The sequence below is a fragment of the Hemitrygon akajei genome, chromosome 11, assembly GCF_048418815.1.
Source record: "Hemitrygon akajei chromosome 11, sHemAka1.3, whole genome shotgun sequence".
NCBI lineage: Eukaryota > Metazoa > Chordata > Chondrichthyes > Myliobatiformes > Dasyatidae > Hemitrygon > Hemitrygon akajei.
The window spans coordinates 72,388,428-72,532,606 of NC_133134.1; the positions used below are offsets into that span (position 1 = coordinate 72,388,428).

The 144,179-nt window shown below is 42.7% G+C and overlaps 2 protein-coding genes and 1 pseudogene across 3 annotated transcripts in view; 2 read left to right on the top strand and 1 right to left on the bottom strand.

Moving 5' to 3' along the window:
- Positions 1–2,070: 2,070 nt before the first annotated feature.
- Positions 2,071–64,118, top strand: LOC140736345 (transcription factor 12-like). The gene is made up of 10 exons (XM_073062339.1): positions 2,071–2,176; positions 11,032–11,157; positions 20,027–20,100; positions 23,034–23,105; positions 24,452–24,664; positions 47,655–47,775; positions 50,597–50,765; positions 53,962–54,191; positions 56,704–56,845; positions 57,958–64,118. The coding sequence occupies exons 1-9, from the start codon at positions 2,071–2,073 to the stop codon at positions 56,838–56,840; spliced, it is 1,248 nt and encodes a 415-aa protein (XP_072918440.1). The 3' UTR covers positions 56,841–56,845; positions 57,958–64,118.
- Positions 64,119–65,273: 1,155 nt separating this feature from the next.
- LOC140735701 (14-3-3 protein beta/alpha-1-like) lies at positions 65,274–66,882 on the bottom strand (annotated as a pseudogene).
- A 20,420-nt stretch (positions 66,883–87,302) lies between these two features.
- Positions 87,303–144,179, top strand: part of cgnb (cingulin b) — a 153,642-nt gene continuing 96,765 nt past the window's right edge. For both annotated transcript variants that reach the window (XM_073061089.1, XM_073061091.1), the window contains exon 1: positions 87,303–87,426. The gene's annotated coding sequence lies outside the window, so the exon portion shown is untranslated. The remainder of the gene's footprint in view (positions 87,427–144,179) is intronic.

Genomic DNA, 144,179 nt, shown 5'->3' on the forward strand with positions numbered 1-144,179 from the left:
GTACTCAGGCCTCCGGACGTTTTACGAAGGGTCTTGGCCTGAAATGTCGACAGTGCTTCTCCTATAGATGATGCCTGGCCTGCTGTGTTCCACCAGTATTTTGTGGGGTCCTGCCGAAGGGTCTCGGCCCAAAACGTCGACGGTACTTCTCCTATAGATGCTGCCTGGCCTGCTGTGTTCCACCGGCATTTGGTGTGTGTTCTCTGGATGTTTTAAGTGGTTTTTAACAGTACCCTGCCTTACATGGAGTCGGTAATTCTAACTCTCTGTACTGCCACTCCTTCCCTGAATCAGAGGAAGGCAACATGCCTGATCAGTGGGTACGGACGCAGCTCCTGGGGGACTTTCAGTGGAACCACACTCCACACCATGCATTCCCTCCACCCTCTCCCAGGCTGGGCAAAAATTGATGTGACTTCGAGAGAGGTGCTGACGGAAGGGAGTCACCGCAGGGACAGACATTAATATTCCTGGCTTGCTAGCCAGAGGATGACAGAACCGCTTCCTGCAAACGGCCACAGGCCGGTGATAACATCAGCCCCTTTATGACCATGGGGAGCCAGCCACCACTATTCAAGCATGTGTAGATCACAATCCTCATTAAACGGATGGGCTGAAACGCATTGTAAACAATTTTCCATCCACAAGCTGCCAGAGATCATGAAAATGGTTTGAATCCTATTTACCTTTCCTTTCCCCAAGTAAAACTCCTTTTACAACTGGCCACCGACATTAATTCAGCCATGGGCAACACTTTCTCCACTCTGAGCTAGCAGGTAGTGATTCACCTCTCCCTTCACCTACCTCACCTATCACCTGCCAGTTTGTATTCATCCCCCTTCCCCCACCTTCTTATTCTGGCATCAACCCCCTTCCTTTCTCGCCCTGATGAGAGATCTCAACCCGAAACATCCGCTGTTCATTCTTCTTCGTAGATGCTGCCTAACATTTCCTCCAGCATTTTGTATGTGTGGCTCAAGATTGTGAACATCTGCAAAATCTCTTATGCTTAGTATATTCCAGACCTCTCTGGAGGTAATAATGTACTTCCCATCAGTGTGGCCATTTCATTGGTACAGAATAACCAGAATTAGAAGGTTGGGGAGAGGGAGTAAGAAGCTGGCAGGTGATTGGTGAAAGAGATAAAGGGCTGAAGAAGAAGGAATCTGATAGGAGAGATCAGTGGACCATGGAAAAACAGGAAGGAGGAGGGTGGTGATGGGCAGGAGAGTAGAAGAGGTGAGAGGGACTCCAAACTGGGGGATGGATAAAGGGAGAAAGAGAGGGGAAGACTGACCAGAAGTTAGAGAAATCAACGTTCATGCCTAATATCCTATGTTTACGATCTTATGCCCGACACTCTTGGGGCAGGTTTGATTCCACAAGGTTCTGACCTCGAACAGAAAACCAGGATGATATTTCTGTGTTGTTTTTTTTGTTTAAGTTAGTAGGTGGTGACTTAGTTCATTCTCTTGAGTGAGTAAGACTCCATGCTGCTTCTTGTGAAGTAATGAAGCCTCACCCCACCCACCTGTAGCATTCTGACCAATCTTCTCCCCTCAATAACAACACGCTCAAAATGCTGGAGGAAGTTAGCAGCTCGGGCTACACCTGTGGAGGGAATAAACAGTCGTCGTTTCGAGCTGAGACCCATCTTCAGGATCGGAAAGGAAGCAGGAAGACACTAGAATAATAATGTGTGTGGAAGGTGATAGGTGAAGCCAGGTGGGTGGGAAAGGTCAAGGGCTGGTGAAGAAAGGATCTGATAGGAGGAGGGGAAGTGGAGGACGTAATGGCAGGTGTGAAGAAGTGAAAGGTCATAGTGGGGAACAGAGGAAGGGGAGAGGTAAATTTGGTCATTGAAAGGGGAAATCAATATTCATAATATCAGGTTGGAGGCCACTCAGATGGAATATAAAGTGTGGCTCCTCACCCTGAGGATGGCCTCATCTTGGCACAAGAGGAGGCCACGTATCGACACGTCAGGATGGGAATGGGAATCAGAATTAAGGTGTTTGGCCACCGGGAAGTCATGGTGTGGAGGTGCTTGGCGAACACCTCTCTCAATGAATGTTTGAAGGTGAACTACCTGGTTATTATGACTATGAGATGAACATGGATCAAATGCTGCTGGGGCATAAGCCGGGGCCTAATCAGCCGTGGCTGGGTCGCCTGGGTGAGAGTGTCTGATGTTGAAAGCCCTGAAACACCTGATGACCCCAGGTTACATCACTGATGATGTGTCCCAGCACATTCTAGGATGTATCTCAGCATCATGAGAGCTTGCTGGGTTGAAATTGGAGAGCAAACTTTCCCCAGGGTAATACAAGGGGGCAGAATTTTAAGGTGATTGGTGGAAAGTACAGGAAGGATGTCAGAGCTGGTGTTTTTTACACTGGTGTTAGAGGCAAATATATTAGAGACATTTAAGAAACTCTTAGATAGTCATATGGATGTAAGAAAACTGGAGGGCTATGTAGCAGAGAGGCGTTAGATTGATCTTGGAGTAGATTAAAAGGTCACATAACATGATGAGCCTGTACTGTGCTGTAGTGTTCATGTGCTGTGTTATGTTCCACGTGCTGGTAGATTACTTACGGTAGTTTCAGTAAATTGCCCCAGTGAATCAAATTCAGCTTACGTTGATGAAATTTGTTGTTTTGCGGCAGCAGTACAATGTAATACACAATAATAGAAAAAAGCTGTGAATTACAGTGTGTGTGTACAAACGTTTCTGTGTATATATATAACATCAAGAAGAGAACCAGCCTCACCGTCAGAGATGCAAGAGGTTTGACTGCCGACAGATCGCAGTGGAAGAAAGTGGTTGCCGAGGCTCTGACAGAGTATGGCACATGATGGTGATGATATATATATATATAATAGTTAACTTAACTAAATAGTACAAAAATAGAAATAAAAAGTAAAAAGTAGTCAGGTAGTGTTCATGGGTTGAATATCCATTCGGAAATCGGACGACAGAGGGGAAGAAGCTGAATTGTTGAGTGTGTGTCTTCAAGCTTCTATACCTCCATCCTGAGGTAGCAGTGAGAACAAAGCATGACCTGAGTGATGGGGTCCTTAACGATGGATGCTGCCTTTTTGAGGCCTTTTTGAGGATCCTCAGAGATATTGAAACCCAGGAACTTGAAATTGCTCTCTCTGTCCATTTCTCATCCCTCTCTGAGTACTGGTGTGTGTGTTCCCTTCTCATACCCTTTCTGAAGTCCACAATCAGTTCTTATGTCTTACCGACATTGTTGCTGCGACACCACACAACTAATTGCAGGTTGCAGGAGAACTGGAAGGGAGACTGCACAGCTTATAGGAAAGTGTTTGTTCTGAAAGCTGCCGTGGACTCAGTGAAACCTTCCGTTTCGTATGGGAATATACCAAAAACATCTAATGCTTTGAAATATCTTAAGATGTGAAAGGTAGCTGCAGAAACGTTCAGCCATGACAGTGAGTAGCAAGATGGGGGCGGCACAACAGCTTAGTGTGATGCTTTAAAGCACTAGCTGTAAGATTGGGGTGCATTTCCTGCCGCTGTCTGTAAGGAGTTTATATGGTTCACCACATGGGTTTCCAGTTTCTTCCCTCATTCCAAAGACATACGAGTTGAGGTTAGTGCTTTGTGGGAGTGCTATGTTGGTGCCGGAATGTAGCGTCTCACTGTATGTTTCAGTATATAGCACATGTGACAAAGAAAGCTAATCCTTAGAAACAGCATCACCTGCAGGAACCCTTCCTAATCATAGTTCGCTGCGGACTTGGAAATATATTACCATCTTTGAGCTTAAATACTTCCTATACAACTGCACATTAACAAGTCAGAACAGCAGTCAGATAATTAGGGGTGTGCAACGTCTCACTGGCCCTAGCAGGAACTGCCACATCCCAGAGATAAATGTACAAAAAATAAACTTGCGCCTTGATATGAAGTCCCAGATCAGAGTTTTCCCATCAGAGGACCTATCCCGTTCACTTCCAAGATTTAAATAACAAAATCTTCCTAATGGACGCACGGAGGGATGTTAATGAGTGGCTGCTGAACGGGGAGCAGCAATCTCTCCATGCGGTTTACCCTGCCCCCCATGGTCTGAACTCCATTCATTTCCTACCAGCCGGCCCTCTCTAATGGATAAATACCACTCATTAGGTGCCCCGCAGAGGCAGACGCTTTCAACAGAACAGCAAGAGGACTCCAGCGTGTGTTAACCCTTTCCTAGGCAATTTGGTTTCAATGGGGGGGGGGGGAGTTCAAAGATTTACAGGGATTTTTGCCATGTCTGGAAACTTCAAGATTGTCATTTCTAGTGCACAAGTGGAAAGGAGAAAGTAATAATTGTTGCTCTGGATCCGATACAGCACAAAAGATAAAGAACACAATAATAACAAAAATAGCACAATCAATATAAACGCATAAGATGGTTTATATACATAGACTGATTGTATGCTAGGCAAAGGAGTGTCTGTATGTAAGGAAATGCTGAAGTGGTGGTTTGGGGGGGGGTGAAGGGGTGGGCTAGTGGGTGGAGGTGTTGATCACCCTTACTGCTTGGAGAAAGTAACTCTTTTAGAGTCTGGTGGTCTTGGCGTGGATGCTACGTAGCCTCCTCCCTGATGGGAGTGGGACAGTCAGTCCATAGCAGGGTGGGTGAGATCCTTCGTGATGATACTGGCAATCTTCCGGTACCTTTCTGTATATATTATGGCCTTGAAGGCAGGTAGGCTGGTGCCAGTGACTGGGCAGTTTTAACTTCCCATTGTAGGGTCTTCCTGACCACCACAGGGTGCAGTCTGAAGAAAGATTGGCTCAGCTGGGTTTGTTTTCTTTTCAATAAAGGTCTCAATACACTGTTCGGGCAAAAATATATTTTTAAAATTCCTCTTGAAGAATTAACTTGAACCTGCCACCCCTGTGGTTGAAATCTTAAACTGTGTCTGAAACGATGGTGATGGTCACGTTTGAATGATAGAGTAGAATTTAATGCTGTGCTGTTACCTCAGAATCAGAATTAGGTTTATTATTGCTGTCTTATCTGACGTGGAATTTGTTGTTTCATGACAGAGCGAAGACATTAAGTTGCTACAAGTTACAAAAACATGGAATAACAAGGTAGTATTGATGGGTTCATGAACCATTCAGAGGAGAAGCTGCTGTTCCTGAATGCCTCCTTAAGCACTACCTCTTGAAGACAGGGTGGCTAAGGAGCAAGAAAGTCAGATTAAGCTAGAGAGAATTCACTTCACAGCCTAGTTTCAATGGGCTGAATGGCCTCTTCTTAAAATGGTCTCTTCCTGCACTGTAAATTCTTGCAGTTCATAAGACAAGGGAGCTGAATTAGGCCCTTTGATCACGTCTGATTTATTTTCCCTGTCAATCCCATTCTCCTCCCTTCTCCCCATTAGCTTTATCACTCTTACTAATCATGACAGATGCTTGTGGCTTTGAATTTCACAGATTCAGTGTTCTCTGGCTAAATAAATTCCTCATCACCTCTTGGTCTTGGCATAAAACGAGGACTGTTTATTTTGCTCTGTAGATGCTGCCTGACCTACTAACTTCCTCAAGCATCTTGTGTGTACTCTTTCCCTCTGTTCTAAAATGAGGCCGTGTCCCCTGGCCCTAGACTCACTCACTATAGGGAACATCCTCTCCTCATCCACTTTGTCTAGGCCCTTCAATATTTGGCAGGCTTTGATGAGATCCCTTCATTCTATGACAGAGCCCCTCAGTGCCTCTTCCAAGAGAACGTATAAGATGAGGTGACACTTCACCTGTGGTCATCCACGTCAGCTGTTTATTCCCATCCGTAGATGCTACCTGACCTGATTAGCTCCTCCAGCACTTTGTACGTAATGCAAGCACTAAGCAGAGTTGGGATGGCACGTTTTAATTTTACAAAACTAAGCTTAGAGCACATTTGGAGTATAATGTGCATTTCTGGTTTCCACACGATAGGAAGGACGTTGCTGTGGTGGAGAAGGTGTAGAGGAGGTTCACTGAGATGTTGTCTGGATTGGAGGACTATACTGACGGGGAGACGTTGCATCGAATGGGCCTGTTTCCCCAAGAGTGAAGGAAGTTGAAAGGGATCAGACAGAAATAGAAGGTTATGGAAGGCTTAGTCAGGGTAGATAGTCATTCTTTTTTTTTATCCACGAGAGAGACAGTATCCAAACTAAGAGGTGATAAGGTTTAAGAAGTTGAAAGAGGATTTTAGAAATACGATGGTTGATAACTGGAATATACTGCCAAAAGAGGTGGTGATTCAAATATAAACACTGTGTTTGTAGACAGGAAGGCAGCCCTAATAGGGGCAAATTACACTTGTATAGATGGTCAATAAAATGTCGGCGTGGACTGTGTGCTGAATGTTTCCGTGATTCTATGAGGAAGTTGTGAAAGTTTGAGCTTTGGCGAAAGTTACAGTTGACACCCTGGAGTAAGAGTCCTGACCCCTATCGTATTGCTGTCGGTGGGATCTTGCAGTATGGAGATTAGTCAGCCTGATTCAGAGAATCATTAGAATGTAGAGCTCAGGAACAGGCCTACCCAGCTCATGCTGTCTGTAGTGCCCATGTACTCCAATCCCAATTGCCTGCACTAATCTCATATCCCAGCATGTTGTTACAATCCCTGTACAAGTATTTGCCTCATTACATTTTCTGGCAGTTCCTTGTGAGAAACTGTGCAGGTGAAAAACCTACCCCTCAAGAGCTGCTTCAAATTTCACTCCTCTTAAACCCATGGCCCTCGACCCTCAGCTGTACACTCACTGGTGTTCAATTCTCGCCGCTGTCTGTGAGGAGTTTGTACGTTCTCCCCGTGACCTCGTGGTTTCCCCCGGGTGCTCCGGTCTCCTCCCGCATTCCAAAGATGTGCGGGTTAGGTTAGTGAGGTGTGGGCATGCCGCGGGGCTGGAAGCACGTCAGCACTTGCGGGCGGCCCCCAGCACACCCACAGACAGCGTTGGCTGTTGATGCAAACGATGCATTTCACTGCATGGTCTGATGTGACAAATTGAAACTAAACTTTTAGCAGTCTCCTGGCCAGAACAGGGTGTGCTAATCAGGCGGAGAACCAGGGACGCAAGCGACGCTGGTCCATTTGCGGCTGGGTCCCAAGGGGAAGCCGGCAGGGGAGGGGCAGAGGCTGTTTCGCTGCCTTTAAAAGTTTCCTTGCAGGGCCCACTCAAAAAGCAGTTGCTTTGAAACCAGGCAGCTGGAACTGCTTGACCCTGTCTAATTTACTCTTTGATGCAACAGACAATAGTTGGCTCACCGAGGGGTGGGGGTAAGCAGGGCAGCATCTGTCACAATGAAATATGAATTTCCAGCAGCTTCGGAAAAGCACCCCTCCCCTCTCACTCCGATGCACACGTCTCCCGCAAAAACCAGCACTTTTGATTCTATTTTAGCAGGTCGACTGGGCTCGGCTGTAATGGCTCGGTTCCAGTGTGATGATAGACGCCAAATGTGCCAGGCCCAATTTTCTGAGACACTGATCAGGGTATAATCAGAGGCGCCTAATGGACTGGGGTTAGACGGTGTGTACAACCGGTTCTAGACATCACCTTAACCCTTTGAAAGCCGTGCAGCAGAAATTAAACACTGGCATCGAAGCTGGGCAGACCCACTTTCATCCATATGTTCCATCATATCGTCTCTTGATAGAACACCGAACCACAAGGTGCTCTAGTCCTTGTGAGACATTAGCTCAGCTTGCTTACTCTGATGGACTCAGTAGGTCCAGTGATGTTGTTTGGAAGAGATTCTCCCCATATCCAGGGGAAGATGGTGGGGATCAGCTCCCACCACATACCACTGCTCCCAACGGCGTTCATCTCTGACAACCAAGTCCAGCTCCTGAACTTCACGTGTGGCTTAGCTACTGAGTGGAAACATTTCTACTGACAGGAGAAGGGGCAAAGCTGGGCTACTGGTGCCTTAAAGCCAGTCACTTCAGGCAGATGGGGCTTGTCAACCGTGGTTGGCAGCTCATCTAGGGGAAGGAGAACTCTGATCTCAAACCTTCGCTGCCTTGTGTTTGCACCCACTCATGGGGAAGGCTTTGAGCGAGCAAACCTCAAGGTAAAATCCGGTTCAATGCTGACTGGTGACTCCTGCGATGTCGCTGGTGCCAAACTGTATCGGTCTCTGCCGTTCCTTTGGGTTCATCAGCTGCGTGGGGAAGGAAAGCCTGCTACAAGGGCAACAGCTTGCTCTCCATATATATGAACTCGGCCTTTTCTCCTTGGAGCAACGGAGTATGAGAGATGACCTGATAGAGGTGTATAAGATGATGAGAGGCATTGATTGTGTGGATAGTCAGAGGTATTTCCCAGGGCTGAAATGATTGCCACAAGAGGGCACAGGTTTAAGGTGCTGGGGAGTAGATACAGAGGAGATGTCAGGGGTAAGTTTTAATTCAGAGAGCGGTGAGTGCATGGAATGGGCTGACAGCAACGGTGGTGGAGGTGGATACGATAGGGTCTTTTAAGAGACTTTTCAATAGGTACATGGAGCTTAGAAAAATAGAGGACTATGGGTAACCCTAGTAATTTCTAAGGTAGGGACATGTTCGGCACAACTTTGTAGGCCGAAGGGCCTGTACTGTGCTGTAGGTTTTCTATGTTTCTATATCATTCTGCCCTGACTCGTGTATCACGTAGGCAGCTGGAAGGCACCATCCATGGTCAACCCTGACCAACAGATATCCTCTCCCCAGTGCCCTGCAACTTCACTTGTCCCTCAACCAATTTCACAAGAAACAGATAACGTGGTTACTCTTTCATGGGTTCTTGCTGACTCCTGATTGGTGTATTTCCAATGGTGGCTGAACTTCAAAAAGCACCTCATCAGCTGTGAGGTGATGGAATATCTTAACGGACAATAAATGCAAGATTCATTGCTGAAGTTAAAAGAACGGGAATGAAATGAGAATTGTATTCAGGGTGTGCAGTTAGAAACAACATGGGAATAGCAGGAGGCTGTTCAGCCCACAATGCCATTCACTTAGTACTTGGCTGACCTGTGGCCAACTTGGAAGTCTTCTCCTCTGCTCCATAACCCTTTATACCTTGACCCAAAAAACTGTCAATTGAATTCTGAGCCACAGCAAAGTGCTTCAGAAACTGCCAGTCTAAAGTCATTTGGCATATCACTCACCAGTTTTTAATAGATGCATAATCATCTTATCCTGATGCATCATGGTTTGGTACGGCAACTGATATGCTTATGACTCAGCACATCATGGGAACCAGCCTCCTCCCCTTGGGGTCTTACCTAGATGCCGTATTTCACTATTTCAATGTACATTTGACAAATAAAGCTAATCTTTAATCTTTAAAATCTTTCTACTCTCTGCCTCGGTAAAGTAGCCAGCATAATCAAAGACCTTCCCCACCCCATATATTCTGTCTTCTCCCCTCTCCTATTGGGCAAAAGATACAAAATACTGATACGATGTACTACCAAGTTCAAGGACAGCTTCTACCCACTCTGATAAGACCACTGAAGTTAAAGATTAGCTTTGTTTGTCACATGTGCGTTGAAACATCAAAACACAGAGTGAAATGCGTTGCTTGTGTCGAGGACGTGCTGGGGCAGTGCAAGTCTTGCTTTGCTTCTGGAGCCAACATAGCACACCCACAACCTATTAAAGCTAACCCGTACATCTTTGGAGCAAACCACACCTGTAGAAAACCCTTGAGACCACAGGGACCACAGACTCTTAACAGTCAGCGGTGTGGATTGCACCTGGGTGGCCAGTGCTGTAGTAGTGTTAGGCTACTGTGACACCTTAAAATGACACCTCTTGTGCAATAACTACCTCATTGTGACCTTCCACCACATTGTCTGCACTTTCTCTGTAATGGCAAGGTTATATTGCTTTTCCCCTGACTACCTTGATATACTTATGTGATGAAGTGATCTGTATGGATGGCATGAACTGTTCTCTCTCAGCTGTTTGGGAGCGCGGCCGCATAACAACTGAAACACTCCCGTGCACATAGCCTTCGTTGCCACTCAGCTGGAATAAAGACAGACAAGAAAAAGTTCACAAAACATGAAAGATTTTCATTATACCCTTCAATTAATAAATAAAATCAAATGTATGTGATTTTTCAAATTTCATTCTAAATGTTTGTATTCTGCATATTACAAAAAAAATTTTAAATGCTGCTCAGTTTTCAGTCCGTGCAAAAATTTCCTGCTCAGAGCAATATGGTTGGTTCGCACAGCTGTAAAAAAAATTAGAGGGAACATTGATAGCATGCAAGACAAATTTTGTCACTGAATCTTGGTACATGTGACAATAGCAACCAATTTACAAATTTATTTTGTACCAAGAAGTGTTTCCTGAAATCTCTCTCCATTTGATTTTAAGGTAAGAGTCTTGACCTCAGCAACCTAATTTTCCAATCTCCATACAAGGGTATCAACTAAATATTTTACGTTCTATGTTAGTTCAATAAGTGTAAAAGCAATTCTATAAAACTTATACTTCATGTTTTACAGGATTACTTTTATGGTTTTTTGTGTTCTTTAAGCTTATTGTGTTTTTTTGTGCTGCATTGGATCCAGAATAACACTTGTGTACTGAAGAACAACAAGAAATGATCTTCAAGTTCAAGTTTATTGTCTTTTAATCATACACATCTATACAGCTAAACAAAACGTTGTTCCTCTGAGGACAAGGTCTAAAGATCTTGTACCTTGAATATCTTTTCTTTCCGAGCTTACTTCAGGATCTAAGCTCAGAGCCTGAAGTGAAAATTTCGGTAGGTACAGAGAAAGTGGATATTACAAGAGGCCATGCTGGCATGGTTCTGTTTGAGGAACAGCACACTGAACACCGATGCAGGCAAGATTAACTACGGTGTTTACGGGATCTAGCTGTGCTCAATGGCTGGCATATTTATCTATATGATCATCACTACATCGCGGAACACTTTGCAGGATATTTTGAGAGATGTGATAAATCGTTAATTAAAGAGAGACATTGACTAAGATCTACTTGAGTTTATAATCTGGAATTGTACTCTGATACGCTTACCTCTTTAAAACAGATTTATTCACCGGATCACACCAGTAACAGCTACACATCAAATCCATCCACACCTGTGGGCTCCCCACCATCCCTAACAGGTAAGGAAAGAATTTTGTGGATTTGTTCCCTGAGACTTCATGACTTGAACTTTTTATTTCCTCCTCTGCAAAATCGAAACTTAATTTGGGCAGATTTCTCAACCTGATTTCCTCCCTCCCTCAGTCCTCTCAATGTCTTGTTTGTGTATTCTGTCCACCATCATCTGTACTGTTCTATGTTCGTCATGAACCTAGATTGTATGATCATTTGGGGTATTTGACTCTGAGAGTCAGACCGGTACTGTGCTCATCCGATGTTCATTTATGCAATTACCAGAAGGGGGGTTTGGATCATGGTCAACCTCAAAAATCCACATACTCTTTTAACCACCACTCCCATATCCCGAAATCTCCCCAAACAGGCAAAGGAAAGAGCCTGACCTGGGATTAGAGGACTGCATATAGGATAGCCCGTGAGTGTTGCCACGTATTCCGTCTCCCAGCATAGCATGTCCACAATGCTTGGCAGAACAACACAGAACGCAACAAGCAAGTAAGCAGCCTTAGCAAAACAAGCCCCTTCCCTTCCTCCCCAATGCACATATGCAGTCCTATAACCCCAGGACTTCTTTGGCCTCTAGTGGGCTCATAGTTTTGCAGACACTGGGCCCCAATTGCCCCACTCTAGTTCTGTAGTTCTGAGGTGACTGGTCCATGTGGACTCCACAGTCTCGTCCATCGATGAGGTAGGAGGTGCTCGACAGTGATTGGATGGGTGGTGTACATTGTAAGATGGTGCACAGCTTCTGCCATTTATGAAGGAGTAACATTTCAAATGAAATTCCTTTTCCAATATCTTAATGTACCCTTTTGTCAGTATAGCCAAGGCCTCTGAGATTGGAGATCAGCTTTATGGGACCAGCCTACAAGTGTTGCCATGATTCCAGCACCAACACAGCATGCTCTAAACTTACCCACCCTTTGGAACGTAGGAGGAAACACACACGATCATGGGGAGAATGTGCTAATTCCTTACAGTGACGGGAATTGAACCCTGATCTTTAGGGGTAGCACAGTAACCTAGCAACTGGCATAACACTATTACACCATCAGCGACTGGTGTTCAATTCCCACCGCTGTCTGTAAGGAGTTTGCACGTTCTCCCCGTGACCACGTGGGTTTCCTCCTGGCACTCCGGTTTCCTCCCACAGTCCAAAGATGTACCAGTTATCAGGTTAATTGGTCACATTGATGTAATTGGCCGTGTGGGCTGGAAGAACCTGTTACCATGTGGTATCTCTAAATAAGTAAGTTACAGTAGGCGCTGTAAGGCATTACGGTAACTGCTACGATACCCTGCTGCTGGGATTGTTCCTGTCCCATTTCAAAGACATCATGTAGTCCAGATGGATGCCACCCACCATCATTTGAATGGAGCCCTGTACTGCTGGATGTAGGCATAAATCCAAGCATAAAGTAATGCCATGAATGGATGTGGAACCGAATGGAAGATTGGTTCTTTACTTATATGTTTGTTGGAGAATCAGAATCAGGTTTAATATCACTGGCATATGTTGTGAAATTTGTAAACTTTACAGGAGCAGTACCATACAATACATAATAATAGAGAAAAAATGTGAATTACAGTAAGTATATATATATATATATAAAATGGTTAAATTAATTAAGTAGAGCAAAAAATACAAATAAAAATTGGTGAGGTGATGTCCACGGATTCAATGTCCTTTAATAAATCTGCTGCCAGAGGGGAAGAAGCTGTTCCTGAATCGTGGAGTGTGTGCTTTCAGGCTCCTGTACCTCCTGCCTGATGGTAGCAATGAGAAGAGGACATGTCCTGGGTGATGGGGGTCCTTAATGATGGATGCTGACTTTTTCAGAACTGCTCCTTGAAGATGACCTGAATACTACAGAAGCTAGTGCTCATGATGGGGCTGACTAATTTTACAACTCTGCAGCTTATTCAGTCTTGTGCAGTAGCCTCACCCCCCCATACCAGACGGTGATGCAGCCGGTTGGAATGTTCTCCATGATACATCTGTAAAAATTTGCGAGTATCTTTCGTGACATGCCAAATCTCCTCAAACTCCTAAGGAAATATAGCTGCTGTCATGCCTTCTGTATAGCTGCATTGATATGTTGGGTCCAGCTTAGGTGTTCAGAGGTATTGACAACCAGGAACTTGAAATTGCTCACTCTTTCCACTTCTGATCCCTCTATGAGGACTGGTGTGTGTTCCCTCGTCTTACCCTTCCTGAAATCCAGTCAGTTCTTTGGTCTTACTGATGTTGAGATGTCTGCTTTCAAGCTAGCTTATGAAATTGCTTTTACATATATGGAGGTCAGATTGAGGTTGTGAAAGGAGACAGTTATTTCTCTCCAGGTCCCCAGTCTGAGATTTTATTGGTTAATGGTCACAAAGGTATAGTTTAGCTCCTAAGTATCTCTTTAATGATTTCCACAGCTAGACACTTGGCTCCTGCCAGATTCCAAATTTATTTATTGCAATTTTTTATTGGTGCTTGGGTGACGCAAGTCTGTTGGTTCTTGTGTCTAGCAGTAACTTGGCTCACCACTGTACTGGATAGGGTGATTGGGGGAAGTAAGCCATCTTAAAGGTGCCCTTCCTGTTCAGAGGAAGAATTAGTGAGGTTAAACTGATTAGGGCATATTAAGCGGAACACACACAAATAGCTGGAGGAACTCAGCAGGTCAGGCAGCATCTATGGAGAGGAATAAGCAGTTGATGTTTTAGGCTGAGACTCTTCATCAGGACTGGAGCGGAGTGGGAGCCCCGACTGACAGTGCTCAGACATGGGGTAGCCCCCACAGGTTATCCCAGAGGCTGTGAATATTTGCTGATGCTGCTCCAAAATTTTGGGATTTGCTATAAGCTGAACATGAAGTCTGTTCTGCATTCTTATATATTTTTGTATCTTTGGTTTGTGAGGCCATTTTACTACCAGCTTTTGGTCAATATGAGGCCTTTAGGAGTTAGAATCAGAATCAGATGAGGCTTAATATCACTGACATATGTCGTGAAATTTGTTAACTTTGTGGCGGCAGTACAATGCAATGAATAATAATAGAGAAAAATGTGAATAATAATAGAGAAAAATGTGAATTATAGTAAATATATATGTAATGTATTTAAAATAAGTAAGTATTGGGAATAAAAAAGTAGTGAGGTGGTGTTCATGGGTTTAGTGTCCATTCAGAAATGAAAAGGCAGAGGGGAAGAAGCTGTTCCTGAATCACAGAATGTGGGTCTTCATGCTTCTGTATTTCCTCCCTGATGGTCGCAATGAGAAGAGGGCATATCCTGGGTGATAGGGGCTTTTAATGATGGATGCCACCTTTTAGAGGCATCGCTCCTTGAAGATGTCCTGGATACTACAGAGGCTAGTGCCCGTGATGAGTTTACAACTCTCAGTAGCTTATTTCAATCCTGTGCAGTAGCCCCCTCCCCCCACCACCCCCTGGTTGTGTTGCCAGTTGGTTGTTAATGAGACCCTTGCACACATTTCTGGAAGGTGGAATTGTCTTTGGGGACATACCAAAACTCCTCAAACTCCAAATGAAATATAGCTGCTGGGGTGCCTTCTTTGTAGCTGCATTGATGTGCTGGGTTTGCGTGAAGCCTATAGACCATGATTTACAGTGTAGTAGCACAACATTATCTGCTAGCTCTGGGTCTTTTCAGATGGTTTTGAGTTCAATCCCAACTTTGTACACCCTTGGTTAACAGAGAGACTTGGGACTCTTAATTTCTGGGCTAATATCAAATTGGATGTTTGCATCCAAGGAGAATAGAGCAGGGAGTCCCATTCACACCTCATCTCTTTTTAACTGTACTCACTGACTTATGCAGACATCCCAGTGACTCAATTTTAAAATTCTCCTTCTTATCTTCAAACCATAAGACACAGGGGCAGAATTAGAGTCTGCTCCGCCATTCCAACATGGCTGATTTAATTTTCCCTCTCACCCTCATTCTTCTGCCTTCTCCCCGTAACCTCTGACGCCCTGTCTAATCCTGGGCTTCACCCACATTTAAAAAAAATTTCTGCAATGCCCCCTGAGCCCCACAATGCTCTGAGTTCACTATACTTTGTTTCCGGCTTTTTGCGTGCCTCCGATTTCTATTTCTGGCATCCGTGTCTTTAACTGCTTAGGTTCTCAGCTTTGAAATTCTTTCTATAATCTTTGTGTCTCTTTCTCTTCCCCTGTCTCTCCTTAACCTAACCATGTATAAAACTTCCTGGGTCACCTGTTTTACAACTCCCTTAATGTGTCAATTTTTAATCACCAATTCAGCCTGGAACATATTGGGAGTCTTTTAGTTGCATTAATGTCTTGTTTTAACCTGGAAAGGCACTGCTTTTCTCTGTCCATTGTACATAGGCTGAAATCGGCAAGATTAGGGGGAGGGGAATGAACCCAGGAAATTAGATGGCGCAGAAATTAATACAGACCTGTCAGGGTGTAGATATTTCGAGCAGGTGCAGCGTAAAGTTTCATGGAGTCATAGGGCTGGAATTCTCTCTGTGCCAATGCTCCGCTGGGCTTTTCCATTAATCCTGCTATTAAGCGAATGTTCTAGACGCTGATTGAATGGAGTTTTCTGACAAACAGGTTATTTGCCGGACGGGAATTGTCTGTAATCGCTGTGCCCCTGGTTGGGGTCCCGAGGGAGGGATTGCAGAGAGCAGCTGCTGCACTCTCTCAAACCCTGCTTTGTTGAATGCCAGTGAGGGGCCTCTCTCTTTCCTTTGTTGCCTCAAGGCAGTGCGACCGCTTTGATTAACTGTGCTGGACGAGGCTTGCTGTGGTGGGGCCTTTTAAACTTCTAAAAAAAATAAATCAGGATAGTGAGGGAGCCCATGAAAAGCTCAAGCTGAACTTTTCTGACCCACAGTGAATCACTGTAAAAATATTCTTCCTGGTTTTTAAGAATTGCAAAGTGGGACGATGCCAGAATGCTGATTTAACTCACATACTACTGGTATGACCAGCAATAACCTCTAGGGCCATTGTTTGAAATATCTGTCAATAGCTTGCTTCTAATGGCAAAGGTTCTCCCACCCACTGGCTCTGCCAGGTGCCAAATTTGACATCCTCCCTATGCCGAAGAGATTCTAGTTACGGTATCACTCTAGTGTGATGTCTAAGGAGTCCTCAGGTGGCTGTAGAGGCCAATCGGGGATCCACATATTCTGGTGCAGTGTGGGCAAGCGTAAGTGATGGTTGTAGTTAGTGGCTGGGTCCTTTGGTTGTTCAGAATCAGAATCAGGTTAAATATCATTGGCATATGTCGTGAAATACACAATAAATAACTATAGAGAAAAAAACTGAATTACAGTATGTCTGTTAAATAGTTCAGTTAAAATAAGTAGCACAAACTAAAACAGAAATAAAGAAGTAGTGAGATAGTGTTCATGGGTTCAATGTGCATTTAGGAATTGGACGGCAGAGGGAAAGAAGCTGTTCCTGAATCGCTGAGTGTGTGCCTTCAGGCTTCTGTACTTCCTTTCCGATGGTAACAATGTTCCTTTCAGTCCCTCTTATCACAACTGCTGCTAGTTCTCTGTGACACAGTGGAGTCGCTCTCTCATAGCGCAGCTCCCTCTTGAACAGCCTTCCTCCAGGTATATCTATTGAGTGCAATGTCTTCCCAGTTTTTAGATGTCATGTTCAATTTCTTGTTAACCTTCCTCCAACTGGGAGTAAAGGATTTGTTTGGGGAGATGCGAGTTAGGCATCCGAATGACATAACCATCCATCAGGTTTGGTGTTACTTTATCATGGTGGAAATGCTCTTTATGTGAAGTAATCCTCTACACCGGTCATCCCACATGTAGATTTCCATCAATAACTACTTGCCTGGAGTCCAGCTGTGACTCAAGTAGTTTACACCCTTCCCATCAGACCTAAGAACTGAATTTAAGAGATTCGAACATTAAGAGCTAGTACCTCTTAGGAGGGATAACTGCATGCTGGGAGTAGCACACACAAAATGCTGGATGAACTCAGCAGGTCAGGTAGCGTTAGTGAGGGAAGTAAATGGTCCATGTTTTGGACCAAGACCCTTCATCAAAACTGGAAAGGAAGGGGGCTGAAGCCAGGTTTGAGGGTACCATCTTTCACTGAAGATATGAAACTGAGGTCCAATCTGTCTCAAGGAACAAGAAGCTGCTGGAGAAGCTCAGGAGACCAATCAGGGGGTTGAGCAGCTTCTGTGGAGGAAGGGAATTGTTGACCTGAAGCATCAACAGTTACCTCCCCACGCCCCCCTGCTGAGTACCTCCAGCAGATTGTCATGCTGCTGACCTGCAGCCTATTTAAACCCAGCTCTCATCCACAGTCCTTGTTCACTCATTGAACCAGCCAGCATCGACCAGTTGCTTCCCACCTTAAGTAATCTTGTTTTGCCTGTAGTGTTTAGTATCTGCTCTCTCTCGTTTCTGTGGCCCCTTGTGGTTTGTTATTTGTGCAGTCTGTTATTAAAGTTATCATTCGCTGCTGAATCGTCTCTGGTGTACTGATTCTGAGTCTTTTCATTTCCTGACACTAATCCCGTGAGTTGAAGTTAAAGAGCCAATGGAATTTGGGCTGGAAAAGTGGGAATGTTGCTGAGAATTGAGGGCCCAAGTTATAGGGAAAGGTTGAATAGGTTAGGACCTTTATTTCCTGGAATGTAGGAGAATGAAGGAGCTTTGATAGAGGTATACAAAGTTATGAGGGGTATAGAGGGTAAATGCTTGCAGACTTTTTCCACTGAAGTTTGGTGAGACTAGAACTGAAAATCATAGGTTAAGGGTGAAAGGGGAAGCTGAAGGAGAACTTCACTCAGAATGTGGCGTGAGTGTGAAACAAGCTGCCAGTGGATGGATTTAAGTTTAATTTCAACATGTAAGAGATAAGTACATGGCTGGAGGGATATGGAGGGTTATGGTCTGGGTACAGGTCAATGGAACTAGGCAGAATAATATTTTAGCATGGACTAGATGGGCTGAAGGGCTTGCTTCTGTACTGTAGTGCTCTATGACTCTAGAATATTTCACAGGGAGTTCAATGTTAGAACTGAAAGTCTTCCCCAGCTCCCCTCCCTCCTGCGCCTAAGCGGCAGCGAGCAACAATCCCCCCTCCCCCCAGCGGCAAGAAGAAAAGCTTCGGCACCCGCAACCGAGCGCCCAAGTGTGAGCAAAGCAACAGCAAAGACACAGACTTGCAGTTACCCCAAAGACTGCTCATTCACCCGGCATTCGCCATACCACAGGCTCTCTCTCTCTCTCTCTCTCTCTCTCTCTCTCCCTAATAAGGGAGAAAGTGGTGTCTGCGTTTCACAGTGAGTGGGGAGACATAACAAACAACTCACTGGTTTACAATGTTAAAGTTCCATTACATCGCTTTTTTCGAGCTCTGTGCCCAAAGATCTCGAGTCTCTGGGCACACAGTCATAGATATTCCAACTCCCCCGACGACACACAGGTCTTCTGCCGTGAGACCAACCTTCGATCCACCCGTCTCCAGAGCCCTGAGATCCTAGGCCTCCAAAGCTGAGCCCTTGGCGTGCCGAACAATGGCCAGTTATGAAACCCTGAGTGGGTCCCATTCCCGCAAAGAACCGAAGTCAGCGTGTAACTCCACGTCAGGGTCTTCAAAAGAACCCTGAAAGAGAAAAATATAGATATTTAATATGGAAATAGAGCTGTTAACGAAGATGCAAGTAAAGGAGTCGCCATTTAGTGCCATCATCACTTCGCTCCGCCTCGGAAGGCCATTCAGAACTAAAGATTACAGCTTCTCTGTTTGGCATCTTCTGCACAATTGCCAGGTCTTTGCAACCATTGTCCAAATATCTATTGATACCAGTTTTGACTAAAGCTCTGCAGCTCTCTGACAATTCCAGACTCCTAGCCTTCTGGGAATAGAAATTCCACTTCTTCTCAAACCTGAATGAGGATCCCTTTGTTCGAAATTATGTCCCAGTTCTAGATTCCTCACCACTCAACATGTATCATGTTAATCCCCTCATGATTCAATACGATCTCTCCTTAGTTTCTAACATACAACAAGTGTTAGGCCAACCCTAGGTATCAGCTTCATGAACTTTTCTCTGAACGGCTTTCAGCATAAACCTGTCGACTGTGGTTAAGAAGGCTTATGGTGTGTTGACCTTCATTTGTTGGGGGGTTGAGTTCAAGAGGTAATGTTGCAGCTCTATAAAACCCCAGTTAGATCACACTTGGAGTATTGCGTTCAGTTCTGGTCTTATTATAGGAAGGATGTGGAAGTTTTAGAGAGGGTGCAGAGGAGATTTACCAGGATGTTGCCTGGATTAGAGAGCATGTCTTATGAGGATAGGCTAAGCGAGCTAGGGCTTTTCTGTTTGGAATGAAGTAGGATGAGAGGTGACTTGATGGAGGTATACAAGATGATAATTGGCACCTTTTCCAGGGAAGAAGTAGATAATATGAGGTCCAGAATTTTAAGATTTTAAGGTGACTGAAGGGAAATAAAGCGGGCAGGGGTGTGGCTGGTGTCAGAGGTTTTTTTTTACATAGTGGTAGGTACGTGGAGGAACTTAGAGGGTACGGCAGGGATCTTGACCCAGTATGTTGTATGTCCATTTTCTTCCATAGATGCTACTTGACCTGCTGAGTTTCTCCAGCTGGTATAAGTTGCCTGCTTCTGCAGCTATAACTGGATCGAAGCACTTTTCCTTGTACAAACCATATCCAGTTACGCCCAAAAGGGGTAGTACAGTTCAATATGGGCCAAACCTGGGCAAAAGGGACTATTATTTCAGTGGGCACCATGCTCAGCATGGTCAAGATAGCTTAAAGGATGCTGTATTTGATCTATAATTCCTCTACAAAACATTATTTTAATTGTTATGTCTCTTAAGGTTCTGCTCAGTGGCCCAGACCTGGAGGGCAGTCAGCTGCTTCCCCAAGCTATGAGAACACCCTGCACTCACTGGTAAGTCTAATGTTACCCTAAGGTCATCGCAGCTTGGATTGAGTTAACACTCATGGTCCTTTGTTACTCAACTATGTGAGCAATTACTGTGGTTGTGCACAGTGTTTGTGACGTAACAGATGGATCAGAAATAACAAGTTTATTGATTGTCTGATGGCGTAATGCAGGGGTTGCCAACCTGGGGTCCATGGAGCTCTTGTTTACTAGTATTGGTCCATGGCTTAAAGAAGTTGGGACATAATGTTTAATGAAAGGCCTAGATAAAGTGGATGTGGAGGGGACGTTTCCAATAGTCTAGGACCAGAGGTCACAACATCAGAATACAAGGACATCTCTTTAGTACAGAGAGGAGGAGGAATTTCTTTACCTAGAAGGTGGTGAATCTATGGAATTCATTGCCATAGATGGTTGTGGAGGGCAAGTTATTGGGTATACCTAAAGCAGAGGTTGATGGGTTCTTGATTAGTGAGGGTGTCAAAGGTTAATGGGAGAAGGTGGAAGAATGGGATTGAGAGGGATAATAAATCAGCATGATGGAATAGAGCAGACTCAATGGGCAGAATGGCCTAATTCTGTTCCTATGTCTTATGGTCTTAAGAAGCTACAGGACTTGAACCTGCAGTTTGGATCCACACTGCCTTTGCACCGTGGGAGGTAAATCTCAGCCTTCCCTTGAGACTTAACAGCAATTAGCAGTTAAATTATTTAAGTGATAATGATTTAAAACTGCCAATATCTGTTGTGACATCCTCCACTCACTATACAAAAATGAGAAGTCAGATTGCCAAGTGCTTTGGCTACCATTCCTCCCTCAAGTGAAGCTGTCATAGGCCGTTCAGCTTACTGTTGCCTCCTAGTGGCCTGGATGTAAGGATATTTCAGTGTGCTAATTAGGTAGTACTTCTAAATACTTACACTAATCTTTCTTTCCCTTCTTATTCAATTGAAAGTAGACAAAAGGGGACATAATTATACGGTGTTGGGATTGTTTTATTGTGAATCATTGGGATTCTGTTCCTCAAAGTGTGCTGTGCAACGTCTGGATGTTTATAAGGCAGGTAAATGAATATTCGATAGACAAGGGGTTAAAAAGTTACTGGAGGGAGGTAGGCAGGTATGAGGACTCAAAATTGCAACAGCTCATCTGTGACATTACTGAAAGAGAGAACAGGTTGGACAATCTCTTCATCTCAGGAATTAATTCTGGGATCTGGAAGAAGGGAAGTTAATGATAAAACTCAAGGTATTGATATTAAGAGGCTGATCTAGTGGGTGAAAATAAATAAAACTATAGATCTTGGGAATCTGATCTAGTGGGCACTTCTTGGGAGAATGGATTTAACCATTTTGGACCAAGAAAAAGGGAAATTTCTTCACTTGTAAATCTCTACTCCAGGTGCCTTTGGTTGAGACTAATAGTTTCTAAAGATAGAGATTCATTTTATTTGTCACATGTACATCAAAACATGCAGTGAAATACATTATTTGTGTCAAATCAAATCAGTGAGGACTGAATAGTGTTTCCACACTTCTGACATAGCATGGTCACAACTCACTGATTCTCACCGTACGTCCTTTTTTGGGTTGTTGTCAGGAACTAGAGCACACAGAGGAGACCCACATGGTCGCGGGGAGAATGAACAAACTCCTTACAGACAGCGGCAGGAATTGAAGTTGGTGCTGTAAAGGATTATGCTAATTGCTATGGTATTATGCCATTCCTGATAACCATTACAGTACTGTGCCATCCCTGATAACCAATAAGGTTCCATGCCATCCCTGATAACCACTGTGCCATCCTTGATAACAAAAGTAATTAGGACAAGTAGAAAGAGGAGTTGACAGAGAAGATTAGCTATGATCTCATTGATCATCAATGGTTGGATGGCCTAATCACGCTTCATTTTCATGCATTGGTAAGCCTTCAGTTTCTGATATTTCTACTTTGCTCAGACAGCCTGTTGCTTTAGTTCTTGCCATAACCCAGTCATCTAGTTGGAGTTTAGTGAGCAGTTTTTATCCTCTTATCTAAGAAAAGATATGCTGGCGTTAGAGAGGGTCCAGAGGAGGTTCACGAGAATGATGCTAGGAATGACAGGGTTAACATATGAGGAGTATTTGATGGCTCTGGGCCTGTACTCGCTGGAGTTTAGAAGAATGATGGGGATTTCATTGAAACCTGTCAAATATTGAAAGGCCCAGAGAGAGTGGCTATGGAGAGGATGTTTTCTATAGTGGATAAATTTAGGACCAGAGAGCACAGCCTTAGAATAGAGGGAAGTCCATTTAGAACAGAGATGAGAAATTTCTTTAGCCAAAGGGTAGTGAATCTGTGGAATTCATTGCCATGAACGACTGTGGAGGCCAAGTCGTTCAGTTTATATAAAGTAGAAGTTGATAGGTTGATGAGTCAGGGTGTCAAAGGTGGATGTGGAAGGCAGGAGGAAGGAGTAAGGAGGCATAATAAATCAGCCATGATGGAATGGTGGAGCAGTCTCGATGGGCCCAAGGGACTAATTCTGCTCCTATGGTCTTAAGGTCTTAACAAGTAACATTCCAGAGTGTGGGGTAAGGGACTGGTTAATATTTGTACTCCGCATCCCTCCCTTTGTCTCATCGAATCAAGAAAGGGGGCATGCTCCACTGTCCACAGGAATGCGGAGTTTATGCTCTTGAGTACGAGTCTCAGTAGAGGATGGCTGTTTTCCTCCTAATGCCCAAATGTCCCAAATAAAGAAACCCATCCAACACTGAACCTTAAGCAAGTTGGAGGGCCCCCAAATGAAGGCTGGCTGATGAGATGGTAACGCCTGGAAGGTCTGAGAGTTTTGTATAAAATTCCCTCATGTTTGGTTGTCCCGTGCTTGCTATATCTGCTTTGCATGGCCTGTTTGTTTTTTAACATACTTTCCTCAACTCTTTGCATCCTATAGAAAAACCCAGCCGAGCGGCAGCTTAAGGAGCACTTACATGACGCAATCTCTGTGTTAATGGATGTGTGCGAGGTAGTAGCGTTTTCTATTAACATAATTCACGTTTTCCCATTTTATTTAATTTCCTGTCCAGTTTCTCTGGTATTTGCCATCGTTTGAAAGAGCTATTTACTTTGTCTGCAGTTTTGAACTTCCTAAGAATCCTTATTTCCCAACAGCATCTGTTCACTTGTGGGAATTTTCTGATCCCAAGGAGGAAATTTGAGATAAAAATTAAAAGATTAAAGATTAGCTTTGTCACATGTACATCGCAACACACAGTGAAATGTGTCATTGCGACAGTGACCAACACAGTCCAAGGATGTGCTGGGGGCAGCCCACAAGTATCATCACTCTTGAGGCACCAACATAGCGTGTCCACAACTTACTAACCCTAACCCGTACCCGAAGCGCCCAGAGAAAACCTGTGCGGTCACGGGGAGAATGTACAAACCCCTTAAAGACAGTGGTGGGAATTGAAGCTGGGTTGCTAATGACGTAAAGCACTGTGCAAACCGCTACGCTACTGTGTAATGTTTGCAGCGTTGGTAATCTTTTCACCAGTTTTAATGGAAGTTTAGCAGTATGCACTTAGTTGGTGTTAAACACATGTAAAGCTAATACTTGGTGTGATTCCCGTATGTGTCAAACAGCAGAATGCATAGGAATGACTCTGAACATTAATGTTTGACATAGTAATCCTCCATCTTGGAACTAAGGAAATTCCCTGACTTAAGGATCACTTGGGCCATTTAGTCTACCCTCACTATCCCATAAAACCATAAGACATAGGATAGAATTTGGTCATTAGGCCTATCAAGTCTATTGTACCATTTGATCATGGTTGATTTATTTCCATCTTAACTCCAGTCTCCTGCTTTCTCCACATAACCTATGAAGCCCTGACTAATCAAGAACCTATGAACCTCTGCTTAAATATACCCAATGACTTGGCCCCTACAGCCATCTGTGGCAATGAATTCCACGCATTCACCACCCTCTGGCTCAAGAAATTCCTCTTCATCTCTGGTCCGATTCTGTCACACCATTGGAAACATCTTCTCCTATTCCACACTATCTAGAACTTTCAATATTAAATCTAGGCCTTTCAGTATTCATTATAGAATCAAAGTTCAAAGTAAATTTATTATCAAAGTCCATATATATCACCATATACTACCCTGAGATTTCTTGTGAGCAATTATAGTCCTGAAGGGTATATTGACGGGAAGATGATTCTAGCCATTCTGATAATTGATTGCGAACTAGACTTGCCTGTTGTTACTGTCTCCCTGCCCCACTGCGCAGGACGTGTTCTTCAGTGTTGTGCGTGCTTCCACGAGACCCATGCTGAGGTGTCTTCTCACTGGTTCTTGCAGCAAAGCCGAATGGAGGATCGACTGGACAGATTGGACGATGCCATTCACATCCTGCGCAACCATGCTGTGGGGCCCTCGTCCAGTTTGCCCAGCAGTCACCACGGAGACCTGCACGGCATGCTCGGCCCCTCGGCACACAGTGGACTGGTCACAGCCTTGGGCTCAGGCTACACTGCACCCAACCTAGGACCTACGGCTCGAGCAACATCAATGGTAAGTCAAAGTGGGCAACTATGGTTCTTGCTCTTCAATTAGTTGGAGAGACGGAAGAAAATAGTCTTTCCCAGTGTATGAACTTCTTTGCACCAATGTTGTAAAGTAGGATCCTTAACAATGTTGAGAAGAGGGATCTTGGGGTTCAAGTTCATAGCTCCCTGAAAGTGGCTATATAGATTGATAGGGTGATTAAGAAGGCATATGGCATGTTTACCTTTATCAGTCAAGGCATTGAGTTCAAAAGTCCAGAAGTTAAAATGCAATTCCGGTCAGGCCATATCTGGAGTTTTGCATAAGGTTCTGGTCGCTCCATTGTAGGAAGGATGTGGAAGCTTTAGAATGGGAGCAGAAGAGGTTTCCCAGGATGCTGTCAGGATTAGAGAGCATGTGTCATCATGAGAGGTTGGACAAACTTGCGTTGTTTTTTCTGAAGCAGCAGAAGCGGAGCAGAGATCAGATAGAGGTTTATAAGATTATGAGAGGCATAGATAGAGTAGACAGACAATATCTTTTTCCCAGGGTTGAAATGTCTAATACCAGAGGGCATGCATTGAAGGTAAGAGGTGGGGTAAGCTTTTTTACACAGAGAGAGTGGTGGGTGGCTGGAATGCAATGCCTGGGGTGACGGTAGAGGCAGATTTATTGGGAATTTTTTAGAGGTGTTTAGATAAGCACATGAATGTGAGGAAAATGGAAGGACATGGACACTGTGAAGACAGAGGTGATTAGTTTAATAGGCCTTTTAATTATTAATTTACTTAGTTCAGCACAACACTGTGGGTCAAAGGGCCTGTTCCTGTGCTGTACTGTCCTATGTTCTGTGTAATTTCATAGAGTTATAATATTTCAGTTTAATTTATCCATGCTGACCAAGATGTTTATCCAAGCTATTGCCAGATGCCCATAACACAAGAGATTCTGGAAGTCCAGAGTAACACACACAAAATGCTGGAGGAAATCAGCAGGTCAAATAGTCTCTATGGATCAGCCCTGATGAAATAGCAGAGCAAACTTGATGGACCAAATGGCCTAATTGTGCTCATATATCTTGTGATCTTATGGTCTATCCCTTGCAAGTCTTCTCCCTCAAGCCTTAACCCTATGTCCTTTAGTTTTTTGAGACTCTTCTACCTTGAGAAAATAACTGAGATAATCCACCCTTTTCGATGTCCTTCATGAATTTATATTTGTGTGATAATGAGTTAAGAATTAAAACTACCAGAATGTTGGGGATAAGTTCCATAGTTCTCTTCAGAACACTGCTAAGGGATCTTTTATGCCTCCTACCTCACTGATGTTATGCCTCTCTGACAGTATAGCCCTAGGTAGAACTTGGGAGTTATAAGCATTGTGAGCTAACCTTAAGGTTGCAAGGGTTGGGAGATTTTCAAGCAACAAGTTTAAAGCTCAAAATAAATTTATTATCTAGGTATATATATGTCACCATATACAGTGGATTATGGTTAATTGAGCACATCGGAACCAGAAAATTTAAGTGGCTGTCCCAATTAGCCAAAATTTCATGGAAATAGTTAAAAATAGTCTAGAGATCTACAATAGGTCTATGGCAAAGGCAATCTCAATGGCTCTTCACATGAACTTAGATCACCTGGACAATACGGACACCTATCTCAGGATGCTGTTTGATGACTATAGCTCAGCGTTTAACACCATCAAGCCCACAATCCTGATTGATAAGTTCCAGAACCTGGGTCTCTATACCTCCCTCTGCAATTGGATCCTCGACTTCCTTATGGGAAGGACCACAATACAGTCGGCCCTCCTTATCCGTGGGTTCCGTATGCACGGATTCAACCAACCGCGGATCGGGAAAACCCAGAAGTTCTCTCTCCAGCACTCGTTGTTTGAGATTGTACAGACTATTTTTTCTTGTCATTATTCCCTAAACAATACAGTATAACAACTATTTACATAGTATTTACATTGTATTAGGTATTATAAGTAATGTAGAAATGACTTAAAAGTACAGGCAGTCCCTGGGTTATGAATGAGTTCCATTCCTGAGTCCGTCTTTAAGTCGGATTTGAAGTCGGAACAGGAACATCCGGTATCATGTAGCCTCAGTTAGTCAAATGTTTTTCTTAGTATATAGCACATATTTTACCTTTCTATGCATATAAAACACTTAAACATACATATTTCAATAATTAAACCACTGTGTTGTTAGTAATAATTGTAGCTTTCATCGGGGCAGAGCCTTTCACATGCTCCATTAAAATTGTTCCAGTCGTTGACCGACTGTAGCCTAACGCTTTTCCAGTGACTGATGGTGTTTCACCTCTTTCCGATCGCTTTATTACTTCCACCTCATTTTCAATCGTGATCGTGATTATTTTTGTGAACAGAAACACTGCGGATTCAGAGCAGCACCGCCAGGTCCTAATGTCCACCGCACTGAGCCATGTTAAATAAAGCCCGGGGTTCTGCTGGGTCCTAAAGACCACCGCATTGGTACAGGTTAAATAAGGGACTTGAGCATCCGCTTTTTTTTTGGTAACCGCGGGGGGTCCCGGAACCAATCCCCCCGCGGATAAGGAGAGCCGACTGTATGTGCAGATAGGTGACAATACTTCCTCCTCTCTGACGATTAACATTTGCTCACCTTGGGCGTGTGCTTAGCCCACTCCACTGCTCTGCTCTTTCCTTACCCATGACTGTGTGGTTAGATATAGCTCAAATACCATGTATAAATTTGCTGATGATGACAAGCATTTTTGGTAGAATCTCAGATGGAGATGAGAGGATGTACGGGAGCTAGATGTAGCAACTAATTGAGTGGTGTCACAGTAACAACCAGTAAGATAAAAGAGCTGATTCTGGACATCAGTCAGGAAGGGTATGACGAGGGAACACAAACCAATGCTCATGGAGGTGTCAGAAGTGGAGAGAGTGAGCAATTTCAAGTTCCTGGGTGTCAATATCTCCGAAGATCTAACCTAGTCCCAACATATCAATGCATCTATAAAAAAGGCAAGACAACAGATATATTTCATTAGTAGTTTGAAGAGATTTGGTTTGTCAACTAAAACACTTGAAAATTTCTATAGATGTACCATGGAGAGCATTCTGACGGGCTGCATCACTGTCTGGTATGGGGTGGCTACTGCACAGGACCGAAAGAAGCTGCAGAAAGTTGTAAGATTAGTCAGCTCCATCTTGGGCACTAGCCTCCGCAGTACCCCCATCACCCAGGGCATGCCTTGCATAAGAACATAAGAAATAGGTGCAAGTGTAGGCCATCCGGCCCTTCGAACATGCCCCGCCATTCAATAAGATCATGGCTGATCTGTCCGTAAACTCAGCTCCATCTATCTGTCTTTTCCCTATAACCCTTCATTCATTCCCTTACTATGTAAAAATCTATCTAACTGTGTTGCAAATATATTTAGTGAAGAAGCCTCAGCGGCTTCCCTGACTGATGCCTTGATCCCATTGTTATCATTGGGAAGGGAGTACAGAAGCTTGAAGGCACACACTCAGCGATTCAGGAACAGCTTCTTCCCCTCTGCCATATGATTCCTAAATAGACATTGAACCCTTGAACACTAACTCACTTTTAAAAAATATATATTATTTCTGTTTTTGCATTATTTTTTATCTATTCAATATACATATTGAATACTTACTATAATAGATTTATTTATTTTCTTTCTATATTATTGTGTATTGTATAGAACTGCTGCTAAGTTAACAAATTTCACGACACATGCTGGTGATAATAAACCTGATTCTGATAGATGTGTTATGGAGAGTATATTGACTGTCTGCATCACAGCCTGGTATAGAAACACCATGCCCTTGAATGGAAAATCCTACAAAAAGTAGTGGATATGGCCCAGTCCATCACGAGTAATGCCCTCCTCATCATTGAGCACATCTACATGAAATGCTGAATGCTGTCACAGGAAAGCTGTATCCATCATCAGAGACCCCCCCCCACTACCAAGGTCCTGCTCTCTTCTCACTACTGACATCAGCAATAAGTACAGGAACCTCAGGACCCACACCACCAGGTTCTGGAACAGTTATTACCCCTCAACCATCATGCTCTTGAACCAAAGGGGATAACTTCACTTGCCCCATCTATGAACTGTTCCACAACCTATGGACTCATCTTCAAGGACTCTTCATCTCAAGTTCTTGATATTTATTGTTTATTTATTTATTATTATTATTATTATTATTGTTGTTTATTTCTTTTTGTATTTGCACGGTTTGATGTCTTTTGTACACTGGCTGAACACCCAAGTTGTTGAGGTCTTTCATCAATTCTATTGTGGTTATTATTCTTTTAAGGATTTATTGAATATGCCCACAAGAAAATGAATCTCAGGGCCGTAGATGGTGACATAGATGTAGTTTGATAATAAATTTACTTTGAACTTTAATCTTTTGAACTTTGAAAAGATGAAAAAAGATAATACTGTTTAACTGAGTAACAATTTATGTATTTAAGTGAAATACAGAAAAAAATTATCAATACCTCAACAGTACTATAAAGTTCTGTATAAAGTGTATTAGTTCCTAATAGTTATTGACTGAGGTATTCACCCACCCTGTTCTTTTGATTGACTGTAAGTGAATAAAATCAGTGCAGACATCTTGCACAGATAATCAAATGCCTTCATACAATGCTTTCGACGACTGCATCTTCCAAATCTTCATTTTCATTGTAACAATCAAGACCAGGTAATCAATACCTTCATAGTGCCTAACTTATTAAAGTAGTGAAATCATTTTACTTTCATTCCCAGCCATTTCTGGTATCTCCAAGCCTTGAAACTGCGGTGAGCAAAACAGTTCTGTTTTACTTCTTATTTCTCACTATCAATGACAAAAATCACAAGCACACACAAGTGACGCTATTTTAAAACTGATCGCTCGAAGCATGCTGTAGCGTCTAACGGCCACACAAGTGCACATGAATGACGCTAATTAGAAACTGTTTAGCAACAGTCTCCAGTCTCAATTAAGTGGCACAGTGTCCCAAATAAATGAGGGGAATCCCGGCTCTTTTCTCAATTTAGTTTTTGTTTTTATTAGTCGGGAGGTGCATATGAGGTGTTCCAAATAAAAAGCTGACCTGGTGAACTGATTGCTTAATTAACTAGAATCCACTGTACTGCCTTGAGATTCATTTTTAGAATTTTTATTGGTTTTGAGATAGAGTGCCAAACAGGCCCTTCAAGCCACGCTGTCCAGCAACCCAGCTACTTAACACTAGCCTAAGCATGGGACAATTTACAATGACCAATTGGCCTACTATGTCTTTGGACGGTGGTGGGAAACCGGATCACCCGGAGGAAACCCACGTGCACATGCGAAGGAATGTACAAACTTCTTACTGACAGTGTCGGAATTGAACTCAGAGCACCAGAACACCCTGAGCTGCAATAGCATTATGTTAACCACTACGCTACGGTGGCACACTTGCAGGCACTTACAGGGAAAAGAAAATACAGCAGAACTTTATGAAAAACAAGCAAAGACATAACCAGTGTACAAAAGAGACAAACTGTGAACTGTTCTCTAATGAAGTCACAGATTTAGAATCATTGGTAAGATATCAGAGGGGTCAAGAACTTCGCTTAAGAATTGATTTATTCTGTTTTAGGGATGACCTGGTAATTGATTCTAGATGGGAGGTGTTTGGTTAGTAAGAGGAAGTTACAGGATTGAGGACACAAAGCAGGGTTGTGGACAATTATCCATACACCTGTGCACTCTTTCAAAGAGTCAGCACGTGAATGATACTCCTTCATTCTTGTAAACCCACTCCGGACTCTCTCCAATACCAGCACATCCTTTCTTAGATATGGAGCATAAAACTGCTCACAATATTCCAAATGTGGTCTGACCAATGCCTTATAAACCCTCAGCATCAAACCCTTGCTTTTATGTTCTAATCCTTTTGAAATGAACGTGAACATAGCACTTGTCTTCCCCACCATGACTCAACCTGCAAGTTAACCTTTAGGGGATCCTGCACAAAGACTCCCAAGTCCCTTTGCATCTCTAATTTCTGAATTTGTTCCTCATTTAGAAAATAGTCCATTCCTTTATTCCTTCTACCAAAGTGCATGACCATGCACTTCCCAACACTGTATTCCATGTGCACCACTTTTTACTCATTTTCCTAATCTGTCCATGTCTTTCGGTGAACTCCCTGCTTCTTCACCTCTACCAGTCCTCCACCTATCTTGATAGCTTCTACCAATCTGGCCACAAAGTTTTTTGTGTCATCTACAAACTTAGCAGAAGAAGGAAGAACAGCAAAGTAAATTTATTATCAAAGTATGTAAAAGTCACTATGAGACTCTTTCATCTTGCAGCATTTAAAGGAAAATAAATACAAATGAATTTATGAAAATCTATACTTAAGTAGACTGACAAACAACCAAAGAGCAAAAGAAGCTGTATTGTGCAAATAATATTTTAAAAAAGTTAATAAATATTATGAAGAACATGAGTTGCAGAGTCCTTGCAAGTGAGTTTATAGGTTATGGAGTCAGTTCAGGGTTGAGTCCACACTGGTTCAGAAGCCTAATAGCTGATGGGTAATAACTGTTCCTGAACCTGGTGGGGGAGAGGGGATGAAGTAAGAAGCTGGGAGGGGATAGAAGGAAGAGATAAGAGTTGAAGAAGGAGTTCTGACAGGCGAGGACAGTGGACTGTGGAACAGGTGCACCGGGGTGGGGGGGGGGGGGGGGTGAGGTGATAGGCAGGTGAGGAGGAAAGAAACGGTAAGAGGAGGGCCAGAGTGGGGAGTTAAAGAATCGGGAAAGGGAGGGAGAAAGTAACTAGAATTTGGAGAAATTGATGTTCGTGCCACCAGGTTGGAGGCTACCCAGATGAGATGCTAATCCTCCAAATAGAAGGGTGGGTGCCCTCTATGATAGAGTCGAGCCATTGCACTGAGAATGTCTGATAGCCACTTATAGTCAAAAGAGCATCCCTAGGGTGGTCAGAGGTACCCAGACACCTTGCTACCATTTACACACTGCTGGTTGGAAATCTCAGTCTGAGCAGTGCATTCATTGACTATGGGGGAGGGGAATACTACAGATCTGTTGGCTGTACTTGGGTAAACGCAGATTGTGAACTGAAATTCCATTGCAGCAATGGGCGAGATTAAGCAGTGCCAGCTTTTATTACGGAAAACACCTGTTCCTGTTTACACACCTGGTGTGTACCTGTAAGGTGGGTGGAGCTAGCAGAACCTGAAACCTGTTGGAGCGACTAGGGCCCAGGGTCTGCTGGTGTTCACTATCAGTAACATCTGTCAGTACTGGGGAACTTGCAAGAGAAAATAAACACGGGAACAGATACGTTGCTGTTGTAAAGCAGATCAGTTGGCATATGCTGAAAAGTAAATATGGGATGGTTTCACTCCCAGATTTGTGAATGCTTTTTCTCCCTGGAGAGGCTCTACAACACAAGCTGCCTTGTGTGGAGGTCTGCAAGAGAAGTGATTCACCATGTGTCGGCAGGCTTTCATCCCAACAACTGAAAATCCGCAAAGCCTCCACCTACACCGGGAAAAGTGCAGAGAGGAATGCGCACAGACGATTCCAGAACTGCTCATGCTGCGTCAATGTGTAGGCCGAGGGATGCTCAGAAAGAAATCTTTAACATTATGGATTATAATTGTTGAATGTTGTTTTTTTGTTGCATGTCACACCGACACATCACAGCAAATTCCTAAAACATAGAAGTATCTGGCAAATAAAGTCGATCTTTGATAGAGCAGGTATAGGGAATATCTTTCCCCTTTCAGTTACTATGCAAAACTGGACATCAAACATATTAAAGTCACTGATGGTTAAATGAAGATCAGGATTTTTTCACCAGTGAGTGGTGTGAATGTGGAATTTTCTTCCATAGAAAGTGTTTAGGGAGAACAGAGATGTATTTAAGAGATAGCTGGATAAAATACACGAGGAAGGAAGGATTTGTAAATGGGGTCAATATGAAGGAGGAAATGCACAATAATTGAGCATTAACTAAGTACTAGATCCTTTTTCATAAACCAAGTAGCTCGAATCTAAGCTTCACACTGTGTTCAGTACACCATAAGGCGTAGGAGTACAATAAGGCCTTTCAGCCCATCAAGTCTACTCTGCCATTCTATCATAGCTGATTTATTCTGTATTATTTATTATTCTTCTCAACCCCATTCTCCTGCCTTCTATCCATACCTCTGAAACCCTTATTGATGAAGAATTTATCGACCTTTGCTTTATATATACCCAATGACTTGACCTCCACAGCCGTCTATGGCAACGAATTGCACAGATTCACCACCCTCTGGTTAAAGAAATGCTCCTCATCTCTGTTCTAAAGGTATTTCCTGAGGCTGTGCTCTCTAGTCCTAGACTCTCCCACTACAGGAAATGTCTTGTCCATGTCCACTCCATCCAGGCCCTTCAATATTTGATAGGTTTCAATGAGATCTCACCCCATTCTTCTAAATGCCAGTGAGTACATCACCAAACTCTCCTCAGACATTAACACTTTCATTCCTGGAATTATTCTCATGAACCTTCTCTGGACACTCTCTAATACCAGCACATCCTTTCTTAAAAAAGGGGCCCAAAACTACTCACAATACTCCAAGTGCAGTGCCTTATAAAGCCCCAGCAGTACATCCTTGCTTTTATATTCTAGTCCTCTCAAAATTAGTGCTAACACCACTTTGCCTTCCTCACCACTGACTCAATCTGCAAATTAACCTTTCGGGAATCCAAAATGCATGACCATACACTTCTCAACATTATATCCTATCTGCAACTTTTTTGCCCATTCTCCCAATGTCTAAGTGCTTTTGCAGACACCCTGCTTCCTCAACACTACCTGCCCCTCCATTTATCTTCGTATCATCTGTAAACTTGGCCACAAAGCCATTAATTCCATCATCCAAATCATTAGCATATAATGTGGTCCCAACACCGACCCCTGCAGAACACCACTAGTCACTGGCAGCCAACCCTTTATTCCAGCTCTTTGTCTCCTGCCAGTCAGCCAATCTTCTATCCATGGTAGTATCTTTCCTGGAATACCATGCACTCTCATCTTGTTAAGCAGCCTCATGTGCCCTTGTCAAAGGCCTTCTGAAAATCCAAGTAAACAACGTCCTCTGACTCTCCTTTGTCAATCTTGCCTGTTATTTTCTCAAAGAATTCTGATAAATTTGCCAGGCAAAATTTTGCCTTAAAGAGACCATGCGTCTCCAAGTACCACAAAGCCTCATCATTAATAATGGACTCCAACATCTTCCCAGCGACTGAAGTCAGGCTAAGTTTTTTTCCTGTCTTCCTCCCTCTTTAAAAACTGGATTAACATTTGCAATTTTCCAGTCCTTCAGAACCATTCCAGAATCTAGTGATTTCTGAAAGATCATTACTAATGCCTCCACTATCTCTTCAGCTGCCTCTTTCAGAACGCTGGGGTGTAGTCTATCTAGTCCAGGTGACTTCTCTATCTTCAAACCTTTCAGCTTCTCAAACACTTTCTCCTTAGTAATAGCAAACACTTGTGTGCCCTGACACTCTTGCATTTCTGGCACACTGCTAGTGTCTTCCACAGTGAAGACTGATGCAAAATACTTACTAAATTCCTCTGCCATTTATTTGTCCCCCATTACTACCTCTCCAGCATCATTTTCCAGCAGACCAATACCCACCCTAGTCTCTCTTTTATTCTTTGTATATAACCATATAACAATTACAGCACGGAAACAGGCCATCTCGGCCCTTCTAGTCCGTGCTGAACGCTTCCTCTCACTTAGTCCCACCTACCTGCACTCAGCCCATAACCCTCCATTCCTTTCCTGTCCTTATACCTATCCAATTTTTTTTTAAATGACAATATCGAACCTGCCTCTACCACTTCGACTGGAAGCTCGTTCCACACAGCTACCACTCTCTGAGTAAAGAAGTTCCCCCTCATGTTACCCCTAAACTTTTGCCCCTTAACTCTCAAATCATGTCCTCTTGTTTGAATCTCCCCTACTCTCAAATGGAAAAAGCCTATCCACGTCAACTCTATCTATCCCCCTCATAATTTTAAATACCTCTATCAAGTCCCCCCTCAACTTTCTACGCTCCAAAGAATAAAGACCTAACTTGTTCAACCTTTCCCTGTAACTTAGGTGCTGAAATCCAGGTAACATTCTAATAAATCTTCTCTGTACTCTCTCTAATTTATTGATATCTTTCCTATAATTCAGTGACCAGAACTGTACACAATACTCCAAATTTGGCCTCACCAATGCCTTGTACAATTTTAACATTACATCCCGACTCCTATACTCAATGCTCTGATTTATAAAGGCCAGCATACCAAAAGCTAACTTTCAAAAATAATAGAACTGCAACTTGTGAGTACATCAATTAGTAATAAAGTTATAAAGAAATTCCGACATCCTCTTGTTCTGAAGAGACCTAGGCGAAGTACACCATTGTCACAAGACAAGCATCTAAATAATACTATTTACAATGAAGCACTTAAAGCAGCAAACAGATGCCGATAGCAAATCATCTATTTACACAGTGTACCTCCTGTGGCCACTGAGTGCATGCTTGTGCTCTTCTGCTGCTGTAGTTCATCCAATTCAAGGATCAATGTGCTATGCGTTCAGAGATCCTCTTCTGCACACCACTGCTGTAATGAAAAATAACCATTCTGTTGCCCTCTAGTCAGTTTAAACCAGTCTGGCCAGTCTCCTCTGACATCTCTCATTTCCTCCTTAATCCTCTTTTATATTACTGGCTAGCTTACATATTTCAGCCTTTCTCTCCTTATGGTTTTTTAGTTGCCTTCTGTTTTTAAAAATTTCCCAATTCTCTGACTTCTCACTAATTTTTGCTGTATCATGCCCTCTTTTTTGCTTTTATGTTGGCTTTGACTTCCCTTGTCAGCTGTGGTTTTCTCATCCTCCTTTTAGAATACTTCTTCATCTTTGGAATATATTTATCCTGTGCCTTCCGAATTACTCCCAGAAATTCTAGCCATTGTTGTTCTGCTGTCGTCCCTTCTAGTGTCCCATTTCTATCAACTTTGCCAGCTCCTCTCTCGTGCCTCTAATTCCCTTTACTCCACTATAATATTGATACATTCCTTCTCAAATTGCAGGGTGAATACTATCATATTATGACTAATTTATTATTCCTCTCAGCTGCTCTCTCCTACTTTCTCCCCATAACCCTTAACACTCTTACTACTCAAGAACCTATCAACCTCTGCTGTAAATATCCCCAATGACTTCAAAGTTCAAAGTTGTTTTATTATTATCAAAGTGGATATACGTCACCATGTACTTCCCTGAGATTTGTCTTCTTGTGGGCAAACTTAGTAAATCCAAGAAACATAACAGAATCAATGAAAGACCGCACCCAACAGGATGGACAAAAGACAACAAACTGTGCAAATACAAAAAGAAAAAATAAGAAATAATAATAATAAATAAATAAATGTAGAGAACATGAGATGAACAGTCCTCGAAAGTGAGTCCATAAGTTGTGGACTCAGTTCAGTGATGGGGCAAGTGAATTTGAGTGAAGTGTTCCCCACTTGTTGAGGGGTAATAACTGTTCCTGAACCTGCTGGTGTGGATCCTGAGGCTCCTGTGCCTTCTTCCTGATGGCAGTTGTGAGTAGAGAGCATGACCTGGATGGTAGGAGTCCTTAATGATGGATGCCACTCTCCTTTGACAGCATTCCATGTAAATGTGCATTACCCATGATGGACTGGGCTGTATCCACTACTTTTTTGTAGGATTTTCCATTCAAAGGCATCGGGGTATCCATACCAGGCTATGATGCAGCCAGTCAATATACTCTCCACCACATATTTACAGAAATTCATCAAAGTGTTAGTTGTCACGCCAAATCTTCGCAAACTTCTAATAAAGCAGAGGGACTGCATTGCTTTCTTCGTAATTGCACTTGCATGCTGGGCCCTGTACAGATCCTCTGAAGTGATAACACTGAGGAATTTAAACTTGCTGACCCTCTCCACCTCTGTTGTCCCAATGAAGACTTGCTTATGCACGTCCAGATTCCTCGTCCTGAAGTCGATAATCAGCTCATTGGTCTTGCTGACACTGATTGATCTAGTTGATGAGAGCCAGATTTGCAGTCTCCCTCCTATATGCTGATTTGTCACCACCTTTGAATCAGCCAGTGACAGTGGTGTTGTCAGCAGCTTACATGTGGCATTGGAGCCGTGCTTAGTCACACAGTAAAGCAAGAAGAACGGGACTGGGCTCACAGCCTTGTAGTGCATCTGTGCTGATGGAGATTGTGCTGATGTTGTTGCCAATCCAAACGTGCCTCACACAAGGCAATTCTCCCTCAGCACTACCCCTCAGTCAATGCTAGAGCCTTGGCACTGGCCTGCTGAAGGCATGATACTCCTTTGGCACTTTGAGTATGCCTGCAAGAAAATGAATGTCAGGGTTGTATATGGTGTCATATTTGTACTTCAATAATAAATTTACTCTGGAAAAAGAACTTTCTCAGCACCTGCCCTTTGCTGGTGTGGCTCTCCCTCACCACTGCACAAAGAGTATTGCCCCGGTTTAATCATTCAACCCTTTGAAATGAATCCTGAACCTGGATTCTTTACATACAAGAATGTTAATCACTGACACTTGAACTTTGATGGAATGTCTCAAGCTGTGTGTATTGAGGAAGCTTTAAGAGATTGTTTGGGGGGGGGGGGGTGGTTTGGAGCAAAGTTGAGTATATCACCACAGTGTCTATCTTCTAATAACAAATCAATGGCTGTAAACACTTTAGGACATTTTGGGGTTATGATACATTGTACAGAATTACTGTTGTCCTCGAGTTGTCTGCATTAGAGCACAGAAGTGTGGGCCTCAAGTTTTCTGTTTCCTGCATCACACACAAAATGCTGGAGGAATTTATGAGGTCTCGCAGCATCCATGGAGATGAATAAAAGGTTGATATTTTGCGTCAAGATCCTTCATCTTCATGAGTGCTAATGAAGGGTCATGGCCTGATACATTGACTGTGTATTCTCTCCATAGATGCTGCCTGACCGGCTGTGTTCTTCCAGCAATTTATGTGTTGATCTGTATTTTTCAGCATCTCTTGTGTCTATATCTCTGTTTAGCACCTGTTGGGGTGCACCATGGAGGAGCTAGGGGGACTTCCACCCACAGCATCTCCCATTTCATCACATCCCCTGAGCAGCTGGAGATCTGAGTTACAGGGAAAGGTTGAATAGGTTAGGACTTTATTCCCTGGAGTGTAGGAGAATGAGCGGAGATTTGATGGAGGCATACAAAATTATGAGGGATATAGAGAGGGTAAATGCAAGCATGCTTTTTCCACTGAGGTTGGGTGAGACTAGAACTACAGGTTATAGCGTAAAGGTGAAAGGTGAGGGGGAGCTTCTTCACTTAGAGGGTGGTGAGAGTGTGGAACGAGCTGCCAGCACAAGTGGTGGATGTGGATTCGATTACAACATTTAAGAGTGTTTTGGAAGGTATGGTGGACTATAGTGCAGGTGTGGGTCAATAGGACTAGATGAGTCAATGGGCCTGTTTCTGTGGTATAATGCTCTATGACTCCAGAGTAAAGAGAAAAATAGCCCTTTTGTGGGCTGAAAAACCTCTTTCTGTGCTGTAAAGTTCTGTGACTGCAGACACTAACATGGAGAAAAGTCACAGAAACGTACTCAATCCCAATGATACAGGTAGTAGGCTCACTGCTTCACAGTACTAGAGTCCTGGATATAAAACCATAGGAGCAGAATTAGGCCATTCAGCCCATTGAGTCTGCCCTGCCATTCTAACATGGCTGATTTATTACCCCTCTCAACCCGATTCACCTGCCTTCTCCCTGTAACCATTGACACCTTGATTAATCAAGAACATATCATTTCCACTTTAAATATACACAATGACTTGGCCCCCACAGGTATCCATGGCAACGACCATGTAAGTATTGAACCAATTCCTGCTTTGAGAGACATGATACACCCTTGATAGGTGAATGATATCCAGTTTTCCAAAGTTGATGACACCATCAATCCTTGGATTATGGCCAATCAGGTAATGGAAATTAGTCCTTACATAATTCACAAATTACCACTTGAAACTTAGAGTTACAGAGTAAAATTCACTCCTGGATTTTATGAACATTTATACATTCATCAATGCATGTTTCTTGATGGATGTGAGGCTTCACATTCAGGAAAATCGCAATACCATAAGACATACGAGCAGAATGAGGCCACTCAGCCCATCAAGTCTGCTCTGACATTCTATCATGGCTGATTTATTATCCCTCTCAACTCAATTCTCCTGTAACCTTTGACACCCCGACTGATCAAGAACCTATCAACCGCCACTTTAAAAATACCCAAATCACTTGGCTTGCACAGTTGTGTGTGGCAGTGAGTTCCACAGACCCTGACCCTGGGTTTGTCTATGGAGTTTGCATATCCTCCTTGTGACTACATGGGTTTCCTCTGGGTAATCTGGTTTCCTTCCACGTTCCAATGATGTACGGGATGATAAATTAATTGCCAGTTGTAAGGTCCCCCAAGCGTTAAGATGGCACAGAGCAGTGACATCCATCAGGTCGTGGCTCAGACTTAGCTGTTTTTTTTAGGTTTGTACGGGTGGTTTTGGGGACAGTGTTTAGGGACAGGGATGAAGGGAGTCAGGGGCAGTAAATGAAGGTTCTGGACAGGAGTTCGAGTCCAGGTCAGGGTGCTCTGTGGTCAAATGTCAGCAATGCCATTCGTCTAGTCGGCTGGTGCTGAGGAGACCGGAATCTGATTAGATTTTGGGATTAATGTACATTGTTGATAACATATTCCCATCGGGCTGATGGGCTGCACTTCCCTATGACGCCTTGACATCCCCCACTTTCTTTTGTTTCCCAGAATGGAGAATTGCATCCAACAGTTGAGATTATAAAATAAAGATTAACTTTATTTGTCATATGTACATCAAAACATCCAGCAAAATGTGTCTTTTGTGTCAACGACCAGCACAGTCCGAGGATGTGCTGGGGCTGCCCTCAAGTGTTGCCATGCTTCCGGTGCCAATATAACATGCCCACAACTTTCTAACCCTAACTCGTATGTCTTTGGAATGCGGGAGGAAACCCACACAGTCACGGGGAGAATGTACAAACTCCTTACAGACAGCGGCAGGGAACTGAACTCTGATCGTTGGTGCTCTGAGGAGTTGTACTAACCGGGCCGCCCAAGAAGAGACTTTTATTTTGAAAGGGACCTTTGTGTGGAATGCTAATCACGGCTGCTTGATGGATCTACCCTTCCCCCAACTCCCCCCACCTTCCACGTCTCTCACTCCTCCTTCCCCACTCCATTTCTCTGCCCACCCAAGCTCAGAAGCAGCAGCTGTATGTTAATGCACAGTAACAATGAAGAGAAACCTGATCTGGCCAGGCCAGGCTTGGTAAGAGTGAGCAGAGGCTCCAGCTGACTGTTTGCACACCTGCTGTCTGGCTTTTCCTGTTGCTGCCCAGGGAGAGAAAAAAGTTTTGTTTTTATAACCAAAGACAAATTATCCCAACCTTCCTTTTATTGTAAAGATATATTTTGTGAACTGCCATAGGTGGGGTGGGGGTGGGAAATTTAACTGCGATTTCATCTTCCACTCTAATCAAAATGCCGCTCGGTGGCTGAGGGTTTTACTGGAGGGAGAGTGTGGGAAATCAAAGTTAAGGGCCCAAAGGTATAAAATAAAGACAAATGATTAACTGCATTTGTCACATGTACCGCAAAGCATAATGGAGAAATGCATCATTTATGTCAAATTAAATCAGCGAGGATGTGCTGGGAGGCAGCCTTTAAGTGTCTCCATGTTTCTGGCGCCAACATAGCATGTTCACAACTCACTAACTCTAACCTGTACGTCTTTAGGATGTGGGGGGAAACCAGAGCGCCCGGAGGAAACCCACGGAGTCATTGTGAAAGATGCTACAGGGAGGCCAGGAATCATCCAGTCTGTCAAAGCTCCATTCCTGCATCCTTCCATCCTTCCTCATTAACTCTCATCAACATTACTTTTTCCCATGTGTGCAGACTTAAAAACACCTGCGTTGCGTTGCGCTGCATTTAGTAGCAGCATAATTCAGAGGAGCAGAATTAGGCCATTTGGCCTGTTGGATCTGCGCTGCCATTCCGTCATGGCTGACTTATTATCCCTCTCAGCTCCATGCTCCAGTCTTCTCCCCATAACTTTTGATGCACTTACCGAGCAAGAACCTATCAACCTGCGCTTTGGGCACCATGATAGCATAGCGGTTAGCGCAATCCTTTTACAACTCGTGACGTCAGAGTTCAATTCCGTCATTCACTGTGAAGAGTTCGTACGTCCTCCCTGTGAATGCGTGGGTTTCCTCCAGGTGCTATCGTTTCCTCCCACAGTCCAAAGACAGACCACTTAGTAAGTTAATTCATTTGTTCTTTTTGTGCCATGTGGGCGATCATGGTCTTTCAATGACTATGATTATCCCTGGCAAATTTTTTGACAGAAGTGGTTTAGCCTTTTTCTTTTTGCCTTCTTCTGGGCAGTGTCTTTACAAGACGAGTGACCCCAGGCATTACCAATACTCTTCAGAGATTGTCCAGCATTAGTGATACATAACTAGGACTTATGATATTCACCACCTGCTCCCATGGTTTCACGCATCCATGATTTGGGAGGGAAGCTAAGCAGGTGCTACACCTTGCCCAAGGGTGGCCTGCAGCCTAGTGGAGGGAAAGAGCACTTTACAACTCCTTTGGTAGAAACATATATCCACCCCAGCACCCTGTAGGTTAACTGGTCATTGTAAGTTGTCCTGTGATTAGACAAGGGTTAAATCAGTGGATTGTTTGGTGCAGCTCATTGGGCTGGAAGGGCCTGTTCCGTGCTGTATCTCTAAATAAATAAATACATTCAGTCGCAAGTCTGATCCTTTTTTTTAAAAGAAAATCCTCCTTGATTTTTTGAGTAAATATTAATTCTTTAACCAACTTCATTAAAATTCATGTTAGTCATCAGCACACCCCAGTTAATCAGCACAGCCCAGCAGTGCTTCCTCAGTTTTAACTGTGACTGCATTTCAAAAGTAATTTATCCATCCTGAATCAATAGAAATCTAAGTCTTTTAAGTACCTGCTGTACTGTGCTGCATGCCTGTAAAAACTGCCGGCCCACAAAATACACACAAAATGCTGGTGGAACGCAGCAGGCCAGGCAGCATCTATAGGAAGAAGTACAGTCGACGTTTCGGGCCGAGACCCTTCGTCATTTTGTGTGTGTTGCTTGAATTTCCAGCATCTGCAGTTTTTCCCGTGTTTGCAGCCCACAAAATAGTTGTGGTTAGCTTCTCATCCTGTTTATAACATTGAATTATTTCAATTATGAGCAATGTGCAGTGGGAAAATCATAAATGGGGAGTAAGGTGAGAGAATAATACATACATTAGGTGAGGTCTCAGCTCCATATTGCTATACAATGAGACCTGTTGGAAAAGTTGTAAGCATATGGTATCAGATCAGATATGGATGGACCTTTCTGAAAGAAAAAAATTAAGTTAATTAGAATTAGAAAAAGCATCTTATACTTATTAATCATACACACAAGAGTTTTTGCAGATGCTGGAAATCCAGTGTAATTCAAACACAAAACGCTGGAGATAATCAGCAGATCAGGCAGCATCTATGGAGAGTTGATGCTTAAAGTTCAAAGTAAGTTTTTTATCAAATGTCACCAGGTACATCCCTAAGATTGATTTTCTTGCAGACATTCACAGTAAATACAAAGAAACATCTTTGAATCAATGAAAATCCGTACACAAATTGGACAAACAACCCATGTGCAAAAGACAACAAAGTGTGCAAATACAAAGAGAAAAATAATGACAAATAAGTAAATAATAAATATCAAGAACATGAGATGAAGAGTTCATAAGTTGTGGGAACACCTCAGTGTTGGAGTGAGTGAAATTATTCGAAGAGGGGTTTTAGGCTGCACAACCCTCAGCAAGGTTGAGCAGCAACTGTAAAGGAAAAGGACTCGTGGATCTTTTACGTTGAAACCCTCGATCAGGGCTGGTAAGATTTTTGGTCCATCGAACTGCGGTCCAAAATCAGTTTGATAATTCAGATGGAAAGAAAATACTCTGGTGGGAGAATTCAGAACATGAAGGCTTGAAAATGTAGCATAGGTTGTCAAGGGGCGTACGTTATGAAGCTTCATAGAGCTGGTGGTGGAAATCTGAAGCTCATCGCCACTAGTATCTGAGAATAATCCTCTCATCCATTGGCAGGGAAATCTGATATCCTTACTCTGCAGAAATAGTACAAATACGAGCTTTGCAAAGTAGCTCTGCACTGATTTTCAGCAGTCAGTTTTCATCCAGAAATAAGAGATAATTCATGGCACAAACAGGAAAAAATCTGCAGCTGTGGAAATCCAAGCAACACACACAAAATGCTGGAGGAATTCAGTGAAAAATCAATTTAAAAAGGTAAACAGTTGAATTTTCCATAGATAGATGCTGCCTGGCCTGCTGAGGTCTTCCAGCACTTTGTGTGTGTTGGTAATTCATGGCAGTTGAGTTGAAAGGACTAGATAGAGTAGATGTGGAGAGGAAGTTCCCTATGGTGGGGAGTATAAGATCATAGGATGCAGACTCAGAATTGGGGGAGGGGTCCTTTTAGAACAGAGATGAGGAGGAATTTCTTTAGCCAGAGAGTGGTGAATCTGTGTAATTCTTTGCCACAGTGGATGCCAAGTCTTTAAGTATACAGTACATATGGCAGAGATTGATTCTTGATTAGTCAGGACATGAAGGGATATTGGGAAAAGGCAGGGGATTGGGACTGAGGGGGAAAATGGATCAGCCATGATGAAATCGTGGAGCAGATTTGATGGGCCAAATGGTCTAATTCTGCTCCTATATCTTATGGTCTTATGGTATTATTATTAGAATATGTTGGTCTAGAGCGATGCACAAGTGAGTGAATACTTTGTTCAGCTCAAAACATGTGAAAATTAGGTATATGCAGGGTGTAACATGATTGCAACCATATCCAGATCTTGAAATTTGTGTGCCTGTGATCTATGGATTTCAAGGGGGCTGCAAGGGAAAAACTTTGAAGCAGAAAGGGGTTTAAGATCAGGATTTCTCTGACAGTCAGGGAATTACAAGAAAAAAGGTTTGTGGGATGGCTGGAAGGACTTGATACCATGCTGTATCTCTAAAGTAAATTAAAATTAAAGATTTGCACTGTTTTGGGTAAGGAGCTGGGAAAATTGCTCTATTTCAAATGGGCACAGACTCAGTGGGCCAAAGGGCCTCCTTTGTACCAGAATTGGTTGATTGTAGAACAGCTTAGGGCAGGTTAATATTCATTCTTGTTTGTAGTGACCCTGTTGGTTTCTGTTAATGGACTGGGCAATATTTAGCAGCACAGACCCATAGAAAACAGGGTTGAAGATCTTTCCTGTGGATTAAAGCCTTCCTTCAGCATTAAAAGTACATCCTGGGCACTCTAATATGACCCCAGTATTTACTTTGACTTCTACCCCTCTTCCTTTCCAGTCCTGAGGAAAGGTCTCAGCCCGAACCATATATGCTGCATAGACTTCAGCAGTTTCTGTGTGGTGAGTCTACTTTGCCCAGGTGTACAATTCCGAAGCGCTGTTGACAGACTCTGACGCCACCCAGTGTTCTCAACTCAAACTGACAACTGCATTTTAAGTCCTTCCACGTTGTCACTTGACTTTGGTTGTAGTCAGAATCAGAATTAGAATCTTATCTCTGACATGTGTCATGAAGTTTGTTCTTTTGCTGCAGAAGTACATTGCAATACATAAAAATTACTGAGTTACAATGAGAAGCATATAAAATAAATAAGTAGTGCAAAAAGAGCAAGTACTGAAGTCGTTTTCATTGTCTGTCCAGAAATCTGACGGTGGAAGGGAAAAAGCTGTTCCTAAAACATTGAGAGTGTGTCTTCAGGCTCCTGTACCTCCTCCTCGATGGTAGCAATGAGAAGAGGACATAAAAAGAGAGAGAATGGGGGTCCTTATTGATGGATACCGCCTTCCTGAGGCATCACCTTTTGAAAATGTCCTCACTGCTGGGGAGTCTAGTGCCCATGACGGAGCTGACTGAGTTTACAACTTTCTGCAGCTTTTTCTGATCCTGTGCAGTATCCCCTCCCGCATACCAGACAATGGTGCAGCCAGTCAGACTGCTTTCCACAGTACAGTCGGCCCTCCTTATCTGCGAATTCCGCCCTCCTTTTCCGCGAATTCCGCATGTGCGAATTCAACCAACCGCGAATCGCAAAAACCCGCAAGTGCTCTTCCAGCACTTGTTGTTTGAGTATGTGCAGACTTTTTTTTCTTGTCATTATTCCCTAAACAATGCAGTATAACAACCATTTTACATAGCATTTACATTGTATTAGGTATTATAAGTAATCTAGAGATGATTTAAAGTATATGGGAGGATGTGCGTGGGTTATCGTGGATCGGGATCGAAAAAATCGGAAGTTCTCTTACTAAGTAAGTTGAAGCAGGTACATCCGGTATTATTTAGTGTCAGTTAGTCAAACATTTGTCTTAGTATATAGTATATATTTTACCTTTCTATGCATATAAAATACTTAAGAATGTATGTTTCAGCGCCGGGCTCGGGAACGGAAGTTCTCGGGACTCGGGACAGATCGCTCCCGAGCGTGATCTCCACCGTGCCGGGCTGATGTGGAGGATCAAAAACCTAATAATTAAACCACTGTGTTGCTTAGTAATAATTGTAGCTTTCATCAGGGCAGAGCCTTTCTCACTTTTATCCTTTAAAATTGTTCTGTTCATTGACCGACGTAGCCTAACACTTTTCTAATGACCAATGGCGTTTCACCTCTTTCTGATCGCTTTATTATTTCCATTTTATTTTCAATCGTGTTCGTGATTATTTTCACAAACAGGAACACTGCGGATCTAGATCTCTTCCGCCGGGTCCTAATGTACACCGCACTGAGACAGGTTAAATAATGTCTGGGGTTCCGCTGGGTCCTAATGTACACCGCACTGAGACAGGTTAAATAATGTCTGGGGTTCCGCTGGGTCCTAAGGTCCATCACACTGAGACAGGTTAAATAATGTCTGGGGTTCCGCTGGGTCCTAATGTACACCGCACTGAGACAGGTTAAATAATGTCTGGGGTTCCGCTGGGTCCTAATGTACACCGCACTGAGACAGGTTAAATAATGTCTGGGGTTCCGCTGGGTCCTAATGTACACCGCACTGAGACAGGTTAAATAATGTCTGGGGTTCCGCTGGGTCCTAATGTACACCGCACTGAGACAGGTTAAATAATGTCTGGGGTTCCGCTGGGTCCTAATGTACACCGCACTGAGACAGGTTAAATAATGTCTGGGGTTCCGCTGGGTCCTAATGTACACCGCACTGAGACAGGTTAAATAATGTCTGGGGTTCCGCTGGGTCCTAAGGTCCATCACACTGAGACAGGTTAAATAAGGGACTTGAGCATCCGTGAATTTTGGTATCCGCGAGGGGTCCCAGAACCAATCCCCCACGGATAAGGAGGGCCGACTGTACATCCACAGAAAATTGTTGGAGTATTTGGTGACATACCAAATCACCTCAGACTCCTAATGAAGTATAGCTGCTGTCATGCCTTCTTTGTATTGGGCCCAGGATAGATCTTAAGAAATGTTGACACCCATGAACTTGAGAGAGCAGCTTTCTTGACCTTAGGTTGTCCTAGCACCTTACAACCAGGAGTTACTTTTTGAAGTGTCTCTGTTGTAATGTGGACACAGAACAGCCAATTTGTGTACACCTAGCTCAAACAACCCTGATATCACCTGCTTGCGGTTGTGGGATAATACAGATAATTTTCCTACTCTCCCCTTCAACAAAACAATTTCCTCATGCCTAAGAAGCCAGCTGGAACTTTGTTTTAATGTCTCAGAGTTCGGCACTGCCTCCATAACGCTGCTCCAGTTAGTCCCACTGCTATTCACACAACTAGACCCTCCTTTGAAACTTTCCCTGTGCTCAGCTCCCTCAGAACAGCACGATGCCCTTCCAGAGCTCTGGACTGGGATTTGAACCCAGAACTTTAGGAATTGTGCTACTCACTGAACTAAAGCTAATGAGAGCCACAGAGCAGTGTTGCACAGGAAACAAACCCTTCAAACCAACTCCTTCATGCTGATCAAATGCCTAATTGAGCCTGAATTTGGCCCACATCCCTCTAAACCTTTTCTATCTGTGTACCTGTCCAAAAGTTAATTTTTGTAACTGTATCCATCTCTACCACTTTCTCTGGAAGCATGTTCCATTTACCCACCAACCTCTTTGTGGAAAAAAATAACCCCACAGGTCCCTTTTAATCTTATAAACCACCTGCGTGCATGTGCATGTGCGCGCGCGTGCGCGCGCACACACACACACACACACACACACACACACACACACACACACACACACACACACACACACACACACACACACACACACACACACACACACACACACACACACAAGTATTGCCTTCATCTAAACATTAAAGATAATCTTTATTTGTTACACGTACATTGAACTATACAGTGAAATGTGTCATTTGAGTCAACAACCAACACAGTTGAGGATGTGCTGGAGACAGCCTACAGGTGTCACATGCTTCTAGCACCAAAATAACATGCCCACAACTTATTAACCCTAACCCATATGTCTTTAGACTGTGCAAGGAAATTGGAGCGCCCAGAGGAAACTGGCATGATCACAGAGAGAATGTACAAATTCCTTACAGACTGTGATGGAAATTGAAGCCTAATCTTATTACTGACGCTGTAGAGCACTGCGCTAACCACTATGCTATCGTGCCACTCAATACTGGTCCTAACCTTGTCTTCTGCTTTTCTTCCACAGGCAACCACTCATCGGGACGATGCAGCAAGTGTCCACTCTAGTTTGACAGGTCTGCCCACTGTGGTGTCTGCAGCCTTAGCAGCAGCAGGGCTCAACCACCAGGCTCAGGATGTGTGCCGAGGTAAGGTGAAGCAAAAATCAATTCCACTGATGTCACTGGCATATTTATTTATTTTTGTGAATTTATAGATGTTTATGTCTCTGCACCTGTATTGCTGCTGCAAAACAGCAATTCTCACGTCATATGTCAGTGATACATGCTAGCATAGCAGTCAGCATGATGCTATTACAGCTCAGGCCGTTGGAGTTCAATTCCAGCATCCTTTGTGAGCAAGTGTGTACATTCCTTCTCGTGTGCATGGGGGCTTTCTCCGGGTGCTCTGGTTTCCTCCCACAGTCTAAACAAGTACTGGTTAGTAGGTTAATTGGTCCTGTGATTAGGCCAAGGTTATATCAGTGGGTTGCTGGGCAGTGCAGCTCGAAGAGTCAAAAGAGGCTGTTCTGCTCTGTATCTGTAAATAAACAGATTGTAGAAAGGTACAGCACAACAACTGGCCATTTGGCCCATCTAGTCCATTCTGAACCATTTAAACTTCCTACTCCCATCGACTGCTCGTCAACACCCTCACAACCCTGAGTGAAGACGTCTCCCTTCATGTTCCTCTTAAACTTTTCACCTTTCACCCTTAACCCATGACCTCTGTAGTCCCACCCAAGTTCAGTGGGAAAAGCCTGCTTGTGTTTACCCTACCTATATCCTTCATAATTTTGTTTACATCTATCTAATCTCCTCTCGGTGTTCTACATTCCAAGAAATAAAGTCCTAACCTGTTCAATCTTTCTTTGTAACTCAAGTCCTTCAGATCCAGCAACATCCTTGTAAATTTTCTCTGTACTCTTTTGATATTATTTGCATCTTTCCTGTTCGTAGGTGACCAAGGCTGCACACAATACTCTGAATTAGCCTCACCAACTTCAACATTAAATCCCATTTTATGTACTCAATATTTTGATTTATGAAGACCAATGTACCTTAATAAATAAAATTTGGTAGAGGCTGCAGTATAAGCAGAAAGAGCATAAGGTGTGGAAATCGGGGGTTATGGGTGCTTTCTCCAGTCGGTTGTTGAGTTAGAGATTGATGTGAGAGTCAGCACTGAGTTAATGGGCCAAACAATCTTCTTTTTTGTTGTAGATGAGATAAACTAAAACCACAAGGCTACTAAACAGCTTCCTCCCACAGGCAGTCAGACTGCTAAATAGCTGCTCTACCTGACTCTGCTTTGGACACTTTTAACTTGATTTTAACTGACATGTGGCTGTTGTGTTTTACTATTTATTGTTATGTTTATTATTTAGTGTTGTGTTTGTTGTTATGATTGCACTGCTCCTGGGAAACGCTGTCTCATTCTGCCCTGCAGAGCTGATGTACAGTTAGAATGGCAATAAAGTTTTTGAATCTTGAAAGAAATCTTTCCTGCATCGTAGTGATTTATACATTCAGGCACAGTAGTGTCATAGAAGCATCAGATGGGATGAATCGTGGCTTTGTTTGTTTGAGGAAGGTTAGGCAAGACACAATATTGATCCTGACTAAGTGAAGTTGAGTGCTTCTCCTTTAAGATCCCTTTATCTCGGCTGAACTGTGACTGTCTTTTTTTATAGAAGAAGAGTACAGTACAGGAACAGGCCATTCGCCCCACAATGTTGTGCCAAACCAATTAAAAAGCAAATCAGAAGTACTCAAACACCTATCCCTCCTACCTACACCGTGTCTATATCCTCCCATCTTATATCAATGTGCTTCTGCAAACGTCTCTAATGTATTTGACTCTACCACCATACCAGCCAGCACATTCCAGGCATCTGGTACTCTCTGAGTAAAAAACTTACTCCTCACATTCCCCTCAAACCTACTCCCTCTCACCTTCAATGCATGCTCTCTGCTATTAGATATTTTTACCCTGGGAAAAAGATGCAAAGACACTCTCTGTCCACTCTATCTATGCCGCTCATAATCTTGTAAATCTGTATCAGATCTCCCCTCAGCCTCCAGCACTCCAGAGAAAACAACCCAAGTTTATCCAGTGTCCTCTAAACCAGGCAGCATCTGGTAAACCTCTTCTGTACCCTCTCCAAAGCCTCTACATCCTTCCTAAAGTGGGGGGACCAGAACTGTATGCAATTCTCCAGATGTGGCCTAACCAGAGTCTTATAAAGTTGCAACATCACCTCCTGACTTTTGAACTCAATGCCTTGACTAACAAAAGCAAGCATTCCATAAGCCTTCTTAAACACCTTGTCCACCCGCGTAGCCACTTTTAAGGAGCTATGAACTTAGATCCCAGGATTTTCTCTGCTCAGCTAAAGACCTTGCCCTTAACAATGTACTGTCTGCTTGCATTTTCCATACTGAGGTGCAACACCTCACATTTATCTGGGTTAAACTCCATCTGCTATTTCTCAGCCCATATCTGCAAATGGTCTATATCGTACTGTATTCATTGCCAGTCCTCTGCACTATCCACAGCTCCACCAATCTTGGTATCATCCGGAAATTTACTAATCCACCCATCCACATTTTCATCCAGGTCACTGATATACATCACAAGCAGCAGAGGTCACAGCACAGATCCCTGTGAAACTCCACTAATTGCAGACTCCAGCTTTAATAAGTCCCTTCAACCACTGTCCTCTGTCTTTTATGTGCAAGCCAGTTCTGAATCCAAACAGCCAATTCACTGTGGACCCTATACATCTTAATCTTCTGGATTAGCCTCCCATGGGGGACTTAGTTTTGGTCTCTCTTTTTGTATCACAATATCAAATTTTACATGATCACATTTTTAAGAATATTTCAGTTGTGTTAAGTTGTCAATTAGCTCCATGAAATTTGGAAAAAACTAAGCTTCTTGACTGATAGTGGTCTTGATATGTTTTAGCTGCTTTCACGTCAGGATCGCAGGCGCTCTCTTCCACCATCTCCACGGAGACCAAAGGAGATGAGAAGGAGAAGGAGAACAGCTTGAGCTCCCAGCTGGAAGATGACTTGTCCGAGGATGATGATGGCGAGGATCACAGGAAAGACAAATCGGGACGCAGCCGATCAAGGTAAAGAAGGCATGGGGAGATTTAAGGTTGACAAAAGAGCAAAGAGGTCATTATCAACTAGAGATCTGCTCAGGTTTAATACTTAAACCCGAGCTCTGTTCAAGTATCTTCCTAGTCATCACCATTAATATAATAATCTCACATGAATTATTACTAAATGAGTCATCCTTACCTGGACAAAATATTTAGCAGGCCAGAAGGTCACAGTTCAATTCTGAATGTTGTGGCATGGTAATGTAGCAGTGCCAGCTATGAATGGATCAGAGTCCAGTTACCGTTGCTCTCTGTAAGGAGTTTGTATGTTCTTCCCATGACTGCACGGGTTTCCTCTGGGTGCTCCGGTTTCCTCTCATATTCCAAAGATGAATGGATTAGGGTTAGTATGTTGTGGGCATGCTCTGTTGTTGCCAGAAGCATGGCGGTACTTGCGGGCTGCCCCCAGCACATCCTCAGATAGATTGGTCATTCAAGATTCAAGATTGTTTAATGTCATTTCCTATACACAAGTGTAAAGGAGAGCAAAATAATTGTTACTCCAGATCCAATGCAGCACAAAATTACACAAATAAAGAACACAATATTAATAATAAAAACACAATAAATATAAATACATTAAATTAACATATAGATAGATTGATTGTATGTCCATAAAGTGATGCTAGGCTGAACATAAAGTAACTGACGGGAAATATTAAAGTATATGTGGAGTAAGCGGGTGGAGGTATTGATCAGTCTGACTGCTTGGGGAAAGTAACTGATTTTGAGTCTGGTGGTCCTGGCGTAGATGCTACGTAGCCTCCTCTCTAATGGGAGTGGGACAAACAGTCCATGAGCAGGGTGGGCAAGACCCTTTATGATGTTACTGGCCCTTTTCTGGCACCCTTCTGTGTGTCCTTGATGGTGGGTAGGCTGGTGCAATAATGCATTGGGCAGTTTTGATAACTCATTGTAGAGCCTTGCTGTCCACCACAGTGCAGTTTCTGTGCAGTGCAGTGATACAGCATGTTAAGACAAACAATGTATTTCACTGTATATTGAAATATACATGTGACAAATAAAGCCAATCTTCACTTTATTAGATTTGTACCCAGTCCAAACTGGACCTTAGAAACAAACACAGGTCATTAGAGCAGTGAGAATTTACACTGCCCGTAGCGTCACAATGCTGCCCTAATGCCAGATTAAGAGATGGTCATTGTGAAGATCTTTAGGAAGTAAGGCCACGGAGTGACCAAAAAGACCAATGTGTCCTACCTGTCCCAGTGTATCTCATGAATGTTTTCCATAGCCTTTCCCGTTTCATGATGTCTTTCCAATAGCTATTTGACCACAACTTCACTCAATACTCCAAGAGTGATCTCACCATTGACTTGTACAGTTCCACATTACATCTTTAGGAGCTGTTTGCCCTCTATCAAGATCCATACAAAAGGAAATGCTGAGACTTTATAAGACATCGATCAGAGTACATTTGGAGTATTGTGAGCCAATTTGGGCCCCATATCTAAGAAATAACGTGCTGGCATTTGAGATGGTCTAGGACCATTGGGCACAGCCTCAGAATTGAAAGAATGACCATTTATAAGTGTTGAGGAGGAATTTCTTTAGCCAGAGGGTGGTGAATCTGTGGAATTTATTGCCACAGACGGCTGTGTAGGCCAGGTCATTGGTTATATTTAAAGAGGAGGTTGATAGGTTCTTGATTAGTTAAGGTCAAAGGGTTTGGGGAGAAGGCAGGAGAATGGGGTTGAGAGGGATAATAAATCAGCCATGATGGAATAGCAGAACAAACTCGATGGGCAAAATGACCTAATTCTGCTCCTGTGTCTTAAGGTTTTGTATTTAACTGAGTACATCTTTTGCCACAGGTAGATGCAAAGATCTCATGATACATTATCAAAGAAAGCCAATGATATTCTCCTCAGTGTCTTGGGGCCAAAAGTTATCTCCTAATCAACATCACTAAAATAGATGGTCACATCGGCTGAATATTAAAGTAGATTCATCTGTATCTTGCTCCTTTTATTGCAAGGAATAACAGTTTATTCTGAATTCTGTTGTTGTTTTTAACTTGTATTCCCTCAATATTGCACTGAATTGCTCTATATAACAGTATGCAAATACCTCAGTACACATGACAATGATAAACCAAGTTAATAGTTTACCACATACAACAAATATTAGAATTAAATATATTAGAAAAAAGGCCCATCATTTTCAGACCTGCACGGTCTCCACCCAACTAACGGGAGTCATCTGCCACTCATTTCCAACTCATCACCTGCAGTCTGTTAAACCCAGCACTTATCCACAGTACTTGTTCACCCATCGAACCAGCCAGTTGCTCGTAGCCTTCAGTTATTTTGTCATGTTTAGTATCTCTTGTTTTGTGGCCCCTTGTGGTGTGTTATTTTGCAGTTTATCAGTATTGTTCACTGCTAAATTGTCTCCGCTGTTCTGCTTTTGGGTCAAGCCTCCTCTACATTTGCTGACAATTTTTGTTTCTTATGCTGTCCTTCATAGCTCTCTGGAGTAGAGAATTCCAAAGATTTAAACCATTCGAGTGAAGCAGTTTAGCAGTATGTGTCCTCCTACTCTGGTTTAAGCTCTTAATAATCCATCCCTTTCAGTATTAAACCTCTGCAAGATCTCTCAATCTGGTCATGTTCAGTGTGGCTCAGAATCCACAAACATGGTCAGTGACCAGGTGAATCTTGGAGCATCCATCTCAGCCCCAGTTCGGGATGGACTGTATGCCGGAGTGTGGGGGTGGGGGAGGAGTGGTGTTGATGGAACGGAGCCAGGTTCTTACCTTCCCCCTGAACAAGAGGGTCAGGGTTGCCCACTGTGACAACCAGCCTCTCTAACCCCTGCTCAGACACAACAAAACATCACAGATCCTTTGGTGTCCTGACCATTGACTTCAGAGGTGATACACACACAGTGGCCATTCAAGTACACCTGCTTGATGATGCAAATACCTAATCAGCCAATCACGTGCTAGTAACTCAATGCATAACAGCATGCAGACATGCTCAAGAGGTTCAGTTGTTGTTCTGACCGAACATCAGAATGGGGAAGCCTCCTCGAAATTCCCTGACAATCATAGCTGTTGGATTTTTGAGAGAGCGATCTGAAAGGGAAGTTTCTGGAAGAAAAATGTTAAAGGTACAGAACCTGTTTGGATTTGTTCCAGCAATCATGAGGATGATGACTTGAATCCAGAGCAGAAGGCTGAGCGAGAGAAGGACCGGAGGATGGCAAACAATGCCCGTGAGCGCCTCCGTGTACGGGACATCAACGAGGCGTTTAAGGAACTGGGTAGGATGTGTCAGCTTCACATGAAGAATGATAAACCACAGACAAAACTTCTGATCCTCCACCAGGCTGTCTCTGTCATTCTGGGACTGGAGCAACAAGTCAGAGGTTAGTTGGAGAAATATACAACCACAATAAACATACACATGGTCACTTGCGCAAAACATATAACATTGTACTCTGCTGTTGAGATTTGGTCCCACTGACTTCTGTGAGTATGCACTTTCGGTCACCACGCTCTCAATGCGTTGTAACACACAATGACTTAGGAAAGTAAGGATAAAATCTACAAATGAATTTTCACATAAATAAAGTGCATAAATGAAATATTAACAGATACAGAACAGGTTAACCGGTGACACTTTGAATGTGATGCAGCAGTGAGTTCAGAAGCCCAACGGCCTGAGGGAAGAACTTGTTTCCCATCCTGACTCTTCTTGTCTTTATGCATCGGAGTCTCCTACCTGAAGGTAGAAAGTCAAAGAGGATGCTGGATGGATGGGTGGGATCTTTGACAATACTAAGGGCCCTGAGTACTGATAAATGTCCCCAGTGGATGGTAGGGAGATTTCAGGCATTTTCACTGCCCTCAGTAGGTTCTTCCGGTCCAATGCTCAGCTGCTCCCATACCAAATGGAGATGCAGCTTGTCAGGATGCTCTCAATGGCGCTTCTGTAAAATTCAGTTAAGATGTGGGGGTGGGTGAAGGGCAGCCTCGCTTGCTTCAATCTCCTTAGGAAGTGCCTTCTTGTTCAGGGAGGTGATGTTGAGGGACATCAACAAGGATGTAAGAAATGAGTACAGGTGTGAATCATGATTGATCTTAAACACTTTCTCACCCGTTCCCCATATCCCTCCACTTACCCCGTGTCTATACCCTCAATCTCGACCTTGATTGAGTTCAGTAACTAAACATCCACAATGTTCAAAGTTCAAAATAAATTTATTATCAGGTACATATAGATGACCCTATACAACCCAGAGATCCGTTTTCATGAGGCCATTCACAGTAGATCCAAGAAATGCAATAGAGTCAATGAAGGACAACACCCAATAGGACAGACAAGCAACCAGTGTGCAAAAGACAACAAACTGCACAAACTGTGCAAATACAAAAGGGAAAAAAAAGAGCAATAAATATTGAGAACATGAGATTAAGGATCCTTCAAAGTAAATCCATTGGTTTTGGGAACAATTCATTGATGGGCTAGTGACGTTGAGTGAAATTGTCCACACAGGTTTAGAAGCCTGATGGTTGAGGGGTAATAACTGTTCCTGGGGCTCCTGTACCTTTTACACGATGGCAGCAGTGACAAGAGAGCAGGGTCTGAGTGGGGTGGGTCTTTGATGATGGAAGCTGCTTTCCTGTGACTGTGCTCCATGTAGATGTGCTCAACGGTGCATGGTCTCTACAGCAGAGAATTCCAAGGATTCACAAACACTTGAACATGACAGAACTGTACAGGCCTTTGGCCAATGACGTTGTACCAATCTTTTAATCTAATCTAAGATCAAACTATCCCTTCCCTCTCACATTAGCCCTCCACTTTTCTATCAACCATGTGCCTTTACCATCACCCCTGGCAGTGTGTTCCACACACCCACCACTTTCTTTGTAAAATACCTACTTATAACATGCACACTATACACTCAGTGGCTACTTTATTAGGTACACCTAATAGTTAATGCAAATATCTAATCAGCCAAGCATGTGGCAGCAACTCAATGTATAAAAGCTCAAGCAGTTCAGTTGTTCAGAACAAACCAGAATGGGGAGGATATGTGATCTAAGTAACTTTGACTGTGGAATGATTACTGGTGGCAGATCAGTGGTTTGAGTATCTCAGAAACTACTGGTCTTGTAGGGTTTTCACACACAACATTCCAGAATTTTTTAAAAAAACATCCAATGAGTAGCAGTTCTGTGGGTGAAAACGCCTTGTTAATGAAGGATGTCAGAGGAGAATGGACAGACTGGAAGATGACAGTAACTCAAATAACTAAACATTATAACAGGTGTGTGTAGAAGAGAACTTCTGAATGCACAACATGTCAAACCTTGAAGTAAATGGGCTGTAGCAGCAGAAGACCAATACATTAGCCACCGAGTGTAATTTCCTCCAATTACCTTCATAGTATGCCCCCTTCTATTAGTCATTACTGCTCTAGGAAAAAGTCTCTGGCTGTCCATTTGATCTCATCATTTTGTACACCTCTATCAAGTGTCCTCTCATCCTCCTTCACTCCAAGTAACCCTAGCTTGCTCAACCTTTCCTCATAAGGCATCCTGATAAACCCTTGAATAAATACAGGTAAATTTTGTTCTTATCTTGGTCCTACTCCTGGAAGTGTACAAAGTGGTTGTTTATCACAATACTGTAAGAACTTTGCCATGTATCGCCAGCGCCATATTGGCCCTCTGTGCCACAATGCCTGTGAGTTTATATGCGGCATCACCACAGTCAGTACATTTATAAAGTACTTCATTAACTATCATGTATTTGGAAATATCCTGAAAGCAACGTGATAGAAATAATACCGTAATATAGAAAGGATATTCTTGTTCTAATATATTTAAAATATATTCCTGAGACAGAAACCACGTCATTTGTTCCTACAGAACGGAATCTAAACCCCAAAGCTGCTTGCCTTAAGAGAAGAGAAGAGGAGAAGATTTCTAATGTTGAATCCACGTCTGCACATATGGTAGTTCATCAGGGGCTTGGTGACACTACCAACCCCATGGGTCATATGTGAAGCAGGTAGATACCAGTACCAGTCTTATTTGGAACTGTTTATATTTTATGAGGGGCAGGAGGGAAACTGGATGGTTTTTGAATTATGAACCTGGCCAAGATTCAAGATACGGGTTTATTTGTCGAATGTACATTGAAACATCCAGTGAAATGTGTCGCTTGCATCAATAACCAACAACGGGGGTAAGTGTTACCACACATTCCAGCGCCAACATAGCATGCCCACAATGGCCGGCAGAACACGGTAGCATAGTGGTTAGCGTGACACTATTACAACTCAGAGCGTTGGGAGTTCAATTCCAGCACAGTCTGTAAGGAGTCTCTTTACATCCTCCCTGTGGGTTTTCCATGGTTGCTCCGGTTTCCTCCTATGTGAACTATCAGTTAGTTTTCCAATTTACTTAATGAAATAACACCTCAGTCTCCTCTCATTCACCTCGTGATCTCAATGAGATGTTCTTGAATAATTAACACCTTTACTAATCAATCTCCACTTTAAATATACACAATGATATCCCTCCTTAGCAACCCGTGGCAATCAATTCCACAGATTCACCACCCTCTAGCTAAAAAAAATCCTTCTCATCTCTGTTCTAAAGGGATATCCCTATATTCTGAGGTTGTGCCCTATGGTTCTAGACTCTCACACTATTGGAAACATCCTCTTTACGTCCATTCTATCTAGTCATTTCAATAATTTAGGCCATGGCATACGGAAAACTGTCCTGCAACATCTCTGAAATGATGGCTATGAGATCCTTTATGCCCATTTCAAAGAGCAGACTTTAATATCTCATCTGGTAAGGCTCTGAGTGTGTCACTTCCATCTTCAAGGGGGGGTACTTCAACTAACAAATCCAACAATTCAGGGAAAATGCTCTCCCCTTGAGGCACAACATATGCTAGAAAATCTCCCTCTGCCAGCTTAAACTCCTTCCGTCTCCCACACCTTTTTATTTTGGGTTCTGCCCCCTTTCTTTCCAGCGCTGATGAAGGTTCATGGCCTGAAACGGGTTCTTTATTCCCTTCTGTAGATTCTGTCTGACCTGCTTAGTTCCTCCAGCATTTTATGTGTGTTGCTCTGTCATTAATATTCTGTTTCTTCACTTTTATTTTAGGGCGGCAATTACAAGTGGTCTTCATGAATTTAAAGGAGGAATTTGGGCCCCCTCCATTTTGACTGGATTTTGCATAAGATTCTGTTGCAACAAGACACCAATCTTCTGAGCAAGGAACATCCCAGATTCAGTTTTATGAATGCCAGAGAAATGCAAAGCAGAACTCTGGGGATACTGTTTCCATCTATCCCACAACTGCCCTTGTTACCTTTCCATTTAATGTGCCTGGAGTTGGATTCATCAACTGAAGAGTTGTTCTTTAAATTGTATCATCCTTTTCTTTGAGAAATATTTTCTTTCAAGGTCGTCTTAAATCAGGGGTTCAAAAAGATTTCTGTTGTTAGCACTTGATTAATATCCAGAGTTGGAGATGTAGATGGTGAGGGAAGAGGAAGAAGTACTTGATCTTAGTTCAAAGTAAGCCAAAAGGAGAAGAAGAATGTTCTTGGGGATGAATGGTGTTGTAAACTTCCAATGCGGTTCATAACTGTTGATATTGTATTCTCCTGACATCTGTTTGATGCCAATGAGGATGGAGAAAGTAATCATTTGCAACCTTAGTCTCAGTGGAGGGTCAAGCATGTCAGACATGATGAATTAAATCCCAGTTGATTCCAAGTCAATGGATGTCTTTTTTAAGAGGCTGTATTAATCATACACCCAATATAAACACCCAAGTAATCCTTTAACCTCCATACCTGTAATCCTAATCATGTCAGTGTGTCCTTTATTACAGGCCCTAGGTTACCTATCCAATTCTTCCTAAAAGTTGGCTAATTTGATCACTAACTTCGGGAATGCATTCCACAGCCTTTGTGCCTCTGTGTTCTATCCTTGCTTTTAACCTTAGGTTGTGCAGAGTTCCTGAGGGGTAAAGATATATTAGTATCTCTTTTTTTAAAACATGAGAAGGAAAATTGCATTTTCTAATCATGATACTTAGTACTTTTAGTAGTAGTGCTACTAAATGTAAGTAGTACTTTTCTAATAAGTACTACTTTCTTACTGCCCATTATGCCACTGGTGTTTAGGGCAGCAACGAAGGTCCTTTAAGGATTCTTCATTGCTGTTTCCATAACAATTTTTCTTTTGACCAGCCACGGTTGTTAGCCCTGAGCTGAATCCCCAAACTGGTGGACCACTCTTAGTCTGGCCTCTACCCTTTGACATATTTGGCATGGGTGACCCTATCAAGAGCCAAAGCACAGGGACCTGACTCCAGCCAGCAAAACTCTGCGGGTCATTGAGGCACGCAAGCCTCCAAAACCTGACATGGTTGTGGTCCTCTTGGAGGAGTGATAGGAGGTATTAAGAGGATAATTCTCTGGGTGGGAGGAAGTAACACGAATTCTGTATGGGATGAGTTTTAGATTTGCTTTTCAATGAGCCCAAGCTATAGAATTTCGTAACAAAAGATGACAGAGACCACTGAGACATCAAATGGCTTGCGTAATCCAGAATATTCTGTTTCCTTGTTCTCCAGTCTTCATCCAAGAGGAAATTGCAATGGGATGCAGTAAGAAGAATGGGTTATTCTGATAGTGGTGGGGAGGGGGAATCATGTTTCTTTTAAAATTCAGATTCTGAGTCTAACCTTTGAACCCTTAATGCTGAGCAATGATATTCTGACTGTTGTTTTGATGGATTTTATCATCAGCAAAGCTCAATTACTTGAACCCCTGTTTATACTTTGGATTTCAACTTCTTTAGCTCTGCATTATGGTGTCCCTCTTTTTGTTTTCTTTCTGGGAATGGAATTGGAATTTTAGAATTTTTTATGATCATGATTAATGTAACAACAATTGAAATAGTATGAAACTGTTTCAGAGAGGCTCCATTTCAGAAACCACTTGCAGAATTGAGTAGAGCCAGAATGAGACCATTCATCTTTTCATGCTTATTTAGTTTATTTGATAGAGCCATCTAACTATTTTTGCCCCCTACTCTTATGCCCATTCACATATCAGTCCAATTTTCCTTTGAAGGCCACAATTACATCTGCTTCTACCACCGTTTTAGTGAATGAATTCAAGCTCTGACAGATTCCTCTTTTGCCTCTTCTTCGTTTGCCGAAGACCTTAATCTTACAGATCCTCCTGCCAGTGGAAGCAAATATTTTTTAATATCTTGACTTGAATCTGTCCTGCCCTAAGGGGAGTTTCACCATATAAAGATTAGACTTCTAAAGATACTGACTCTTACTGAATTACACATCATCAGGTTTTTCCCTCCACTAATTGGTTTTCCTATTTAACTGATGAAATTGAATATCGAACTTCCCCTGTCCTGTCCCAGAACAGGCTCTTGGGCCTGCAATGTTGTGCCTTTCTTTTAACCTACTCCAAGATCAATCTAACCCTTCCCTCCCCCATAGCCCTCCTTTTTTTCTTCCATGTGCCTATCTAAGAGTCCCTTAAATGTCCCTAATGCCTCTACTACCACCCCTGGCAGCACATCCACTCGCCCATCACACTCCGTGTAAAACATATCTCTGACCTCCACCAATACTTTCCTCCAATCACCTTAAAATTATGTACCATGGTATTATCCATTTCCATCAGAAAAAAAAACTCTACTGCCAACTCAATCTATGCCTCTTATCACCTTGTACATCTCTATCAAGTCACCTCTCATCCTCCTTCACTCCAAAGAGAACAGCCCTAGCTCGCTCAGCTTATCCTCATAAGACGTGCTCTCTAATCCAGGAGCATCATGGTAAATCTCCTCTGGACCCTCTCTAAAGGTTCCACATCCAACTTGTAATGTGACAAGCAGAAATGAACACAATATGTCAAGTGCGGTCTAACCAGGGTTTTATATAGCTGTAACCTCGCAGCTCTTGAACTCAATCCCCTGACAAATGAAGGCCAACACACCATACTCTTTCTTAATCACCCTGTCAGCTTTACAGATAATGCAATTATTGAGTACATGTAAATCCGGCATTATTTCAGAATGAGGTGTCCTGGATGAGTTTTTCCTTTCCTGTTTCAACTGATACCCTCCCAAAAATGCCCTGTAGCCCTTCCTAGTTGAAATAATACTCAGGCATAATGTCCGGTAAAGGTAAAAAAAGAATGGGAACAGAGGCACTTCTGAGATTTCCCCTCTCACACACACTCCCAATTTGAGCAGGTCTCAGACATTCCATCAATTGCCCCCAGGTAAAAAAATCCTGGAGAGCAAATTGATTTATCCCCAAAATGGTAGTTTTTAAAAATTGCTTTTAATCTTCCGGCAGAAGCTCTGGATGCAATATAACAGTACGTTGTTCTCTGCCTCCTGTGTTTGTGAACTCAATGGTGAAACAATACATAATGTGCTGATATATATACAAAATGCTGGAGGAACTCAGCAGGTTAGGCAGCATATGTGGAAAGGAATAGAGTTGACGTTTCGGGCCAATATCCTTCACCTGTTGTTGCCTGACCTGCTGTGATCTTCCAGCATTTGTGTGTGTTACTCTGCATTTCCAGCATCTGCTGAATCTCCTGTTTACGATGTGCTGATGCTGCTACATAGCACATGTTGGTGAGAACTAGGAATAAATTTTGAGCCTGCTGTCCATATTTAGTTGACAAGTACAAAATTCTCTTACTCTAGCCCTACTTGATCAAGCATTCTCATGTGAAGTACTCCTGAGTCTTGGGATATCCCTTGCTGCTGGTTTTCATGCCCATCCATTCCTTTAACAGCCCCAGGGAATAGGGACATATCTTTATCTTAGTAAAGATGAAAAGCTAAGGAAAAAGACATTAATTTTTTAGTGACTGAGCTTGGAACTAAAATGACAAAGAGATTTCTGTAGATCTGAAGTCCAACAAAAACTGCTGGTAATGCACAGCAGAGTGTTTGAAAAGGCAGGCTAAATCGTTGGGCAAAGATCCTTTGTTCCAGTTACAGAAGAACATCTTAATGGAATAAGAGAGGGTGGTTTTGCTCTGTCCTGTCAGGAGTGGTTTGCTGTTACTGCTTCACTATAAAATATGGTCTGTACATCTTCAACTTTTTATTTTTGGAATATGAAAAGAAGAGGCCGTACAAGTGGCCATAACATCTCAGGAAACGTCTTAGGGTACAAGGCAAGGACCATGATAATTCCCTGAAGATGCGAGTCGTAAAGAACAGGTACATGTGTAACTTACAAAGAAAACCAAAATCCAACCTATTTTTCACTATTCCTAAGGTTTTATACAATAATAATCTTTCATACAAAAAAGTTTGAAACTACAAAATATTACTCTTCATAGGTATTCAATATTTACAAAGAAAATCAAAAACAAAAGTTTGGAGCAAAAAAGTTTCTAAGTTTATTTTACTATATTATGTAGAAGGATTGTAGTTTTTTTTTAGTGAAGCTGTTTATTGATGCTGTATAAAGTGACATGGTCATTTTAACAAAATTTTAGGACTTTGCTGCAGTCCAGCCTGTGTGTGTGGTCACTCATGAGAAAAGAAATTTCTGTTAAATTTTACCAGGCCTATTTCAATGTACCAGGGATGTGCATGCTGCTGTTGAGTGAATGATTGATGTACATAAAAGTGTGGGCACCAATATTTGGAAAAATGGTTGTTAACATTAACATCTTGAGAGTTGTAGAGTATATTTGGTTGTTTTAATAAGCTGCACCCCCACTTGTTGTTTTGGGAGGTTGGGGCAAGGTGGTAAAGGGATACTTTCCTTGTTACCATAGAGTCATAGTTACGACAGCACAGAAGCAGGCCCTTTGGCCTATCTAGTCCATGCTGAGCTGTTATTCTGCCTAGTTCCATCAACCTACACCTGGATCATAGCTCTCCATTCCCTTCCCATGCATGTATTTATCCAAAACCTCTCTTAATTGCTGCATATGAACCCACATCCACCACTTCAGGTGGCAGTTTGTTCCATACTCAAATCAAATCAAATTTCAATTATCATGATCCTCTCCCTTCTCCAGCTCTGAATCCCTTTTGCCAATCACCTTTCCAGTTCTTAGCTTCAGCTCTTAGAAGACCCCCTCCGGTCTTCTCCTATCATTTCACATTTCCCCTTCCCCCTCCTACTTTCAAATCTCTTACTATCTTTCCTTTCAGTTAGTCCTGACGAAGGGTCTCGGCCCGAAACGTCGACAGTGCTTCTCCCTATAGATGCTGCCTGGCCTGCTGCATTCCACCAGCATTTTGTGCGTGTTGCTTGAATTTCCAGCATCTGCAGATTTCCTCGTGTTTTCAATTATCATTCAACCAGATATGGATACAGCCAAATGAAACAGCATTCCTCTGGGGCCAAGGTGTAAAACATATACAGCACATTCAAAATAGCCACACAAAAAAAAACTTTGCATGCAAAAAAAAACCACATAGTTAGCCCAAGACCCAGAGTTACATGTCCCGCAAATTGATGGTACAGTTCCAGGCAGTATGCATCAAAAATACGCACATGCAATCCAGCACGTCATTCCACCGAATGGACATTGGAGGACAGCTGCCAACCGAACAAGGACGCCACGCTACACAACCTCCAGCGTCTCCTCGCCTGGAATGCAGCAGTGGGCAGGCTTGCCATACTCGCACCATACTCTGAGTGAAGAAGTTCCCTTTCAGGTTCCTCTTAAACATTTCACCTTTCACCCTTAACCTATTGCCTCTAGTTCTATTCTCACCAAACTCAGTAGAAAAAGCCGATTTACCCTCTCTATATCCCCACCCCATTCTCCTGTGCTTCAATATGAAATAGGGTGGGTGTAAGTCAAGTGGAATTTTTTTTGCTTGGGCGGAAGCTATTTGTAACTGTAAGTCTTAACTATTATGATCTGGGCTTATAATAAGGGGAAAGTGGGTGTTATAAGCTGAGATTCGTAAAAGGGTGACCACACAACATAGGCTTCACTGTATATCCAAAGTAGTGCACGGTCTGATAATTGGAGAGGTCTAGTAAAGTTTGTCCACCTCTCCACTGTGGGTTAGTACAGGCAAAATGTGATAGCACTGTGATCACATCTCAACACTGCCCGTCTGTAGTTTGGGATTAACCTGTTTACCACAGAAATTTTACTCAGTGATCATGAATGTTCACTCAAGAAGGGAAATGACTTTGAAATATTAGAATCTGTTTCTTACAGTTTTAAGGAAAATTTTGTATTCTTTCAATGGCAATAAAAGAGATTTTATAAAACTAACCAGTTCTGAGTATTTTTTGGAACAATTTGTTCAACAAGTGACTAATTATCTTCGGTAATCAGAGCTAAATAAGAAATCTCTTTACTACTAAGGGAATGCTGTTTCTCAGATTCGTCATTATACCGTGGGACCATCTTCTCTTAGGGGTGGGTGTAAAATAGCACACGGTTCTGTGGATGTACCTTGCGGAGCATTCTAACTGGCTGTATCGCCATCTGGTATGGAGTGGGGGGCAACGCACAGGATCGAAATAAGCTACAAAGAATTGTAAACTCAGCTCCATCATGGGCACTAGCCTCCAGAGTATCCAGAACACCTTCAAGGAGCAATGTGTCAAAAATGTGGGGTCCATCATTAAGGACACCCGTCACCCAGGTCATGTCTTGTTCTCATTGCTACCATCAGGAATGAGGTACAGCAGTCTGAAGGCACACCCTCAACAATTCAGGAACAGCCTTTTCCTCTCTGCTATTAGGTTTCTGAATGGACAATGAACCCATGAACACTACCTCACTACTTATTTCTATTTTGCACTATTTATTTAATTTATCTATATATATACATACATATATACACACTCTAATTCATGTTTTTTCTTTATTATTATGCATTGCAATGTACTGGTGCCACAAAGTCAACAAATTTCACGACATATGCCATTGATACTAAATCTGATTTTTTTTTAACATTTTCAGAATAATTTTTTATTATTAACATAGTACATTGGAGTCGCCATTGTAAAACAGGAATTGTTTAACCAGGGAACTAGGAAAAAATACCACTATAGAGCTACCAGTAAAGATGTCCACCAAAATGCAACACCAGGTGTTTTTGCAGATGCATAATCTTTCAGAGCAAAACGAGTTTTGGGCAAATACTGAAAACACTGCCACTGTACTATTTACAGATAAAACGGTGGTTTACCAGCCATTCGTTTAGGTTTGAACAGTTTCAGGAATTGGTCAAGTCATTGCTAGACAACTAATCTAGGTTGAAAATATGCTGAACAATTATCCCTTCATTTACGAGGCAGCAGTTTCAGCATTTATATATCCAAAGCTTCCTACATCCAGACTATATTTGTGAATTCCATTCTACTGGAGACACAAATATCAGCATATAATTTAGTGAATCAAATTGAAATTTTTTAAAAATCCATTCATAAAACATTTTATTCCACTTACATCAACTTTACACATTTTCTTGATAACAGTTATGCTTGTGTTCTTAAGAAAAGTCCAGAAGACATGAATGCAGCTAGCCATACAGCAATATATCTCATTACTTCCCTGTTAACTATTTCACAGCCACATGGGTGTTAGGCAATCAAAACCACAAAGCAAAAACTAAAAAAAAGAAGTTACCAGATAAACACATGGGAAGGTCTTTACCTCTTAAAACATACATTATCAAAGGTAAGCGTTCATTTTTACTGCATGATTGCTTGTACATTTGTTCTTACGTTGACAATAATTTCTTTTAAATACAAATAAAATGTTCAGATGTCATGTGTAGCAAAATGAAGACATGAGCAATGATGAATATTGCAACTCATGGAATGTTAATCCTCCTCTGCCCTATCCAAAAAATCCTGAGACACATAATAGATGGTGCAGGTTTTGATCTACATATTAGCAACTCTCTAGAAATTGCACGACTCGTACTGAATCTGCCATTTCCCCAATACAGATACTAAGTTATGGGCATCCTTCTTTGCTAGTACAGGAAACAATTGACATTAGCTTTGTGGAAACCACAGCTACAAAGAGTACTAACCAAGCAGTTAAAACTTGTATAAAAATTCCACACCATGAATTTACATTGGCCATCTGAAACATACAGTACAAGAGTCCCCAATATGAATTGGCTCTTCTCCCCTATCAAAAACAAACCACATGGGAAACACAGAGACCCAACAAAAGTGACAGAAGCTCTCCAAAGACCTAAAATAGAAACTAGTGGGGCAGCAAAGATTACAAATAGTCTTGATGGTGAAGATTCAGGAACGGTGCAGACAGAACAAGAAGGCGGAAGTTTAATTCTCTCCTCCCTCGCCAGCATCAGCTTCTTCCCCCTGGTTGTCTGAAGTCCACAATGTCAAGTAATCTTGCAATAACTGCATTATTATTGTGCTGCCTTTGTAGGAATCTTCATTCAGTGTATCAAGCTCTGCAATTGCTTCATCAAATGCAGCCTTTGCAAGAGCGCAAGCTTGTTCTGGAGAGTTGAGAATTTCATAGTAAAACACTGAAAAATTAAGGGCCAGTCCTAGGCGAATAGGGTGTGTCGGCTGCATCTCTTTTTTACTGATGTCAAACACTTCTTGGTAAGCTTCTTGTGAATGATTGACTGTGGCTTTCTTGTCATCACCAGAAGCCACTTCAGCTAAGTAACGATAGTAATCTCCTTCATTTTCAAATAGCAAACTCTGCTCTCTGGAGAACTTGCACTGGCAATCAAGTATTTATCAAGAAGACCCAACACATCGTTGCAGATGTCCCGTAGCTCGGCCTCGATCTTCTCCCGGTACTCCCAGGCCATCTGCTGCTTCTTCTCGTTGCTCTTGGTCTTCTGCTCGATGCTGGAGATGACCCTCCAGGAGGAGCGGTGGGCCCCCACCACGTTCTTGTAGGCGACCGAGAGCAAGTTGTGCTCCTCGTTGGAGAGCTCCAGGCCCTGCTCGGTCACGGCTTCCATCGAGGTCACCATGTCATCGTAGCGCTCGGCCTGCTCGGCCTTCTGCATCAGCTCGTTCTTGTCCATGGCAGATGGGAAGGGGGGGAGGGAAGCCGATTGCTCTCGCACTCTACTGTCCGAGTTTAGCCCTGACAGTGACTCTGGCGCTCAGCGAGTGAGGAGGAACTGCCGCGATTCGCCTCACTTGAGGCTCGTTCGCCTCCCTAACTAAATCTGATTTTGATTCTGATGTTAAGTCTCCCAAATCCTGAATTAATATTTCTCTCTCTATCATTACCACTAAAATGATTGTTTCTCAGCACATTGCTGTTTGTGAAGGGTAATTGTATGTAAACTATAGTTATTCCATTATGATGTTCAGTATGCTTTTTAAAAGTACTTTATTGGATTGAGAAGGAGGACATGAGAACTGACGTGAGTGTGTAAAAGTATTAGTATTGGTAATTTCAGTTAAGATGGCAGCAGGCACAGAAGCAGCGGCATCTATGGGGTCAACCAAAGGTGTTATTGTCCCATCAGCACATTATCATGGAATAAAATAAAATTTAAGATTAACAATATTTTTAATGGAAATGATCACAGGATTATTGCTTTAAATATATATAGTACAGTTCCTTACAAATATAGGTCTTCTTATAGAATTTGATACAAATACAAACATAGGATTTAGATATCCTGACCCATACTCCAGTTCAGAAGGTGGCGGTAATGCGCCTTCAAGCTGTTTTCAGTCGCCATAAAACTTCAGAAGAGGAGGAGGATCAGTTTTTGTTCAGACCAAACTTTAAAACCAACCAATTACTCTCTTGATTATATCTTGGGACACCTCACCAGTACATGCTCAACGGTTTCTTGTTGATTATCATATTCACAAACCCCATTATTGTGTTTCTTCAACGAAAACAATGAACTATTTAACCCTGTATGTCCAAATCTCAATCTCAGTATTATTACCTCCTCCTTCCTGCTCTTTCCTGCATTCCTCAACCATCCCACTTCTTTATGGATTTTATAATGATGTCTTGCTCTTCAACCCATTGTTTTCTGTACATTTTACAATTTCACTTTTAATGTTTTTCATTTCTCCTTTACTGTAATTTATTTGAATGCCCACTTCTGCTTGCTTAGTTGTCTCCTTTGCTGAGTTATCCACTTGCTCATTTCTTCTAATACCAACATGTCCTGGAATCCACATTAAACAAATACACAGAGTCCCATTATTTCAAGTCTAAATAAGGTTTGCATCATCTCACACATAATGTCTGGTCTTTGCCTCTTAACGTAAACCTTTTAGACTCCCGATTGTTGAGCTTGAAACAGCCAATATTACAACTGTCATTGGTTTCACTTCATCCACCTACTGCAAAGCTAATCGTACAGCTGTCATTTCACCTGTATACGCTGAGAAATCATCATCAGAATCAGTCTTAATATCACCAGCATATGTCGTGAAATTTGTTAACTTTGCATCAGCAATACAATGCAATAGATAATAATACAGAAAAACCAGATTACAGTATGAATATATTAAATAGTTAAATTAAATAAAATAGTACAAAAAATGGAAATAAAAAAAGTAGTGAGGCAGAGTACATAGGTTCAGTATCCATTCAGAAATTGGATACAGAGGGGAAGAAGCTGTTCCTGAATCATTGACTGTGTGCTTTCAGGCTTCCGTACCTCCTCCTGATGGTAGCAATGAGAAGAGGGCATGTCCTGGGTGATGGGGATCCTTAATAATCACAAAGTACACTGCAGATGCTGTTATCCCTACATCTCCTCTCTTACCACCATTCAGGGCCCCAAACAGTCCTTCCAGGTGAGGCAACACTTCACTTGTGAGTCTGTTGGGGTAATCTATTGCATCCGGTGCTCCCGGTGCGGCCTCCTCTATACCGGCGCAGATTGGGGGACCGCTTCGTCAAGCACCTCCGCTCCGTCCGCCACAACAGACAGGAACTCCCAGTGGACACCCACTTCAACTCTGCTCCACATTCCCATTCGGATATGTCCATACATGGCCTCCTCTACTGCCATGATGAGGCCAAACTCAGGTTGGAGGAGCAACACCTCATATACCGTCTGGGTAGTCTCCAGCCCCTTGGTATGAACATCGAATTCTCCAACTTCCGGTAATTCCCTCCCTCTCCCTTCCCCCATCCCACTTTCACTCTGCCTCCTCTTCCAGCTGCTTATCACCTCTCTCATGATTCTGCCTTCTTCTACTACCCATAGTGCTTTCCCCTTTCATTCCTTCTTCACCTCTCCTGCCTATCCCCTCCCTGCTTCCCCTCCCCCACCCCTTGATCTTTCCTCCGATTGGTTTTCCCCCTCCCCCCACCTTCTTTATAGGGCCTCTGTCCCCTCCGTCAGTCCTGACGGGTCTTGGCCCAAAACGTTGACTGCTCGTTTCAACGGATGTTGCCTGACCTGCTGAGTTCATCCAGCTTGTTTGTACGTGGGGATCCTTAATAATGGACACTGCCTTTTTGAGGTACCACTCCTTGAAGATGTCCTGGATACTATGGAGGCTAGTAGCCATGATGGAGCTGACTAATTTTACAACTCTCTGCAACTTACGTCAATCCTGTGCAGTAGCGCCCCCCCCCCCCCCCCACCATACGAGACAATGATGCAGCCAGGTAGAATACTCTCCACAGTACATCAGTAGAAATTTGCAAGTATTTTTCATGACATACTAAATCTTCTCAAACTCCAAATGAAGTATAGCCACTGTTGTGCCTTCTTTATAGCTGCATATGTATGTTGGGCCCAGGATAGATCCTCAGAGATATTGACACCAAGGGACTTGAAATTGCTCACTCTTTCCGCTTCTGATCCTTCTATGAGCACTGGTGTGTGTGCTCTCATCGTACCCTTTCTAAAGTCCACAATCAGTTCTTTGGTCTTGCATCCTCAGCTGCTTTATGATGTTAAAATCAGGCTCTGTCAATCGTACCCTTAATCTACCATTACCATTTTTGAAGCACTGTGTATTCGTAAATATCCAGAATTATTGTTTACATAAGATTCAACTTTATCTTGATTTAAAATCACTTCTCTATATTTCTATTTCCTTTCAAATCATTTAAGATCCACTTCCGGTGCTTCACAAGCATCAGAGGTGCTTCACCAGCCATGGAGGCATCCCAGGTAAAGGCAATGCAGCACTCGTTGCCTTATTACTAATTCCTGTCCTTTTTGCTTTTCCTTCAATAGTCCATTTAAAACTTCTATATTTCTTTCTTTCCTTTTCCCAGCATGGATCTAAAAGCTGTTTGGATGATTTTCTCCATATCCTTGTAGGTTTACCCAATATGTTAATGCGAGCTGTGTTCTTCTCAGTACCAGAGGTGTCTCTCCCAACTCCACCCACATTGCCACCTCTGATTTTGTCCTTATTGCCCTACTGATTAACCTTAATGCTTGGCTTTGAATTATATCCAGTTTATTCAGCATACTGTGTGATGCTGATCCATTTATCATACTTCCATAGTCCAGTATTGATCTTATTAATATGATAAAGGGCCTCGGCCCAAAATATTCACTGTTCACTCCTTTCTATTGATGCTGCCTGGCCTGCTGAGTTCCTCTAGCATTTTGTGTGTGTTGCTTGGATTTCCAGCATCTGCAGTTTTTCTCTTGTTTGTGATTGATGTTATTAATCCTATATTATATATATATATATTGCTTTGAAGGATATCCTGTCAGCTCCCCATTCCTTTGTTAATAAACACCTCAGAACATTTAGCACTATTTTACTTTTCGTTATTATTTCCTTAATATGTGTTGACGAGATGAGTCTTTTATCAAGCCAAATTCCTAAAAAAGTAAAGGTATCCACATTTTCTAATACTATTCCATAAAGTTTTAGTCTTAAGTGTTGTTCTATCCTCTTCCTAGTGAAAAACATTATTTTGTATTTCTCTGCTAAAATTCTGAATCCCCATTTTCATGCCCAATCTTAAATACCTTAACTATTGCCTCTAAGTTTCTATATTATAAATTCTACATTCCCACCCCTTTTCCACTTCACTCCATCGCCTACAAATAATGATACTCTGATACTACTATCTATATTAGAAAATATATCATTTATCATTATAGCAAATAATAACGGACTGACAATACTTCCCTGAGGGGCCCCAGTTTCCACAATTTGTTTACTTAAAATAGATTTCCCTACTCACATCATGATAGATTTAATCTAACAATTAAAAAATCTTATCCATTCCATTCTACCTCTAATTCCCAATTTATATAATTTGATGATCAAACCTTCTTTCCACATCATATTATATGCTTTAACTACATCAGAAAAGACTGCTACTACACTCTCTCTGTTCAATTGAGCCCTCCTCACCTCCTGTTCTGGACCAAACTGGATCCATGGTTCTTCTTCCTCTCCTAAACCCACTCTAATCATTAAAAATACCCCATCTTCTTTCAATGTAAAATGTCAATCTCTTATTAATAATTTTTCCATGGTTTTCCACAAATGTGAGGTTAATGCTATTGGTCTATAACTTGCTGGATTGTTAAGGACTTCTGCCTGCTTCCGTATTGCAACTATGATTGCTTATTTATATTCTTTAGGAAGGTTTCCTTTTCCCCATACATGATTGAATAACTTCCTTCCCTTTCTCACTCACAGAATTTATCTGATCCTGCCCAGTAGATGGTTTCTTTCCCTTTCTAAGAATACAATTCAATTCTGTCACGGGAACATCAAATTGAATGTACCCTCTAAATTTCCATCCATCTCTAATGCTTCCAAGTTCTCTAATAATGATAACGCTTCTCTCCACTCCCCTTCATTACTGATATCATCAGAACTGTTTATTTTAACAAAAGTATGCACAGCATTTCTGTTTTCTCTACATTCAATACTGTAGCTCTCTCCCTGTCACATAACACTGGGTATCCAATTTCCCTGGTGAGATCATTCATTCTTTTTATCATCTTACAAATTCTTTCAATAGATATTTGTATTACTACGGAGTCGTAAAACTAAGACCCGTTATAAACTGGGGGACCTGCTTCATCGAGCATCTCTGCAACATCTGCCACAAGCAACACTTCCTGGTGGCTAAATATTTGTCACACAGCAGAGCCTGGAGCAGCCGGAGCAGGCCACAGCCTCAGCCTCAGTTCCTCACACAGCAGAGCCTGGAGCAGCCGGAGCAGGCCACAGCCTCAGCCTCAGCTCCTCACACAGCAGAGCCTGGAGCAGCCGGAGCAGGCCACAGCCTCAGCCTCAGTTCCTCACACAGCAGAGCCTGGAGCAGCCGGAGCAGGCCACAGCCTCGGCTTCAGTTCCTCACACAGCAGAGCCTGGAGCAGCCGGAGCAGGCCACAGCCTCAGCTTCAGTTCCTCACACAGCAGAGCCTGGAGCAGCCGGAGCAGGCCACAGCCTCAGCCTCAGTTCCTCACACAGCAGAGCCTGGAGCAGCCGGAGCAGGCCACAGCCTCAGCCTCAGTTCCTCACACAGCAGAGCCTGGAGCAGCCGGAGCAGGCCACAGCCTCAGCTTCAGTTCCTCACACAGCAGAGCCTGGAGCAGCCAGAGCAGGCCACAGCCTCAGCTTCAGTTCCTCACACAGCAGAGCCTGGAGCAGCCAGAGCAGGCCACAGCCTCAGTTCGCCCTGTGGTGAACTACATATACCTGTCTGGACACACGCCCCCCCCCCCCCCCCCGCTGACTGCTCCTGTGGCTCCTCCCACGGACCCCTGTATAAAGGCGATTGGAGACACTGCCCTGGCCTCAGTCTCCAGGATGGTGGTCAATTGCTGCTTGTTCTTTCTTCCAGCCAATAAAAGCCTATATCTCACCTCACGTCTCCAAGAGTTATTGATGGTGCATCAGGCCCACAGCCTCAGCCTCAGTGAAGCGAAGGGCAGAGCAAACATCGCGGAGCAATAAGCACTGCTGCCTTCACTATCATTTTTACATTTTCTTTTTAGTTTTTGTTGTTCAGAACAATTAATAATGTGCTGTGAATTAAACTAATTTATCTGTACTGGTCATTTCTTCCTTTAACTTTTCTCTCATTGTTTACTTCTGCATATGACACATGATGCTGTCCCCATATGTTGGACTTCCATTGGTTTTTTTCCTAATTTCACATTCCCCAGAGACTGATGTATGGGCACCACCACAACAACATTTTACCAGTTCATTTGTCTGCACTGCTCATACATACCGGTTTACTGCTCATACATATGTTTTCCTCCACATCTATCACACCTCTTTCTTCCTTTACACATCACCACTACGTGCTCATATTTCTGACATTTATAACACCAAAGTGGTGGTGGAACATAGGTTCTGACTCTTAGAGCATATGAATCCAATTGTTACTTTTTCTAGTAAGATTGAACCCTGAAATATTAACAGATGTGCTATCAACCTTTCCTCCATTCCTCACTGCTTTCCACCTTTATCTCAGTGACCAATCCTCTTTTAATACTTTTCTTTAGTTCCTCAAAGTTTTCTCCAATTGGTATTCCTATTATTACCCCTTTAACACAATTTCCCCCTCATACTCTCTTTCCTATAACCTCTCTTTCGCCAATATTTATTACCTTCATTGCTTTCTCCCCCAGCTCCAAATTTTTGCAAACAACAGTGCCCAATCTTGCAGAATCTTTGCCATACTTATATATCCTATTAATTTCTTTAGTTTGTTAGACAGTACTATTGGACTCAATGTATTTACTTCAATCCCTTGCTTAAACTTAAAACAGTAAACTCTTCTTCTATCAACTACCTTTGAGTCGATCATTGTTCTCCATCACGATTTTGTTTATTTCCACTTTTCCTACCTGTCTGCACTTTCTTCCATTCCTCATAGTCCCTTACATCTTCCTCTTCCATTCCACTGCTACTACCTGCCATCTCAACCCAGTCATAGTTCAGATTATGTCAAACCACCACTTCTGTCACAACTCCCCAGTCGACCGGGCAACTGAGCCTCTTGACCATATCTTCATCCTTTAATGCTTTGAGTTGCTGCCACACGATTGGCTGATTAGATATTTTCATTAACAAGTCGATATATGGATGTACCTAATAGTGGCCATTGAGTGTATATTCTGTAAATTGGGGGAAGTCAGTTCAGTATTAACCTCTCCCTACTGATAATAAGCTAATTCTTGCATACGTTTTATTCACCATATCCTTATTGTATGTACCAGAAACTAGAGAAGGAAATAGATTTTCAGTAACTTATATGTAGACAAGAGACTGCAGATTCTAGAGATCTGGAGCAACACTCAACACTTCCAAGAGGTTCATGGGGGCGGGGGGGGCGGGGGGGGGGGGGAGTTCAGTGATCCATAGCCTCTTCCTTAAGGAAGAGGATGACTCAGAACCATAATGAGGATCTGCAAATCCTTCTATGCCAGTCTGTATGACCACAGCCTCCCAGAACTTCCCATCATCTATCACATAAGTGTTAGACAACAGCAAGTGTGCATCTGGACCAGCCACTGACCCCGGAGGAGCTGGCTGGTTCCATCAAATCCTTTCACTCGGCTCTGTGGGATTGGATGGGCCCAAACCTGCTGGATGTGTACAATGTTATGCTTCTAGCTGGCAACAACTCAGACTCCATGAGGAAGGGCATAATTACCTCCATCTACAACCAGAAAGGGGAAAAGGAACGACATCAAGTATTGGACACTTTTGAATGTAGACTATAAAATCCTGTCCAAGGCCATCTCCAACAGGATCAAGCCTGTTCTGGGACAGGTGATCCACCCGGACTAAACCTGTGCTGTATCTGGCAGGAAGATCTTTGACAGCCTTGTGCTACTGTGGGATACTATTGCCTATGTGCAGGACAAGGGGGGTGGATGCCTGCCTGGTCAGCTTGGAACAGGAGAAAGCCTTCAACAGGATATTACATATGTACATGATAGACATACTCTTCAAAATAGGACTTGGGGAGCGAATCAGGAATTGGATCCACCTGCTCTACAGAAACATCTGTAGCACAGTACAAATCATTGGGTGGGAAACAGGTAGCTTCCCCATCAAGCCTGGATCAAACAGGATTGCCGTCTCTCCCCGTCTGTGTTCTATATAGAACCCTTTGCTGAAGCCAACAGGAAGAATGAGAGCATAAGAGGGGTGACACTAGTGGGCAGTGGAGAGACACAGGTATAAACCTCCCTGTATATGGACGACATCACCATCTTCTGCTCTAATCTGAGGTCAGTTCACAATTTGATCAGCATCTGTGACAAGTCTGAGTTAGTATCAGGGTCTAGGGTTAACAACAGGAAGAGCGAGGCCATGCTCTTCGACAACTGGCCCAACCGATCCAGCGTCCCCTTCACTCTCAGGTCCAATTATGTGAAGATGCTGGGGATTGGGTTCAGAGGGGCAGAGGCATGCAACAAAAATTGGCTGGAATGGACAGGGAAGATAAAACTGAAATTGGGACTGTGGGGAGGGTACTTCCTATTGATAACTGGGAAGAACCTGGTATTCAGGTGTGAGGTGTTCTCAAGGTTTCTAATCTGTGCCTAGTCCCATAGACCTGCACCTGGACTGTAGCCCTCCATACCCCTCCCATTCACATACTGATCAAAACTTCTCTTGAATGTTGAAATCGAACCTGCATCCACCAGTTCCACTCTCTTACTACCCTATGAGTGAAGAAGTTCCCCCTCATGTTCCCCTTAAATATTTCACTTTCACCCTTAACCCATGACCTCTAATTCTAGTCTTACTGAACCTCAGTGGGAAAAAAACCTGTTTGCATTTAACCTGTCATTTACCCTCAAGTCAGGCTGCATCTATAGAAGGAAATAGACAAATCAATGGCTTAAAGTTTTGTTTCATACAGGGTACCTTTTTTTTTAGTCCAACCTAATGGATTGTCCTGGTTTAAAAGAATTACACTATAATTTACTGCCTGTCAGTGGAGCTGTTGAGTAGTATCATAGTCCTACTGGTAAGGAAATTATTATTCAAACAGCTTCCAGTTACACCTACTTGTAACAACAGAATACCAAACAAGTCACACACAAGAATATTAGAATAGATGACTAAGATTTCAGTCATAGAGACTGGTTTCAAGTTGAACCATCCAACATAAAGTCATAGAACCCTTCAGAATAGATACAGGCCCTTTGGCCCATCTAGTCCAAGCCGAACTATTATGTTTCCATTTTGTAAGCATCTTTACAAAGCAAAGTAGACCTAATAATGTCATTCATGGTTTGGAAAAATTGTAATTGTGTGAGTGAGAAACTTCCCACAGTTGCTATAGCAGGGAGTAATGTTGTTTTGCTTGGCTGCATTCGTGTATGGTTGAATTACAATTAAGCTTGAGTTATAGGGACATTTGCCAGACAGAGGGTGAAGTACTGTCTGCTTCCTGATTATTGTTTGTGGCTTTAATGAAGCAGTTCTGCAGTTACAGCCAGGGTTCTCCCAACCACCAGTGGAAATGCTGAATTTCCTTCGTTGAATTAGTTATTGTATCACAGCTTCAGGCTTCTGTTGCACTGTAGATGGTTCTTGAGTTGGTAATAAAGCACAGCCTTCTATTAGTCACAGAGCATATACAGGCCCTAGGGCCCAACGAGTCTATGCCCAGCATGTTGTCCGTTAGTCCCAATCTCCTGCATTCGGCCCATATACCTCTAGGTCCCTTCCCTCCACATACCTATCCAAGTGCTTCTTAATTGATACTATTCTACTTGCCTCAGCTACTTCCTCTGGTGGTCCATTCCATATAGTTCCCATCCTCTGTGTGATAAAGTTGTCTCTCAGGGCCCTTTTAAGTCTGTCCCCTCTCATCCTAAATCTATGCCCCCTAATTTTGGACTCCCATATCCTGGGAAAGAGACTTACTAGCCAATGTATCTATGCTTCTCATGACTTTAAACACTCCATAAGGTCATTTTCATAAGTATTAACTATCTGAAGCCATGTGCTCCACACGATCTATCCAGAGAAGCCTGCAGGTACCCAGAAGTCTGCTGCTGGTGATCCATTGAACTCCAGGGACTCAGAGGTTTTTTCTGAGACATCATAGATGGAGATGTTTTCCATCTGCTGCTTGGAGTACATGTCCCGCTTTTAATGCCATTTAGCAGGGTGTTGAGGGCACAAACTTGAATACCTTTATGCTTATGGTGAACAACTTTTTTTTCAAATACAATGGGGGGGGGGCTTTGGGTTTCTAATGTTTAACTGTCATTCATTCTTTGGGGCCCTCCTCTGTTTCCGTGGATATTTGTGAAGAAAAAGAATTTCAGGATGTATATTGTATACATTTCTCTGACATTAAATGTGCCTTTGAAACTATTGAATATGGAAAATTTGAGAGCAGCTTTGCTGATTTTTGAACCAGGTTGTCTACCAAGGTGAAGAGTCAAGCCAAGTTGAGAAAGACACATTGTCCAGAACTTCATTATGGACAGATTTTGGCTGAGCTGATGATACGTTGTGAAAATAAAATGCACAGAATTTTGAACCTTTTCATCATGATTTGTAGTATTTACAGAAGAATGAAATGCCATCTGTAAAGAGAGCAGAACTCTGTGTGAGCTGGATGATGTGCCTTTATCTCTGAAAGTGGTTCAACTGCATTTACCATCAATGAATCAGTAGATTGGACAATTATGAAAGATTATTATCAAGAACCAATGTACATGCAGGCAGGTTTTCTGGAGCCTTTGGGGTTTGGGAACCAGATTGACAGGGGTAGTCGGTGTATAGCTAGATGCAGTATGAAGTGAGATTGTGAGGAAGGACAGGCAGATGATAAGGCAAAATTGAAGTCAGTGGGATGTTAAAGTGTAACAGGTGGGCTAAATCAAAAAGGGTGATGAATACAGGACTGAAGGTGTTATACTTGAATGCAGACAGTATATGGAATAAGGTAGATGATCTTGTAGTACCGTCAGAGATTGGCAGGCATGATGTTGTGGGCATTGCTGAGTCAAGGCTAAAAGAAGATCATGGCATCAGATAGTTAATACTTAGTCAGGAGCTTAACATCCAAGGACAACACATTGTATTGAAAGGACCCGGCAGGTAAGCAGAGGGGGTGATGTGGCTCTGTTGGTAAAAGAATGAAATCAGATCTTTATAAAGAGGTGACATAGGACAGGAAGATGTAGGTTCCTTGTGGGTAGAATTAACAAACTGCAAGGGTATAAAGACCCTGATGGGAGTTATATACAGGTCCATGAACAGTAACCAGGACAGGGGCTACAAATTACAATGAGATGGAAAAGGCATGTGAAAAGGGCAATGTGTGATAGTCATGAGGGATTTCAATATGCAGGTAGATTTGGAAGGTGCAGGAAAGATGCATCCCAAAGACGAAGAAGTATTTTAATGGGAGGATGAGGCAAGGGAAGCCAAGGACAACATAAAAGCATATGATATAGCAAAAATTATTGGTGAGATAGAGGATTGGAAAGCTTTTAAAAGCAAACAGAAGGCAACTAAAAAGTCATAAAGAGAGAAAAGATGAAATATGAAGTTAAGCTAGTCAATAATATAAAAGAGGATACTAAAGATTTTTTCAGATACGGAAAAAGAGAGATGATAGTGGATATTGGACCACTGGAAAATGATGCTAGAGAGGTAGTAATGGGGAGGGAGCAAAGAAATGGGGGACAAGGAAACTGTGGTCAAACTTAATAACTGTTTGCATCTGTCTTCACTAGCCATAAATGTGATGGTGTCAGGAAGGAGAAGTGTGTTTCATTGCTATTACTAACAAGATGGTGCTTGGGATGCTGAAAAATCTGAAAGTAGAAGTCCATAAGACTAGATGGACTACACCCCAGTGTTCCAAAAGAAGTACCAGAAGAGATTATGGAGGCTTTAGTAATGATCTTTCAAGAATCACTAAATTCTGGAATTACAAATTTAACTCTCTTCTAAAGAAAGGAGGGAGGCAGAAATCGTAGGCCAGTTATCCTGACTTCAGTGATAGGGAAGATATTGGAGTCCATTATTAAGGATGAAGTTTTGGGGTACTTAGGGGCATATCACAAATAAGCCAAAGAAAGAATGGCTTCCTTAAGGGGAAATTTTGCCTAACAAATCTGTTGGAATTCTTTGAGGAAAGAAGGTTGACAGTACTGTTAAGAAAGCATATGGTATGTTGGCATTCATCAACTGTGGGATTGAGTTTAAGAACTGTGAGGTAATGTTACAGCTATACAAGACCCTGGTCAGACTCCACTTGGAGTACTGTGTTCAGTTCTGGTCACCTCACTACAGGAAGGATGTGGCTACTATAGAAAGAGTGCAGAGTAGATTTACAAGGATGTTGCCTTATGAGAATAGGTTGAGTGAACTTGGCCTTTTCTCCTTGGAGTGATAGAGGATGAGAGGTGACCTGTTAGAGGTCATCATAAGATGATGAGAGGCATTGATCGTGTGGATATCCAGAGGCTTTTTCCCAGGGCTGAAATGACTAGCATGAGGAGACATAGTTTTAAGATGCTTGGAAGTAGGTACAGAGGGAATGTTAGGGGTATGTTTGTCACACAGAGGTGTGTGGAATGCACTGCCAACGATGGTGATGAACACAGACACAATAGGGTCTTTTAAAGACTCAGATAGGTACATGGAACTTAGGAAAATAGAGGGCTATGCATTAGGGTAACTCTAGGCAGTTTCTGGAGTAGGTTACATGGTTGGCTCAACATTATGAGCTGAAAGGTTTGTAATGTGCTGTAGATTTCTATGTTCTAAATAACAGGCAAAATGGACAAAGGAGAGTCAGTGGATGTTTACATGGATTTTCAGAAGGCCTTTGACAAGATTACAGGAAAGGTACCACCATGAATAGAAGATTGGCTGACCGGGAGGAGGCAAAAAGTGAGAATTAAAGGAGGCTTTTTTTGGTTGGATACCAGTGACCAGTGGTGTGCCACAGGGGTCAGCATTGAGAGTGCTTCTTTTCATGTTATACATAAATGAAGGAACTGATAGTTTTGTGGCCAGGTTTCTGGATGATACAAAGATAGATGGAGGGGCAATTAGTGTTGAGGAAGCAGGGTGTCTGCAGAAGGACTTATACCATTTGAGAAGGAAGTGCATTGTCATGCACTTTGTTAGAAGAAATGCATGGACTATTTTCTATATGGGGAGAAAATTCAAAGATCAGAAGTGCAAAGGGTCTTGGGAATCCTCATGCAGGATTCTCTAAAGGTTAACTTGCAGGTTTAGTCTGTGGTGAGGAAGACAAATGCAATGTTAGCATTCATTTCAAGAGGACTAGAATACAACACTGAAGATATGAAGCTGAACCTTAAGAAGACATTGATCAGACCACACTTGGAGTACTGTGAGCAGTTTTAGGCACCTTATCTAAGAAAATATGTGATGGCAATGGAGAAGGTCCAGAGGAGGTTCACGAGAATGATTCTGGGAATGAAAGGGTTAGAGCATGAGGAATGTTTGATGGCTCTGAGCCTGTACTCACTAGAGTTCTGAAGAATGAAGGAGATGTCATTGAAACCTATTGAATACTGAAAGGCCTAGATAGAGTGGATGTGGAGAGGATGATTCCTATAGTGGGGGAAGACTAGGACCACAGGGCACAGCCTCAGAATAGAGGGACATCCATTCAGAACAGTGATGAGGAAAATTTTCTTTAGCCAGAGGATGGTGAATCTGTGGAATTTATTGCCACAAAAGGCTGTGCAGGCCAAGTCATTGGGTATATTTAAGGCATTGATTAATCAAGGTGACAAAGGTTACTGGGGTGGGAAGGCAGGAGAATGGGGTTGAGAGGGATAATAAATTAGCTATGGTGGAATGGTGGAGCAGGCTCAATGGGCCAAATGGCTTAATTCTGCTCATACGTATTATGGTCTTTTTGAAGTGCCTGTTATACCGCTGGCACTTAGGGCAGCAATGAAGGTCCTCTATCCTTTATCTTGTCAGTAGCTTCCTCTCAGTCTTCCCTACTGTCAGTCATGTAAGTCCCTGGTGGAGACTTGGGAATACCGTCACACTCAGATGTAGAAGACTTCTTCATTGCTGTTTCCGTAACGATTTTGGTTTACCAGTCAGGGTTGTTGGCCTGAGCTGAACCCCTGAATCTGGAGGACCGGTGGACCATTCTTAGTCTGTCCTCTACCCTTTTATCCTGTTTGGCATGGGCGACCCTGCCAAGAGCCAAAGCATTATCCTGAAAAGCCTTATCCTGAAGGCCATTGATGGACATATCAGAATGGGAATGGTAAGTGGAATTATAATGAGTGGCCACTGGGAGATCCTGATTGTCTGGCAAAGCGGTCAAAGACTAAAAATTTTAAGTTCATTATTGGTTGGCACCTCAGTCATGACTAGGACGAGGCCTCAAGCCACAGTGTTGCCTGTTTGCGGCCATCCAGGGGAGGGAGGGTGTCAGAGTTGATGTTGGAGGTGTCAAAACTGCCCTCAGTGGAGGACAAGCTGTGCATTCATGGAACCAGGGACTTCGTCTGTGCTCTTATTTGTGTGATTCTGTTTTACTACTGCCTTGTATGTGCTATGTGGGCCTTGTGCTCTACAGATGGTGGGGGAGCTGTGTAGTCTTAGTCATAGTGAGAACAAAGCTTCGACACTGCCTGTATGCAACTGTCTGGGGAGACGTGTTGGAGTCTGTGCTGCTCTCCAGTGTTCACTCAGCAAAAGACAAGCTATATTATGTTTGATTGCAGACTGCTGCAACATTCATGGACTTGGGGGTCTGGACTGTTTTTTAACCTGTGACTGTATTTTAATAATATCTTATGTGCTATATCTGCCTTGTGATGGAATCTCATTGAAGTCTGAGGGGAAGATGAGTCTGGAAATGGAATCTCATTGATGATGGATGGGAAGATGTGTCTAATACTCGAATCTCATTGAAGACAGATGTTTTGCACCTTAGCCCCAGAGTAATGCTATTTGGCTGTGTTCATGGGTATTCATGTTTGGTTGATGACAATTAAACTTGAACTGGATTGTTTCCTTTCACTTCCCTATCCCGTGATTGTTAAAGCCATTTTTAGAGACACATTATCCGCTCAGTGTTCAATGAGATTCCAGTACCAGACACATTTTCCCTGCTCCTCTGCTTTCAGTATTCCAAGGGGATTGTTGCCTTTGCATTTCCCCAATCTGCTCTTCCAACTCCACTTTTCATAGCACCTTCCCATGCAGCTGCAGGGAAACCAACTCCTTTCCACTTGCCTTTTATTTTCCCACAACCCAGTTAAACAACAGTCCTCCTAGACAGCGCAGCAAATCATTTTCATACCTTCTAGTGCACTGCAGTGTACTTCACAGCTTGGCCTCCTCTTCATCGGAGGAACAGAATGTAGACGTGTGACCACCTTGTGAGGCAACTGAATTTAGTCAGGGAATCAGAAACACAAGAAGCTTTGCAGATGCTGGAAATCCAGAGCAAAATGATGGAGGAATTCAGCAGGCCAGGCAGCATCTATGGAAATGAATGAGTAGACAATATTTTGGGCTGAGACTCTTCTTCAGAACTTGATTGGAAGAGGGATGATGCCAAAAAAAAAAGTTGGGGGAAGAGGACTAGCTAGAAGATGATAGGTGAAGCCAGCTGAGTGGGAAAGGTAAAGGGCTGGAGAAGAAGGAATCTGATAGGAGAGGAGAATGGACCATGGATGGGAAGAAAGAGGGTCACTAGGGGGCAGTGATAGGCAGGTGAGAAGAAGAGGTAAGAGGCCAGATTATGGAATAGAAGAAGAGGGAAGTCGGGGAGTGACACTGAGAGTTTTGATCACTTCCCACTTAATTCTTCACCTTGCTCCTAATCATAATTTTTTTGTGACCTCATGTTATAGTAAGACTCACTAGAAGAATCATCTCTGTGAGAGGATGCACTGTGGCAGCCCGCAGTTGTCACCATGCTTCCAGCACCAACATAGCATGCCTACAATTTACTAATCCTATGTCTTTGGAATGTGAGAGGAAATCAGAGCATCTAGAGGAAGCCCACGCTGTCATGGGCAGAAAGTGACATGAAATTGACCCTGAACAATTTTACAGCTGACACTGAAAACTGTTGTGCTAACTGCTACTGTATCACCCTTTAGTTTCAGTTCAATAAATTTTAATTTTCACTGAATCAGAACTGGCCGTTACCCATCCATAACCTTGGGTCAGATGTTCTTTCTCCTTCAACACGGTCTGACATGCTGGGTAATTCTCATAGTTCTGCATTTCACAAGTGTTTAGTTGCTTTAGTCCTGATGAAGGTTCTCAGTCTGAAATGTCGACTGTTTATTCCTCTCCATGGATGCTGCCTGACTTGCTGACTTTTCCAGCATTTTGTGCCTGTTGCTCAAGATTTCTGGCAACTGCAGAATCTCGTGTTTTTAGTTGCCTGTGTTTTCTCTCTCTGCTTTTGTTAATTCATCAGCCAGATTATATCAACAGCATATCACCATAGCAACCTCACCCTATCATAGATACTCCCTTTGTCCTATCTATCACTTCCTATCTTTGTGCAATTTAAATCTTTTTTCTCTTTCCCACTTTTGACGAAGGGTTTTTGAACTGAAATGATAACTCTCCATCACTTCTCGATGCTGCTGAATACTTCTAGAACTTTCCATTTTTATGTGGGAGTGCACATAATGGACAATCTTTCCTGGTCCCTCCTCACCACTCTTTAGTCAAGAAAGCACTGCAGTGTCTCCGATTTCTGAGGAGATTGAGGCAGCCCCTCTCCGCCAAACACCTCACATTCAATCCAATTTTTACAGGAGCACCACTGAAAGTGCTGGGCCCAACTGCATTCCCATTTGGTATGGAAATTGCAAGGCATCTGACCGCAAGTTCCTACAAAGTATTGTAAGGACTGCTGAGAGGATCATCGGGGTCATTCTTCCACCCATCTGTGATACCTATCAGGAGCACTGCATATGTAGGGCCCTGAGCATTACCTGTGACCTCTCCTATTCGTCCAACAATCTCTTTGACCCCTACATCAGGCAGGAGGTACCATAACATTAGGATAAAGACAGTTAGGATACAGCTGCATCCCTCCCCTCCACCCAGGCCATGAGACTACTGAATTCCCTGACTCCCTGTCCACCCAGGTCTCATAATGTGTGAAGCAGCAGTAGCATTATGCTGATTACTTTTTAAACTTGTGTTGTAATACCTTATTATTTGTTAATGTCTTTGTGGCATAGGCCTGGAAGAATGTTGTTTCATTCGATGGTGTTCAGTGGTCAAATAACAGAGAACTTAAAATTGAATTTGAACTTTATAGACAATAAATCAATATACTGGTCAGCAATCATCTATATATAAATATATCCTATTTCGAGAAGAGTGCTTCAGGTGTGGCATGTGGCATTTGCATGAGTCAGACAATTGTGGGTTCAAGATTCATTCAGAGGACTCACAAGCCTAATGCAGTATTGAGGAAGTGCTGCATAATTCTCTTTAAGTTATGCATTGCTAAACTGAGGCCCCCATCAGAGTTCAAAGTAAAAAATATTATCGAAGTATGTATATGTCACCATACACTACCTTGAGATTCATTTGCTTGCAGTCAAAGTTTCAGGCTGAGTCTGGAAGTCTAGAAAGTATAGATGAAGGCTCCCAGCCTAAAACATCAACTGTTTATTCCCCTCCATAGATGCTGCCTGACTTGCTGAGTTCCTCCAGTATTTTGTGTGTTGTGGTTCACCTTCACCCACTAATTCACCCCTCTACATTCTCAACTGCCACTAATTTGTCATTTCCTGTCAGTCACCTTATGTACAGACATCTTGTCCCTAGTATAACTTTAAGGGCATACAACCAACCTACCTATATAAGCTACCTTGTGTATTTAGATTTATTGTGTTTTTTATGTTCTTTATCGGTTATTGTTGAGTGCTGCATCGGATCCGGAGTAACTATTATTTTGTTCTCCTTTACACGTGTGTACTGGGAATGGCATTAAACAATTTAAATCATGGTTGCAGGACTCAAGGTCCAGCTTCGGTGTTGTAAGACTCTACCCCTTGGTGGGGACTTGCACAGATTCCTTCAGCAGCAGTCAAGAGGTATACCTATGATCATAAAGTGATTTGGAATAATCTGAAAAGCCCCAAACACAAATTACCTTTGCTCTATTAATCACATACCTGCCTCCCCAATCTAAACCTAATCCCTTTGCCTAGCAATTCACTTACCTTTTAGTTGTCATCTTCTTCTGACCTTTAATGGCGGTTGGCAGTCCAATTTAAAGGTGCATTACCACCACCAACTGGACTGGAGTCTGGTGTAGAGAGTTGGGAGATAAAACCCCTACTAGTTCTTTATCAAATGAAAACTAAATTACCCCAAGAAGTCCTAAAGATTGTAAATAATGAAAGACAATATTGTGAATTAAATGAGTCACTTCCATAAATAAAAACTGCCAACACCCAAAGCTGGTACTGCAGCCTGCATTTGCTTTCTTTCAACTTTGTATGCTTCACGTTGTAAAAGAATGTGTTCAACTGTTTCATAATGATGACAAAGCCTACATTCTAAGGTGATGTTTTCCAACAAGATATAAGGAATAATTTAGCATGCACAGTACTAAATTGAGTCAATATAATTCCTTCCCTTCTTTTCTTACCCTCTTCTCCCATTAATCCAAGAGTTTTATGTATTCTGGAAAGGTGTCTCCTCTTATGCCCATTATCCCTCAAGTCCCGTCGTAATCTCCTAATTCTTAGCCCCACCAATCCCATAGCTTTGATTTGCTAAGTGGAAGGTCTATATCCACAGATAATTTTTAACAGCTTTTTTTGGCCAAACGATCAACCCGCTCATTCCCCTCAACACCTCTATGTGAAGAGACCCATAAGAAGAAGACGTGTAGATGAATACCTTGAATATGAAATAAAGTTTGAAGAGCTTCCTAGAGTAAATCTAACCTACTGCTAGAATGACCTGTTTTAAGACTAGTCAAAACTGAAAAAGAACCTGATCAAATTATAATGTTGCAAGGTCAGATTTCCTCCACCCACCGCAAGCTCAAAATGATGGCAACCAGCTCTGCAGTATACACTGATAAGTGGTTAGTAAGATGTTTCTTTTTGTTACCTGTAATTTAGGCACAAAAACAGCCACACCAACGTTCTATGCAATCTGCTTCCACTCTAGTTCCCACATTGTCATTCCTCAGGGTGTAACTTTTTAAAGAATTTCTCCCCATCACCAGCTACATGCTGGGGGCAAATTTCCATTACCAATTAATCTACCAACCAACATATTTTTGGGATGCGGAAGGAAAATGGAGGATATCAGTCTCCATAGTATCCTGGACATTTTCAAGGAGTGATGCCTCAAAAAGGTAGCATCCATTGTTAAGTACCCCCATCACCCAGGTCTTGCCTTGTTCTTATTGTTACTATCAGGAAGGAGGTACAGAAGAGAGCAGGCACACATTCAACAATTCAGGAATAACTTCTCCCCCCCCTTCCCCGCCATCTGATTTCTGAATGGACATTGAACCCATGAACACTACCTCACTTCTCTTTTTATTTCTGTGTTTGCACTACTTATTTAATTTTAATACTTAATACTGTAATTCAGTTTTTTCTCTATTATGTATTGCATTGCAGCAAAGTCAACAAATTTCATGACATACGCTGGTGATATTAATTCTGATTCTGAAATGGAACACCCAAGGTAAACCCACATAGGGTCACAAGAAGAATGTGCAATACTCCTCACACACACATTGGATTGCGACATTGGATCTGGAGCAACAATTATTTTGTTCTCCTTTTACCTGGTGTAGTAGTGGAAATGGCACTAAACAATTTCAGCCTTGGTTCCTGGACTCAGAGTCATGGTTCAGCCTTGTTGAAGTGGCACCCAGGTCTCTACGATGTGCAATAATCAGACAAGGAGTAATTTTTTGCCCATATGGGGGACGTCCAAGAGGCATGGGTTAAGGTGAGAAGCAGAAAGCATATAGAAGGGATGGGGGTGTGGTTACACAGAGTATAAAGTCTGGAATTTACTGCTTTACAAGCTGATAAGGCAACTATTTATGAGCAAGTGACTGAATCACAGAAGACTATGAGATCAATGCGTTGGAATGGGTGCAATGGTCGGCATAGACATGGTGGGCCGAACGGCCTGTTCTGCGCTGGTTGTCAACTTTCTTAGCAGAAATACCATTTTTCTTTATTCCCTAGATTAATATATAATTGTCCTGTCAGAGCTTACGTCGTTTCGGTCCATCTCTGTTACACCTTGTCCCGCTGTCCTTTCAGTTCACCACCAGTTTTCGTCGACGGTACATTCGTCCCTCTTACCTGCAACCTAACCTAATGATCGCCGGTGAGCGGGTTGGGGGAGCTCTAATTTAATTGACATGGAGATTAACCAATGGTGTGGTCGTCCTCGTCGCAGCAGGCCCAATCAGAAGCGGAGAGCGGAGAGCGTCTGGACTTCCGTTCGCTACTTTCCCGCCCACTTCGCCCAAAGAGGAGCTGGGTTTGGTTGAGAGTGCAGTAAAGGTAAAGGTTGGAGACGGTGAGGAGGGTGACTGTGTGATCAATTATTTAAATTTTTTTCTCGGGAACCTGGTTTCTATTGGCAAAATATTGGAGTTACTGAGGTAAGTTGATCTTTAGAGCCTTTATTTTTACGATTAAATCGTCCTGAATATACGGTGCCAGGTGAATGTCGACATTTCTTCCCCGAGGGACGACAGGGTGGAAAAAATAAGTGCAACGTGAAGTAAATGGAACTTCGGTGCGTATTTGACTCTGAAAACAAGGATTTTCTTTCTTTTGAGAAGTATATCATCACTTGAATTGAAAATGCACAACATGGTGCAGAAATGTGACAAAAAAGTTTTCTTAAATGATTTAGTAGCATGAATTTTGTTTTTTTTTCCTGTTTCTGTGCGCTAATTAGAATATTTTATCGTGCGTAGATTTGTCAGATGTAATTTGAAACGTCGTCAGGTGCAGTTTCTGCTTTGCTTTAGACTTTTAAATTTTGCTTTTTCACAATGTTTTCATGCCTGGCACTTGATATTTTTGTTCTAATGAAGCCCTTATTCATTTAAAATTTCTAACAATGTTGTTCAAGTATTCAGCACCAATTCATTCAGTTTCTGACTATTTCATGCTTCAATTTGTTTTTATATTTGCTGCTTAAATTCAATTTTGTAACTTTTCATAACGTTTTTCAAATTTGGAAAAATTTTATCCAGAAACTGAACAAATAAGGGAATTTGTGGTTTCCTTAAACAGGATTGACAAAGTGGTCATTGCTTTAATTTGTGCTTGTGCCTGTACTTTGAGCTTAGTAGCTTCTCCTCAACTTTAAGGGATCTTGACATTTTACAGCCAATTAAGTATTTTTGAATTGTTAATATTGCAGAGTAAGAAAAGGTTAATCAAGTGCACATCAAGCTCCTACAAAATGCTGGTGGAACTCGGCAGGTCGTGGTTTCAGGCTGAGACCATCAGGATTGGAAAGGAAGATAGAATAAGGTGGCAGGGAGAGGGGCAGGAACACAAGATGACAGGTGATGGGTGAAACCATGTGAGGGGGAAGGTGGGTGGGTGGAGAATGGAGGATGAAGTGAGAAGCTGGGAGGTGATAGGTGGAAGACGTAAAAGGATGACTGAAGAAGGAATGTAATAGAGGAGAGTGGACCATGGGAGAAAGGGTAGGAGGAAGGGAATTAGGGAGTGGTGATAGGCAGGTGAGGAGGAGTGAGAAGGGAACCAGAATGAAGAATAGAAAAAGAAAGGAGGAGGAGGGGGAGAAATTACTAGAAGTTGGAGAAATTGATGTTCACGCCATCAGGTTGGGTGCTACCCTAATGGAGTATAAGGTGTTGCTCCAATAACCTGTGCTTGGCCTCTTTATGTCAGTAGAGGAGGCCATGGGCAGACATGTTAGAATCAGAATGGGAAATCAAACTGAAATGGGTAACCACCAGGAGATCTTGCCTTTCGTGGCGTGCTTGACAAAGCGCTCACCCAACCTACGTTGGGTCTCATGATATAGAGGAGACTGCACCAGGAACATTGGATGCAGTAGATGACCAGACGGACTCTCTGGTGAAGTGTCAACGCACCCGGAAGGACTGAATGCTGATGAGAGAGGAGCATAGGGGCAGGTTATTGTGATTGTCATGCTTGCTGGGATAAATGGCAGGATTGTACTCCGTCACCTCCCCACACCTCCTTATTCTGGCTTCTGTCCACTTCCTTTCCAGTCCTGATGAATGGTCCAGCCCTGATCTGCTGACTGTTTATTCCCTTCAATTCTGGATACAATATGTGACCCCAGTGCTGCCTGACCTGAGTTCCTGCAGCATTTTATGTGCGCTGTATCAGCAGTCTCATGTTTTAATGTCTCATAAAATACAATATGATTACAACAATATTTAACAACAGTTAGGGAATAAACGTTTGTCCTCAATATCATGGAGACCTCTCCAAGATAGTACCACATACTCTTTGCCCCTGCTGGATACCTTGGCACTCAGTTTAATCAATGATCAAAGATCAAATTTATTTGTTATATACATTCACATGTGTTAGGAATTTGCACAACATGCAACAAAAAACAACTACATTCAACAATTGTAAAGAATTATAAATTTGCCAACGACTCAACTATTGTTGGCAGAATTTCAGATGGTGATGAGGCGTGAGGTGCAAGAGCAGCTGGTTGAGTGGTGTTGCAGCAGCAACCTTGTACTCAAAGTCAGTATGATCAAGGAGTTGATTGTGGACTTCAGAAAGTGGAAGTCAAGGGAAGAGCAGTGGAAACAGTGAGCGGTTTTAAGTTCCTGGGTGTCAACATCTCTGAAAATTTATCCTGGTCCCAACATGTTGATGCAATTACAAATAAGGCACAACAGCAGCTAGATTTCATTAGGAGTTTGTGGGGAATTGGTATGTTACTAAAGACACCTGCAAATTTCTGCCTTGGAGAGCATTCTGAATGGTTGCATCACCATCTGGTTATAGAGGGGCCACTGCACAGGATTGGAAAAAGCTGCAGAAAGTTGTAAACTCAAGACAGCTCCATCATGGGCACTAGCCTCCCCAACATCAAGGACATCTTCAGGCATTGTCTGAATAAGGTGGCATCACTACTCAGGACCCTCTTCTCATCACTACCTTCAAGGAGGAGGCACAGGAGCCTGAAGACATACAGTCAACATTTCAGGGTCAGCTTCTTCCTCTCCACCATCAGATTTCTGAAAGGGCAATAAATCCATGAGCGCTATCTTTGTTTATCCTTCCTTCCTTTCACTATTTAATTTTTATGTATATTGCAATTTATAGATCTTAGTTATGTTTTGCAATGTACAACTGCCACTAAACAAATTTCACAACATAAGCTGGTGATATTAAACCTGATTTTGAATTATGTAAGAATAAAGTTAGAGGTTAAAGTACAGCTATGGAATAAAATATGCATACATACATAAAGAATGTATTTACAATGTAAACAGCAGCGATAGAGGGGTAGGAGCGGCTAACTCGAATGATTGATCTGATTAGCTACCTGGGGGAAGAAACTTTTAAGGTGGTGTGATGTTATTTTAATAGTCATATAGTCTTTTTCAGATAGGAGCTTTCGGAAAAGAAGTGTCTTGCAGTGATTTTCCCTGCCTGCTGCTGTGTCCTGGACAAATAAAAGTCCTGCAGCGATGGTAGACTGCAGCCAATGGCCTTTTCTGCTGGGTCTGACGGTTCCCTGTAGTTTTTGTAAATTGTGAGATAATGCTGCACCAAAGCAGACCGTAATGACTGATATGAGGACACTCAAACAAGTTAAGTTTATTGTCATCCACTGCCAAATGAAAAAAAGTTCCTCTGGATCAAGGTGCACAACAAATATATAACACATATAAAGTAATATTACCGCAAATAAATTAACAAATAATAGAATATATTCCAGAAGATTGACACTTAGTAAAGGATGCATTTATGACACAAGTTTAAAAGTAAACCGTAAAATACTACTGGAGCTTTATAGGTGATGACACCTGGCTGGTGGCAATGAGTTCAGTATCTCATGGCCTGGGGGAAGAAGTTGTTTCCCATCCTTCCAGTTCTTGTCCTAATGGTACAGTACCATCCTGCCTGATAATTGGGGGGGGGGGGGGGAGCAGAGAGATTGTTGGATGGATGGGAGGGATCCTTGACAATTCTGACATTTCACTCTGTATTGCCATACTAGTCCCAGGATTGGGACTAACAGTTTGGCTGATCTAAGGGTGAAGCAGAACCGACACAATGACTTCCATTCAGAAAGATACTTGCTTCTGCCTTGTATCATTTTGGTGGTAGTTTGCAAGTGTAGAAAATAGGTCATGCATATCTTTGTCGTCTCCATTGGGATTTTCTATACAGCACTTCTTGTGTTGTACTGAACTGGAATAATTTTCAGTTTTTTACTCTTCAGAATCAGGTTTACTATCACTGACATATGTCATGAAATTTGTTTAGCAACAACAGTACAATACATAAAAAAACTAAATTACAATAAGAAATCTATATAAAAATTAAATAAGTAGTGCAGAAAAAGAAAACAAGATAGTAAGGTAGAGTACATGAGTTCATTGTCCATTTTGAAATCTGATAGTGGAGGAGAAGAAGCTGTTCCTAAAATGTTGATTATGTTCTGAACCACCACCTTGATGGTAGCAATGAGAAGAAAGCATGTCTTGGGAGATAGAGGTCCTTAATGATGGATGCAGTCTTTTGAGGGCATCGCCTTTGAAAATATCCTGGATACTTGGGACGCTAGTGCCCATGATGGCTAAAGACTTTTGTATCGTAGGCACAAAATAGTCCAACCAGTGACAGAACTTTCTGACCAGTATAACTGCATTGTAGAATGTTTTTCTTGGTGCAATCTTCTAGTTCTCTCCTTCTTCAGGGCATTATTACATTAATCCTTTTTCTAAGACATCTTGAGCTGTCCTGTAGTTTGAAAGTTACGTAGTGTGAAACTTAAGTTGTGAGCTTTTCCAAATATCTGTTTGAATTATGAATGAAATGATGCAGGATTACAACCTGAAACATTGACCAGCCTTTTGCCTCTTCAGAGTTCCTTCAGCAATTAGTTTTTTCACTAATGGCAAATAAAGTAGTTCCTTTTGAAAGAGAAAAAGAAATCTGGAAAGAGCTCATAGTTACTTGGATCAGCAGTTGTTCTTGATGTGAGTGTTCTTGTTCAAGTTGAGTTAATTGTCGTATGCACAAGTACATATGTGTGCAGGTGCAATGAAAAACTTTCAGCATTATCACAAAGAGCAACCGGGGTAGACATAATATTCACAAGATAAATGTAAATTATACAATGTTTACAAGAGAATAATCAGAACAAAAAAGGATTAAAGCCCATTTTAGTACAGAGTGATCAAAGTAGTTATAGTGTTTTATACTTTTAGGTGTGTGCCTTTATCAATTTTTTTAAGGATTTGGGCAAGTCATTGTCTATTTCACTTTGAGAATTATGTGATGAGGAACCATAACACTTCAGTCCTTCTAGGGAAGGTGTTCCCCCAGTACTCTGGGTGGAGAGTTCATTTTGTCCTTGGGCCTGATGACAAAGGAAGATGGGCAATACATTACTAAGCCAGGATGGTGTTAGAGGGAAAGCCTATTAATGGTAACTTTCCAATCTATCTGAACTTGTCCTCTTTGGTAATAGCTGTTAAGGGTAGAAGCTGCAGTCAGAAAAACAGAAATTAGTAACATTCTGTATTTTCCACATGTTTCTGTTATGTTGGTGGCAGGAGTTGTTGCTTAAAATGTTGGATGAGGTGCCAAACGAATCAGATGCTTTCTCAATATTCTTGGAGCTGCACTCATACAGACAGGGAGCAAGCAGGTCTCCTGCTCGTTCCTGTTGAACCTTGTAGATGATTGAAAGGTTTTAATAAGAAGTGAATAATTTGTTCACTTAGCATCTGACCATATTAACATGGCTACACACAGGATGTTGATAGTTCTAATACCATTGAAAGGGAAGGATAGGTGGTTATACTACTGTGAGATTGTGGGTCAAATGTTATTTGATACTAATCCATGCATGATCTTGTTGCATAAATTATGTGGTTCTTTGAATAAGGTTAGGGCCTTTAATTATTTTGGATGTAACATTTTACCACCAGCTCTCTGTAAAAAGTACAATGTGATTTTTTTTTTGGTCTTTATTCTTGTATTTAAAAGGCTTGAATTGTGTTAAACATTGTTAACAAGGTAAGTCAAAGCCACTATAAAAGCCAAAGAGAGGGCAAAACTTTATCAAAAATAGGGGGAAGAGGATTGGGAAGCTTTTAAAAAGCAACAGAAGGCAACTAAAAAAAATCATTAAGAAGTTAAAGATGGGATATGAAAGTGAGGTACCCAATAATATTAAAGAGGGTACTGGAAGTTTCTTCAGATACATAAAGTTTTAAAAAGAGGCAAGAGTGGATATTGGACCACTTGAAAACTATGCTGGAAAGGTAGTAACAGGGGAAAAGGAAATGACAGACGAACTGAATAAGTATTTTGCATTGTTGTTCACTGTAGAAGACACTAACAGTATGGTGGAAGTTCCAGATGTTGGGGATCATGAAATGTGTGAAGTTACCATTACTAAGGAGAAGGTTCTTGGGGAAACTGAAAAGTCTGAAGGTAGATAAGTCACTTGGACCAAATACTGAAAACCCCAGGGTTCTGGAAGAGGTGGCTGTAGAGATTGTGGAACACTGGAAAATTGCAACTGTCACTCCACTCTTCAAGAAGGAAGAGAGGCTAATACTGATGGTTCCATTTTCACAGGACATGCTATACCCAGGTTATAAAGGCTTGACTTATGGACACCCATATCTAGGAATAAATTCCCAAATGATTAACTCCAAAAATCTGATGAATGTACATATATTAGTTTCTACAAACAGCAGAACGAGTTCCACCCCTTCCCATGACCATTCTTTCTTATCAGTCTAATGCATGCTTTTGATGTCTGTCTTTGTAATACTGTGAAGGTATGGTATTCACATCCAATGATTTTTGTGTATTTTCCAACTTGTGCACAAAATCAATATATAATTAAATCAATTTTTCATCTGGGACCAATCTGTGATTCAATTGTGTTTGCATTGAATTTCAGTAACTGCATCAAAGATTGTTTACATTTGAAAAAGTCTTGTGTGCAGAACTGTTCTCAGAATCTGGTTCTTGAAAATTTAAAAAATGCTGGTTGAGAATTATATACAATTACTTCCCTTATTGTATATCAGTATTGTAATTGAATACCCTGAAAAACATACAGGGCATTAACAGTGTAACAAAATTAATATGAACAGTCTAAAGGTTAAATAAAGTGCTGAGTGGGAGAAAGCACTCAAAGTTGCCTTCTTCAACTGGGTCTTGGCTACTGTGGACTGAATGATGCAGCAGTTGGCTCCAAAGATTCAAGATTGTTTAATGTCATTTTCTGTACACAAGTATAAAGGAGAATGATGTAGCATAAAAAAGATAAAGAATGCAATAATGATTAAATGAAAGTTTAAATACATACAATCAATGTCCATAAAATGATGTTTGGCTGTACATGAGGTGACTGGTTGGAACTAATAAAGTAGTGGTGGATTTAGTGAGTGAAGGTGTTGATCAGCCTTACTGATTGAGGAAAGTAACTGTTTTTGAGTTTGGTCCTGGCATGGATGCTATGTAGCTTCCTCCCTGATGGGATTAGGACAGACAGTCCATGAGCAGGATGCATGGAGTCCTTCAGTATGTTATTGGCACTTTTCCAGCACCTTTTTGTATATTTGTCCTTGATGGTGGGTGGACTAGTACCAGTGTTGCAAAGGGCAGTTTTGACTACCCGCTGTGGAGCCTTCCTATTCATTGTAGTGTAGGTTCCATACCAAGCAGTGATACAGCTTGTCAGGTTGCTCTCTACTGCACATCTGTAGAATGATGTGAGAATGGGTGTGCAAAATCCAGCTCTCTTTAGCCTCCTCTGAAAGTTATGTTGATGAACTTTTTTGACGATGTAGGAAGTATTCTGAGACAAGTTCCTAATTATAATTTCCACTGTGTTTATTGGCTAATGTCTCACTGTTGAAGTTCTCATTATGGTTGAGTGGTTTGCCAGCATTCCTCATTGAAGATTGACCACTTGGGCCTGATTTTTTTTTTATTCAAAAAGAGAGGGGCAGAAATTGGCTTGTATCCCAGTAACTCCTTAGGAAAGGAGAAAAACTTGGCTCGACTAATCAAAATTTTAAAATATATGGAATCTGTTGCATTTAGTTTTAATTGTTTCCAGTGTTCTCTAGTGTTTATACACCGGAAGAGACTAATTCATTAATGCTCGGTTGACATACATGCATTGCTAAAATATGTATTTTTGGTGTAGAATTTGTTACATCACATACCTTCTAAAACATCCAGAAGAAGATCAAGACACAGCATTATCAACAGCTCTCTTCCTGATGTTGTAAGCAACTTTTAAGCACGCTTCAAAACATGCAATTCAACGCTAGCCGCAAAAGCTACACCCACTGTCCAGGTGAGCAGCCAATGCCTGTAACAACAGCACACATGAGAAGGACTCTGCGGAGAGTCAACCCTCATAAGGTTGCTGGCTCAAAACAACATTCCAGACCGAGTACTCGGGTGTGTTCACACCAGCTCACTGACATTTTAACAGGCACCTTCATCCAGGCTGCTGTCCCCACATGCTTCAACTTCAACACCTCCACATACTAACCCACCCCATCACACTCCACACCATCACTATCATTTCCTATCAGAGTCACTTTATGTACAGATACCTAGTGCTGCTTTATGCACATACATTAAGTCTCATATATAAACAAATCTAATATTTTTATTTTTAATTGAGTTTTTTATGCTCATTGTGTTTTGTTATGCTGCATTGGATCTGGAGTAATAGATATTTCATTCTCCTTTACACTTGTGTACTGATGAATGACACTAAACAATCAAATTTTCATTAACCTCTCTAAAATGAATATCAAAATATTGGTAATGATTGTGGAGACAGTTCATAGAAACCTGGTTATTGGTAGGTTTAGTTCCTGTCATGTTTTCCTAATATTCCTTTCCTTAATAGTTCATGCTGGGGTAATGCCCCAGCATCCTTACAATTTCTTACTTATTTCTTGGAATATGGGTCTCACGATTAAATCTGACATTTATTCATGGAGGTGAACTGCCTTGAAACGCTGAAGTTTTTCCTGTGAAGATACATGAGCTCTGTTATATTATAATGTACAGGAATTAGACTTGGTGATGAAGGCATGGCAACATATTTCCAAGTCAGAATGGTGTGTGACTTGAAGGGAGCTTGAAAATGAAGAGTGTGAAAGGGAATTGGTTCCCATGTGTCTGCTGAGCTGCATCATCTTGGTGGTAGATGTCATGAGTTTGGGAGGTGCAATTAGATTGTAGAGCTGGATCGTGGCACTTTAGCAGTTTCAATCTTTCCATCCAAAAGAACAGGTAGGCTGCTTATAATTTGTCATTCTGGCTTCTTCCATGTTCCTTCCTCGTCCTGATGAAACATTCCTTTCCTTAGATGCTGCCTGACCTGCTGAGTTCCTCCAGCATTTTGTATGTGTTGCAGCAAGCTCATTATATTGTGAATGAATTCTTTAACTCTTAGAATGTCACTACTGGTGGCCATTTGGTCCTTCGTATTTGTGCTAGGTCATTAATCCACCAAAACACTCAGATCTTAGAAACAAAATACTCATTCTTGGTGGGAATATACCTGTAGAGCACGTATTCACCAGCTCCAAGACCACTAGATGAAAGCTGTCGCATTCATGTCAAGAGTAAAGTCAACTAATCTTTTGGAATCAATTGAGGAATGAATTCTACTCTGGAATCATCTTTACTGTGAAGTTAAAATGCACAAGTGAATTTTAGAAAGATAATTTCCTGAGCATGGTGAAATAAGGTTTTAATCTGCCTTTTGCATCCTCATTGAGTTATAAATTTGTACTTTGAATTTTGCTAAAGAATGTCTGGCCTCGTTCCTGTTTAGGTGTGGAAATGATTGGTAATCTTTTAGTCTAGGAGTGGCAGTTTCGGTCGCTGTGGAGAAAAATACTGTTGCTAAATAGCTTTGTCCTTATTTATATTTTATGGATGTGAAGATGATTAAATATTCTTAATTTTACAGATGTAGTTACTCAAAAATACAATACTTAAAAGGTAGAGGAAGGTAAAAGTATTATTAAAATGACATAGAATAGTCTGGCAAGATGCCAGTTATTTCATCTCTTGCATGACACATTAGTTTTATTGTAGTTTCAGTTCATAGTAAATGGTAGGAACCAGTTTATACCATCAGCTGATGGAGACTAATTAGTGTTAGATTGCATAATTAGCATCTTGTAGTGACAGGATTCATTTAAGTTGTAATGTCTACATAGCAATAGAATCATTATGACAGGAGATGCCTATGAAAAAAGTGTGCTTATTTTTAATGTTAATAATTCCTAGACCAAGTGCTATAAAGATTTAACTATACCAGCTAACATGTGACCAAGGCAAGTTTGCTCAGAGCCTGTGAATCCATAGTCACAAGTTCTTGTAGCACAAAAAACAATATGGTGCATCAGGCAAGTTATCTTGGAAATGCGTGCCTCTGCTGTGGCTACATTTGGAAGCACCAACACAACTTGCATCAAAGCCTTCCAGGTTCAAGTCATATCTGACACTCCAAGGAGAACAACTCCCTAGTTTCCCCATTCCAATCTGGTAGCTGAAATCTTTCATCCATGGAACCACTCTGCTGAACCATTTTTATAAGCCATCTTGGAACCTTTAAAACCATAAGTGACCAATACTAACCAGAGAGTTGTAAAGATGTTACATCCCTGTTTTTTTTTACTCAATGGCTCTCGGATCTGGCGTTATTTACTAACAATAATCTCAACATATCCTGCCCATTCAAAACTTTTGAATACCTTTGATTATGCAATCTGTTTAGAACTGTGAAAATGTGTATTGGGCCATTTAATGAAAAAGTTTCACTACAGTAATTAAAAGCTTTTTGGTTTCTACTAAGCTGGGATGCTGGCAAAATTCCCACACACCTTAATTAATAAAGTTGCATTCCTTTGGTCACACAGGACCCCATTTAACACCTTATCTAAAAGCCAATCCATCAGTTCATATGTGTACCACTGGGAATTTTGGCCAAGGCTATGAACATCAATTTATTGATATGGTTTGAATACCTGGCCCTCTGAATTCAAGGTGAGACTGCCACCATTGAGCCCTGGCTGATGTAGTCCATCTACTGGAGACTGATTTTTAAAGGGTGGAAAGCCAGTATTTTCCACCATCATACCATTGAATACCTTTAAGCATTTACAAAATATGAGGCCTGGATTATATCTGGAACCAAGTAACCAGCTTTTCTTTCGAGTTCACATCATCTTTGCTGAGCTAGTCCAGCACATAGTCATAGAAAAGTATAGCACATAAACAGGCCTTTTGTCCTATCTGGTCAGTGCCAAGTGATTTAAACTGTCTACTCCTATCGAATTGCACCAGAACCATAGGCCTCCATACCCCTACTATCCAAACTTCTCTCAAATGGTGAGATTGAGCTTGCATGTACCACTTGTGCAAGCTTGTTACACACTCTCGTGATCCTCGGTTTCCCCTCATGTTCCCCTTACTTTTCACCTTTCGCTCTTAACCCATGACCTCTGGTTGTAGACCACCCAACCTCAGTGGATAAAGAAACACACACAAAATGCTGGAGGAACTCAGCCGGCTGGACAGTATCGATGGAAAAGAGTACAGTCAATGTTTCGGGCCGAGACTCTTCAGCAGGGTCCTGCTCATGGGTCTCGGCCAGAAATGTCGACTGTACTCTTTTCCATAGATGCAGCCTGCCTCGCTGAGTTCCTCCAGCATTTTGTGTGTGTTGCTTGCATTACCAGCATCTGCAGATTTTCTCTTGTTTCTCAGTGGGGGAAAAAGTCTGCTTGCATTTCATCTATCTATACCGCTCATAATTTTGTATACCTCGATGAAATCTCCCTTCAATCTTGTATATTCTTGGGTGTAAAGTCCTAACCTATTCAGTCCTTCCTTAGAACTCAGGTCCTCAATGTTTGTTTGATGGTGAACTTCAATTAAAAAAATTACAAAAAAAAAGAACTCAGGTCCTCCCTACCTGGCAACATACTTGTAAATTTTCTCTGTACTCTTTCAACTTTATTTACATCTTTCCTACAGGTAAATAGGACCAAAACTGCACGCAATACTCCAACTTGGGTCTCACCAGTGTTTGGCACAACAATATGTTTATTTTTGGAAAGAAAAGCAAAACTCAAAGGAAATAGGCATGTTGCCTGGCCTTGAGAGATTGCATCTTTTGTCAGTTAAGTTTGTTCATTTTCCTTCCACATCCCAAAGACATGTGGGTTAGCAGGTTAACTGGTCACATAGGTGCAATTGGGCTGAAAGGGCCCGTTAATGTGCCGTATCTTTAAAATCTGTTAGTAACTTGTTCTCCACTCATAACAAAAAGATGTTACTTAGATGCAGCTGGAGCCTGTTCTTCCAGCAGAGTTGCCTAAACCATAGAAAACCTACAGCACAATACAGGCCTTTCGGCCCATAAAGTTGTGCCGAACATGTCCCTACCTTGGAAATTACTAGGCTTACCCATAGACCTCTATTTTTCTAAGATCCATGTACCTATCTAAAAATCTCTTAAAAGACCCTATTGTATCTGCCTCCACCACCGTTGCTAGCAGCCCATTCTACACACTCACCACTCTCTGAGTAAAAAAAACTTATCCCTGACATCTCTGTACCTACTCCCCAGCACCTTAAACCTGTGTCCTCTTGTGGCAACCATTTCAGCCCTGGGAAAAAGCCTCTGACTATCCACACAATCAATGCCTCTCATCATCTGATACACCTCTACAATTATGCATACTTGAACCATTTGCGCAATTATGATTGCACAGTGTTGAGTGAAGCTGTGGAATGTTGAAGGTGAAAGAAAACCTGACTAGCAGGTGATGCTGTCCAGAGCTTGCATGTGGCATCATTTATTTCAGCAAAGTAGTGGAGACGTGCAGGAATTTGCATCTCAAGCTTATGTAACAGACAAGTCTGTTACTCCTTGGATCAGAAAAAGCTGCAGAAAGTTGCAACCTCAGTGAGCTCCATCACGGGCACTAGCCATCGAGGACATTAAAGACGATGCCTCAAAAAGATTCCTATCAATAAGGACTACCATCATCTTCTAATTACTACCATCAGGGAGGAAGTACAAAAGCCTGAAGACACACATTCAATAATTTTGAAATAGCTTTCCCCTTCGCCAACAGATTTCTGAATGAACATTGAACCCATGTACACAACCTTAGTACTTTTCTCTTTGCTCTCTTTTTGCACTAGTTTAACTTTTTAATATTTCTTGTTGTAATTTATAGTTTTTTTAAGCTGTTATGTATTGCATTGTACTGCTGCTGCAAAACAACAATTTCACAACATATGCTGGCGATATTAAACCTGATTCTGATTCCTTGATGAGTATTTTTAATTTTTTCTGCTTAGGTTTAACTTGTATGCTCTACTGAGGTTGAGTTTAGACAGGATCAGGAAAACTAGGTCTTGTAAGGTGAATGTCATGTGCTCTGACTATTCACTTTTTATTTGTGACATGTTTCGAAAACATTTAGTCAGGTACATGAATATGAAAGGTTTTAAGCGATATGAGCCTAAAACAGGTGAATGGGACTAGTTCGAGATGGTTTTGGGCATGGACGATTGGGGCTGAAGATTCTGTTTTCTTGCTGTATAACTTTGTTTCTATGATTTTTAAAAGGTTACTATTTACCGTAACCTATTTAAAATCTGTCATAGAATTACTGTATGACTAATACTCTAGGTACATAATGCCAGTGCAGCTATAGATAGGATCTGTCTTGAAAACTTTGACATTGAAGTGACTCATTGAAGGTGACTCATAAACAGAAACTACAGAAGTTACTCTGATCCCCTATTGACATGTAAGAAGAGGAAATTCAGAGGACCCACAATCCCAACCTTCTGTATATATTCTGTCTGGGTAGCCTCCAAGCTGATGGTGTGAACAATGATTTCTTGAGCTTCTGGTAATTGCTACCCTCTTCACCATTCCCCATTCCTGCTTCCCATTCTCACCTGATTTCCTTACCTACTCTCTGGTATTCCTCCTGTCCCCCCCTTTCTTCCATGGTCTTCTGTTCTCCTATCAGATTCCCCCTTCACCAGCCCTTTATCCCTTTCACCAAATTCCCAGCTCTTTACTTCCTTCTCTGCCTCTCTCCCAGTTTCACATATTACCTACCTGCCACCTTGTACTACTAACTCCCCTCCCCCCACCTTCTTACTTTGACTTCTCCCCTTCCTTTCCAGTCCTGATGAAGGGTCTCAGACCAAAACATTGACCATTTACTCCTCTCCATTGATGCTGCCTGACCTGAGTTCCTACAGCATTTTGTGTATGTTGCTTTAGGTTTCCAGCATCTGCAGATTTTCTCTTGTTTCTGCATGTCACTTTTTCTGTGATCCACAATCCAACTAAAATACAAATTGAATGCTGTAGGAACCTGGAGTAAAATCAGCTTTTGTAAGTATGCTGGAATGCGATTTTTGAGTTTTTTTTTGTAGTAATCTAATAAAAGTGAAAAGGTGTTTTTATTTCCAGAAGTGTGCTTTATTCATTTTTTTTAATGATCTAGCAAAGGTCAACATTTGTTGTTCATCCCTAATTATCCTTGAAGATGATCCTTGTGTCAGAAATATCATATAAATGTAATTGCAAATAAAGTATGACAGTACCTCTATTTTCTCAGGAGTCTGTGGAGATTCAATGTGTCATCAAAAGCCTTGACAGACTTCTGTAGGTGTGCAGTGGAAAGTGTATTGGCTGGCTGCATTATGGCCTGTTATGGGAACACCGATGACTTTAAGTGGAAAATCTTACAAAAGGTGGTGTATCATATCCAATGATTTACCTGCATATGTTAAGCGCTGCTTGTGATGGATATAGAGTTCAGATGATGACATCATCTTAGCATCAATCAGAAGACTTGATTCATTGGGCAGCTGCATTTGAGAGTTCTCCAGCTGCCTTTTGTCTTCAATTAAAACTAAATGATTGCAGCTGGGTTCCTTCCCTCTTACAGGGGGTCTGCATTCTAATTTGAAGCAGCAGCAGGCAGGAAAGATGAGTGGAGAAGAATGCACAGAGATGGCCGGTTTGTGTTTGAAAGCTGTTCCCCTGCGATGCCCAGCCCGTTTTCAAAAAGTCTTTTTGCACTGTGGCATATTGTAGCCAAAGTAGAAGTGCCATGGAAACAGCCCCACAGCTTGGCAATGAAGAAAACGTTGCATTAGAAACATAGAAACATAGAAAATAGGTGCAGGAGTAGGCCATTCGGCCCTTTGAGCCTGCATCGCCATTCAGTATGATCATGGCTGATCATCCAACTCAGAACCCTGTACCTGCTTTCTCTCCATACCCCCTGATCCCTTTAGCCACAAGGGCCATATCTAACTTCCTCTTAAATATAGCCAATGAACCGGCCTCAACTGTTTCCTGTGGCAGAGAATTCCACAGATTCACCACTCCCTGTGTGAAGAAGTTTTTCCTCTTCTCGGTCCTAAAAGGCTTCCCCTTTATCCTTAAACTGTGACCCCTCGTTCTGGACTTCCCCAACATCGGAAACAATCTTCCTGCATCTAGCCTGTCCAATCCCTTTAGAATTTTATACATTTCAATAAGATCCCCCCTCAATCTTCTAAATTCCAGTGAGTATAAGCCTAGTCGATCCAGTCTTTCTTCATATGAAAGTCCTGCCATCCCAGGAATCAATCTGGTGAACCTTCTCTGTACTCCCTCTATGGCAAGAACGTCTTTCCTCAGATTAGGGGACCAAAACTGCACACAATATTCTAGGTGTGGTTTCACCAAGGCTTTGTACAACTGCAGTAGAACCTCCCTGCTCCTGTACTCAAATCCTTTTGCTATGAATGCCAACATACCATTTGCCTTTTTCACCGCCTGCTGTACCTGCATGCCCACCTCCAATGACTGGTGTACAATGACACCCAGGTCTCGTTGCATCTCCCCTTTTCCTAATCGGCCGCCATTCAGATAATAATCTGTTCCTGTTCTTGTAACCAAAGTGGATAACCTCACATTTATCCACATTAAATTGCATCTGCCATGAATTTGCCCACTCACCTAACCTATCCAAGTCACCCTGCATCCTCTTAGCATCCTCCTCACAGCTAACACAGCCGCCCAGTTTCATGTCATCCGCAAACTTGGAGATGCTGCATTTAATTCCCTCGTCTAAATCATTAATATATATTGTAAACAACTGGGGTCCCAGCACTGAGCCTTGCGGTACCCCACTAGTCATGCCTGCCATTCTGAAAAGGTCCCGTTTACTCCCACTCTTTGCTTCCTGTCTGCCAACCAATTCTCTATCCACATCAATACCATACCCCCAATACTGTGTGCTTTAAGTTTGCACACTAATCTCCTGTGTGGGACCTTGTCAAAAGCCTTTTGAAAATCTAAATATACCACATCTACTGGCTCTCCCCATCCACTCTACTAGTTACATCTTCAAAAAATTCTATAAGATTCGTCAGACATGATTTTCCTTTCACAAATCCATGCTGACTTTGTCCCATGATTTCACCTCTTTCCAAATGTGCTGTTATCACATCTTTGATAACCGACTCTAGCATTTTCCCCACCACCGATGTCAGACAAACTGGTCTATAATTCCCCAGTTTCTCTCTCCCTTTTTTAAAAAGTGGGGTTACATTAGCCACCCTCCAATCCTCAGGAACTAATCCAGAATCTAAGGAGTTTTGAAAAATTATCACTAATGCATCCATTATTTCTTGGGCTACTTCCTTAAGCACTCTGGGATGCAGACCATCTGGCCCTGGGGATTTATCTGCCTTTAATCCCTTCAATTTACCTAACATCACTTCCCTACTAACGTGTATTTCCCTCAGTTCCTCCATCTCACTAGACCCTCGGTCCCTTACTATTTCTGGAAGATTATTTATGTCCTCCTTATTGAAGACAGAACCAAAGTAGTTATTCAATTGGTCTGCCATGTCTTTGTTCCCTATGATCAATTCACCTGTTTCTGACTGTAAAGGACCTACATTTGTCTTAACCAATCTTTTTCTTTTCACGTATCTATAAAAGCTTTTACAGTCAGTTTTTATGTTCCCTGCCAGCTTTCTCTCATAATCTTTTTTCCCTTTCCTAATTAAGCCCTTTGTCTTCCACTGCTGGTCTCTGAATTTCTCCCAGTCCTCGGGTGTGCCGCTTTTTTTTGCTAATTTATATGTTTCTTCTTTGGACTTGATGCTATCCCTAATTTCCCTTGTCAGCCACGGGTGCACTAACTTCCTTGGTTTATTCTTTTGCCAAACTGGGATGAACAATTGTTGTAGTTCATCCATGCGATCTTTAAATGCTTGCCATTGCATATCCACCGTCAACCTTTTAAGTATCATTTGCCAGTCTATCTTAGCTAATTCACGTCTCACACCTTCAAAGTTACCCTTCTTTAAGTTCAGAACCTTTGTTTCTGAATTAACTATGTCACTCTCCATCTTAATGAAGAATTCCACCATATTATGGTCACTCTTACCCAAGGGGCCTTGCATGACAAGATTGCTAACTAACCCTTCCTCATTGCTCAATATCTAATCTAGAATGGCCTGCTCTCTAGTTGGTTCCTCGACATGTTGGTTCAGAAAACCATCCCGTATACATTCCAAGAAATCCTCTTCCTCAGCACCCTTACCAATTTGGTTCACCCAATCTATATGTAGATTGAAGTTACCCATTATAACTACTGTTCCTTTTTTGCACGCATTTCTAATTTCCTGTTTATTATATTATTATTATTATAAATAAAATGCAAATGCTGGAGGAACTGGGCAGGACAGGTCCCAACTATGAAAAGAAATAAACAGTCAAAACCCTGCAACAGGATTTTACCTGAAATGTTGACTCTTTGTTCCTTTCGAAGACGCTGCCTGACTATCTTGAGTTCCTTCAGCATTGTTTGTGTGTTACTTCAATTTCCAGAATCTGGCAGATATCCCTGCAAGGGACAGAAATGCTACATACATGCCCATTTACCTCCTCCCTTACCTCAGGGCTCCAAACAGTTCTTCCAGCTGAGGCAACATTTCACCTGCATATTTGTTGGGGTCGTCTATTATTTCTGGTGCAACTGATGCAACCTCCTCTTTACTGGTGACACTTTCCTAAACTGGGGGACTGCTTTGTTGAATACCCTGCTCCATCCAATTTAATTCCTATCCCTATTCCCATTTTGACATGTCGATCCATGCCCTCTCTTGACCTGATGAAGCTGCTCTCAGGGTGAAGGAGCAATATCTTAAATTGTGTCTAGGTAGCCTCTAACCTGATAGCATGAATATCAATTTCTCTTTCTAGTAATCCCTCCCCCCCCCCTTCTATTCCCCACTCTGACCACTTAACTCTTCTCCTCACCTGCCTATCACCTCCCTTGGTGCCCCTCCTTCTTCTCTTTCTCCTATGGTCCACTCTCCTCTCCTATCAAATTCCTTCTTCTCCTATTCTCCTGGCTTCACCTATCACTACATAGTTAGTGCACCTTCCCTTCCCCCCCACCTCTTTATTCTAGCATCTCCCCCCTTCCTTTCCAGTCCTAAAGAAGGGATTCCACTCAAAACATTGACTGTATTAATTTCCTGAAATGCCTGACCTGCTGAGTTCCTTCTTCAATTTGTGAGTTTGTTGCTGCAGAATCTCTTGTGTTATTATTTGCATGTATGGACTACCAAATTGACAGACAAACAAACCCCTGTCATCACTCCTCACAAGTCTTTCAAACCTCACCAGTAATATTCATGACCTACTTCAGCAGTATTTGTTTTGTTTCTCCTGATGGAATCCAGTCTCCAGAGGAGGTAGGAATGAAAAGCAATGATTTAGCAATGTGTGGCCCTGGGGAGCAGTATGCCACTATTATCAAATTTGTGATTACCTCAATGACCACAGAGGGTACAATGAGCCTGTCATTGCTGCCTACAAAAGTAGAAAGCAAGAGATTAATCTCCAAGTGGTAAGTTTGGAATTTCTGACATGTAATTTTTCAAACAAAAGAATTATAAGTTTCTGTGAGTTGATAATATTTACTGTGCATTCCATGCCCATGATTAACTGTTGTGAAATTAAGTACTGTAGTTCAAGCATAAGAATCTGTTGAAGGAAAGTACTGAATATGAAACACTTAACCAAAGAATTTGTTACTTTTGCTTCCAGAACAATCAATCTTCAGTGCTTGCATAAACTGTGTAAGGATCACTTCCAGTTTTGTTTACATATAATTTTTGTTTTCAAACATAAATGTCCACTTATTTGCATGAAGTAGCAGACTGGAATTTTGTGTTTAAAAATTACATCAAGATCCAATGTAGATTTGTAGGCAGTGTATAATTTTTGCTCTCCTGCAAGATGCAGCAAAATCCTAGAGCATCAAAATTACAGAGTTATACAGTACAGCACCCTTTGACCCATTCGTCCATGTCAACCAAGATGCCTACCCAAGCTGGTGCCATTTAGCCCTATCCCTCTAAATCTTTCCTATCCATGTACTTGTTAAAATGTATTTTAAATGTAATTTTACTTTACTTGACCACTTCTGGCAGTCAATCACTCTCTGTGTGGGGAAAAGTCGCCCCCCCCCCCCCCCCCCAGGTCTCCTCAAAAAAATTTCCTCTCTCAACTTTAAACCCATGCCTTCCGGTTTTTGATCTTACTCACACCCCTCCCTCCTCACACGAACGCTTGGGGGCAGGATCTGTGACCATCCACCTTGCATATTCCTCTCATGATTTTCATATACCTCCTATGTCACTCCAGGGGGGAGAAAAAGTCTGTCCTTGTAACTTATTTCTTCAGATCAGCCTCCAAAGTGAACCTTTCAAAAGGCTAAAATCCAATTTCCTTGTACTCTTTCATCTTCGGTCATATCATCAGAAAGTTGAATTATATTTGTAAGACATGAAAACACGAGGAAATCTGCAGATGCTGGAAATTCAAGCAACACACACAAAATGCTGGTGGAACACAGCAGGCCAGGCAGCATCTGTAGGGAGAAGCACTGTCAACGTTTCAGGCCGAGACTCTTCGTCAGGACTAACTGAAAGGAAAGATAGTAAGAGAATTGAAAGTAGGAGGGGGAAGTGCGAAATGATAGAAGACCAGAGGGGGTGGGGTGAAGCTGAGAGCCGAAAAGGTAAATGGCAAAAGGGATACAGAGCTGGAGAAGGGAAAGGATCATGGGATGGGATGCTTCGGGAAGAAAGGGGGAGGGGGGCACCAGAGGGAGATGGAGATCAGTCAGAGTGATGGGCAGAGAGAGGGGAAAAAAAAGACATGAATTCCATTGCACAAAGCCATGTGAACTATACCTAATCAAAGTTCAAAATAAAATGTATTATCAAAGTACTTACCAAAGCATAGCAGTGGAAGCTGAGAGCAGTTTCAAACTCCTGTGAGTGCACATCTTGCACAACCTCTCACAATCAGAAAAGCTCACCAATGCCTCTCCTTTCTGAGAAGGATGAATAGAGCTAGATGATGCACATCTACTCTCATGTTATTCTACAGATGTACATTAATATTGTATTTGAATGGACAAGTATTCTGAAAAAGTTTGATGTAGTGCAGTTAAAGATTGGCAGGATTGATGCTGTGAGAATCACTTAGTATGGCTGATTGAAGATCATATTTGGGAGCTTAACATTCAAAGATACACCTTGTATCAAAAGGACAGGGAAGTAGGCAGAGGGAGTGGGATGACTGTTGGCTTAAGAAGTAAAATCAGAAGTGATTATAGGCACGGAAGATGTAGAATCCTTGTGGGTACAGTTAAGAAACTGCAAGGGTAAAAGGACCCTAATAAGAGTTTATATACAGACTTCCAAATAGTAGCTAAGATGTAGGATACAAATTGCAATGGGAGATAGAAAAGGCATGTAAAAAGGCAATGTTGTGATAGTCATAAGGGATTTCAATATGCAGATAGATTGGGAAAATCAGATTCAAGCTGGATCATGAGAGGGAATTTATAGAATGCCTACAAGAGTGAACTATATTTGATTGGGGAGCTTAAGGTAAAGGAACCCTTGGGAAGCAGTGATCATAATATAGAATTCACCCTGCAGTTTAAGAAGAAGATAAAGTCAGATGTATTAGTATTACAGTGGAGTTAAAGTGAATTACCAAGGCATGAGAGAGGAGCTGGTCAAAGTGATAGGAAAGACACTAGCAGTGATGAGGGCTGAACAACAATAATTGGAATTTCTGGGGGCAATTCTGAAGGTGCAGAATAGATGCATCTCAAAGCTGAAGACATATTCTAAAGGCAACTGTGGCTGACAAGAAAAGTTGAAGACAGCATAAAAGCAAAAGTACAATATAGTTTTAAAAAATTAGTGACAAGTTGGAGCATTGGGAAGCTTTTAAAAACCAACAGAAGTCAACTAAAAAGACATAAGGAGAGAAAAAGATGAAACATAAAGGTAAGCTAGCCAATAATATAAAAGAGGATACCAAAAGTTTTAACAGATCTTTAAAGAGGGGTGAGAATGGATATTGGACCACTGGAAAATGATGCTGGAAGGGTTGTAATGGGGGACAAAGAAATGACGGATGAACTGAATAAGTAATTTTGTGTCTGTCTTCACTGTGGAAGATAGTTGCATATGCCAAAAATGCAATTGTGTCAGGGGGCAGAAGTGAGTGTTGTTGCTATTAATAAGGCGCAGGTGCTTGGGAAGATGGATAAATCACCTGTACCAGATGGACTACATCCCAGGGTTCCGAAAGAGGTAGCTGAAAAGATTTTGGAAGCATTAGTAATGATCTTTCAAGAGTCACTAGATTCTAGAATGCTTCTGGAAGACTAGAAAATTGCAAATCTTGCTTCACTCTTTAAGAATGGAGGGAGGCAGAAGAAAGGAAGTTCTAGGCCAATTATCCTGAATTGGGAAGATGTTGGAGTCCATTATTAAAGATTAAGTTTCAGAGTACTTTCAGGGCACATGACATTTCAGAAATCATTCAGAACAGATAAGGAATTTCTTTAACCAGAGCGTTGTGAATCTGAGGAGTTCATTGCCAGAAACAGCAGTGGAGGCCCAGTCACTGAGTATATTTAAAGTCGAAGTTCATAGGTTTTTGAATAGTCAGTGTCAAAAGTTACAGGGAGAAGGCAGGAGAATAGGATAGAGAGGGATAATATATTACCAATGGAATGGTAGAACAGACTCAATGGGCTGAATGGTCTAATTCTGCTGCTATGTCATAGGGTCTATGGTCTAAAGAGCATTTTAACATGGTGCATCACTGTCTGGTATGGAAACTGCACTGCAGCAGATAGGAACTCTCTACAGCGGGTTGTCAAAACTGTCCACACATCACCGGCACTAAGCTATCCACCAACAAGGACATGTATATAGATGGGTGCCAGAAAAAGGCATTAACACCATGAAGGATCCTGCCCGCCCTGCTTGTGGACTCCCTGATGGGAGTGGGGGACACAACATCCATACCACCAGGGCCACCAGACTCAAGCAGTTATTTTCCCCAAGCAGTAAGAGTGATCAACATCTCCAACCACTAACCCACTCCTCCACATCTGCACCACCACTATTTTATCATTTCCAGTCAGGTCACCTTATGTACAAATACTCCTGTGCCTCGTGTCACTTTATTGACATGAAATAAATCTATGTACAATATAAGCTATTTTATGTATTTATGTGTTTTAATTATTGTGTTATTTTCTTATTGTGCTACATCGGATCTGGAGTAACAATTATTTCATTCTCCTTTACACTTGTGCACTGGAAATGACATTAAACAATCTTGAAAGTAAATAATCAGTCCTTGGCTTTCCAAAGGTGGGTAACCCCTTTCCCCTAGAATCCCCTTTAATCTTTCCCACCACTTGATATTAGATTCAACAGTCTCCTTAAAGATGTGTGGTAGTATAGTAGTTATCGTGCCTGGGATCAGAAGATCAGGATTCAGTTTCCACTGCTGTTCTCCCTGTGACTGCATGGGTTCTTTCGCATGCTGCAGTTTCCTCCCACATTACAAAAGATGTACTGATAGAGTTAGTAAGTTGTGGACATGTTATGTTGGTGCTGGAAGCGTGGCCACACTTTTGGGTTGTCTGCAGCACATCTTCAGGCTGTGTTGGTTGTTGAGCAAGCAGCACATTTCACTCTGGTTTGATGTACATACAGTTGCAAGAAAAAGTTTGTGAACCCTTTGCAAATACCTGGTAATCAGATTCAGGTTTATTATCACTGTCATGTGATGTGAAACTTGTTAATTTAGCAGCGGCAGTTCAATGCAATACATAATCTAGCAGAGAGAGAGAAAATAATAAATAAAATAAAAATAATAAACAAGTAAATCAATTACATATATTGAATAGATTTAAAAAATGTGCAAAAACAGAAATATTGTATATTTTTTAAAAAGTGATATCGTGTCCAAAGAATCAATGTCCATTTAGGAATCAAATGGCAGATGGGAGAAGCTTGTTCCTGAATCGCTGAGTGTGTGCCTTCAGGCTTCTGTACCTGCTCCTGATGAGAAAAGGGCATGCCCTAGGTGCTGGAGGTCCTTAATAATGGACACTGCCTTTCTGAGACACCGCTCCCTAAAGATGCCCTGGGTAGTTTGTAGGTTAGTACCCAAGATGGAGCTGACTAGATTTACGACCTTCTGCAGCTTTTTTTGTTCCTGTGCAGTAGCCCCTCCATACCAGACAATGATGCAGCCTGTCAGAGTGCTCTCCACAGTACAATTATAGAATCTGTTGACATGCCAAATCTCTTCAAACTTCTAATAAAGTATAGCTGCTGTCTTGCCTTCTTTATAACAACATCGATATGTTGGGACCAGGTTAGATCCTCAGAGGTCTTGACACCCAGGAACTTGCAGCTGCTCACTCTCTCCAATTCTGATCCCTCTATGAAATTTGGTCTAATTTTCATCAAAGTTGCAATAATGGGCAAACACAATCTGCCTAAACTAATAGCACAAATAATTGTACTTTTCATGTCTTTATTGTTTAATCATTCACAGTCCAGGCTGGATAAAGAATGTGAACCCTTGTATTTAATACAACCAACACACACAAAATGCTGGTGGAACGCAGCAGGCCAGGCAGCCTCTATAGAAAGAAGCACTGTTGACGTTTCGGGGGTCTCGGCCCGAAACATTGACAGTGCTTCTTCCTATAGATGCAGCCTGGCCTGCTGCGATCCACCAGCATTTTGTGTGTGTTGCTTGAATTTCCAGCATCTGCAGATTTCCTCATCCTTGTATTTAATAAATGGTAGAACCTCCATGTTTCCTGTAGCTGCTGATTAGACTTGCACAACGACAAGGAGGAATTTTAGACCATTCCTCAAAAACTGCTTCAGTTCATCAGTATTTCTGGGATAACTTGCATGAACAGCCTTTTTTGGATCATACCACAGCATCTCAATTGGGTTAAGGTCGAAACTCTGACTTGGCCATTCCAAAACAAAATTTAACAAAAAACAACATTCTGTTGTTGTTTTACTCTTCTGTTTTGGATCATTATCTTGTTAGGTCATCTAACTTCTATTACACTTCAGGTGACTGGACTGCTACCCTGACATTGTCCTGTAAAATGTCTTAATAAAATTTTGAATTCATTGTTCTGCAGCAATTGCAAGCTGTCCAGGCCCTGAGTCCGTAGAACAGCCCCAAACCATGATGCTCCTTCCACCATGTTTCACAGTTGGGATGATGTTTTGCTGTTGGTGTGCAGTACCTTTTTTTCCCTCCAAATATAGTGGTGTGGATTTGTATCAAAAAGTTCAACTTTTGTCTCATCTGTCCACAGAACATTGTCCCAGAAGCGTTGTGGAATATCCAGGTGGTCTTTTTGCGAACTTGAGACTTGCAGCAATGTTTATTTTGGAGAAAGTGATTTCCTCTGTGGTGTCCTTCCATGCATACCTTTTTTCATTTTTTTTTTAATGTAGCGGACACATGAACAGACGTTTTAGCAAGTTCGAGAGACTTCTGCAGGTCTTGTTGTTGCCCTTGGGTTTTTTCATCTCCTTCAGCATTGCTCATTGTGCTCTTGGTATGATCTTTGCAGGATGCCCACTTCTAGGGAGAGTAGAAACTATACTGAATTTCCTCCATTTGTAGACATTTTCTCTTACTGTGGACACTCTGGTCTTTAAAAATGCTTTTGTAGCCTTTTCCAGTTTCCTGCATCTACAATTCTTCTAAGGTCTTCTGAAAGTTGTTTTGATCGAGGCATGGTGAACATAAACAACTCTTTCTTGAGAAGAGTAGGTTCTGTCAGCAACTTGACTTTGTGTGTCTTTTTTGTCCGGCAGGGCACCTCTACAGTCCACACCTCTTATCGATTGAAACACGTGACTCCAAATAACCTTTGTAGAAGGCGTTACCCGAGAGGTTAACATACTTTTTTTGAACCTAGACTGTGATTGTTTAAATGGTGTCCTCGGTGTTGATGAGAGGTACAATTGTTTATGTGTTATTAGTTTAGACAGATTATGTTTGTCTATTATTGTGATGTAGATGAAGATCAGATCACATTTTGAGTAATTAATGTAGAAAACCAGGTAATTGCAGAGGATTCACAAGCTTTTTCTTACAATTGTATGACAAAGCTAATCTTTAATAATATTAATCACCATCCAGTCTTCTGATACTTTGCCCATGACTAACAATGAAACAATTACCTCTGTTGGACCCCAGTAATTTCTTCTCTGGCTTTCTACAATGTCCTAGGATATAGTTGACCAGCCCCCAGGGATTTATCCACCTTTATGCACTTTGAGACTGTAAACACTATTTCTTCTTTAATGTGATTATGTTCCAAGACATCACTGTTCTTTAGTCCTGCTGACTATCCATTTCCCTCTATAGATGTGACCTGCTCTGATCAGTTCATCCAGCACTTTGTATTGCTCCAGATTACAGCATCACTCTTGTCTCCATCACTAATCTCTTCCCTGAATTTCATAGCTTCCACAACCACCTTCATGGTAGCTATTGTTAAGACATATTAATTTTAAGATCTTGCCCGTCTCCCGTGGCTGCACTTATTAACCCATTCCCTCTTGCTCTTATTGTAGTGATAGAAACAATTACCGTAGATTCCGGATTTTAAGCCGCTACTTTTTTCCCACATTTTGAACAGCTTTGAACTTTGCGGCCTTTAAAACGGAGCGGCTAATACGTGATTTTTTTTCATGCCGCCGAAAACATTTTGCCTCGTAACAGTAGACCAATAAAATTGATGAGTAGTTCACAGAGGTCCAATGAAATTGTACGATAAATCAAGCGCACTTTCACAATTAAATTATTGTAAATCAGTCATTTGTACTCACCCTCATCAACATGGAAAACACTCGAAGAAAAGCATTGTGCTGCCTTTATGGCAGTTATTTAGTTTATAATATTTTCGCTTAGTAATTCATTTTCTAGTTAAAGTTAGAAGAGTTTTAACTATATTTGTTTTCTGTACTACATCGCGGGATGCTATGACGTCACACCCGGTTTCGCCGCGTCTTGTGGGATACCAGTTTGCGATAAACGGGAAGGAGGGGGCGAGCGACGGAGCGGCATTAGATCTGAGCGAAACGCTGCTTTTAAATGCCGTTTGCGATAAAACGGGATGGCGGGGGGGAGCGGCGGAGCGAAAACGCTGCTTTTAAGTTAAAGGCGATCAATAACTTTTCCTGGTAGGCTGCAGTATATATATTTTTTACCAGTCGTTAGGAGATATTGGAATGTTGTTCAGTAAAGAAGTATACGCAACGTATATTTAAAAGTAGCCGCGTTACGGGCACGGTTCGAAAAAAAGCATTTGCAATATGTATTTGTTTTTGTTACCATATGGATTTAATTAAAAGTTAAAAAATCCTCGCGTGTAATATCTTTCTGTGTAAATATCTCATATTACAACGTGGGACACCTGCGGCCGAAAATCCGGTGCGGCCGAAAATCCGGTGCGGCCTTTACAAGTAAAAAATTGATTTTATTTCTAAAATTAGAGCCAGCGGCTTTTAATCAGGTGCGCTCTGTAGTCCGGAATCTACGGTAGGTTTCTTCACCCTATTTGACAAAGCTATCTCATGTTCTGTTTTTGCTCTCCTGACTGGGTACTTTGCTGTTTCTAGTTCTCTCTTTCCCAGTAGACCTCAAGGGCTAACTTGCTTTGTTGCTCAAAAATTGATGAGTGTCATTTGTATGTTGGGACTTAACTAGAAATGGCACTGGCTGCATGGATCCAAACATGGATAGAGGGTGTTTGGATATGTAGTGGATACAAAGATGTAGCCAAAGTGGTAGATCATGTTTTAAATTTTCAAATCCCACATTTCTTCTGCTTGTGATCAGTTTTGGCAGTGATTCCAGAATTCCTTACTGTATTGCTCTTGACATCTAGTGTTAACATATGGATGCTAAGCATGAGTTCCAGAGCTAGTGGGAAGACAGAGGATTGGAAAGTTTTTTTAACAACTTGCAGAAGGAAACTAAGAAGATCATTAGGAAGGAAATGATGAATTATGAAAGGAAGCTGGCCACTAATATCAAAGAAGATACTAAAAACTTTTTTAAGTATATAAAGGGTAAAAGAGTCGAGGGTAGATATAGGAACAATACAAAATGATGCTGGAGATATTGTAATGAGAGATGCAGAGATGGCAGAGGAACTGAATGCATATTTTGTATCAGTCTTCACAGTGGAAGACGACTGCAGTGTACAGGACAAGAGTGTCAGGGAAGTGAAGTATGTGCAGTGAAAATTACTGAGAAGGTGCTCAGGAAGCTTCATGGTCTGAGGGTGGATAAATCTCCTGGACCTGATGGAATGCACCCTCAGGTTCTGAAGGAAGAAGCTGGAGAGATTGTGGAGGCATTAACGATGATCTTTCAAGAATTGATAGATTCTGGCATTGTATCGGATGACTGGAAAATTGCAGATGTTACTCCGCTATTTAAGAAGGGTGGGAGGCAGCAGAAAGGAAACTATAGACCTGTTAGCCTGACATCAGTGGTTGGGACATCATTGTAATCGATTGTTAGGGATGAGATTACAGGGTACCTGGAGGCACATGAAAGGAAAACCTTGCCTGACTAACCTACTGCAATTCTTTGAGGAATTTACAAGCAGGGCAGACAAAGGAAATGCAGTAGACATGGTGTACTTGGATTTTCAGAAGGCCTTTGACAAGGTGCTATACATGAGGCTGTTTAGCAAGATAAGAGCCCATGGAATTACAGGGGAGTTACTAGCATGGGTGGAGCATTGGCGGATTGGCTGGCTGCCAGTTACTAGTGAAGTTCCACAGGGGTCAGTGTTGGGACCTCTGCTTTTTACCATGTACGTCAATGATTTGGACTATGGGATTAATGGATTTGTGGTTAAATTTACTGATGATACAAAGATAAGTGGAGGAGTGGGTAGTGTTGAGGAAACTGTCTGCAGAGAGACTTGGATAGTTTAGGGGAATGGGCAAAGAAGTGGCAAAAGAAATACAATGTTGGAAAGTGTGTGATCATGCACTTTGGTGGAAGAAATAAATGGGCAGACTATTATTTAGATGCAGAGAGAATTCAAAATGCAGAGATGCAAAGGGACTTGGGAGTCCTTGTGCAAGATACCCTAAAGTTTAACCTCCAGGTTGAGGCAGTGGTGAAGAAGTTGAATGCAATGTTGGCATTCATTTCTGGAGGATAGAATATAAGAGCAGGGATGTGATGTTGAGGCTCTGTAAGGCACTAGTGAGACCATACTTGGAGTATTGTGTGCAGTTTTGGGCTCCTTGTTTTGGAAAGGATATACTAACATTAGAGAGGGTTCAGCGATTCATGAGAATGATTGCAGGAATGAAAGGGTTACTGTATGAGGATTGTCTGGCAGCTCTTGGGCTGTATTCCCTGGAGTTCAGGAGAATGGTGGAGGGATATCATAGAAACATTCTGAATGTTAAAAGGCCTGAACAGATTAAATATGGCAAAGTTATTTCCCATGGTAGGGGATTCTAGGACAAGGGCACAACTTCAGGATTGAAGGACGTCCATTTAGAACAGAGATGTGGAGAAATTACTTTAGTCAGAGGGTGGTAAATCTGTGGAAATGTTGCCACGAGCGGCTGTGGAGGCCAAGTCATTGGGTGCATTTAAGGCAGAGATAGATAGTTTCTTGATTAGCCATGGCATCAAAGGATATGAGGAGAAGGCAGGGGAGTGGGGATGACTGGAAGAATTGGATCAGCCCATGATTGAATGGTGGAGAGGACTCAATGGGCCAAATGGCTTACCTCTGCTCCTATATCTTTTGGCCTTATGGTTTTATCCATTCTGTCTATGCCTCACATCATTCCACACTCTGCAGGAAAATATTGCCAAATTTTATAACATTGCTTTCATGCTTAATTTGTTTATATTATTCCACTTATCATTCGACCATAGTAATCAACTCCAGCTCAAGCAGTAGTCTGGTACTTTTCTGCTTTGTTCAGGAAGACTAAGTGTGTGTTGCATTTATTGATATTTAGCCAAGTGTGTTTTGGAACAAAATGGTGTCTTATTATGGCATTCCATGGCAGTGTGTGATTCTGAAGATGGGTGATAACATACTTTTCTGAGTAGGGCTTAGATAGTGGAGGGTGGAGTCATTCATGCCATGATGTCTATGTTACCTTTTTGAAAATTTTCACTTTTGTCTTCGCACTAAAATACGCATCTAGTTCTGTATGCCACTTGCTAGTCATGCCATAAAAGCTTTTTTTGTAAACTCCATTATATTGTAAATGCCTGTAAGAAAATGAATGTAATGGTAGTATAATGTAACGTATATACTTCGATAATAAATTTCACTTTGACTTTGATTATTTTGGATTGGGACTGTTGAATAATAGTCACTATATGAGCATGAACCATTACAATTCAAAAGTGATGCAATGATGCATCTAATCATGAGCAGGTTGTGTCTGATAAATCTTAATTATTAAAGTTATGAACACAATTTTTAATGATTGAAATACAATACGGCCCTTTGAGCTGTGTTGCTCGGCAACCCCTGATTTAACCCTAGCCTGTTCATTGAACATAGAAATTTACAGCACATTATAGGCCCTTCGGCCCACAATGTTGTGCCAACCATGTAACCTACTCTAGAGATGGCCTAGAATTTCCCTAGCACATAGCCCTCTATTTTTCTAAGCTCCATGTACCTATCTAAGAGGCTCTTAAAAGATCCCATTGTATCCACTTCCACCTCTGATGTCGGCAATGCATTCCACGCACCCACCACTCTTTTTGTGAAAAACTTACCCCTGATATCGCCTTGGTACCTATTTCCAAGTACCTTAAAACTATGCCCCCTTGTGTTACCCATTTCAGCCCTGGGAAAAAGCCTCTGGCTATCCACACGATCAATGCCTCTCATCATCTTATTCACCTATACTGGTTGTATGTTTTCATCGGGAATCCAGAATAGGCACAAATTTGGCCCAAAAGCTGTCACGTTATGCTCAGATAGGAAGGAGGAAAGACTTGTATTGATGCTGCATGTTTCATTGCGTCACAGACAGTTCCAAAGGTTTAGGAAACATTGCAACTCTGCCATGGATAGTCCCAAGCATGGCTTTGAAAGGAGGAGGGTTGGGCATAGAACAAGTAATATCATCCTGTAAAAACCCAGAGCTACAGAAATGCCATCAAAAGCTCCAAAGACCTCATCCCTGGGAGAGGAAGTATCTTCACCTAGAAGATATATGAAGTCATGTATGCAACAATTCCACAGATTTACCACCCTCTGACTAAAGTAATTTCTCCATATCTCATTTCTAAATAGACGTCCTTCAATCCTGAAGTCGTGCCCTCTTGTCCTAGAATCCCCTACCATAGGAAATAACTTTGCCATATTTAATCTGTTCAGGCCTTTTAACATTCAGAATGTTTCTATGACATCCCTCCACCATTCTCCTGAACTCCAGGGAATACAGCCCAAGAGCTGTCAGACAATCCTCATACAGTAACCCTTTCATTCCTGGAATCATTCTCATGAATCATGATGTATGAATTCATCAGACAATTACTCTTACATTGTACAGAATGTTAACTTTTTAAAAAATCACCAATAATACTAATGCTGTTTAACTATAATGATATAAACAGCCTAAATACATTTGTACTGGCTCTGTTTTTCTGGCCTATTGCAACTTGTGTTAATAACTTTGTGAAAGCATTACATATTGTGAGTACCCCAAAAGATTTGCCTCAAGAAGGAATCACTAAACTCCGGAGAAAAAGTGCACTGTTTGTGGTGACAGATTACTTGAGATTCTGAGTAACATTTGAATGTGAAGGCCTCCAGTCACGGTGAGCGTTGTTTCCAACTGTTAAATTAGATAATGGATTCCTCATTATTTTGAAGCTGTTTCAGGTGCAGGCTTTAAATAAAGATGACAACATAAATCGTGGTTGGGTTGGAGCTCTTTGCAGCTACTTACTAAGTAATTTCACAATAAATCATCTTCATGCTGGGTAGTATAGTAAACCTCTGTGAAGTGTGGCTAGCTTCATTTCTGGGTAAAAGCAGAGAATCAGAATCGGGTTCATTATCACCGGCATGTGTCATGAAATTTGTTAACTTAGCAGCAGCGGTTCAATGCAATACATAATATAGAAGAATAAGTAAATCAATTACAGTATATGTACATTGAATAGATTAAAATAGATTAAAAATCATGCAAAAACAAAAATACTGTAATATATATTTTTTTAAAAAGTGAGGTAGTGTTCACGGGTTAATTGTCCATTTAGGAATTGGATGGCGGGGGGTGGGGGGGTGAAAAACTGTTCCTGAATCCCTGAGTGTGTGCCTTCAGGGTTTTGTACCTCCTACCTGATGGCAACAATGAGAAAAGGGCATGCCCTGGGTGCTTGGGGACCTTAATAATGGACGCTGCCTTTCTGAGATGCTGCTCCTTGGAGGTGTCCTGGGTACTTTGTAGACAAGTGTCCAGGATGGAACCGACTAAATTTATGACCCTCTGCAGCTTCTTTCGGTTCTGCGCAGTAGCTCCCCAGACAGTGAAGCAGCCTGTCAGAGAGCTCCCCACAGTACATCTATAGAAGTTTTGAGTGTTATTGTTGGGCATTCAGTTTGTACTTTGCATGATGGTGCTAATTGCTGTTAGGATGTAGAATGATTATTCAACTGAGGCAATGAATATCAGTTCAAAGGAAATAAATACTTAAAAAGGAGAGATTTATATATTTTAAAAAGCTGTGGGAATATGGGAAAGAGGAGGCAGATCAATTTTGAGCAGACAGATGGATAATGCTGGTAAACACAGAGACAAACATGCAGTTCATTTTTCAGCTGTATGTTTCACCCAATCCTGTACTCTCATAAACCCAAAGTTTTTTTTTCCCTCCTCTTCAGGTATTTATCCAGTTTCCTTTCCCGAGTTAATCTGCTTCTGACATTGAAGCTTTGGACACTACCTCACTTTTAATATACAGTATTTCTGTTTTTGCAGAGTTTTAAAATATGTTCATTATATGTAATTGATTTACTTGTTTATTTTTTTCACTCTGATAGATTATGTGTTACATTGAACTGCTGCTGCTAAGTTAACAAATCTCACATCACATAATAAACCTGATTCTGATTCTTTTGCTCTTGAGGTATAATTTGTAATACCTCAGTAAATATTGAACAGTTATGTTACTGATGCAGATACAGTTGGAGGGAGTATTGAATGTCATAGATATCCGTCCATCAGATATGTTATCCATTGGGATGAATAATAAACACCGAAGTATTAATTTTATGGGTTCTTGGATACAAGCAGTCAGAGAAAACACCACTGAGCAGTTTCCAACAAATTAAGATGGTGAGTTTATAGATTCTTATTGCTTTTTATAACTTCTGTCTTATTTCTCTCTGCAGTTTGTGGTTTATGCAGGCACACTCATTTAGTACATTTTTATGCTCGGCTAGTTTCAGATATTGGTAAGCCAGCATCATAAACAAATAATTCTTTGGTACTCCGCTGAAAACTGGGGGGAAAATTCTGAATGATGTGGTTACCTAAGCCTGAACGTGACACTTTGTAGCATTCTGTTCCAGAGCACCTTCATCATGGCTTTCAAATCAAGTAATCCCCCTGTTGTCTTGCAGGATGGTAGCATGATAGAAAGCTCTTGAGCAAGTCTTTTGCTGAGGATTATTTGTTTCTATCGCCACTAAACTGGGGTTTGAGGTGGTTGACAATGCCTATTCAGAATCTAAATCTTCAGGTGCGACAAATGGTGCCGGATGGGATTTCACCTGGATGCTTAATAGCTTAGTATGATAACTGCTGGAAACTGCAGGGATGTTCTGGACACACATCAGAGGATCACAGAATCATAGAAACCAGTCTTCTTTCCATGGACTTCTTGCTGCCTCAGTAGAACAGTAAGTGTCCCAACTCGGACATTCACCCTTTTGCCCTCTTTCATTGAGCAGAAGATACACGACCCTGAAAGCATGTACCACCAGGCTCAAGGACAGCTTCTAACCTGCTAGTTATGAGACAACAAGGTGGTTCCCTAGTTTGATTAAAATGGACTCTGGATCTCACTGTCTACCTGGTTATGATCTTGCACCACACTGTTTACCACCACGGTGGGCTTCACAGCTGAACAGGTGAGAAGACAGCTGAAACGTCTCCACCCAAGCAAGGCTGCAGGCCCGGATGGTGTCAGCCCCAGGGTGCTCAAAGCCTGTGCCCCCCCCAGCTATGTGGAGTACTTCACCATGTCTTCAATCTGAGCCTGAGTCTCCAGAGGGTTCCTGTGCTGTGGAAGACATCCTGCCTTGTTCCTGTACCGAAGACGCTGCACCCCAGTGGCTCCAATGACTACAGACCGGTGGCATTGACCTCCCACATCATGAAGACCCTGGAGAGACTTGTTCTAGAGCAGCTCCGGCCTATGGTTAGGCCACGCTTAGACCCCCTCCAGTTCGCCTATCAGCCCCGACTAGGAGTTGAGGATGCCATCGTCTACCTGCTGAACCGTGTCTACATCCACCTGGACAAGCCGGCGAGCACTGTGAGGGTCATGTTTTTTGACTTCTCCAGTGTGTTCAACACCATCTGCCCTGCTTTGCTGGGTGAGAAGCTGACAGTGATGCAGGTGGATGCTTCCCTGGTGTCATGGATTATTGATTACCTGACTGGCAGACCACAGTACGTGCGCTTGCAACACAGAGTGGTCAGCAGCACTGGGGCTCCACAGGGGACTGTCCTGTCTCCCTTTCTCTTCACCATCTACACCTCGGACTTCAACTACTGCACAGAGTCTTGCCATCTTCAGAAGTTTTCTGATGACTCTGCCATAGTTGGATGCATCAACAAGGGAGATGAGGCTGAGTACAGGGCTACGGTGGGAAACTTTGTCACATGGTGCGAGCAGAATCATCTGCAGCTTATTGTGAAAAAGACTAAGGAGCTGGTGGTGGACCTGAGGAGGGCTAAGGCACCGGTGAACTCTGTTTCCATCCAAGGGGTCAGTGTGGACATGGTGAAGGATTACAAGTACCTGGGGATACGAATTGACAATAAACTGGACTGTTCAAAGAACACTGAGGATGTCTACAAGAAGGGTCAGAGCTGTCTCTATTTCTTGAGGAGACTGAGGTCCTTTAACATCTACCGGATGATGCTCAGGATGTTCTACGAGTCTGTGGTGACCAGTGCTATCATGTTTGCTGTTGTGTGCTGGGGCAGCAGGCTGAGGGTAGCAGACACCAACAGAATCAACAGACTCATTCGTAAGGCCAGTGATGTTGTGGGTGTGGAACTGGACTCTCTGACGGTGGTGTCTGATAGAGGATACTGTCCAAGTTGCATGCCATCTTGGACAATGTCTCCCATCCACTCCATAATGTACTGGTTAGGCACAGGAGTACATTCAGCCAGAGACTCATTCCACCGAGATGCAACACTGAGCGTCATAAGAAGTCATTCCTGCTTGTGGCCATCAAACTTTACAACTCCTCCCTTGGAGTGTCAGACACCCTGAGCCAATAGGCTGGTCCTGGACTTATTTCCACTTGGCATGATTAACTTATTATTATTTAATTATTTATGGTTTTATATTGCTATATTTCTACACTATTCTTGGTTGGTGCGGCTATAACGAAACCCAGTTTCCCTTGGGATCAATAAAGTATGTCTGTCTGTCACTGCACTTTCCCTGTAACTGTTACACTTTATTCTGTATTCTGCTACTGTTTCCCTTGTTCTGCCTCAATACACCACATAGTGATTTGATCTGTATGAACAGTATGCGAGGGAAAACTTTTCGCTGTATCTAGATACATGTGACAATAATAAATTAATTCCAGTTGTACTAGCCAGCTGGTGCTATAGTGGCATCAACACAGTACTTGGAAGCAAATGGTCCTGGATTCGAATCTGGTCGGCTCCTTGCACACTTCCCACGTGTGCTTGGTTAAGTGTCAAGCTAGCAACTTGGCCTCATTTTAAAAAAAACAGATAAACATTAAAGAAACGGCAAGGTTGCCACCCGATGCACCACAAGGCATGGAGAGGAACAACAGCAATTGTAATGCGGCCTTGTGTTCAGTTTCTCAATTTTTAATGGTTCTGGGCCATGTGATATGTAAGGTGATGAAGATGTTGCGTAATTCCTTAAGGATTCCTGTAACTTTTCCCTTCCTCTTGGATTTGCCATTCAGTGTATTTGTTCTCAGCAATATGGTGCACTTATTAGAGGTGGCTAAGAAAATTTAGAGTATGATGGCCTGGGAGGATTTTGCTGAGATTGAGTGATTGGAATTGCATCGATAGGTGCTCTGTGAGGGTATGATCACTGTTTCTCAATGATTCTGGGTTTGAGGTCTTTTCTGCTCAGATGGACAATTCTGTTTTTGCTCAGAAGATGGTGGTGACATTCATCATTCTTTCGAAGAGAAACAAAATGATAGGTTATGCATGCTTATAGCATCTTGTTAATGGTCTTGATTGTCAGGATATTGTTGTGGGCTAGGTTGGGAAAGGTAGAAAAATACCACATTGAGCTTTGGGAAGTAAATAAAAGGCATGGATGATTAAGGGTTATTTTTTTAAAAAGGCAAGAAATTGTAACTTTGCTATTTAACTTCAGATGCTTTTTGAAATAACGAGATTCTGAAGAGTTTTCTTAAAAACCATGGAGCAAGTCACTTGGGGATGGCGGGTGGTGGGCTTTATAACTTTTTGCTATACAAACAGCTTAATTTGTTACCATTTCTAATAATTGAGGCAGTGAAAAATGCTAATTAATTCGTGGAAGTGAGCCCGTTCTAGGCGTGTGAGGTAATGTGTGCAGCTGTGGCTCTTTTTTGCATAGCTGTGCTGACTTAGAAGGGATGTTCCACAGTCTCTCTGGAGACTCTCATCTATGCCGTTTTGAGAAGTTAGATAATGAACTATACTGCATTCCAGATGCAATCACATGTGGACCAAAGTCTAAATGAAGGGCACTACTGTCGTCCATTTGGACAAAAGGTACCTTTTTAACTTTTAAAATTCTTTTCATCAAAAAGGGGACATGTGGGTATGATCTCATTACAGATGTTTGGCTAAAGTTTTAGAATGTATTTTTCCATGAGAACATAAGAGATGTTACTCACCAATCTCACCCCTCACCCCACCTCTGATCTCCTGTGGAGGTGTTGATTGGTTTCATGGGACTTGTTTAAAAGTCTTTGCAGTGATGAAAGAATACTTTAAATGCTGTTCAGTTTGAGAATCTTGAATGTGTGCACACTGGTTATTTATGGAAATTGGTAAGCAGAAATGCGATCTGTCTTTATATGATGCCCATATCCTAGCCTTCCAGTAGGAGATTCTGGTATAATATTCAGGACAATATAATATTGTGTGATATAACATTGGGACAAAAGCTGTTAGGATGGGAAAAATCTGAGACGACTGAACTCGTTGCCACCACCCATGTCTTATCATGTATAAAGCACCAGTTAGCATTACACTGTTTACTTTTTAACTTGTATATGCACTTTATTATTTGTTAATTTATTTGTGACAATGTTGCTTAGTGTTATATGTGAGAGCTATATATACTGTGTTGTGCACCTTGGTCCAGAAGGACGTTGTTTCTTTTGGTGGTACACGTGATTACGGTTGAATGACAATAAGTTGAACTTGAAATGGGATTCCTAGTCATTTTCTGCAGTCCCAGTGTAGCATTTATTATAGGTAACTTTGCTGCCCTGGTTGAGAGCTCATTAAGAATAGTGTTTTGGTTTCGATCTTGTGCTAGCATATTTGTCACATGTTTACACTTACTGTCACTGATACTGTCAGTAATTTCTCATATTGCAAAACTGACTAAACTTTAAAATGACTCCAAACGCTTTGGGCCATGCTGAAGTGGGGAAAAGTGCTATAAAAATGAGGTTGCATGCATACTTCTAAACTAACAGTATTACGTGTTTTGAATTATCTTCTGTCTTTGATACTTTTTTGAGTCATCTATAAACACACTGTTGTCAAATGCAGCTGTAAGAAATTTAAGTTCCAAGAACAAAAGATGTATAAAGGTTGCCTACCTTGTTGTTGCAGTTTTGTCAATTTTCTAGGCAAACAAAGATATGCCAGTAAGGAGGAAAGATCCTAAAGAAGGGATGAACCAACTGTAGCTAATCAAGATAAAGGAGGGTATTGGCTTGAAAAAGAAAATATCTAAAAGGCCAAAAATAGTATAGTACATACTATTTATTACAAAATACTATAGATTGCATAATGCACATTTAGTTGGAGATGTAGCATAGGTTTTTACTCATGTATGTGAAGGATGTAAGTAATAAGGTGTGTTCCATTCAATTCAAATCTGGTGATTGATCCAAACATCGGGATAAACTCAAAATACAGCAAGAGATTGTTTTAAGAAAGAAATTAAACTGAGGGTAAACTGGAGGGAAAATTAAATGCAGATAATAACAGAAGTATAAATATAGACAATAACAGTTTCAGAAAGGGGAAAAGTGTATGTAAACCCTTTTGAGAATGGGGGAAAATTTATTTTCCAAAAGAACTGTGAGAGATGAACAAAGATATTATATCAGTCATAATAGTAGAAGATATGACGAGCATCCTATTAATACTGGATCATTCCAGGGAGAAAGTGTTAGCCTGCTAATGGTTGTCATTAACAAGAGAAAATCTGCAGATGCTGGAAATCTGAGCTACACACACAAAATCTTGGAGGAACTTAGCAGGCCAGGCAGCATCTAGGAAAAGAGTAAAGTCGATGTTTCGGGCTGTAACCCTTTGGCAGGACTGGAAAACAAAAGCTGAGGAGTAGATTTAAAGGTGGGGAGGGGAGGGGGGAGAGAAACACAATGTGATAGGTGAAACCTGAAAGAGGAGGGGATGAAGTAAAGAGCTGGGAAGTAAATTGGTAAAAGACAGAAGGCCATGGGAAAAAGAAAAGGGGGGAGGAGCACCAAAGGGAGGTGATGGGCAGGCAAGGAAAGTGAGAGAGGGAAAAGGGGATAGGAAATGGTGAAGGGGGGGCATTAATGGAAGTTTGAGAAATCGATGTTCATGCTATCAGGTTAGAGGCTACCCAAACAGAATATAAGGTATTGTACCTCCAACCTAAGTGTGGCCTCATTATGACAGTGGAGCAGGCCATGGATGGACATATTGGAATGGGAAGTGGAATTAAAATGGTTCGCTACCGGGAGATCCTGCTTTTTCAGACGGATGGAGGTAGGTGCTCGGTGAAGAGGTCTCCCAATCTACGTCAGGTCTCACCGATATAGAGGAGGCCGCACCAGACACAATAAGTGACCCCAACAAATTCTCAGGTGAAGTGTTACCTCGCCTGGAGGGCTGTTTAGGGCCCTGAATGGTAGTGAAGGAGGAGGTGTAGGAGTAGGTGTAGCACTTGTTCCGCTTGCAAGGATAAGTGTCAGAAGGGAGATCAGTGAGGATGGACAAATAGACAATGGAGTCACATAGGGAGTGATCCCTGCGGAAAGCAGAAAGTGAGGGGGGAGGAATGGAGGGAAAGATCTGCTTGTTGGTGGGATCCCATTGGAGATGGCAGATTTTTAGAGAATTATGTGCTGGACGCAGAGACTGGTGGGGTAGTAGCTGAGGACAAGAGGAACCAATTGCTACTAGAGTGGTGGGAGCATTGGGTTAGAGCAGACATGCTTGAATTGACAAGAGATGCAGTTGAGAGCAGTGTTGGTGGAAGAAGGAAGCCCCTCTCTTTGAAAAAGGAGGACATCTCCTTTGTTCTAGAATGAAAAGCCTCATCCTGTGAGCGGATGCAGCAGAGACAGAGGAATGGAGAGAAGGGGATGGTGTTTTTACAAGTAACAGGGTGGGAAGAGGTATTGTCCAGGTAGCTACGAGAGTCCATGGGTCTATAATTGTTGTTGTTGTTCGTCCTTCGGAGTCGAAGACGACCACGACTTCTGTCAGGTGGAGGGTTTGTGATTGTGGGTCCGAAGGTGACTGGTGAGGCCGATCGGGCCCCTGAAAGCTCGCCCACATGTGGGACACATGAGGGTAGGTGCTGCAGTGGAAGTGGAGGTAGCTCGAGCCTTGTGCGCGGTGCGTTTCCTCTGAGCCTCTGCGTGCGTCTGATTTCTGCTGCATATGCTCCTTTAGTGGTCCTGCTTCACCAGGTTGGGCGGTCCAGAGCAAGCGATTCCCAGCTACTGGGATTGATGTTGAGGTCTTTGAGGGACACTTTGAGGCAGTCTTTGAAACGTTTCTTCTGCCCTCCAACTGAGCGCTTGCCCTGGCTCAGCTCTCCATACAGCAGCTGTTTTGGTAGTCGACTGTCAGACATCCTGACAACATGGCCAGCCCATCTGGCTTGGGCTTTCTGTAGGAGGATGTAGAAGCTGTGGGTGCTAGCCCGCTCCAGGACCTCCGTGTCTGGGACTTTGTCCTGCCATCATACATGGAGAAGTCTGCGGAGGCAGCTCAAGTGGAAGTGGTTGAGCTGTTTAACGTGTCTGCTGTAGACAGTCCAGGTCTCGCTGGCATAGAGGAGGGTGGTGAGAACCACTGCTCGGTAGACCTTCAGCTTGGTGGTAAGGCTGAGTCCTCTCCGCTCCCATACATTCTCACGGAGTCTCCAAAAGGCGGCACTGGCTTTGGCAATTCTGTTGCTGATCTCTGCATCTATGTTCACCGCTCGTGATAGAGTACTGCCCAGATAAGTAAAGCTGTCGACTGCCAGTAGCTTCTGCCCCTTTACTGTGATGTGTGGTTCCTGATAGGACTTTCCGGGTGCAGGCTGGTACATAACTTTGGTCTTTTTGGTGCTGATTGTAAGTCCGAAGTTGTCACAGGCTCGTGAGAAGCAGTCCATTTCTCACTGCATCTTCTGCTCTGTGTTGGCGTTGAGGGCGCAATCATCAGTGAATAAGAGGTCTCTGACGACGGTCTGCTTTACCTTTGTAACAGCCTGTAGACGCCGGAGGTTGAATAGCCCACCGCCAGTCCTGTATCTGACGTGTATACCATCCTGACAATCGCGGAAGGCATCATTCAGCATAGCAGAGAAGACCATGCTAAAGAGTGTAGGGGCGAGAACGCATCCTTGCTTCACACCTTTCATCACTGGGAAGGCTTCTGACTCATCACCATCATCCAAAACTTTCACTATCATGCCATCATGGAACTGCCGATCAATCGTGATGAACCTGCTAGGGCAGCCAAACTTCTCCATTATCTTCCATAAGCCATCTCTGCTGACCGTATCAAATGCCTTGGTCAGATCGACGAAGGTCATAAAGAGGTTGCTGTGCTGTTCTTGACATTTTTCCTGGAGTTGGCGTGCAGCAAATATCATGTCGACAGTTCCACGCTCTGCATGGAAGCCACACTGGCTTTCTGGGAGGAGACCTTGCTCAACGTGTAGGAGAAGGCGATTAAGCAGGATGCGAGCCAAGATCTTCCCAGCTATGGACAGGAGGGAGATGCCTCTGTGATTGTCACAAGACTGGCGGTTGCCTTTCCTCTTGTAGATGTGGACTATGCTGGCATCTTTCAGCTGTTGCGGGACCTTTCCTTCGTTCCACATAGACTGGAAGAGCTCAGTTAGCTTCTGCATCATGAATGGGCCTCCTGCTTTGTAGACTTCAGCAGGGATTGCATCTGATCCTGGTGCTTTGCTACAAGAAAGTTGCCTGATGGCTTTTCTGACTTCTTCTTCTGTGGGGAGGTTGTCAAGGTCCAGGTTGATCTCCACCTGAGGTAGGCAAACAATGGTCTCATCGTTGATTTCGGCAGGGCGGTTAAGGACCTGGTTGAAGTGTTCAGCCCATCTCTCCAAAATTTGCTTTTTCTCTGTCAGTAGCCGAGTCCCATCTGCACTGAGGAGGGGGGAGGAGCCAGAGGACTGAGGTCCATACATAGCCTTCAAAGCGCGGGAGAAGTGCTTGGTGTCGTGACTGTCTTTGTAGCCCTGGATCTCATCGGCCTTATTGCTGAACCAGACATCCTGCATCTCGTGGAGTTTCTTCTGCACTTTCCGTCTTGCACTGGCGAAGGCATCTATCTTTGCTTGTGAAGTGGGATTGTTCTGGTGCGCTCTGAACAGTTGGTGTTTCTGTGACAACAGTGCCTGTGTCTCCTCGTCGTTCTCATCGAACCAGTCTTGATGTCTATGGATTGCTGGTCCGAGGTGTTCGAGAGCGGTAGAGTAGACTGCATCTCTGAAAGCCGTCCACTGCTCTTCAATGCTGGTGTGGTCATCCTGGGGTGTGTCAAGCAGTCTGCTATCTAGGTTTTCACGAAATTCTTCTGCAACTACACTGTTCTTCAGCTTGGAGACATTGAGCCTCTTTGCAGTCTTCTGACCTTGGGGTCTTCTCACAGGCAGGATGCGAAGTTTAAACTTGGACACTATGAGTCGATGATCCGTCCAGCAGTCGGCACCACACATGGCCTTTGTCATTCTCACGTCTTGCTAGTCCCTCTTTCTGGTGATGACATAGTCGATCAGATGCCAGTGCCTAGAGCGTGGATGCATCCAAGATGTCTTGTTACGGGTAGGGAGGCGGAATAGGGTGTTGGTAATGACAAGGTCATGTGTAGCGCATGTCTTAAGGAGCAGCAGGCCATTGCTGTTACACTTGCCAATACCATGTCTTCCAAGAATCCCTTCCCAGGTCTGGTAATCTGTCCCCACTCTGGTGTTAAAGTCCCCGAGGACAATAAGCTTCTCTGACTGTGGGACTGCTGCTATGAGGGCGTCAAGTTCTTCATAGAACTTATCTTGATGTCATCTGGGTTGGTCATTGTTGGAGCATATGCACTGATCAGCGTTGCACTCCTCTCATTGCCAAGTGGGAGCCGAAGCGTCATCAGGCGATCATTGATGCCCTCTGGAAGTTTGGCAAGTTTATGAGCGAGGTGGGATCGGATGGCAAATACAACGCCAGCCTCTCGTCATTCAGTGCTGCTGCGATTGCCCCAGAAGAAGGTGTACCAGCCACCACGTTCTGTAAGCTGGCCCTTGTCTGCTAGGCGTGTTTCGTTGAGTGCTGCAATGTCCACGTTATAGCGGGCTAGTTCTTTGGTGACCAGTGCTGCTGTTCTTTCTGGTCTGACAGCCTTGGTGATGTTAAGCAGAGTTCGCACGTTCCACACGCTAAGGTTGAGCACCTTCACTTTCATCTTCTTTGTAGCTCGACCGCTGAGTGGGATCCCCACCAGCCACGGTGTGCTGGCCAGGGTAAGATGAAGCAGGCTATGTTTGAGGCACCTTTTCTAGCCCCTTCCTCCATGGAGGTGAGCAGAGCAATTCCTAAAGAGGACTGCTCAGACAGCCATGGGGCTGCCGAGCTCCACTGCTGCTTCATTCCAGCGGAGAACGACCCAATGCCCTGGGCCGCCTGTGTGCAGGTTTGTGACTACTGCTTCCAGTGTATCCACACCTGCTGCTTCGCCACTCGCCCATCGCCACAGGACTTGAAGTTTTTTAGCGGAATGGGTTTGGAGTCGTGACTTGCACTTGACTTGGATTAAAGTGAGGGAGAGTTACGCAAATCGTATCCTCACTCTCTCGTCCCGACCTATCTGTATCCAGTTGCAAGATGGAGTCGAGGCGGCTGGAGATAAGTCAGGATGCAGGGGATGGCCAACAGTGTCCTACGTGTCTCACTGTGCCCTGATTGCGCTCCACAACGCTTTGCTGGGTCCGCCTTTCTACTCGTTGAACCGCCAAGTGGTGGTCTCCTCCACATAGTCCGCCGAATTCAGTCTTCACATGCGTAGGTAGACAAGCCCTAACTCACCGAGGGTTTGAGGCCTATCGGCTACCCTCACCAGGTTTTGCCGGCCAGTTGAAGCCGTTGCCAGGGGTGTGGCCGCTGTTGCATGCAAACAGCTACGAGGAACCATTTGGTGAGAGCTGAGTGTCAGGTGAGGACCAATGCGGATTAACTACACAGAAGAGTACGACGTGTTCCCCGTCAGAGGTACTCCCATACACCCCATACACCATAATAGACATCACTGGATAACCTGTCTCTGAAGACAGAGATGGTGAGATCAAGAAAGGGGAGGAAGGTGTCAGGAATGGACCAGGTGAATTTGAGGGAAGTTGGAGGCAAAGTGGATGAAGTCAATGAGCTCAGCATGGGTGCAGGAAGCAACAACAATGCAGTCGTCGATGTAGCATAGGAAAAGTGGAGGACGGTCACCAGTGTAGGCTAGGAATATAGACTGTTCCACGTAGCCGACAAACAGGCAGGCATAGCTACAACCCATGTGAGTGCCCATGGCTGCGCCCTTTGTTTGAAAGTAGTGGGAGGAGCCAAAGGGGAAATTGTTTAGAGTGAGGATGTTCCACTAGCAGAGGAGACTGGTGGTGGAGGGGAACTTGTTAGGTCTGGTGTTCAGAAAAATATGCACACTTTGAGGCCTTCCTGGTGGGGGATGGAGCTGTAGAGAGAGTGGACATCCGTAGTAAAAGTAAGATGATGGGGGCCAGGGATCCTGAAATAATTGAAAAATTGTGAAGTGTCACAGATGTAGGTAGGAAGGGACTGATCTAAGGGGGAGAAAACAGAGTTGGAGGTATGCAGATCTGAGTTCAGTGGGGCAGGAACAAGCTGAAACAATAGGTCTACCTGGACAAGTGGGTTGTCACTGATGTGTTTTCAGGCCTGAAAGCTTTCATCCGAGGGCCCCATAGGAAGTGATCAGTGAGTTATAAGATGCAGTCTTACAGAAGACCTTGGGTTGTGGGGAAATACTGAACGATGAGAAAACTGGTTGTGTCATGCCCCTATTCAAAAAGGAAGGGGTGCATAAAGCAAATAAATATAGACTAATAAATCTAAAGTCACTTGGATCACATTTCTTCCCCCTTCTGATGTTTGTTTGGTGTGAACAACTCAACCTATTGACCATGTCTGCAGTGAGCTGCTGCCACATGATTGGCTGATTAGATATTTGCATTAACGAGCAGCTGTACTTAAAAAAGTGGTCACTGAGTGTATTTGAACTTAGCAATGGTGCTTTATGAGATGCCTCACAAAAGAACATTGTAAGAGTGAATATTATTGGAGATAATAGTGGGATTTAAGTTCGGGCATGAATGCAAACTTGCATGCAGATATGGAAAATAATGGGGAAATATAATGTGCAGCAGTAGGAGATATAATATTTGTCTATTCCATCATCTGAAAATTAATATATGGCACTAAGCCCTGTGGGACATTCCTGGTCACTGGCAACCAATCCGAAAATGATCCTTTTTCAACTTGCTGTCTCTTATCAATCTGCCAATGCTCTAATCTTGCCAGTAACTTTCCTATAATGCCATGGGCTCTTAATTTGGTAAGCAGCCTATGTGCGGCACCTTGTCAAAGGCCTTCTAAAAGTCCAAATATACAACATTCACAGCATCCCTGTTATCTATCCTACTTGTAATCTCCTCAAAGAATTCCAACAGGGGTTTGTCAGGCAAGATTTTCCCTCAAGGAAATCATGCTGACTTTGTCCTAGGTTTCAGCATCCCTGTGGAACCAAATCCTAGTAAGAGCTAGGTCATTTAGAAAGCCAAAAAAGGGCAGATGTCATCATTGGAATATATTTTGCATGTTTTATGTCTCCTTCAGGTTGGTCCAGGTGATCTCTCCTGGATAATGTATTTTAGATTTGTACAGAGGGTTGCTATACTTTTTAAATGTATTTAGAGATTTTATTGTGTGTTGTAGTTGATTTAGCAGGAGATTTGCATCATGCATCTTATAATGATGTAAGTTTCCCCTTGTCGCCCCGGGGAGTTGAACTTAGGAAGTGGCACTGATATTGGTTTACTTTACTGGCTTTGATAATAAACTTTACAGTTTTAAAAAGAAAATTGCTCTTTTAGTAGTTATTCAAATCAAATGTCTTGTACAGTGAAAAATGGAAGCTTTTCCTAGTTTGTCTGATGCAAGTTCTCAGTTCTGCATTTTTAAAGTAGTAGCATTATCTATATTAAATACAAATAATTACCATTTTTTGTTTTTGTTTGAAGAGAGATAGTTAAATAACAGACAATAATTTGTTTAGAGTTTAATAGCAGCACTTGAACTTCATATAAGTTTTTCAAATGGCTTGTGTGCATGTAATAGTATTTTGGTGAGGAGACACAGTACTCTGCAAAAGTCCTAGGCACATATATACAGTGCCTATAAAAAGTATTCACCCCCTTGGAAGTTTTCATGTTTTGTTTTAAACATTGAATCACAGTGCATTTAATTTGGCTTTTTTGATACTGATCAACAGAAAAAGACTTTTGTGTCAAAGTGAAGATGGATCTCTACAAAGTGATCTAAATTAATTACAAATATAAAACAGAAAATAATTGAATGCATCATTCAAGCCCTTTTAATGTGGTACACCAGATCATCACTGGTTTCAGAAGTCACATAATTAGTTAAATAGAGATCTGTTTTTGGAGGCCTGTGTGTAGTCAAGGTGTTTCAATTGATTGTAGTAAAAATACACCTGTATCTGGAAGGTCCAACTGCTGGTGAGTCAGTATCCTGGCAGCAACTATACCATGAAGACAAAATAACACTCCAAGCAACTCTGTGTTATTGAAAAGCACAAGTCAGGAGAAGGATACAATATAATTTCCAAGTCACTGAATATCTTGGAGTACAGTTACGTCAATCATCAAGAAATGGAAAGAATATGGCTGAGCTGCAAATCTACCTGGAGCAGGCTGTCCTCAAAAGCTGAGTGACTGTGCAAGAAGGGGACGAGTGAGGGAGGCCACCGAGAGACCTGTGACAGCTCTGGAGGAGTTACAAGTTTCAGCGGCTGAGATGGGAGAGACTGCGTATACAACTGTTGCCCGGGTGCTTCACCAGTCGCAGCTTTTTGGGAGAGTGGTGAAGAGAAAGCCACTGTTGGGGGTAAAAAAAAACTTGCATGAAATCTCAGCTGGAGTTTGCCAGAAGGCATGTGGGAATGAAGTCAGTTGAAGATCCTATGGTCTGATGAAACCACAATTGAGCTCTTTGGCCATCAGACTAAACACTATATTTGACTTTTTTTGACACTGATCAACAGAAAAAGACTTTAGTGTCAATGTGAAAACAGATCTCTACAAAAGTGGTCAATATTAATTACAAATATAAAACAAAATAATTGCATAAGTATTCACCACCTTCTCCTTTGGGTCAGTATTTAGTAGGTGCCTCTTTGCAGCAATTACAGCCTTGAATCTGTCATCAACTTTGCACAACTAGACACTGCGGTTTTTTTCCCATTTCTTCTTTACAAAACTGCTCAAACTCTGTCAGGTTGCTTGGGGATTGTGAGTGAACAGCCCTTTTCAAGTCCAGCCACAAATTCTCAATTGGGTTGAGGTCTGGACTTTAACTTGGCCACTCCAGGACATTAACTTTGTTATTTTTAAGATATTCTTGTGTAGCTTTGGCTTTGTGCTTGGAGTCATTGTCTTGCTGGAAGACAAATCTTCTCCCAAGTCACAGTTCTGCTGCCGACTGTGTCAGGATTTCCCTGTATTTTGCTACATTCATTTTACCCTCTATCTTCACAAGCCTTCCAGCCTGCTGCAGTGAAGCATCCCCCAGCATGCAGCCTCCACCATGCTTCACGGTAGGATGGTGTGTTTTTGGGGTCCTAAATTTGCAACCAATATCCTGATTTGGTAAACAAACATGATGGAATTGTCACTCCAGTGGGAATTGTCTGTGGATTAGAGTTGATGGGTATGTTTTTCTTTGTGTAAAATTTGTGGTTATTATTTATCAGTGATTTTCATTCCTGAATTTTTGCCATTACCTTTCTGTACAATTCCATTTCAAATGATGCTTTAATCCTATGTTCTTGTGTTCCCTTTATTAGTCTTCTGAACTTGGATTCAATTAGTGTTCTGCTCTTTATCTGCTGCTCAGCATTTCCTTGTCCAAAGCTATTTGATGCACAATGTGAGGCAAAGTAGCAAATCTCTCCATAACCACAACAAACCTTTTTGTTTTTGTGCACCACAGTCTCGAGGAGACACCGGATTGCAAAGAGGGAGAGAAAATTTAAAAGTAGTGAATTGGGGCAGTCAGCACATTTTGCACGCCACAGTCTAGAGGAGACATTGGATTGCATAGGAGAGAAAGTTTAAAAGAAGTGAGTAAGGCAGTTGGCACATTTTGCGTGCCATAGTCCCAAGGAAACATTGGATTGTGCATAGTTAGGCACTTGACAAGGTCTAATTAAAAAGTTAGGTTTAAGCGGAGTGGTCATCCTGTGAGTAAGCTAGTGTTAGAGTGGGGAGTTGAGGCTTTGGCGAGGACAGGTATAGGTAGATTATTTTTTAATTTATTCATATTTAGAGCACGCGGGATGCCGGTCAGGACAGTGACATGCTCTTGCATGATGTGGGAAGGCAGGGAGACCTCCAGTGTACCTGACTACACCACCTGCAAGAAGTGCATCTAGCTGCAGCTTCTAACAGACCTTGTTAAGGAGTTGGAGCTGGAACTGGATGAATACCCGATTATTTGGGAGGCTAAGGGTTTGATAGACAACATACAGGGAGGTAGTTGTCCCCAAAGTGCATGACACAGGTAACTGGGGGAGAATACTACTGTGGTTGCCCTCAACAATAGGAATATTGCTTTGGATACTGTTGGGGTGGATGACCTAGCAGAGGAAAACCATAGCGATCAGGTCTCTGATACAGAGTCTGGCTCTGAGCTCAGAAGGAAAGGGGGGAGAAGAGGCGAGCTGTAGAGATGAGGGTTGGTTTGTTTGTTATGTGCTGTGTCATAAGATGTGGGCAATCATGGTCTTTAAATAACAATGAGTGTTCTTGGCAAATTTTTCTACAAGATTGGTTTGCCATTGCCTTCTTCTAGACAGTGTCTTTACAAGGCAGGTGATCCCAGGCCATTATCAACACTCTTCAGGGGCAGGTAGTGTTAAGGAAATGGGTAGGATGCAGAAAGACTTGGATTAGGAGAACGGGCAAGAAAGTGGCAAATGAAATACAAAGTTGAAAAATACATGGTCATGCACTTAGAGTAGAAAGTAATGTGCAGGCTATTTTCTAAGTGGGGAGAAAATCCAAAAATCTGAGATGCAGAGGGACTTGGGAGTCCTTGTACAGAACACCCTAAAGGTTAACTTGCAGATTGAGTTAGTAGTGAGGAAGACAAATGCAGTGTTAGTATTCATTTCAAGAGGTCTTGAATACAAGAGCAGGGATGTGATGCTGACACTTTATAAGGCATTTGTGAGGCTGCACCTTCAATAGTGTGAACATTTATGGGTTCCTCATCTAAGAAAAGATGTGCTGGCATTGGAAAGGCGGTTCACATATAAGGCTGATTTTGGGAATGAAAGGGTTATCATATGAGGAACGTTTGATGGCTCTGGGTCTGCACTCTCTGGAAGTTGGAAGGTTTGGTGGGGGGGGGGGGGGAGGAATCTCATTAAAACCTTTCGAATGTTGAAAAGCCTGATGTGGAAAGGATGTTTCCCATGGTGGTGAAGTCTAGGATAAGAGGACACAGCCTCAGGAAAGAGGAGCATCCATTTAGAACAGAGATGTGGAGAAATCTCTTTAGCCAGAGGGTGGGGAATTTGTGAAATTTGTTACCACAGGCAGCTGTGGAAGCCAGGTCATTGGGTGTATTTAAGATAGAGATTGATAGGTTCTTGATTGGACGTGGCATCAAAGGTTATGGAGAGAAGTCTGGGGAATGGAGTTGAGGAGGAGAAAGAAGGATCAGCCATGACTGAATGGCAGAGCCAACTCAATGGGCCAAATGACGCAATTCTTCTCCTTTAGCTTATGGTCTTGTATCACCGGCATATGTCATGAAATTTGCCAAGTTTGCGGCAGCAATACAATGTGATACATGATAATTATAGATAAACCTGAATTACAGTAAGTGTGTGTATATATGTATATATAATGTGTTAAATTAAGATAAATAGTTCAAAAACAGAAACTTTTTAAAAAGTGAGTTAGTGTTCATGGGTTCAATATCCATTTAGAAATTGGATAGCTAGAGTGGAAGAAGCTGTTCCTGCAACACAGAGTGTGTGCCTTCAGGCTTCTGTACCTCCCTTCCTGATGGTAACAGTGAGAAGAGGGCATGTGCTGGGTGGTGGTGGTCCTTGATGATGGAAACTGATTTTCTGAGTCACTGCTTCTTGAAGTGGTCCTTGATGATGGAAACTGATTTTCTGAGTCACTGCTTCTTGAAGTCTTGGATGTTACAGAGGCTAGTACTCATAATGGAACTGACTAATATTACAACTTTCTGCAGCTTACTTTGATCCTGTGCAGTAGCGCCCCATATCAGCCCATGATACAGCCAGTAAAAATGCCTGACACAGTAAGTTTGTAAAAACTTTGAGTGGTTTTGGTGACAAACCAAATTTCCTCATGCTCCTGATGAAGTGTAGCTGCTGTCTTATATTCTTTATAGCCACGTCTATATGTTGGGACCAGGTTAGATACAGACACCCAAGAACTTGAAATGGCTCACTCTTTCCACTTCTGGTCCACCTGAGTTTGTGTAAGTGAACATTTTGCGTCTAGTGATCATAATGCGATTAGTTTCGAGGTAATTGTGGTAAAGGATAGGTCTGATGCTTGAGGTGAGATTTTAAATTGGAGAAAGACCAATTTTGATGGTATCAGAGAGGATCTGGCATAGGACATGTCAGGTTGTTTTCTAGCAAAGGTGGATCTAGTATATTCAAAAGTGAAATTTTGAGAGTGCAATGTTTGTATGTTCTTGTCAGACAAGGCAGGTAGGAACAGATGATGTAGTTAAGTATAAGAAATGCAAGAGAGCACTTAAGAAGGAAATCGTGAGGGTCTATAGGGTCTATAGGCTTCTACTTCTATTATATGCATAAGGATAGCAATGGACGAAATTAGTCTTCCGGAAGATCAGTATGGTAATCAGTGTGTGGAGCCAAAAGGATGGTGGGGGGAGAGATCTTAAGTGGATTTTTTTGCATCTGTATTTCTGGGAAATGAACATAGACTCCATAGATTTGAGGCAATGCAGCAGCGAAATAATGGCCCTACACAGATTAGAGGATGAACTGTTTACTGTCTTGAGGCAAATTAGGGTGGAGAAATCACCAGGGCCTGACAAGGTGTTCTCTCGGGGCCCTGTGGGAGGCTAATGCAGAAATTACAGGGGTCATAGCAAAGATATTGTGGTAAACTATGTATACCTGTCTGGACACGCCCCTCTGCTGACTGCTCCTGTGGCTCCTCCCACAGACCTCTGTATAAAGGCGATTGGGGCACTGCTCCTCCCTCAGTCTCTGAGATGTTGTGCTCCCTTTTTGCTGCTAATAAAAGCCTATCGTTCACTTCCAGTCTCCGAGAGTTATTGATGGCGCATCAATTTTATTAGCAGCAATTTTAAAACATGGAGAGCATTTTACAACCCAGCAGATTGGATCTCGACCCTCAATCCCAGGAAGCCGGTGACACTTTCGAACTCTGGCTAGCATGCTTCGAATCGTACCTGGAGGAGATTCACATGAGCGATCCTGCCACGATGCGCAAGGTTCTCCTCTCCAGGATCAGTCCGAGGGTCTACTCCATGATCAGAGACCAAACGGACTTACTGGGATGCAATGGATGCCCAAAAAAGGCAATATCGACGGCCGGTGAACACCGTCTATGTAAGACATTGCTTAGCGACATGGCAGCAGCGGGCCAGAGAGTCGAGCACTGAGTGTGTCCGGGCCCTACAGACACTCGTGCGGGCCTGCGACTGCAGGGGACTGACGGCGGAACAACATGCGGAGCTGCTAGTACGAGACGCTTTCATTACGGGGATCAGGTCAGTGTACGTGCGCCAGTGGCTGCTGGAACACGCCAATCTTACCTTACATTCAGCGATCGAGCTGGCCGACACGCTGGAGGCCGCTCTGCACAACGCTGACGCTGTCCAGGTGTGCGATCTCCTGCTGGCCTCATGGACGCTGCAGACCCCGCAACCCGCCGGCAAATCGACCTCAGCTGCTGCCAGTCGCGAGTCCATGAAGTCCCCCGCAACCCGCCAGCGAATCGACCTCGGCTGCTGCCTGTCACGAGTCCGTGAAGTCCCCGCAACTGGCTGGCGAATCGACCTCGGCTGCTGCCAGTCGCGAGTCCGTGAAGTCTCTGCAACCCACCGGCGATTCGACCACGGCTGCTGTCAGTCGCGAGTCTGTGAAGTCCCCGCAACCGGCTGGCGAATTGACCTCAGCTGCTGCCAGTCGCAAGTCCGCGCAGTGTTACTTCTGCGGACTGGGAAAGCACCCCCGAAGATGCTGCCGGCCCAAGAAGCTACCTGCCCCAGCTGCGGCAAGAAGGGCCACTTCGCCAAGGCCTGTAAGTCCAAACCACAAGCGGGGTCGAGAAGCGCCGCGTGCGAGGCATGGGGGTCGCCATCTTGCCTGCTGCGTGCGAGGCATGGGGGCGGCCATCTTTGTCAGCGCCACCTCACCCAGCCTCCGACCCACGGGTGCTTACCGGGCACCAAGACGGCGATGCAACTCTGACCTCCGTGACCCTTGACCAAAGCGCTCCACACCAGCTCGCAAGGTCAGTGATGGACATCCTGGTGGAGGGGCACAGGACTTGCTGCCTGTTTGACACGGGCAGTACTGAGAGTTTTATTCACCCAGACATGGTGCAATGCTGCGGACTCATGACACGGCCGGTAAGTCAGAGGGTCACCATGGCTTCTGGATCACATTCCACAGACATCCGGGGGGGTTGAGTAGTGACACTGGTGGTTCAGGGCACAGAATATCGGGACTTTGCGTTACTGGTCATGCCTCAACTGTGTGCCCCTGTGCTATTGGGGCTCGACTTCCAGAGCCACCTGAAAAGTGTGACAATGGAGTATGACGGGCCCCTCCCACCAATCACTGTCAGAAATCCTCAGTTCTGTGGGACTTTGTCACATATCCCGCTACTGACCACACACACACACCGACCCACACATCCCACCCAACACCATGCCAACAGCCGTGCTACTGACACCACTTGCAGCCTCTCCACCCTCAAGATCCCTCCCCCACTGCTGTTCGCCAACCTGACCCCCGACTGTAAACCTGTGGCAACTAAAAGCAGGAGGTACAGCGCGGGGGACAGGGCCTTCATTAAGTCAGAGGTGCAGCGGCTGCTCAGGGAGGGGATTATTGAGCCAAGCACAAGTCCTTGGAGGGCCCAGGTGGTTGTTGTTCGGACCAGGCAAAAAAATAGGATGGTCGTGGACTATAGCCAGACCATCAATAGGTTCACGCAGCTTGACACGTACCCCCTACCCCGCATCGCGGATATGGTCAATCAGATAGCTCAGTACAAGGTGTACTCGACCATAGACCTAAAATCTGCTTACCATCAGCTCCCCATCCGCCCGGAGGACTGCCCCTACACTGCCTTCGAGGCAGGCGGCAGGCTCTATCACTTCCTGCGCGTCCCCTTCGGTGTCACGAATGGTGTCTCTGTCTTCCAGAGGGAAATGGACCAGATGGTGGACCAGTGCCAACTGAAGGCCACGTTCCCATATCTGGATAACATCACCATCTGCGGTCACGACTGGCAGGATCACGACACCAACCTCCAACGATTTTTCCAAGCGGCCAAAGCTCTTAACCTTACCTATAACAGGGACAAGTGTGTGTTCGGAACCACCCGACTTGCTATCCTTGGGTATGTCGTGGAGAACGGAGTCATTGGCCCTGACCTCGACCGTATGCACCCCCTGTTGGAACTCCCTCTTCCCACCACCCTCAGAGCCCTCAAACGGTGCCTGGGCTTCTTTTCCTATTACGCCCAATGGGTCCCTCACTATGCAGACGAGGCCCGCCCCCTGGTCAAGTCCACCACATTTCCCCTCTCAGCCGAGGCCCGCGCAGCCTTCAGCTGCATTAAAGAGGACATTGCCAAAGCAACGATGCATGCAGTGGACGAGACCATTCCCTTCCAAGTAGAGAGTGACGCCTCTGACTTTGCGCTGGCTGCTACCCTCAATCAGGCAGGAAGGCCGGTAGCATTCTTCTCTCGTACCCTTCAAGGCCCTGAAATTCGGCACTCCGCGGTGGAGAAAGAAGCCCAGGCCATAGTGGAAGCTATGGCACTGGAGGCACTATCTCGCCGGCAAAAGGTTCACCTTGCTGACTGACCAGTGCTCAGTTGCATTCATGTTTAGCAACCAACAGCGGGGCAAAATCAAAAATGATAAAATTTTGGGGTGGAGAATAGAACTCTCCACCTACAACTATGACATCCTGTACCAGCCTGGAAGGCTCAATGAGCCCCCTGATGCCCTATCCCAGGGAACATGTGCCAGCGCACAGCTCGACCAGCTATACGCCCTCCATGCAGATCTTTGCCACCCGGGGGTCACCTGGCTTTACCATTTCGTGAAAGCCTGGAACCTGCCTTACTCCCTTGAGGAAATCAGGACGATGACCAGGGACTGCCAAGTCTGCACTGAGTGCAAACCGCACTTCTACCGTCCTGAAAAGGCACAACTTATCAAGGCCACCCACTCCTTTGAGCGACTGAGTGTCGACTTTAAGGGCCCCCTTCCCTCCATCGACCACAATGTGTACTTTCTTAACATAATCGACGAGAACTCGCGGTTCCCCTTTGCCATCCCCTGCCCCGATACCACTGCCATGTCTGTCATAAAAGCCCTGCACCAGCTCTTCACTCTGTTCGGATATCCCTGCTATATCCACAGTGATAGAGGGTCCTTGTTTATGAGTGACGAGCTGCGCCAATACCTGCTGGCTAGAGGTATTGCTACTAGTAGGACCACAAGCTATAATCCCCGGGGGAATGGACAGGTGGAGAGGGAGAATGCCACGGTGTGGAAGGCCACACTCTCAGCCCTTAGGTCAAAGGGACTGCCGGTCTCTCGCTGGCAGGAGGTCCTCCCCGAGGCACTCCACTCCATCCACTCCCTGTTATGCATGTCCACCAATGCCACCCCTCATGAGCGACTCTTTTCTTTTCCCAGTAAGTCTGCCACTGGGACCACCCTACCGGCTTGGCTGACGTCCCCAGGGCCAGTGCTGCTCCGGAAACATGCGAGGAGCAATAAATACTCCCCGATGGTCGAGAGGGTTCACCTACTTCATGTGAACCCCCAGTATGCCTACATGGTCTTACCTGATGGGCGAGAGGACGCGGTCTCCGTCCGCGACCTGGCGCCTGCAGGAGCACCAGACCCCTACCCCGAACACTCCACGGTGACTACGAATCCCGTACCCGCCGATGTATATACCCACGAGACACCGCGCACACCAAGCCCTACACAGACTCCTCACGACCCTCCCATACCGGGCGCCACGCACACGCATGAGGGATTACTGATGCCTAACCGGCTGGCACCTCAAGTCAGGCCGGAGCCAGCACAACCACCGTCACCGGTGCAATCACCACCGGTGCTACATAGATCGCAGCGACGGACTTGACCACCTGATAGACTTGACCTGTAAATATACTTGTCAGAAACTTCGCCCCAAGGGGACTCTCTTTTAAAACAAAGGGGAGGGGGTGAATGTGGTAAACTATGTATACCTGTCTGGACACGCCCCTCTGCTGACTGCTCCTGTGGCTCCTCCCACAGACCCCTGTATAATGCCGATTGGAGACACTGCACCTCCCTCAGTCTCCGAGATGCCGTGCTCCATTTTGCTGCTAATAAAAGCCTATCGTTCAGTTCCAGTCTCCGAGAGTTATTGATGGTGTATCAGATATTTAAAACATCCTTAGCCACTGGTGAGGTGCCAGAGGATTGGAGCATTTTAAGAAAGGCTGTAAGGCTAAACCAGGAAATTATAGACTCGTGAACCTGACGTGGGTAGTGTGGAAAGTTATTGGAAGGAATTCTAAGAGATCGGGTATATGAGTATTTAGAAAGACATGGACTGATTAAGGATAGTTAGCATGTCTCCGTGCATGGTAAGTCATGTCTAACCAATCTTTGAGCTTTTAGTTACTAGGAAAGTTACTAGGTAAGTTACTAGGAAAGTTGATGAAGACAAGGCAATGGATATTGTCTGCATGGACTTTAGCAAGGCCTTTGACAAGGTCCTGCATGGGAGGTTGGTCAAGAAGGTTCAGTTGCTCGCCATTCAAGATGAGGTAGTAAATTGGATTAGACATTGACTTTGTGGTAGTAGATGGTTGCCTGTGTGACTGGCGCCTGTGATTAGTGGTGTGCTTCACTGATTGGTGCTGTGTCGGTTGGTGTTTATCATCCAGATCATTGATATAGATGACAATGTGGTAAACTGGATCAGCAGATTTGCTGAAGACATCAAGATTGGTGTAGTGGATAGCAAGAAAGGCTATCAAAGCTTGAAGCAGGAGTTGGACAAGCTGGAAAAATGGCAGATGGGATTTAATGCAGACATTTGTGAGGTGTTACACTTTGGGAGAACTAACCCAACTAGGGTTGGAGTGTGACAAAACAGAGGGATCTGGGAATCTAGATCCATGATTCCTTGAAAGTGGTGTCACAGGGTCATAAAGAAAGCTTTTGGCACATTGGCCTTCATAAATCATTGTATATCATTGTGCATCACAACCTGGTATGGAAGTTGTCCTGTCCAAGACCGGAAGAAGCTGCAGAAGATCGTGACCATAGCCTAGCACATCACACAAACCAATCTTCCATCCTTGGACTCACTTTACACTGCACGCTGTCGGAGCAGTGCTGCCAGGATAATCAAGGACACGACCCACCAACCAACACACTTTTTGTCCCACTTCCCTCCGGGAGAAGGTTCAGGAGCTTGTAGATTCGTACGGCCAGATTTGGGAACAGCTTCTTTCCAACTGTGACAAGACTGCTGAACAGATCCTGACCCGGATCTGGGCCGTACCTTCAAAATGTCTGAACCCGACTTGCACTACCTTACTTTCCCTCTTCTATTTTCTAATTATGATTTATAATTTAAATATTTATTATATTTACTTCGATTTGTACTTCAGGGAGCGCGAAGCACAGAATCAAATATCGCTGTGATGATTGTATGCTCTAGTATCAATTGTATGGTGACAATAAAAGTAAAGTATGGTCTGTTGAAGTTATATAAGATGTTGGTGAGGCTTAATGTGGAGTATTGTGTAGCAGCTTTGGTCACCTTCCTACAGGAAAGGTGTAAACAGATTGAAAGAGTACAGAGAAAATTTGCAAGGATGTTGCTGGGACTTGAGGACCTGAGTTATAGGGAAAAGTTGAATAGGTTAGGACTTCATTCTCTAGAACGTAGTAGATTGAGGGGAGATTTAATAGAGGTATACAAAATTATGAGGGGTATAAATAGGGTAAATGCAGGCAGTTTTTTCCCCCACTGAAGTTGGGTGAGACTACAACTAGAGGTCATGGGTTAAGGGTCGAAGGTGAACTGTTTAAGGGCAACATGGAGGGTTATCTTCACTCAGGGTGGTGTGAGTGTGGAGGGAGCTGTCAGCACAAGTGCTGGATGCAGGGTCGATTTCAACATTTAAGAGAAATTTGGATAGGTACATGGATGGGAAGGGTATGGAGGGCTATGGTCTGGGTTCAGGTCAATGGGATTAGACAGATCAATGTCGCAGTATGGATTAGATGGG

Excerpts from the sequence above, each read along its gene's own strand:
- LOC140736345 (XM_073062339.1), top strand. The coding sequence starts at position 2,071 with ATGTTTGAAGGTGAACTACCTGGTTATTATGACTATGAGATGAACATG. Across the intron at positions 24,665-47,654 it reads CGGCTCGAGCAACATCAATG|GCAACCACTCATCGGGACGA; the intron begins GTAAGTCAAAGT and ends TTTCTTCCACAG. Across the intron at positions 54,192-56,703 it reads ACTGGAGCAACAAGTCAGAG|AACGGAATCTAAACCCCAAA; the intron begins GTTAGTTGGAGA and ends TTGTTCCTACAG.